General features: G+C 46.9%; 8 protein-coding genes across 18 annotated transcripts; 6 read left to right on the top strand and 2 right to left on the bottom strand.

Moving 5' to 3' along the window:
- Positions 1-1905: 1905 nt before the first annotated feature.
- USP28 (ubiquitin specific peptidase 28) lies at positions 1906-27460 on the top strand. 9 transcript variants are annotated; one of them, XM_090123378.1, is made up of 26 exons: positions 1906-1926; positions 5909-5983; positions 6841-6973; positions 10899-10992; positions 11173-11335; positions 12218-12304; positions 13279-13416; positions 13792-13865; positions 14390-14466; positions 14879-15027; positions 16693-16820; positions 16950-17045; positions 18119-18313; positions 18677-18891; positions 19191-19261; positions 19581-19809; positions 20969-21202; positions 22045-22184; positions 22359-22544; positions 23254-23349; positions 24252-24430; positions 24524-24602; positions 24882-24961; positions 25335-25458; positions 25888-26086; positions 26301-27460. In XM_090123378.1, the coding sequence occupies exons 2-26, from the start codon at positions 5930-5932 to the stop codon at positions 26474-26476; spliced, it is 3396 nt and encodes a 1131-aa protein (XP_089979504.1). In that variant the 5' UTR covers positions 1906-1926; positions 5909-5929; the 3' UTR covers positions 26477-27460. The 9 variants fall into 9 exon arrangements, with proteins under 9 accessions (XP_089979504.1, XP_089979499.1, XP_089979500.1 ...); XM_090123373.1 differs by having other exon boundaries at positions 1926-2031; XM_090123374.1 differs by having other exon boundaries at positions 1926-2031; positions 25891-26086.
- Positions 6982-10712, bottom strand: LOC149915183 (uncharacterized). Its single transcript, XM_090123379.1, has one exon. The coding sequence runs from the start codon at positions 10244-10246 to the stop codon at positions 8156-8158; it is 2091 nt and encodes a 696-aa protein (XP_089979505.1). The 5' UTR covers positions 10247-10712; the 3' UTR covers positions 6982-8155.
- Positions 27461-29951: 2491 nt separating the features above from the next.
- On the bottom strand, positions 29952-31504 carry CLDN25 (claudin 25). Its single transcript, XM_031599637.2, has one exon. It carries the CDS (start codon positions 31415-31417, stop codon positions 30725-30727), a length of 693 nt encoding a protein of 230 aa, XP_031455497.2. The 5' UTR covers positions 31418-31504; the 3' UTR covers positions 29952-30724.
- Positions 31505-34870: 3366 nt separating this feature from the next.
- On the top strand, positions 34871-38364 carry LOC116232990 (G protein-activated inward rectifier potassium channel 4-like). Of its 2 annotated transcripts, XM_031599636.2 has the most exons (4): positions 34871-35030; positions 36350-36576; positions 36665-37883; positions 38077-38364. In XM_031599636.2, exons 2-4 carry the CDS (start codon positions 36364-36366, stop codon positions 38322-38324), a joined length of 1680 nt encoding a protein of 559 aa, XP_031455496.1. In that variant the 5' UTR covers positions 34871-35030; positions 36350-36363; the 3' UTR covers positions 38325-38364. The 2 variants fall into 2 exon arrangements, with proteins under 2 accessions (XP_031455496.1, XP_089979660.1); XM_090123534.1 differs by lacking the exon at positions 38077-38364 and having other exon boundaries at positions 34871-36576; positions 36665-38041.
- An 892-nt stretch (positions 38365-39256) lies between these two features.
- On the top strand, positions 39257-53595 carry UBE4A (ubiquitination factor E4A). The gene is made up of 19 exons (XM_031599855.2): positions 39257-39544; positions 39708-39884; positions 40720-40832; positions 41120-41272; positions 41400-41559; positions 41960-42162; positions 42529-42720; positions 43612-43945; positions 44179-44305; positions 45399-45706; positions 46533-46665; positions 47494-47681; positions 48594-48694; positions 48811-48924; positions 50418-50592; positions 50732-50912; positions 51508-51655; positions 52160-52317; positions 52615-53595. Exons 1-19 carry the CDS (start codon positions 39424-39426, stop codon positions 52751-52753), a joined length of 3225 nt encoding a protein of 1074 aa, XP_031455715.1. The 5' UTR covers positions 39257-39423; the 3' UTR covers positions 52754-53595.
- A 136-nt stretch (positions 53596-53731) lies between these two features.
- On the top strand, positions 53732-56751 carry ATP5MG (ATP synthase membrane subunit g). The gene is made up of 3 exons (XM_031599856.2): positions 53732-53891; positions 54067-54227; positions 56574-56751. The coding sequence occupies exons 1-3, from the start codon at positions 53828-53830 to the stop codon at positions 56670-56672; spliced, it is 324 nt and encodes a 107-aa protein (XP_031455716.1). The 5' UTR covers positions 53732-53827; the 3' UTR covers positions 56673-56751.
- Positions 56752-60487: 3736 nt separating this feature from the next.
- Positions 60488-106508, top strand: KMT2A (lysine methyltransferase 2A). Of its 2 annotated transcripts, XM_031599852.2 has the most exons (36): positions 60488-60864; positions 71731-71800; positions 72560-75228; positions 76433-76610; positions 77051-77285; positions 78810-78874; positions 79459-79830; positions 80447-80520; positions 81271-81399; positions 82234-82347; positions 83516-83662; positions 83935-84030; positions 84746-84866; positions 85294-85407; positions 85748-85932; positions 86196-86369; positions 87167-87277; positions 87512-87585; positions 88082-88275; positions 88666-88772; positions 89331-89468; positions 89570-89728; positions 89996-90113; positions 90198-90276; positions 90527-90687; positions 91168-91353; positions 91636-95938; positions 96764-96844; positions 97284-97348; positions 98131-98301; positions 98870-98944; positions 99239-99413; positions 99771-99878; positions 100392-100475; positions 100713-100842; positions 101810-106508. In XM_031599852.2, the coding sequence occupies exons 1-36, from the start codon at positions 60517-60519 to the stop codon at positions 102083-102085; spliced, it is 11886 nt and encodes a 3961-aa protein (XP_031455712.2). In that variant the 5' UTR covers positions 60488-60516; the 3' UTR covers positions 102086-106508. The 2 variants fall into 2 exon arrangements, with proteins under 2 accessions (XP_031455712.2, XP_031455713.2); XM_031599853.2 differs by lacking the exon at positions 60488-60864 and having other exon boundaries at positions 71737-71800; positions 88085-88275; positions 101810-106500.
- Positions 106509-106771: 263 nt separating this feature from the next.
- On the top strand, positions 106772-107862 carry TTC36 (tetratricopeptide repeat domain 36). The gene is made up of 3 exons (XM_031599635.2): positions 106772-107002; positions 107127-107318; positions 107396-107862. The coding sequence occupies exons 1-3, from the start codon at positions 106897-106899 to the stop codon at positions 107662-107664; spliced, it is 567 nt and encodes a 188-aa protein (XP_031455495.1). The 5' UTR covers positions 106772-106896; the 3' UTR covers positions 107665-107862.
- The last annotated feature ends 2574 nt before the right edge of the window (positions 107863-110436 follow it).

The raw sequence follows: 110436 nt of genomic DNA on the forward strand, positions 1-110436 counted from the left end.
TATTGGAGTAGGTTGGAACATCAGAGATCTGCTGCTGGGCTGAAGGGGATGCTGCAAACCCTAAATATCAGCTCTGTTGCTATGAATAACCCTGCAGACATGTGAAACTGACAGTTTTTTACATCTCCCTTTGAAAACTTTTTCCTCTCTTCGAATGCTTTTTCTTTTATGCTTGGAGCCAAGATGACCCTTAAGAGGCCATGCTGATGCTCCCACACCTGTGGTGATGCTCCAAGCACCCGCACTGCGAGGCAGCCGGAGAAACGAGGAGCTGCAATTGCATGTGACACGTTCCTGAGCGTTCCTCCACAGATGCAAAAAAGGAATTTTGCTTCAGCCCCAGGGGAGCTGAGCCCAGCCAGGTCATTGGGCCGAATCAAATTGCCAATGCACGGCGCTGAAATCTCATCTGTGATGTCCTACGTGTGCAGCCGGGGCCGGGGCTGCTGACAGCCTTTGTGATGAGCTGCTCCGCATCTGAGATCCAGCAGGAAACTGTAAATGAGATCTCATCTCGCTTCAGCACCCGCGGCACAGCCTCGTCCCAAGCAGAAGTCATACAAATGAGGATTTATCAGAGCTCTCTGAGCCCTGCGTGATGACTTGTGTGCTTGTCATCTGCATTGAGCATCCCTGCCCCGGTGTGGTGCCTTCTGCCTCCTTGCTGAGCTTCCTGGTGCCACTGTTTTGGGTGGTGGTGATTGGGGAGGAGAAGCGTTTCCTCCTCAGAACAGACTCACAGAGTCACCGTGCCTTGCAGATCCTCATCCTTCCCATGTCTTTGAGGGGAGAACCCCCATGCTGCAAACTAAGAGTGCTTGGGCTCCATGCTGAGCAAAGGGATGCGGTGCTGTGCATGGGATTGCAGCAACTCTGTGTGAGTGATTTGCAGATGCTGCAGCTTCTGCAAACAGAACAGTTCTGTGCTATTCTAGGCAAGGACAGAGGAGTTCTGAGACTGTTTCCCATGCTGCTGGCTGCCCTGGGTGGGACCTTCACACCAGGGACACCAGGGACTCCCCGCAGAGGAGCACTGCAGCTCTGTCCCCAAGGGGACAGAGTTCCCAAGGGCATGCATTCACCCTTACTCATGCAATGTGCATTGCTGCATGCACCTTGCAACAGAGGGCCTGTGCATTGTGCAGTGCATGCATCTTGCAACAGGGCCTGTGTGTTGTGCAATGCATGCACCTTGCAGCAGAGGTTCTGTGTGATGTGCATTGCATGCACCTTGCAACAGAGAGCCTGTGAGTTGTGCAATGCATGCACCTTGCAACAGGGCCTGTGTGTTGTGCAATGCATGCACCTTGCAGCAGAGGTTCTGTGTGATGTGCATTGCATGCACCTTGCAACAGAGAGCCTGTGAGTTGTGCAATGCATGCACCTCGCAACAGAGGGTCTGTGAGTTGTGCAATGCATGCCTCTTGCAACAGAGGGCCTGTGTGATGTGCAATGCATGCAGCTGATTCTGCAGGGCTCACGGTGCGTGCATTGCATGCACCTTGCTCTGAAAGGCTCACATGATGTGCATTGCATGCTCCTTGCACCGGCCGTCCTCACATGACGTGCACTGCATGCACTTTGCTCCGGAGGGCTGAGCACATCCCTGCACACACCTTGCATTGAGACACCCGCTGTTTCTATTAAACGAAAAGATCTCAGCTGCACTTACAAAAAGGGTTTCCGGGAAGCCGCGCTCGCCGCCCCTGTGCATCTCCTGGCGGTACAAAAGCCACGAAACATCAAGCAGAAAGAAACTTTTAATGAAACCCACGAAAGCACAGCCCGCGCGACCCCCGCACGTCAATCCCCGCACCGCTTCGCTCCCGGATCACCGCCGGGGTCGCCGCGCGCACGGAGCGGCCGCGCCCCCCGCCCCTCCCCGTCCGCGGGACGGCGCATGCGCGGCAGGGCGGCAGGGAGGCGGTGAGGCGGGCGGGCGGCGCGGCCCCGCGGCGAGGGGGGTTGGGGGGGGTCCGGTCCGGAGGGATGACGGCCGAACTGCAGGCCGCGAGCGGCGGCTTCGAGGCGGTGAGCGGGCGGCGGAGGGGGGAGGCGGGGCGAGGCGGCACAACGGGGTGTCGGAGTGGGGCGGGAGGAGCGGCCCGAGGCCGGGCGGGTGGGTGCGGGGGGGGCTGCGGGATGAGCTGCTGTGTGAGTGTGCGGGGTGCGGGGCCGCGAGCGGGGACACAGCGCACATAGAGGGTGGGGGCACTGCGTGCACGGGGACACTGCGTGCACAGTGCACAGGGACACGGCAAGCATGCAGCGAGCGCGGGGCACAGCGTGCATAAGGACACGGCGTGCATAGGGACACTGCATGCACAGTGCACAGGGACACAGCAAACATGCAGTGTGCACGGGGACACAGCATGCACGGGGACACAGCATGCATAGGGACACTGCATGCACAGTGCACAGGGACACAGCATGCACGAGGACACTGCATGCATAGGGACATGCACAGTGCACAGGGACATGGCAGACATGCAGTGAGCGCGGGGGCACAGCATGCATAAGGACACAGCGTGCATAGGGATGCAGCATGCACGGGGGCACTGCGTGCATAGGGACACTGCATGCACAGGGACACAGCAAGCATGCAGTGTGCTTGGGGACACAGCGTGCATGGGGGCACAGCATGCATAGGGACACAGCATACATAGGGACACAGCATGCATGGAGGCACAGCATGCGTAGGGACACAGCATGCACAGTGCACAGGGACATGGCAAACATGCAGTGAGTGCGGGGGCACAGCATGCATAAGGACACTGCATGCACAGGGACACAGCAAACATGCAGCATGCACGGGGACACTGCATGCACAGGGACACAGCATGCACGGGGGCACAGCGTGCACAGTGCACAGGGACACAGCATGCACGGGGACACAGCACACAGGCAGCGTGCACAGGGACACAGCGTGCATAGGGACACAGTGCACACAGTGCACGGGGACACAGCAAACATGCAGCACATGTTGACTGTGTGCTGTGTCCTTATGCATGCTGCATTCCTGTGCATGCTGTGGGATACAGCATAGGGATACAGCATGCATGGGGACACAGCACACAGGCAACGTGCATGGGGATACAGCACGCACAGCATGCACAGGGACACAGCATTCATAGGGATACAGCATGCACAGGGACACAGCACACGCAGCATGTATAGACACAGCAAGCATGCAGCATGCACAGGGACACAGCATGCAGAGGGATACAGCACACACAGCATGCACAAGGACACAGTGCACACAGTGCCTAGGGACACAGCATGCACAGGGGCACAGCAAACATGCAACACGTGTAGTATGCACAGGGACACAGCATACACACAGCATGCACAGGAAAAGAGCTCATACACAGCTTGCACTGGGATGCAGTGTGCACAGGGACAAAGCGTGCACAGGGACACAACACACATGCAAGTGTGCACAGGGATAGAGAATGCACAGGGACACAGCACACACAGCATGCACTGTGCATGCACAGGGACTCAGCACAGATGTAGTATGCATAGGGACACATGACTCACAGTGTGCACAGGGATACAGCACACACAGCATGCACAGGGGTATGGTGTGCATGGGGACACAGCACATGTACTGCATACGTAGAGACATAGCATGCACAGGGAGTGCACAGGGACACAGCTTACACACAGCTTGCACTGGGATGCACCGTGCACAGGGCTACAATACACAGAGGATGTACAGAGATGCAAGGTGCACAGGGGCACAGCACAGCCAGCATGCACAGAAACACACTGCACAGGGGCACAGCGCCTGCACAGCATGCATATGGGTATGGTATGCATGGGGACACAGCACACACACAGCACGCACTGTGGGACATAGGATGCACTGAGATGCACTACACACAGGAGCACAGTGTGCACAGGGCCACAGCAAGGACACAGCATGCACAGGGCAGCACCGTGCAAAGGTTCACAGTGTGCACAGCACACACAGCTTGCACAAGGACACAGCGTGCACAGAGATGTGGGCTCATTCTTTGGGCTCATTTGAGCCCTTCAGGAGCTTTTCTCAGGTGCAGCAGGAGGCATGGATGTGGGTTTTGCACAGGTGTTGGTGTGACAGTGGGAAGGTGTGGGTCTGTAGAAGGTTCTGTTTCAGCAGTGCGGGTGCTGCTGTTGCTGCAGGGTTGGAGGCCTCTTCACATCCATCTTCCCACTTGGATACAAAGCACGGCTGAGCTGCTGTGGCTGAAGGTCATGGGCTCCCATCTGCCCTGCTCACTGCTGTTCCTGGTTCCCCCTGAACTCATGCTCCACCTTTGCATCTGTCCCTGCTCTGAGTTTCTCCCCCAAACCAACCACTGCTGCGTGCTGTGATTTGTAGGGTGTGAAGGAAAACAGCAGAGCTGCTGCTGTTATCACTCGTTAGCTGGCCTTCTAATTATTATCTCCATTCTCTCCCTCCCTCCCAGCCACTTTTCAGGTTTGTCTGTTGTTTACAGACTCTAACACCAATAGCACTGCTGTTGTGACTCCTGTTTCTTTGCTTTGCTTTTGCTCTTGGAATTGCAGCTGGCATTGAGCTACTGCTGTTGTTTTGAACCCTAATGACCGGTTTGTTTTAAAGGACAACAGAGCATAACCCCAAAAAAAGCAACCAGACAGACCAAAACCAAGACTGTTCCCTTCCAGACTTCACAAATCAGAGGTGCAGAGCGTGATTCCCAGCCTCAGTGTGCTGCACAGCTCAGCTTTCTGCTGTTGATACACGTGTTTCTTATGAATGAAACTGCCCTGCATATCATTTATTAAGTGGAGACGTGGAGCTGTGGGCTGGTAATTAGTTTTTCTATTTCCTGCTGCCTCTGAGAGTTCTTCTTTTGGTGAAGAAGAAAAGGCCCTGAAAAATCACGCCCTGTCCTCCCCTGGATTGCACTGTTGTGATGTGGTTTTGCAATGTGGGTTCTTCTCCAATGGAAAGATGTGCCCTGCAGCATTAGGTGGTGTTAAGCAACCAGAATACAGCGTGGAGGTGGGAAATTAACAGCGTGGTATAATTGGTGTACTGTGAGTATTCCTGTCCTGAGGCTCCTGGTCGTGCAGTTATCATCATGCTGAGCTGGAGCACCAGGCTGGGGGTGTGCATGCAGACACAGGGGGCTCTTAAAAAGTGCAGGCCTTTGGGGAAATTGACTGCTGTAGCATTGGACACTGATCTGGTTCTGCTGACCTTGAGTGCATTCCTCAGCTTTGTTACCTTCTGGGCAATGAATGCCTGTAGCAAAATATCTTTCACTGCTCTGTAGCTGAGGCCAGTGCTTCTTCGTGTCCCTCCCTGGGCGCTTTGTGTGGCCAAACCAAGGCTGCTTTTTACTTGGCCACCCCCTAAAGCCTATAAAGCTTTGAGAAACCTGTTAAGAAAACAATCAGAGACATTTTCTTCAAGTAAGAACGCATTGCTGGCTGTGCAAGGACCTGCCCAAGCCTGGAGCTCCCGTGGGGTGAGGAAGAAAAGCAGTGCAAACCTCTTGGGCCCTTCTCCTGTCACCTCATTGTGAGTGAGAGGTGACGTGCACAAGTGGCATGTGCAGCCAGGCTTAAAATAGCCCCCAGCAGCCCACGGGGAGCCTTATATGTCCTGCTGCACATGCTGGGCTTGGGGAGAGGGCTGCCAGGGCCTGCCAGCATGCTCCTGAGCATGCAACAGGTTGGAAGTTAGTCTGGAAATAGCAGAAACTAAGAGTGGTGTTCAGACTGACATTGGTAGTGCTGTCTGGCACGTGTGAGTGAGTTTGCATGTCCACCTGTCAGTGGAAAGGAAAGAAGGAACAAATGCTCTGTTGAGAGGTTGGCAGATGTTTCAGGGATGGGTTGATGTCGTCTTGGTTGCCTTTTAACAGGAGCTTTCTTTGTTTCTTGACTGCAGGATTACCAGGTTTTAAACAAGATGAAAGAGATAACAGGAATTCAGGATGCAGATTTCCTTCACGCTGCTCTCAAGGTTTGTATGTGCTGTCACTGCCCTTTTGAAACAAGGCTGCTGATGTCCCCAAAATCTGAATGCACAAGTTCAGGTTTTCCCAAAGCATGACTCAGGGTTGGTGTGTGCTGGTGTTTTTGTGGGCTGATAAGAAGGTAGGAAAGCCATCATGTGGCCTGTGATGGTGATACAGCGTGTTCTGGTATTGGAAATTGTAATGTTAAATGGGTTGCAATGACATCAGTGCAGAATCATCACTCACCATTGCCCTGAGATGGATGGGCAAGAGGTGAGTTGCATTGTTTGTATACACAGAGAGTTGTTTATGAAAACTATCCAGTATTTCATTGGGAAGTAATGCCCACAAAATGTTAACAAACATGGACTGAAAGGAGTTTAACACTTAACTTTGTGGTATAAAATGAGATAGAAAATGGACATATTTGAGGTCTTCCTTTGAATGAGCCACGGTCAGCATTCTGCTGTCCTTCAGACACTGTGTGCTGTGTTATGTTCACCATACCCACATACCCAGCCATGTAGGGTTTGGTTCCTGGGAGTTTCCCTGTTGCTATGTGCCTTGGTGCACTGCAGAGTAACAGCTACTTGAATCTCTAGCGAGGGAAATGAAATTCAATAATGGAGTCTATATTGTCCTAGTAATGAAGGCAAAGTGCTTTCCATCAGATAAATTTTAGCCCTTATTGTTTTTGTTTTTACTGCTACTTGTCACCAACAGATAGATAGCTTTCTCCGATAGCCAGCAGAAGCCAAGTTGGAGCCAGTGTGCCCATCTTTGCCACGGATGCATCAAATTTCATACAAATGCAGGTAAATTAACCCTGGAACTATGGATTTTTTCCTTGTCTTTCTACTAGGCTGCTAAGGGAAACCTGATGGAAGCACTCATCGTCCTCACAGAGGAGCGTGATCAGGAGCCTGTTCAGAACACAGCTGCTGCAGAGCCATCATCTTGGGAAGGCAGTGCAGTGGGCAAAGAGCCCCCACAAGGTAAGGGGTCCATCTCTGCTCACACTGGGTCTCCTGAAGGCTCATTGTGTCACCTGAGCTGAAAGGGGCCACATTGTTCCTTCTTCTGGGAATCCTTCCTGTTCCTGTCCTGGCACTGATTTGGTATCAGTAGTATGGGGAACTAAACTAGCAGAAAGCACTTTGGTGTTGGTAAGGCTTTCCTAGAACCTGCTCACCTTTGGGTCAGCCAAGTGCCAGTTTAAGGAAGGGGAGCAAGAATGCACATCAGCAGCCTTTGTCAAATACATGTGTTGGGTGGAGCCCCTCTTTCAAGCAGGTTTCATGCTTCTGTATGGCTGAAGGGTTTATTCTGACTGTGTTCAGTATTTCAGATGAAGGAGAGCTGAATCAGAAAAGAAGTGACTTAGTAGTGCTGTAGTACTGTTTGTCAGTAACAGGTCGTGCTGCTGAGCTATATTTGTTTGAAACAATCAGTTGGCTAGTACAGAAAGCCCAGAAAACTCCTAAAGCAGAGAGAGAGCAGATAGAGAACCAAATTTCCGTCAAGGCTTACTTTTCTTTCTATGGCCTCTGCAGACAGAACAGGTGGATTGAGTTTCCTGTGTGTTGCCTATCGTAGGCGTGGCGACCTGGTTCGGGAACGGCACGGCGACCAATCCCAGGTCGCTCGGTCCATCGGCTCGCTGACACCAATGTGGTGGACGGCAAATGGCGTTTATTGGCGGGAGAAACAGCCTTATATAACCTGGGCACTGAACGCTATTGGCTATCGGGAGGGGGACCCTGTCTTCCCGTACAACGCGATATCTTCCGGGCGCCAGACCCTCACTACAACATATCCCCCCTCCCTATGCACAATTAAATTAGGTAAAATATAACACTATATAACAATCTTCAATAGAAAACTCAAATAGAACAATCTTCAATAGAAAACTCGAATAGAAAACATAAGGTGCTCTGAACAAGAACATTCTTATAACAGTTGTTGGTGCTCTACCAACATGATGTTAATCGGAAGAAAAAAGCGGATGGGCTGTGGCCTCAGGTGCACTCCCCATGGATGCGCCAGGTAAGCTGGATGTCCTTGAAGAGCCTCACCAGGTAGGCCTCGCTCGCCTACAGCTGGGCTCTGGAAGCGCAGGTCGGTCTTGAAGTCCTGCGTGATCTCGCACACCAGGCGCTGGAAGGGCAGCTTGCAGATCAGCAGCTCCGTGGACTTCTGGTAGCGGCGGATCTTGTGCAGCACCACTGTGCCGGGCTGGTCACGCCGCCTGTGGCCAGCACGCTCTTGTGGGCCACCTTGGTGGCAACCGGGCCTTTCACTTCCGCAGGCAGGGTTGAGGAGTCGACTGCTGCCTGGAGGCAATTTACAAATTGTGTAAAGCTCTCGCTTCCATTTTGTCTTATGGTGGACCATGGCAATGGCTTAACAATAACTTTAGAGGCTGTGCAAATAGCATCCCTGGCCACACAAGTAGTTGTCGTAACTTCATGGGCCTGGAGGCCCAGGGCCTGTGCTTGGGGGGTAATCATTGTTGGGTCTGTACCCATCAGCCGCTGCAGGCTGGAACCATGTAGCGGGTGATCTGCCCCTGTTACTTGAGCTAGTTGTCTTGCACAGTTATCTTCCCATTCTTGTTTAAAAACAATCATCCCTGCTCCATCAAAAATTAGTCTACAGGTTTGTTTTATGTCAAATGGGAGCATATCATCTCCCCCAAAAACACCATCTATAAGGGTGGAGACCATAGCTGAGTTAAGCCCTTTATCTGCAATTGCCTTAACAATTGCTTGTATATCCCTAGGGTTTATCGGCGAGTGGACCCTCTGTCCCCCATCCATCACCCGGACTGGGAATGCTAGTTTGGCCGATGGGGCCCAGTCAGCACATGCAATCTTTATTTTCCTCCAGTCTGTAAGAGGGATTTCTCCCCCTCGCGGTTTCTCTTTAATTTGGATGGGAATATTTCGGCTCTTAACTCTGTTCGTATTCGTTCCCTCCTCCTCCGAGTTTAAGTCAACTGCGAACCACTCGTCGCAGCTAGTGTCTGACCCGGAGTCAGAGCCCGACTGAGCGGCCACTTCCGGTTTCTCGTACCTTTTTGTTAGGCTCCGGCCCCGCCCGCCTCCCTTGCGGGCAGGCCGTTCCCTCCCTCTTGGTTCGTCCCGCCCTCTGCCCGGCGGGATGTTCGCCCCACAGCGGCTTTTCTTCGGACGGCCGCTCTGATTGGCTTTCCACCCTTCACTCACGCTCCCCTCACCTTCCCGGTCGCTCCCACCGCCTTTATCTAACACCTCCTCGACGTTCCCGCCAAGGGCGCCTTCCCCCCGCCCTCCCTCTCCTGGCTCGGCGCCATCTTGGGGCGCATAGGGGGGCGGTCGAGCCCAAATTTCCTCGGGCTCCGATTTCTCCGCGGCAGCCCTGGCCTCCTCAATTAACCCACCCCAGAAGGATTTAGCACGTTTCTGTCCCTCCGTGGGCGGGTCGGGGTTCGATTGAGAGGACACGTCATCGTCCGAGGGGTGCAAACTCCGCGTGGCCGCCCCGACTCCCAGTCCCGGGGCGGCCGACAAACGGCTCTCTGCCGCCCTCCAGCTCTCCCGCTCCCGCATGGCCCTGCGCAGGGCCCGCGCGACTCTCCCCCACGACTCTAGGCTTCTCCCACAGCCCGAGGACATCGTCTCCTCAGTTAACGCTTTAGTGCATTTATCCCACACTTCGGGGTGGAGAATATCCACCGGCTGGTCAATGACCCCAATTCGCAAAAGCCTCGCAATAGCGAGAGTAAAATCTTTGGGCTTACAATCGATGCCCCACTGCTTATCTAACTGCGATACGACCTTCACAAGGACTTCCATCCTCCTTGTTGGTCCGGGAGCGTCCTCCCCGCCGGGCTGGTCCTGCCGCTCCGGCCGCCGTTCACCCGTCCAGGCGAATCCCGGGTTTCGGCACCACTTGTTGCCTATCGTAGGCGTGGCGACCAATCCCAGGTCGCTCGGTCCATCGGCTCGCTGACACCAATGTGGTGGACGGCAAATGGCGTTTATTGGCGGGAGAAACAGCCTTATATAACCTGGGCACTGAACGCTATTGGCTATCGGGAGGGGGACCCTGTCTTCCCGTACAACGCGATATCTTCCGGGCGCCAGACCCTCACTACAACACCTGTGAAATATTTTCATGAAAATATAGAAGGAAATGTTATTTGAACTAGTGGTTAGATTGTGCAAAAAAAATGTTTCTGTAATTATTACAGTTATTGGCAAAACTAGGCTGAAAGTTTGGTACATTTCTATTAACTGAAACTTCCCCAAATAAATTTGCCTCTGGACACATTGGTGATCCAAAGATCTGTGCTAGGAGCTTAGAAGTAACACCTAGAGCGGTGCAGCTGCACTTTGTTCTACTGTCTAAGGCTTCAATCTGTTCCAGAACTGCTTATTTTCTTTTCCCCTCTCCTCTGTAGCCGGTAAATGAAGTGGCTCAGTTAGCTGAGCATCCTGAAACAACTGAAGGAAGCTGATTGTATATAAATGTGCAAATTGTATTAAATAAAAACCCTTTATTTCTTGAAACAGTGTCAGTTATCACCACTGGTGTCAAGGCATAGCAAATACAAGCAGCAGCTGGTGTTCCTGATTCATTATTTCAACAGGTTTGGAGCATTCCCATAAGCTCTGAATTGGGGTGTAAGGAAATCTGGCCTTTATGTGGCTGCATGATCCTAATCAAGTGCACTTAATGGGAGCTTTGATTTTACAGTGTGATCCAAGCTAACAGAATTTGTATTTAAATTTATTTATTTTTTTTAACTAGAAAATCTTTCTTTTATCATGTCAAAAATCACATTGGCGAAGTGTAACGTTTTGTAGAAGTTCTTTTTAGAGAAAACATTTGCCTACTCGTGATGGAAGACTGATCAGAATGCTGTCCTGCCTCCAGGTGGTGCTGCATTTGACCCTGAAAAGAAAGGAGACGTCCACTCAGCTGTTGCCTACAGAAAGCTGGAATCACCAAAAGCTCATGCTGCTGAAAGGTTGGTGGAGCTGTAGGGTCAGAGCTGAAACATTTTAGGAATCGAATGAGATTTATGTTGTCTGTAGTGTCAGGTACTGCCTGACAGCTCTGTGCTGGCATCCTGCATGTGGCTGGGGTGCATTGCCCAGAGAATCTGTGTGAGGTGGTATTTCTCATTGTCCTTCCTGCCTTGTGACAGACCACAGGAGGTCCATTCTCCTGAAAACAAAAATCGCTCCAAAAGGAAACGCTGTGAAGTCTGGGGAGAGAATTCCAAACAGAGCGACTGGAAAAGAGTGGGAGATTGGCCTGTTGGGATGAAGAACATTGGCAACACGTGTTGGTTTAGTGCTGTCATACAGGTAATGTGGTGGTGAGATTCTTCTGTCACTGCTACAGCCTTGGAGACAAAATGTCTATCAGTTAGAATTTAACATTTAGCAGGAAATGCTGACATGTAAATGAGTGGATGTGCCTGTCCTCAGGTAGAGAGGTAGATATCTCTGTCCTCACAGATAAAAAAGATTTCTTTTTTATTTAACATAATTAAGATTTCCTCTGAGCACGTGACAAAAGAGCATTTAAGTGGAGACTTTGCATCAAAAGGTACAGATGCATATAGTCTGTGTACTCGTATGCAGTTGTTTTTTTTGGTGCATTGATGTACAAGTGCTTACTGAATGACAAAAACTTGATTGGAACTGATGATGTAATTATACTGATGTTATTGTTAGCTCCATAATACATGGGGTATCAGGTTCTGCTTAATGGGATACAGTGGCACAGACACTGGAACTAATAAGCAGCTTGGTGGTGTGTATTATCAGTGATAACCTAAACAAGAAGAGACAACAGTAAATGGAACTGAGCGCATTTGCTTCTTGTAGCCATTTTACATCAGCAGATAAATGCTGATCCATTGGCTCCCCATTCTTGAGAGGAGGTAAAGTAGCTGCAGTTGGGCTCCTTTCTCTGTGCCACTTGTTCCAGTGTGCTTTTCCTGAAGCTTTTTCCTAAGCCAGTTTTAGAGCCCAAGGATGGGAGGCTGAGATCTTTGGGAGGAATCTGTGAGGTAGGGCTGTGCTGCTCTGCCACTCAGGCTGCTCACTTCCCAAGTGCTTTCTTAGTGACCTGAAACCAAGGGAGAATGAGGGTTGAACAGAAAAGGCTGTGGAGTGCATCAGACTGAAATGAATCAGCAACGTGGAGGTGTTGATCAGTGTTTCTCTCTCCATTCCTTTCAGTCTCTTTTCCAGCTGCCACAGTTCCGGAGGTTGGTGCTCAGCTACTCCTTCCCACCAAGTGTGCTTGAGAGCTGTCGGACACGCACTGTGAGTTTTCATCACATAAAGTTAGGAAGTTTCCCTCTTGTGCTATCCTGCTTTGCTATTTCTTTGAGCAGATTACATTGGGAACAGGTTATCCCAGACCTCTATCCATATGTTAATGACTTCTAAACCGTCTAGCTGCTTTAAGTTTGGGAAACACTTTTTTAAAGACAGAATCATTAGAAAGAAAAACAAACTGAATGAAAGCTTTCCTCTAAGTGAGTGGCAGGAGAAACCTGCCACATAAAGCTTATTTGGCAGCTCCTGGTTGTTATTTTGTTCGTATTCATCGTTGAAGAACTGGTGTTTGAGTCAGTATTTGAGTGTAGTGTTTTCACATAGAGAGTGGTGATGCACTGGAACAGGCTGCCCAAGGAGGCTGTGGATGCCCCATCCCTGCAGGCATTCAAGGCCAGGCTGGATGTGGCTCTGGGCAGCCTGGGCTGCTGGTTGGCAGCCCTGCACATAGCAGGGGGTTGGAACTGGATGATCATTGTGGTCCTTTGCAACCCAGGCCATTCTATGATTCTGTGAGTAAGTGTGAGGGTGCATCCAGCCCCAGTGCCTTGTGAGAAAGGTCAGCAGAAGGTGCTTATAAAAGAAATGTGATACATAGAATTATCTTCTGCTTGTTATGTTGTTCTGTTCTCCCGTTGAGGGGACTTTGGTGTTTTCTTTTGTGTGTGCTCTTAGTAAAAACAACCCAAAGCACAGATAATAAACTGATAAGCTCACTGGGTTTTTGCTTTATGTTTTAGCCCTTTGGGCACCTCGAAGTTATTTTTTTCCTCCCATGCATCCCTTGGAAGATCACATTGCTTCTGAGCAACACCACATGTCCTTCTGCTTTTGTCCTTTTTAATGTCATCTCTTCCCATGGTTGTTAGCTTAGCTGTTAAGGTACATGCACATGGTGTTCTGCAGCTCTTGGTTTACAGTGCGGGAAGGGTTTGTCTTCTCTTCTTTTTGTGTTGCAGGGAAAAAGAAATATTGCATTCATGCAAGAACTCCAGTGTCTGTTTGCTTTAATGCTGGGAACACGTCGGAAGTTTGTGGACCCTTCTGCAGCACTGGAACTCTTAAGGGATGCTTTTAAATCAACCGAGGAACAGCAGGTAAAACCACGTTACAGAGCCTTTCCTCAAACCAGCACTTGGTAACAGAGAAATCCTGTGTGATTTCATCCTCTTGTTTCCAGAGGTCTCTTGATGTGTTTGGCAGCAGGCTGACAGCTGTCTCTGGGTTGTGTGGGTACAAGCTTGGTCATTGACCAGCCAGCACAATGCTGCTGTGCCCCATGCCAGCTGGGTGGTTCATTTCCTCTTATCTGCACATGAACAGGATGTTCATTACTGGTGAAACTGGGCTTTTGCCCTTCTTTCAGGTGGACGCTACCGACTGGATTTTATTAGAGCTGGTTTGTGAAACCAGCAGTGTGAAACCACTTTCTGCTCTGTGTGTTTGACCCTCGACTTCTGTCTCTCTTGCAGCAAGATGTGAGCGAGTTTACACACAAACTGCTGGATTGGCTGGAAGATGCATTCCAGCTCGCTGTGAATGTCAAGTGAGTTTTTTAAGATACCAGGAGTTTGACCTGTCACTGAGGAGAAACAGATTTTAGGTGTGACTGCTTAGCATATGAGAGGGCTTTAAGCAAACGTTGTCCATGTGTGAGAAAAACTTGTTTGCTGGCTGATGGCAATCCCCTTCAGCCTGAAGTATGCTTATAGAGTGTTGGATCTACATTTCTTGCCTAAGTGTAGGACTGTATTCATGGCCAGTATGTCCTGCAGAGCATATCAGCTCTGGGGGAACTCTACAGACTGGTGTAAACAAATAGAGGTGGCCTTATGGAGCCGTGTTTCCATAGGACAATGCCTGCATGTTATTTTCTTTCTTGCCTATATAAGAATTATAATGTGCTTTTGAGTATGAGAACAGATGACAAGCTTCTTCTGTGTTCTGTTCTATGATAAGAAATGTTGCTTTTGATTGTAGAATGATTCCCACACTGAGGGCTGGATGATGAGTTAGGGCTTTTTTTTTGCAACCTACAGATGAATTCTGTGCTTTTTCTTTCTGAAACAGAAGCCCTGGGGACAAATCTGAAAACCCAATGGTCCAACTTTTCTATGGGACTTTCTTGACTGAGGGTGTCCACGAGGGTGAGTGAAGGTTTTGGTAGTTCCACTTTTTAAGTCCTTTGGGTGCTTTGATGTACAGCACATCAGTACTGATGCATGTTTTTATTGCACACTCTTGTTGGAATTGCCTGGATTTTCATTGTTTTACAGTAAACCTGCAAATAAATAGTCTTCTTTTCTTATAGAATTGTCTTTAACGTTTATATAATGTGTCTTCTGAAAACCTTTAATACTCATAAGTGCTCATGTACTTGAAAGCACTCGTTTGGGAGGAGGCTTACCCTGAGAGACATGCACAGAGAGCTATGAGCACTTCGTTTCGTGCATCTAACCTGGTGTTTACAACAACCTCTTGTGTTAATCGGAGTTGTTTGGTTTTTTTTTTTGCTCACTGAAGTTAGTTCATGGGTTTTGTATCGTTTTCATCATTCAGGCAATACTTTTTCCAAGATCGAAACCTTTGGTCAGTATCCCCTTCAGGTAAATGGTTATCGAAACTTGAATGAGTGCTTGGAAGGAGCCATGGTGGAGGGAGAGATGGATGAGGAGACAGCAACTCAGTCAGTGAAATATGTACAGGAGGTTAGTTGGAAGTTTTGTTGTTGAGCTTTTGGTTGCTTTCTAAAGAAAAACTCGATACGTGTAGCACAGGTGTGTCTCAGTGTAGTGTGCTAACTGTAAATGGCAATTACAAACAGTCTCTAATTGAATACGACGACGTTTTCTGGCTGCCTGGGATCTCACGTCGCTGCATGTCAGCTGTGAGATGCTGAGTCTGCTTGTTTGTAAAGATGTGTTGTCCTTGTATAACCAATTCAAGGGGTTTGTTTTAAAATAAAAAGGTAAACGTATGCTTCTGATGCAAGTGTGATAAAGTCTCTCTCTTTCTGTTGAAGCCTACCTGTACCTGAGTAGGGGGAGAACCACTGCCTCCTTATTTTCGGAGGGTAAAAGTACAGTGCTTATCTCTATGGTATGCCATTTGGAATTTGTATCTTTCTCCCTATTACAGTGTGTGTTCTTCTTCTCATTTTCACTCTTATCTTCTGACTGTGCTGATTTATTTAATTTACTTTTTCTTTGTTTTTTTTTCTTCTTTAAACCCACAAATCACAAATCAGCCATAAACTACGTAAACGCAGCAAAGTAGAAAGCTAAGATGTATCATTGCATTCAGCATCCTGTGTGTATTAAGAGCAGCTGAAAGTTGGTTTGAGAAATGCACAGAGGTGTCTGGCTTAGAAGGGACTGAGAAAAGTATTTTTGTTCTGTGAAAACATGTGGAAAATGTGTTGTTACTTCCTAGGAAGGCTGCATGATAGAGGGCATAGAGGAGAAGGTGCATTTTGTTGTATGAGTGAGTGCATCAAAGCATCGGTGGGGTTAATTAGAACTTACTTTTCCCTAGGTAATAGGTGTAAAATCTTCTCTGTTTTTATGTTGTCTTGTTCTGAAGGTGAGGCTTTCCCTCTGCAAGCTGCTTTAAAAAGCATTTAAAAAAAAACACAACAGTTTACCTCCATTGTAAACATCTTAGATCTAAAATTTGCTGTGGCACTTTGGTGTGGGGCAGATTTGCTATGGCAGGATGTAAGACATGAATCATGCAAAGGAAAATGCCCTTAGTGTGCTCACAATGAATCTGGCAGGGAATGGTGTGCACAGTGCTGTGTCAGGTAGGTGGAGTGCACTTGGGGATGCTTGAAATGCTGTGAGCCCAGAAAGGCAGAGGAAGGAGAAATTCAACCATGAATTTTCTTTCTGTGTGGCTCTTTGCAACAGTCTATTAAATGTATGGGAAGTGGATTTCTTGTCTGAATCTCTTCATTTGAATGGTTCATAAACAGAGAGGATAAGGAATAAGGTGCTGCTTGAGGACTCCTGTCTTGTTACTCATCATTGCATGTGATGTATGTTGGGAAATGGCTGTCTGTTGAAGGCTCTGACGTGCAGAGTTGATGTAGTGTCTGTAAATTTTGTAAACCTCAGTTAGTAAGCTGTAGATTTGGATGTGCCAGGCAATGAAAATGAACTTTCTGAAAGCAGTTTGGAGGCTGCTTGGTGGTAGAAACATAAGATGGAAGCAGAAAACCTAATCTCATGCAGTTCAGTTTTCTGCCTAGTCACTCCATGCACACAACATACATCCAGTATTGAAAGACAGATGTTTAGGATGGGTCTAAGACGTGATGCTGAGCAGTCATCTTAAAACAAGTCCCCTCGGGGGCGTTTCTGCTTCTGTTGCAGCGCTGGTTCACCAAACTCCCTCCAGTGCTGACCTTCGAACTCTCCCGATTTGAGTTCAACCAATCCCTGGGACAGCCAGAGAAAATCCACACAAAGCTGGAATTCCCTCAGACTATTTATATGGACAGGTGAGTTCCTCTCTTGTACAGCATGTTGAAAGCTGGTGAGCAAGGATGGATTCTGAGGTACTTATGGAAGACTGCGGATCTGAGAAGTAAATAGATTCCCCACGGTGAGGCTCTGTGTTGTCTGTTTAGGTACCTCTACTGCAGCAAAGAGCTTATTCAGACAAAGAGAGAAGAAATGAAGAAATTGAAGGAGAAAATGCTGATTCTGCAACAGAAACTGGAAAGGTGAGCAGTCAGCTACAGCTTTGATCTTGTGTGTGGAAGTTTGAAAATGGTTTCTCTTAAAACAGCAAGACAGAAGTGAGCACTGGAATCCTAGAATCACAGAATGGCCTGGGTTGAAAAGGGCCACAATGCTCATCTAGTTCCAGTCCCCCTGCTATGTGCAGGATCACCAGCCACCAGCCCAGGCTGCCCAGAGCCACATCCAGCCTGGCCTTGAATGCCTGCAGGGATGGGGCATCCACAGCCTCTCTGGGAAACCTATAAGGAAGGTGGAGTGTTGGGTCCCTGCGTAGCGTTGTGCTGGTCTGGCTGGGATGGAGCTTGTTTCCTTTCTACCAGCTGGCTGTGTTGTGTTTTGGGTCTCTGAACAAAGAGCAGCTGATGGCATGCCCGTGTTTTGGCCACTGCAGGGCACAAAGGCTTCCTCTCTTTCCCTCTGCCCATGAGATGCAAGCTGTGGGTGTGCAAGGCATGTTTCTCCTTGGAGGAAACATGAGGCTTGGAGAAAGGTTTTTGCAGCACAAGGCTCCTCTTGTCACTGCAAAGCCAAAGGAACAGAAGAGCTGCGTGCCTGTGGGACACAAGTGTGTATGCATGGGCACCACATGGTACAGGGTCCAAGTTTTTGTCTTCTGAACCAAGTCTGGATATGTTGTTATAGTGGAGCTGTGTTATTGGGGTTTCCTTCCTTGGTTTTTTGTTTGTACACGTAGGAAATGGTGTGTGCAAGGATTAACTTGTCTTAGGTAAGTGATGAGTTATTCCACCTTCACACAGTCTGAAGGAATATTTTGGTACTAAGGCTATCTGTCAAAAAAGAATAGTACTGGCTTTTATTATATGAATAGAAATGGTTGAGAAATATCTAAGTAGTGCATGGTGGGATCCCAGAATGGCAGCTTTAGGTATGTTCCATGGGGAAATGTGCCCTAGGGTTATCTGATACCACATTTATTTTCCAAACAGGCATAAATAAGTAGTGTCAGAACCAGATACGTAGTTGTTGTTTGTCTCAGATTTAACCAAACAGCTCTATTCCTTCATTAATGGAATGTTTTGCTCTGTCATTGCAGGTACATGAAGTATGGCTCTGGCCCAGCACGCTTCCCACTGCCTGACATGCTGCAATACGTTCTGGAATTCATCACTACAAAGCCTGCTGGAGCTGTGTCCTCTGCTTGTGTGTCTTCTACTGAGGACTCTCAGATGATGGACAGGCAGTCCCAGGGCGAGTCGCTCATTCTGGGCACGCCTTCACAGCCTGACAGGTTGGTAGGTGGAAATAAAAACCATTTGTTGGAGAATATGTTAACTTTCATCTAAGTGCTACTGGTTTGAGTTCTAAAAGTCAATTATTGATGTGGATAGTTGTGATATATGAGCTGTTAGTGGCTACTTTTCATTTAGTTTGGTCTGTTACTGCAGGTAGTCTGCTGCTTTTTCTGGTTGGTTTGTTTTATTTTTCCTTTTCCAGCAGCTTTGCCATATTCCTGTGGATGAGCAGTGATCCTGAGTTGAATTATGTACCTTTTCCTAATTTTTCTCTTTCATTAACTGTTACATTACTGCAGTATTGGATGATTACAAGCCTGCTCAGCATACTTGGCTTACACTTGGCTTTTGCTTTGCAGCATGCTAGATGGAAAGGATGGTAAGCCTGAAGATGAAGCTGTCCTATTGGCAAATTCTTCAACACAGCAACAACTGAACACACCTCTGCAGCCTTCTGCCCCACCAGCAGAGATGTTGGACTGTCCTGCTCCTCATGTGGTTTCTGAGGAAGAGATGAACCTGGTTACAACATGTCTGCAGCGATGGAGGAATGAGATTGAGCAAGATGTGCGAGGTCGGCCCTAAATGTTGGTTGTGATTTTTGTGTTTATTGCCAGCCCGAATCCCCCTCTGTTGCTTTGGCTGAATGCATCCTGAGCTGTGCCCTCAGGTCTTTCTGCTCATCTAAAAATGACTCTTTTGTATGTTTTGAGGTAGCTGGTATATCCACTGGGCTTAGACCTACCGTCAAATAATCATGTATGGGTTTCAGCTCTGCTGTTCAGTGCATTCAGTAGTTACTGCCTGGCTTCAAGCTTTCTGGAAATCATGGCATTTCTAGGTATTTTTTTTAATTCATGCTGTCCTTGGCAGATCTGAAGGAGTCCATTGCCAGAGTCAGCCTATCCATTGATGAAATGTACAGTGACCCTCACCTCCAGCAGGTAGGAGATGCCACTTCATGCAGTGAATATTAGACAGATGATGCCAATACTGGGTCTTGTTAGTTGTCAGTTCAAGTTACCTACTTTGCTGTATTTTGAAAACATCCCAGTGTTACAATGAATTACTTTTTTTAAAAACAAATCCTAATGTTGCTTCTTCCCTTAAAAGCCAGCTCTTACTCATCAGTAAATGGAATGTATGAATCAGTTCTTGCACCAAGGCAATGGCTGCAAATGTATTTTACAACTTCTTCATGAAGATCAGACAACTTCCTTTACTGAAAGTGAGTCTGACAGCTCTGTCCATGTGAACTTGCAGGTTCCCTATCACTTGCATGCTGTCTTGGTGCATGAAGGGCAAGCAAATGCTGGTCACTACTGGGCTTTCATATATGACCAGCCTCGGAAAAGCTGGCTGAAATACAATGACATCTCAGTGACAGAATCATCGTGGGAAGAGCTGGAGAGAGATTCATTTGGTGGCCTGAGGAATGCCAGTGCTTACTGCCTGATGTACATAAGTGATAAGGTGTCCCACGTTGTTGCAGGTAGGGAAACTAAAGCTGTTTTGACTCTGGTGCATTATGTTCTCTCTAACTACATCATTACCAAGTCCCTCAGTGTCTGTGTGCTATGGCATTACCCCCTGTCTGCAGATGCAGACATACTGAGACCAGCAGGAGGAGGACTGCAGCTGTAGGAGGGTGCTGACAGGAGAAAGGATCACCTCTGGAACACAGCCAGCTTGTCCTGGTCACATCAGGCTGCAGTGTTTTGGACAGCTAGCTCAGTGAAATCTCTGCATTTGCTGCCACATATTCAGACCTCTTGTTGTAGGAGCTGGCCAGGCAGTGAGCAGGTGCTTAGAAGACAGTTCACCCAATATGTCCATGAAGTAGTTTGTTCCATAGTCTGTTCTTTTGTGAGTCTCTAATAGAGAATAAGGGGAAAACTGAAGATAGAACTGTACTAATACAACACTGTGTATTCAGGCTCTCTTTTTGCCTCCTATCTGACTTAATCTTTAGTGATATCGTCACACTGAACCCACATGGGGTGTTTGGTTATACAGCCTTCTCTGTTACATGAGATGAATTATTGGTGATTGTGGCTTAGCCTTGCAAGCCTGTTTGCACTGCCAGCATATAAATAGTTACGTGGATGAATTATTGTGCACGTGGCACTATACATGGCCAGCAGCTGTAGAAGAACCCAATAATTTCATGCATGGTTCATTTTGATGTAATCAATAGCAGCAAACAATAGGGCAGCATCGTTTTGTTCATTGCTAAACATTGCTGATGAGAATTTGGAAGCTGTTCTTTGTGATAGGCCTGTTTCTGGAGTGAACCCACAAATTATTTTTTCTTCTATTTAATACGATTTCTGTTGCTTTAAAAAATGCTTTCTTTTACAATGGGTGCACAAGGAAAGATGGCTCTGCTGGAGGGAATTGTCATTTGCTTTGCATAATTTTAAGACTTTTGGTGGGCTTTGTGTTATTTCAGATCTTGATAATGAAGTAGATGGAATTGAAGCCAGCATGGAATTCATGCTTGGAGCCCACATGGCTCCCTGCTTTTGCCTGGTGCTGTAGATACGATGTCTCAAGCCATACTATGACCATTATGGCTGCAGGCAGCTCGAGTGCTGTACTCTGCACAATGACAGCCTTGGAGTACAGCCACGTTTCTGATCTTCTTCCAGGTGAAGGTGACAGCTCAGAGGCCGGGCAGTTCCAGAAGGAGGTGGAGGCTTTGCCCCCAGAGCTGAGGCGTTACATCCAGGAGGACAACTGGCGGCTCGAGCAGGAGGCAGAGGAGTGGGAGGAAGAGCAGTCCTGCAAGATTCCTTCAACTGCTTCTGAATCTCAAGAGCTCTCTCCTGAGTCGGGGCTAGGTGATGCCGCGTCTGATTTTGCAAGCTGTGTTGAAATTAATGGTCAGAAAGACTGCTGCTGTGGAGCATTGTGTAATTTTGGGGTATCTAAGGGGCTGTTGAAGTAGCAGAGGTGCTGGTAGGGGCTGTGTCCTATACAAAAGGCTGTTCTACTGTTTTTGCACCTTTGTGTTTCCAGGCTTGTCAACAGAAATGCTGTTTTCCATTCATTTCATGGCACTGAGCTAATCTCATCTTGCTTCCAGGCATTTTTTATTAATAGAAATATAGAGTGGAGAATGTTTAAATGCTGCTCTCCCTAGTGGGAAAGCATCATTTAGCAATCCGGTGTGTGCCACAGCCTCTGAAAAGGCTGTGTGCATGAGCTCATGCTGGAACAGGTTCATGTGGGATGGATGTAGCAGCTGTTCAGTCATGCACAGAAGTGCTCCAAAACATTTTAGAACAAGACAGGGAAAGAAGATGTAATAGAGAGCAAATGCTCATTATGATATTGTATTTTGGAACTGAGCAGCAAGCTCACTCCAGACTTAGATGTAGTGTTAAATTAGCATCTTGTATCACGTCGTCTGGTGGTGCAGCAGTTTAGGATGTTAATGAAGCCATTACTTTATCTTGAGCCATAATTCCTAAGAATGTGCACTTTTGGTGGATGGTTCCATCTCATTAAAGGCCACATAAGCAGGTTTATAACAAGGTGGGTGATAATTTCTAATGTGAGTGATTCTGGAGTGCTGTTGACAGATGAAGAACTTGGTGTGTGTGCTTAGGAGATGCGAGTGAGCTGCTTCACCCTCACGCACTTCTGTTCACCTTTTACCCTCTGTGCATTTGAACCAAGCCCTGCAGTTCTGCTTGCTCACACTGTATCTCTGCCCTGACAGATCCATCTGCAGCCCACGAGCAGAGCCTGCACTCTCTGTCCTCAGAGCACGCCACGATTGCAAAGGAGCAGACTGCCAAAGCTATTGCCAATGCAGCCCATGTCTACGAAAAGAACGGCGTGGAAGCAGCGCTCTGCGAGGTGAGGAGCAGCCCAGAGAGCAGCCAGCTGCTGTCTGTGTGTTATTCTTCTCAAAGGAACCATGGCTTTTTTCATTTCTTTGTGATTTTGTAGCTGTACCACGTTTATCTCAGCCCTTCTTCTGCTTTCTTCTATTTTGCTTTTGTTTTTCTTTTTTCTTTTTCTCGGCCACAGACAAAGGAGGTAGAACCAATGAAGGCCCAACTGGGAGAAACAGCCTTTACAGTTCAGGCAGAACAACCTCAGGATGCTAAAGAAACAGAGCCTGCTGCCCAAAGTAGCTCACAGATCTCGGAAGTGGAAATCCCCAGTGTGGGGAAGGTTCCTGTTAGATCTGATGCAGATGGATATAATGAGGAGGTACAGCTCCCAGTGCAGGCACTAATTGCTGTCCATCACTAACCTCTAACTTCGTAGTGGTTGACTCTAAGCGTTCCTCGCTTGTCTGTCATGGGAAAAGTGCTGTTTTCAAAGTAAATTTTTCCCCCTGTGGAAGTAGTCAGGCCAATTTGTTTAGCAGCTTCTTTCCTAAATGCCATCAGAGGAGCAGCTCTGTAGAAGCATTCAATCATTAGATCTACTCAGTGTTCCTGCAGGTCTTCCTTCTGTATCAGAATTGGTCCTAGGTGTATTTACAAAGCTCCTTACTGCCTTCAGAGCTTTGTCCCATCTATGTCAAAGGGACAGAGCACTCACAGTGTAACTCACAGTATCCCAGCTCCTGGTTTGTCAAACCTGCTTAACCTCACACACACCCAGCAGCATTCTACAAGTTGTCTTTTCACATTCTGGAAGTGGAGTTCACTTACAGGAATATAGAGATAAATACTGCTTGAGTATGTTTAATGCATGCCTGTATGAACTTAGCACAATTAATTCCTCTGCCACATGCACTGCTTTCTTGTGTTGCTTAGGAAAACTGAATGGGATGCAGAGGGGATATGGCTAGCGTTTTTCGTGTTCAGAATTCAAAGTTCTATCCTCTCTTCACCATGTTTTCTCTTCTTTTCCTGTCTGTTACTGTTTTCCTCGTTCTTGTTTGTGTTTCTTTTCCTGCTTTCCATGGTAGGTGATGCTGAGTCCAGCCATGCAAGGTGTCATCCTGGCTATTGCAAAAGCCCGCCAGACCTTTGATCGTGATGGGTCTGAAGCAGGGCTCGTTAAGGTATCCTGCTCGTTTGCTTCATTTCCACAAGCATGGAAATCTGTGTTCACAGAATGAAGGATCTGTGCTATGTATAAAGACATACCAAGCAAGTGAAAGGAGAGGTCCATGTTTCTCTAGATAATGGCTTTTCTGGCCTGCAGTGGTGTTTGTGCTTGCATAATGCCATGTCATTGCATCCCAGCCAATTCTTGGAGCTTGTAAGAACTTCCAGAAGGCTGTTTGCTGTTTGTACTCCGTATTCTTTCAGTGTTGGTAATTCTCTTGGTCTGGATTTAAAAATGAGGTTCTCTTTGTCTTTCAGCATCTGTTGCACATCCTTGGTGCTGTTGTCAGGAAATGAGCGCTCGTGAAATTTGTTGTGTTCTGGAGTGTGCATGCTCATGATAACTTCTCTTGTAAAAGGTGTCTTCATGAAAAGAATGCATGGAATAGGGGAATCTGCAGCAACACAAGCTGCCCAATGTTGGCTCTGGTGTTAGGTTTTACCAGCAGGTAGATTTAATTAAAAATACAGCACGGGGAGAAATCTCCTGTGTTCTTTATTTACAGGGATATAAAGGACAATATGGTCACAGATATGAGATGATTACAGTTGATTTTTACAACTCCTTCGTTTGCAAGAGGATTACCAAACCTGTTTTATATATCCCACTCCCTCAGGAAGCCATTCAGATACCTGGATGCTTCAGAAAACAGCATGTTTGATGCATGTGCTTGGAATGCATCATTCCCAATGCTCATGGGCTTCTACTCACCAGCAGAGCACAGCTAAGCAGCAAAGCTAGTTATCCCCTGTGGGCACCCCATCATTTTGGGACAGTTCTAAGCACTGCATCAGCCTCTGCAGAATTCAGACTGGTGAAAGGATGGATGCCTCAGTGTGTGTGCTTTCTTGCCAGGCATTCCACGAGGAGTACTCCAGACTTTATCTCCTTTCCAAAGAGACCCCAACCCCTCAGAACGATGCCCGGTTGCAACACGTGCTCGTTTACTTCCTTCAAAATGATGCTCCCCAGCAGATTGTGGAACGGACCCTCCTTGAGCAGTTTGCAGACAAAAACCTCAGCTACGATGAAAGGTTTGTGCTGTGGGTTCCATGATGAAGTTTTTCTCATCTGGAAGCAGCTGAGGCCGTCCTTCTCATTTTCTCATCTCTTCTTATGCGGGGCAGGTCAATTAGCATTATGAAGGTAGCACGGAATAAACTGAAAGAGATCGGTCCTGATGAGGTCAATATGGAGGAGTATAAGGTAAGTGCCACCTTTGGCCTTCTTGCAGTCAGAGTTCATGCTTTCCAAAGCAGTGTGTGGGAAACTGGGAATGTGGTTCAGAGCAGTGCCAGCACAGAAAGCAGAAGGGAATTAGCTGAACTCTAAGGGATAGTGTGCAGTTGACTGAGTCAATTCGTGGCTTCTGAGAGAATTTTAAACTCTCTAAAGGATAAAATCAAATACACTTGTGAGTTGTGAAGGAGTGTGAAAACATGTTGGAGGTGAAACTGACACTGTTTTCTTCCTCTTCCTCAACAGAAATGGCACGAAGACTACAGTCTGTTTCGGAAGGTGTCTGTTTACCTGCTTACAGGGTTGGAGCTGTACCAGAATAGAAAGTAAGTATATTTGAATGGTGACTTTAGACAAGATAAGCTACAGCCTAGAAGTAGAGGCTGTTTTGGAAGAATTACTTCTTTCAGACCTTCTTTCAGCCTTGTGATAGAGGCCAGTATAGTTTATTCCTGACTCGCTGGTTGCCCTTCCTTGAATGCAGAGCCAACCCTGGTTATGCTGAGTACACTAGCTAGGTGTCTGTCCTTAGCATCCCCTCGTCTTTCTCCCATTGAAGCTGTACAGTTGGCATCACTTTTTGGCCCCTTGGACCACTACACTAAAATTAAACTGTCTTGAATTAGGCACTGTAATGGGTTTAAGCACATTTTGGAGATCTAGAGCTTGCAGGCTCGACAGCTGGCTGTTTTCTTGTAGGTACAAGGAGTCCCTGACCTACCTGATCTATGCCTACCAAAGTAACACCGCTCTGCTGAAGAAGGGAGCCAACAGAGGAGTGAATGAATCGCTGATCACATTGTATAGAAGAAAGTGTCTCTTGGTGTGTAAAGGAGGAGCTCTCGAGCCATTTGGGAGGGTTGTGAAGGGGTGAGAGCAGCCTGGGAACATCACAGAGATGTAGAATAATTCAATGAAAAAATGTTTGTGGCTATCAAGGAGACTTGGTAAAGCAGATATGAAAACCAGAATTATGAGTAAGCTATGTATGTGCTGCGTATTTATATAACAATTTGTTAATATGTACATAAATATATTTATATATATTTATCAGTTTGTTTTCTGAAGTACGATTGCTTTGACTAATAGTAGTTGCTTCTCCAGAACCTAGCACCTGGTTCTGTTTGTCTTTGTGCTGCACAGCTGTCCATGGAAAGGAACTGAGCTCTATGGCTTTTCTGACAGCATGCTGATGATCAGAAGACCATGATTGCTTTTTAAAGGTTTTCTCAGATTCTCTCTCCTCTCCTAGAAGCTGAATGAGGTGGCATCATCTCTATTTGTAAGCTGTGAGGAAGCTCATGTGGCAGAGGGCATTAGCATCCTGAATGAGCTGATCATCCCCTGTATGCACCTCATTAACAACTTTGACATCTCCAGAGAAGACATGGATGCCATTGAGGTCATGAGAAACCGCTGGTGCTCCTATCTGGGACGAGAAGACATGGATGGTAGGGGATGGTGAATGGCCACCTGCATTACCTGTTAGTGTGCTGTTAGGGCTGTTCATGCTGTTAGTGTGCTGTTAGGGCTGTGTCTAGGTCTTAACTAGAAAGGAATGAAGGGACTGCTTAGAACACTTTCTTAAGATCTTGAAATCAGTATTGTAGCACATTTGGCTATTTCAGTTTCAGTCCCATTGATTATATCATCCTCCTCTTGCAGCAAGCCTGCAGATCAGGCTGGGCGAGCTGCTCCCCCGCCTGCTCGACGGCTCCACGGAGGTGGTGGTGCTGAAGGAGCCCCCAAAGATCCGTCCCAACTCCCCATACGACCTCTGCAGCCGCTTTGCAGCGGTGATGGAGTCCATCCATGATGCCTCGACCGTGACTGTGAAGTAGATGGCAGAGCTGGCACCTTGGAGTGGCACACTGTGAAGCATCCCTGCACAGCATCCTCCCGCCAGGAGGTATTCAGAGAGGGAAGAGGTGATTTCGTGTTGAGACCTGTGTGCTTTGTAAATAGGAGTGAATGAAAAGCAATATTGCACTTTTGAGATAAGATGTTAAGTGAGAATGCAAAGGACATGAACCACTGTACTAATATGGCACAGTAGGTAGCTGGCAGTTCCACCTGGCTTATTTTCCTCGGACCAGGCCAGGCCACTTTTTCTATTGTGGCAACTTCGTACGCTGCCCAGCAAGCACACATCCCTGGGAATGACATCGACAGCAGAGGAACAGTTTGGTATATCTGGTGAGCTGAGCTATTGGCTGTCATTGATCCATCAGACACATTTACATCTTCCTAAATTATTAGGTGCGTTATATATTCAGATCCTGCCAAACTTCTGTCTGAGAGGAACAGCAGCTCACTCTGTATGTTGTGTGCAGTCACGCGTGCAACTGCATATTTCAGTTAAGTTAAACAAGCATTTCCCCTTTGTGTTCTAACTGGCAAAAGAAAAGAAGCAGGATTCTTCCTCTGAGAAAGGCAAAATCAAATAATGGCAGTGACAGGAGACAGGGCAGAGCTGGAGGCTTTATGGGTGCTGTGGTGTTAGCTGGCTGGCTCAGGGCATAACCCCCCAGAGTGTGTTACCCTCTTGGGTTGGAAAGTGAACTTCCGTTGCATCTCTGTGGATATTCAGTGCTGGATAAGTGATGATAACTGCAAGGCCTAGAATCAGCCCCTTTTTCTTTTTAATTAACTTCCTGTAAGAAATAAATTATGCCTCGTTTGGAGTTCCTTTTGTGGGCAGCCTATGATTGTGTTTGAACTCCAACAGTTGTTTAAACCAACCATTCTGAGTAAGTGGAAGAGGAAGCCTGTTTCTTAGGACTATGCAGTTTTTCTAAAAGTGCAATAAAAGCATTTGTTCTATGTTAGAATGAAAAAGTTCCCTCTGTGTGTTTTTGTCTTATTTGTTTTTTTCCCTCTGTTGTTACACCTTAAGGGTTCCTCTTGGCTTCAGCAGAAAGAAGCAGAAGCAGAGGAAAAGAAATCCATTGGCAAAGCAATGCAGGGATGTCTGTCCTTGAATGCAGCTCCAGGTGTGAGCACTTGATAGCTCTGCAGTGCTGTGATTGATAGCTCCTCTTGGGGGCTGCAATGGCAGTGAAGTGCTCAGGAGCTCAGAGTTCTCCCCTGCTGCTGTTGGGACAGCATGGGGGATTTCTGTATGCTTTGACAGAGGAAGAGTTGAGTTCAGTGATTGTGACCACAGAGTTTTGTTTGCTCTTCAGACCTGACGGCTTCAGCTCATCACTGAGAAGGCAGGAATTCAAATGAAATCTACAGCAGTGCCTTAACGTTGTTGTGACACAGAGAGCAGCCAGGTCATGCTATGCCCCGGGGTTAAATATGGCTCATGGTGTGCACTGAGCTCATCTGGTTTGTGGCTGATGCTTCCATTAGCCAACACATGCTGCAATGGGAGCACAGGTTGTGATGCATCTGACTGAGCCTACTCTGTGCTGGTGCCGATCTGAAGCACTCTTTAATTAACTACAGGTGGGACACCATGAGCTGCACTCTGGGTTACGGTGCTGTTTGGTTTCCTATCTCACCATTCTCTATTTCTGCTATTCAGATTGAGCAGTGTGACCAAGGGTTCATGTTCAGTGCTGCTGTAACTGAAGGCCACGTGCCCAGCCCTGCTGTGTCTGCAGATAACGGCGTGCTGGTTGGTGCTGGGGAGGGCTGTGCTTCCCCTGGAGCTGCAGGGAGCTCTGCTTCCCCTCTTTTGTCCTCTATTCCTGCAAGTGGTGCTGAGAAAATGCCTCTGTTGGTTATCAGTGCTTGCTGGTTTCTCCTGAAGTCTCCTCTTTCAGTCGTGTTGCAAGTCGCCCTCTGTTAGCTGGTGTTGTTTTTGAGGAGGGGATCTGATTTCCAAAGCAAGAAGTAGGAAATAGTGCATTCACATTGAGTTAGTAAAGAGGAGGAAAAATCCATGTTTTCCAGCAGCCAAAATCTCTGAGTATTTTCCCCGTTAATTGGGGAAATGAAACATTTAATTGCATATTGAACTGCTAACGTGATCCTACATTGTAATGGAGCCTTTACCTTCTGTCATTGTGCTGAGAAAATGCAGATTCTTTTCAGCAGCTGGGGAGGAAAGGAGAGAAATACATGTGGGTGTTTTTGGGCAAATTGAAGACAGATGTTCGTGGGACTTCTTCTTGGTGCAACATTGGTTGTAATTAGCAGAGTTGTGGTTTGAATGAAATTGTCAACCAGGTCCCAGTGCTCCATCAGTTCCTATAGAGGAATAACTAACCCCTATGGGAGTTGGTTTATCTTGAGTTCTCCTTAAGGCTGGAACAATTATCTGTAGAAACTCAAGTTATGTGTGTGTAAAAAGTGAGCCAAGCCTGTTGCAACTGATGGCTGTCACAGAGCAAGAGCTGCTGCTTTTTCAGCCTTGCTACCTCGCTCTGTGCTGCTGTGATGGAGGGGACCCTGAAATGATGGTAGCTCTGCTTTATTTCTTAGGGCTCTAGGGTTTGAATGCAACGTTCTCCATCACTTGCTCACAGCAAGGAAAAGGCCACCATTTCAAGATAAGTTTTGCAATATTGTGTCATTCCAAGACATTCTGACTTCCAGGTGACTGGGATGTTGGCTGGGGAGGCAGCTCACGAGACAGCAGGTTTGTCCTGTTCTGTTGCTGCCAAAAATAAAATATCCCAACAAATATGCAAAAAAAAAGAACAAGGGCTTCTCATGAGTGCAGGTCAGTGCCTATGATGCCATGAGAGTTTGGATCAGGTGTGGAAGGAGGACGTACTGGCACTGAGAGGAAACCTTTGCTCAGCGTCTTGCCATCATTCTCCCTCCCCCTGCCATGTCTTCATTTCCCAAGGTGATGAGTTCAAATCAAAATAGAGTTTCTGCTTTGTGGGTTTGTGTCACTGCAAAAAAACACGTTTGTGTGTGAGAAGTGCATTCATCAGGCAAGAATGCTGCCCTTCTGGCCCCTCTGTGGTGCACGCTCCATTGCTATGGCACTGCTGGGTCCCTCCGAGCTGAGCTGCGCCCCCAGCAATCCCTCCTCCGGGTGAAAAATGTTTGGGAATCGTCTCTTTTCTTTCTCTCTCTCTCCCCACGTGCTTCTATTTTTGACTCTTCGCTGGACCAAAGTGCGGATTTCAAAACGGGACTTTTGAAGAACAGTGAACTTTGGTTCCCAAAGGAGCACTGCTGTTGGGTGGAGGTTTCCTTTCTTTTGGCCGTGCTGTTGTGGCTCTTGGTGCTGACAGATTAAAGCAGCAGTGAGCTCCCTTCTGAAATAGCACTGTGGCTGTGGGTTTCCTGCTGTCGGCTGTTAGCTCAGCCTGGTGTTCGGTAGCGTTAGGAGCAGAAAGCAAATGTAAAAGCAGGCTTAATTTCTTTTCTGAGCTGAATCAAGGAAATAGGGGAGATCCTCACAGACACACACAAAATAGCATCTTTCTGTGATTTCTATGATCTTTGCCTTTGATGTCCAGGTAAACAGTTCTGCTGTAGAACCTTTTAAATGAAGGTCGCTGTTACGTTTGTGACTTGATCAACTTTGCAGTTGGCCATCAGCTCATGTTTCTGCCTCCCCCCTCTCTCCCTTCTCTTTCTCCCTAAGCTTTGCTCACTGAACAACCACTCAAGCAGTGATTTTGTTCCCTAAAACCCACACCCTTCGTCCCCGCTCTTCCCATGCTCTCATCATCAAACGCTCATCCCATGTAGGATGTTCTGCTCTCAGAGCACAGAAACGTACTGCTAATGGCTGAAATAATTTATTTAGAATACATCAAAGTGAAATGGACATTCAAGGATGAGCTTTTCAGCGCAGACAGAGGTCTTACAGCGATTACATTCCCGGCCATTGGGGATTCCCAGGGAATGCCAACACAGTGTAATCAGTGAGTATACTGCAAATGTAGCCAGAAATACAAAGTGCTCTTTACTGCTGTGTTTGCCTTCTTGGCTTACAACACTGGGCTCGGTTTGCAAGTGTTGCTTGGAAAAAAGGGGAAAAAAAAAAAAAAAATGAAGCAGACAGACACAGATGGAAGAAAACCAAGCTGCAATGAACAGTCTTAGGAATCAGCAAATCATCCCTTAACGTGTGAGAACCGTCTCTGAAATCCAGACAGCCAAAATCTGCAGTCTCAGATTACCAGGTCGGCGTTTTTGGGGTGTGAGTGGTGGCTCCACGGTGACATCGTGGCTGGGCTGTGTGTTGCTGGCCGCAGCGGGCGGGTAGCTGGAGGTGCAGCGGGCGTCCCAGTCCGGCTCAGGCAGGTGCTGTAGATAAGAAGCAACCCACCTGCTGCAAGGAAGGACCCAGCAAACCATCCCAGGAACATCGCCTCACCAAACTCCCACCGCGGGACGATGTCGGGAACGGCTTCATCCCAGAACTCGAGGACTGTGGTGTAGGCGACCCAGGAGATGGGCACGAGAGTGGTGATCCCCGCCGCACCGAACGCTGCTCCTCCAGCGAGCAGCAGCTGTTTCTTGGCGTTGGGTTTTCCCTCACATGTCTTCCAGCAGTCCAAGCCCACGCTGGCAAAGAGGAGCGCCAGGAGCCCCAGCCCATTGGAGAGGCACATCAGGACGCGGGACACGCGCAGCTCCAGCGGCAAGGCGAGGAAGGAGTCGTGGGCTTTGCACTCCGTGGCCCCTTCCTCCTGCATGATGCACACCTGCCACAGCCCCATGGTCCAGATCTCCAGTTCATTCAAATCCAGGTTGAGGTTCTTCCAGAGCGGCACAAAGGTGGTGACACAGGATGAGACCCATCCGAAGAGTGCCAGCAGCATTGCGCCCACCTGGACCCTTGCGTTGCAGCTCCACGCCATGCTCACAGCACTCCTGCAAGCTGTGTGCTGGCTCCGCTGCTGGGGCTGAGATAAGCTGAGGTGAGCAGAAGGCTTTTGGCATTAACACTTTTGGAGCTGTGTATTTGTGGTGTGGATTTCCATGAACGCACCGTTTCAGTTGGCGGTCACGGTCGGAGCGCTGCTGTTTGCTCAGAGGAGTTGTGTGTGGGGAAATTCAGGCTTATACCTCTAATTCCTGGGTGTGGCCTCGATCATTTTCATGTCTTGTTGGTTTTGCTGCGATAGAAGAAGGCACCGCTGGCTAGGCAGGAAAAACTGGGTGCAAGGGAGAGCAAAGCTGCTCTGAAAGCCATCGTTGGCCTCACGCTCTGCTCCTTCTCTCCCGCTGCTCCATTGAGTGCAGCACTTCAGCATGGCCCTGCTCTGTATGTGTCACCAACCACCCCATCCCTGCAAACTGGGGGATGCTCTGGGCTGGCTCCTGGGAGAGGACATCTCCAAGAAACAAAGGATTTTGTCCCCATGTGTGGGCAGCATTGCTTCAAGGCAAACACATCTGACGGGCTGCAGCGGGTGCTGCCTCTCCGTGCCGCACGCAGGAGGGTTAAGCAAGAAACACGCAAATCCCCTGAGCCTCAGGAACCCTGAGGAGAGAGTTGGCAAGAACAGCTGCAGGTTTGGCAGGGGAGAGGGGCTGTGGGCAGAGCATGTGGTGCCTGGGTTCTTCCCAGGGGGATTTAAGGCCCCAACCCTCTTCTAGCCCTTAAATAAACACCATGAGAAGTGCTGACAGCTGTCCCTGAGGCTCCCATGGAGGAGCAGTGGCCCAGAGACTGCTCTGTGTGCTGGGTCCCTGTTCCAGGAGGCAGAGATCCTGGAAAGTTTCCGTGTTGCAATGGGGCTGGACTTTATACCCTCCTCCTCATCCTCAAAAGCGCTTTGCAAACATTTGCGCTTCGAGCAGCCGCTCCCAGGGGTTATCCAGGGGAGATGGGATGGAGGCAGAGCTGGGATGTCACTTGGGGAACAGTGTTGCTGCAAGAAAATATCCTGCTGTAAAAAAGATAGGGGAAAAAGGAGAGGAGGAAAGCAGTAACCTTCTGATGACACTCACTTCCCATCTGTTCCTGCCCAGCCACATGCATGGACCCCAGGTCCAGCTTTTTAGATTCATCTTCATGGGGGATTAGCAACTAATCTCTCGCTCATCTGCTTGCTTTGTTACCAAGAAGGATATGGGGAGGCAAGGCTGGGAAATTACTGCTGCTTTCTTGGCACAGTGGTGGTCACGAGGAGGGGGCTCAGCACTGCGTGGGACCTCTGTGTCCCCAGCACCGCTTCATTGCCACTCTCCTGGCACGCAATGATTGGAGGCCTTTTAAAAAAGGTGCGAGGACAGCAGAACCTATTTGCTCTAGGGATGGGGAGCTCGATCCCTTGGGTACACATCCTGCTGCCATCTCTCAGCGCTGGCTGAGGGCTGCTCTGCTGCATCCTCCCATCGGAGCCCTGCAGCTGGGCACCGTCTCTGCTTTCTGCCCTTCGTGGGAAACTTGGATGTCTGGGAACTGCCTGCCCTGAGCACGGTTCCGTTGTCCCACCGGTTCCAGGCTGCCCCCAGGCACTGTCTGTGGCCGCTGTTTGCACTGCTGCAGTCCTGCTGGGGACAGCTGTGTCACCTGCAAGAGGAGCGGGTTGAGCCGAGCGCTGCAGTCACGAGTGCAGTTGGTGGAGCTGCGTCGTGCTGTGTTGGTAACTCCACGTCGGGCTGGACCTGAGCACTATTTATAATCTCAGTGCTGCCTTTGCTATTTTTAACCCTCCTGCTGTAGGGATCCAGCTTTAAATATAGCACAGAGCGAGGCCCTGAGATGTGTTAACTTGGTTCTGCAGGTCAAGGTGCGCTGGGCACTGAGTTAATGGCTCACACACGTGAGGGAAACCACACAGATGTAGGCAGTGTCTTGAAGCCTTGCTGATGGCCCCATCCCTAAAACTAGGGGGAATGGTGTGGGGTGAGGGCTGGGATCCTCCAGCAGGGAATGCCCTCGCCAAGCCCCCGCGGCGCGTCTGCCCCCAGCCTTTCCAATTAAATCATCTTGAGGTAATGCTGCCCGTCATTGAGGGGGATTAGCGAGTGACCTTCTTCTCCTGGAGCAGGATTGGAGGACGTGCCAAGCTCGCCTTCCTTCTCCTAAGCTCCGCGGTGCAGCCAGGAGGGGATTTCCCCCCAGAACCGATGGGAAGATGCCCAGAGGCAGACAGGTCAGTGCCCAGGAGCAGCTGTAGGGACAGGCTGAGGCCGAGGGGCTGTGTCTGGAGATGCGGTAGGTGCTGCGGGGCTGCGAGAGGGGGGGCTCATGGCCAGGGGAAGATGGGCAGGGATGGGGCAGGGGCACAATGCTGGGGGTATCCAGCGTGTCACCAAGCGTTTGGGAGCCGCACTGTGGGATGGGGCAGCAGCCATGGGACCATGAGACACATCTCATGGTGTGCATGGGCTGGGACAGCAGCAGTGCAAGGCAGGAGGGCTCAGTGACAGACACAGAGCGGTGCTGCAGTGCTGCTCTCATCCTCATTCTGAATGTGAGAACTCCATGCATGGGCATCACAGAATCACAGAATGGCCAGGGCTGGAAGGGATCTCAAGGATCAAGAATGTCCAACCTCCCTGCCACATGCAAGGCCACCAACCTTCCCATTTAATACTAGACCAGGCATCTCTACCAGCACAGCATCTGCAGGCATCCAGAATTCACACCCATGATTCTCACAGTGTCTGTCACAGGAATTACACACAGTTTGGGAAAACTCTAAATATAAGAAATTGGCAGAAGCTGTTGCTGTAGCATATCAAGGGAAATCATAGAATCATTTAAGTAGGAAACGTTATCTAGTCTAAATCCAAATTATCTCAAAATTCAGGGATTCAGAATTTTCAGAACTTCCTGACTTTACAAAGAGTCTCACCACTGATCTGCTGCTGCTCTGCCTACAGGAGCTGCGCTCTCCAAACCTGTGGGCTCTCCTGCAGCTCCTGCACTTGCTGCTGCTTCCCCAGCCCCACGCCCGGGGTGTACAGATGTCAGCTCTGTGCTGCCAGAGGAAAGGAATAATTAAAGCAGATAATTATTTCTGAGATAACACGCTTCCCCCAGGGCTCATTAGCCCAATCCTCACAGCCTGCCCAGGCAATGCAGAGACACAGCACAGGGCTGGTGCTCGGCGCTGTGCTGAACAGTGATTGCTTTCCACATTCCCTCTTCTTTATTCATTTTTGCTGCAGGCTGCAGCTGGGATGGGGTTTTTTTTTTGCAGGATGCTCCCATGCAGAAGCTCAGGGCTGCCCAGAGCGTGCGTGCACCCTGCAGCAGGATCGCTCCGTGGCAGAATTTGTCTGTTTGCAATTTCTCTATCCAGCTGCCCCAGGAGCCGAGCCTGTGGGCCCCGGCGCTGCTCGACAGACGGACGGAGCTCCCGCGCCAGGACCGAGCGGCCGGGGCAGAGGATGCTGGATGAGGCAGCGGCGCCCCTCGCCTCGTCCCTGGGGGGACCAGCGCCTGGAGCCGTGCTGGGGCCGGTCCCGCTGTGAGGCTGCAGCCCGCTGACGGGGAGGGGCTCCGCCAGCCAGGTACCCCCACATTGTGCCCCACAGGGCTGGATCCTGCGCCTGGCAGGGTTTCCCCATTCCGAGTTATGTTTCTGGGTGGTGTTAAAGCTGTTTTCCAAGGAACAAGCTGCAGGTAATGACCGCTTGAGGATGCGCCCGCTTCACGCAGCTCGAGGGCTGCACAAGTGGGCTGAACGGGAGGAAGCTATCCCCAGGTGGTGCAATGCAATTAGGGCAAGTAATTGGCTTAGCCATCTGGTGCTTCCTGCCCAGCTCAGCTCCATCACCTGACTGGGACACAGCAGGAGAGGGTGGCCCTCAGCACCCACCCCAGAATGTTTGGGTGCTTTGGGTACCAGCTGCAATGGATGCACAGTGTGAGGGACCGTGCTGCCAGCCCTGGGATGGCTGCAGGATTGGCATTCCCCCTGCCCTGTATCACAGCCCCATGCCCACAGCAGCACTGTGCAGAAGCTGCTGCAGAAATGCAACTAACGGGATTATGGTTTAGGTGGGACTCAGATTAACAACCCACTTCCTCCAAGAAATCCCCAGGCCCCTTGCAGTTGGGGTTCTTCCCCAGGTCTGCCTGCTGCACGTTGCCTCTCCTTGCAGTGCTCCTGAACTCAGCACATCCTGTCCCTGTGCATGCACGGGGGTGGCACTGTGCTACACTCCTAGCAGCAGCTGCAGCTGCATTGAGGGCTGCAGAGATGCTCCCCAGCCCGTGACACCCCAGAGCAGGTGCACCATGTGTGGATTGCAGCTGGGATGGGCTCCAGCCTGTCTCTGGTTCTGCTCAGGGCTGCTGTTTGCATTTTGAAGTAGCACTTTGGGTCACATCCAACTTCCCTTTCGATGAAAACCTGTATTAAAATAAACATCAACTCTTCAAATGAGTGGGAGATGATAGCCAAACAATGTGCTGAGGCTGTTTTGACATCAGCAGTAGAGGTGAGGGCTCTGGGTCTGTTTCTCACCAATGGAATACTTTCCAAACCCCTCAGGCACACAGGGGGCTTCTGTTAGTGATGGTTTTGCCTCACCCTGAGGAGCCCCAGGGCTGTGGGATTTTCACAGTGCTCTCACTGTGACCACATCCGAGTGCAGTGACGGGGCATGGAGCAAGCAGGGACAGTGGGGTTGAGACACCCCAGTGGGGAACACTGCTTCCCTCCATGCTCGCTCACAGCCCCATGACACCACTGGTGCCCAACCTTTCACATGAGCATCCACAAGGAGCTGTGAGCAGGACCAGGCAGTACTCCCCCCAGTATCCCTACCCTGCACTGCCCACACACCCCCCAGCTCCACCTGACAACCCCGCTCTGTTCCCACAGCACCAACCTGCACTATGGCCGCAGTGCTTCCAGCCGGCAGCAGCACGGAGCCACAGCACAGCCTCTGCACCCACAACAGCTTGGGCAGCACCTGGCTTCCACGCGAGGAGCCCTGGGGCCGCAGGAACTCCATCCCACCCGCGCAGGCACCCACTGCCAGGCACATGCTTGCCTACCTGCCACGGCCACCCACCGACACCAGCCGCTATGGCACCTTCCCCCAGAAGGTAGGGCCATGTGGCCTCGCTGTGCTGCACGATGGCACGGAGCACGAGGAGGCTGGTTTCATGCTGACTGGAGCCTTTCCCCTTACAGCCTGAAGTCCCAGCTGCCCCTGTGCTTCTCACAGATGCTGCTGCTGCTGCTGAGAGAAGTGCCCTGGTTCCAAACGACCTCTTCCCACCCTGTGGCACCGATGTTCCTAGCGACCCAGCTCCCACGCAGAGCTGTGTAGACTCGGAGGCTGTGGGATCCACCAGGCGCTGGCCCAGTGTCTCCATTACCACCAGTGACGTGCCCAAGCACCGCCGAGCCTCACGCCAAGACCATCCATCCATGCTGCGTGATGGCACCTCTCGCTGGTACCCGCGGCACACCCGCAGCGTGCCCAGCATCCTCAGCCCGGCACGGAGCAGGACGCCCAACCGCAGCATCGTCTCCATCCCTGCCTCTGAGAGGCTGCAGAGCCGGCGTTGCAAACTGATAGAGGACGAGCGGCCGCTGGGTCTGGCTGGCAAGCAGCAGCGCCAGCGCTACGTCACCAAAGTGGGCAAGTGCCAAGTGAACCTGGGCAACATCCAGGAGAAGAAGAGGTTCCTCTCGGATATTTTCACCACTATTGTGGACCTCAAGTACCGCTGGTTCCTCTTTGTTTTCATGATGTGCTATATTGTCACCTGGGTTGTCTTTGGCACCATCTATTTCTTTGATGCGTGGATAAGGGATGACATCAACCACATCGGGGACCCAGAGTGGAAGGCGTGCATCGAGAACGTGGACAATTTCATATCTGCCTTACTCTTCTCTGTGGAAAGTCAGAGGACCATTGGCTACGGCTCCAGGATCGTGACAGCCAACTGCGCTGAGGGCGTCATCCTGCTGATGGCGCAGTCCATCATTGGGTCCATGATTGATGCCCTTATGGTGGGCTGCATGTTTGTCAAGATCTCCAGGCCCAAGAAGCGTGCCCAGACCTTAATCTTCAGCAAAAATTGTGTCATCTCCCACAGGGACGAGAAGCTCTGTCTGATGTTCCGCATCGGGGACCTTCGGGAGAGCCACATGGTGGATGCAAAAATAAGAGCCAAGCTGATCAAATCCCGACAGACCAAAGAAGGGGAGTTCATCCCCTTGGAGCAGTCGGAGCTGAACTTAGGCTACGATACAGGGGAGGACAGGTTGTTCCTGGTGGAGCCCCAGATCATCTGCCACGTCATCAACCAGCACAGCCCCTTCTGGGACCTGTCGGCAGAGTCACTGAAAAGGGAGCAGTTTGAGATCATCATCATCCTCGAGGGCATTGTGGAAGCTACGGGTGAGTGAGGAGGGGTCGGTGTGGCTCTGTCACAGCCTTCTGGGGGGGCCAGGCCCGGTGCTGCTGAAGCCATGCTGTGGGCAGGGGTCAGGCAGAGCCGGGCACGAGGGACAGGGAGTGGGGTCTGCGGGTGGCCACCTGTGTTGACGTGCTGTAAAGCCCATCACTGCCTCTTGCCATGTCCCTGCCGCAGGGATGACGTGCCAGGCCCGCACCTCCTACACCGAGGACGAGATCCTGTGGGGGTACCGCTTTGAACCCTGCATGTCCCTGGAGAAAGGCGCCTTCCGCGTGGACTACAGCCGCTTCGAGCTGACCTTCGAGGTGCAGACCCCAGCAGCGAGCGCCAGGGAGATGCAGGAGATGGCAGAGCTGGAGCGCCGGGACCGCTCCACACCCAGCCTGTGCTGGGAGCTGCTGCCACAGCCCTGCGGGTCCTGAGCAGGTGGCCATCGAGGCTCAGTGCGACCACAGAGCTTTGGTTTTGTATCACGGGGCAAAGAACCCCTCAGCAGAACATTAAAACCTGTTCTTTGAAAATGGTGATGTCAGTGTCTGGTGGTGGATTGAACCACACAGGGCTGTGCCCAGGGCTGCTCCCAAGAGCGTTTCCCTTCCTGAGCCCTCAGCCAATGGTACTGGGACAAAGGCATTGGGACAAAGGCATTGGGACAAAGGCATTAGGACAATGGCATTGGGACAGTGGTACTGGGACAATGGCATTGGGACAATGGCATTGGGACAAAGGCATTGGGACAATGGTACTGGGACAAAGGCATTAGGACAAAGGCACTGGGACAATGGCATTGGGACAATGGTATTGGGACAATGGTACTGGGACAAAGGCATTAGGACAATGGCATTGGGACAATGGCACTGGGACGAAGGCATTGGGACAATGGCACTGGGATGAAGGCATTGGGACAATGGCATTGGGACAAAGGCATTGGACAATGGTACTGGGACAATGCCACTGGGACAATGGCACCGGGAGGAGGCCTCACGGGATGGGGCTGGAGGAAAGTTGCAATGCACACACACACAATTATAAAGGTCGTAAAAGGTCTCTGAGATGCCCGAGTCCAACCCCAGCCCATCCCCACCGTGCCACCAAACCACAGCCCCAAGCACTGCATCCCCACGGTTGTGGAACACCCCCAGGGACAGTGATGCCGATGCAAGACATCCATAAATCAATGTTAGGTCCGACGGCTTGTACATAAACGTGCGAATTCCAACATTATCTAATTAATTAGCTAATTAATGCATACGGGTTGCACCCGTGCGTTTTTGTTTACATGTTGGAGCCCTCCTGGACGCCAGGGGGCGCTAAAGCACCGCGCCACTCTCTAGTCCCTCCCGCCCAGCTTCCGGCTCTCGATGATGACGTCATTAGAGTGCGACGCGGTGACGCCCGCTGTCTGGCAGAGCAGGAGGTGAGCGCGGCGGCCCCGGGCCTGCCCGGTGCGGTTCCGTTCGGTTCGTCGCCGTCACCGCAGGTCGGCCCGGCCCGGCCCGCATGGCGCGGCGCTGAGTGGAGATGACCGATCAGGAGAACAACAACAGCATCTCCGGCAACCCCTTCGCCGCGCTCTTCAGCTCCCTCGCCGACGCCAAGCAGTTCGCCGCCGGTCAGAAGCAGCAGCTGCGGCAGCTGGCAGGTCAGGGCCGGGCCGCGGGGCGAGAGGCCTGGCGAGAGGCCTGCTGCTGCTGGGCCGAGGCGGGGAAGCGGGCGGCGGGCTGCTCGCTGGTGCCGCGTGTTCCTGCGAAGCCCTACCCAGGCTGTGAGTGCTGAGGAAGAAGCTCAGGAGCTTTATTTTGCAGGAGAGGAAACTTCGGCCAGCCAGGATGACTCTGACAACAGCGTGTCCGAGAGCCTCGATGACTGTGATTACTCTGTGGCCGAGATCAGCCGCTCTTTCCGCTCCCAGAGGGAGCTGTGCGAGCAGCTCAACATCAATCACATGATCCAAAGGATTTTTCTCATCACTCTGGATAACAGTGAGTGCTCGTGCTGCCCCGCGGTTGTTGATGTGTTTTACCTTGTGAAGGCTTGTGTTGGACCTCAAGGGGATGGGATGCTGGTGTTCTCTGGGTGAACAGTAGGAGGCATGGCCCCTCCTCAGACAGCAAGCTCTGCTCTGGTTCTTGTGCTGGTGTAGAAACAGGCTGGGAGGAACACAAGGTGGAAGAGCTCTGCGTCCTCAAACCATGCAGCTGGTTCATATCTGACGTTCCCAGAACCTTGAACAGAGCTTATGTGTTTGCTTTTCACCTGTAAGGGTTAGAGAAAACAATGTTACGCAGCTGCTGTGAAAGACTGTTTCTGCCTCTATTCTTGAAAACAATCCTGAGACACCTCTGAGTGTCATCCCCTCCATGCAGCAAATGGAAGCATCACTTAGCGCGTCTCAGAACTGGCATCAATGTGGCACCTCTGGTGCCAGTGTGCTGAGGAGCTTGTGCTGCTCCTGCTAAGTGGGGCCACATGGGACAAGTGTGTGAACTGAGAAACTCCCCCAAGAGCTTGGGGTCTTGTGAGGAACCATGTAGTACCCCAACACTGTTTTATACAAGTGATATCAGTGTAAGAGTGCAGCTTCTAATGATGTGGGTTCTGTGCCTGCAGAAAAATGTCTTGCTGGATTCCCTAATGGAATGTGTTTTAAACAGGATCTATGTGAAATTGGACAGGGATGCTGGGAGGTGGGCAGTGCTTCCCTGCAGCAGCCAGTAGCAGACAACTGCCTTTGCCGTGGGCAGGATCCTTGCAGATTTCACTTCCTACAGCTATGTTCTATCAGTCGGGCCAACAGATTATTTATGTTCTCACCAGGTGATCCCAGCATGAAGAGTGGAAATGGGATTCCAGCTCGTTGTGTGTATTTGGAAGAAATGGCTGCAGATCTGGATGACCAAGACTGGCTTGACATGGAAAACATCGAGCAGGTGTGTGTCATATCTCATGTAGAGCAGCGACTGTCCAGATACAGACTGCATCAGTGCTATAAAAGAGATGCTGATTGTAACTGGCCAAACTCTTAAAATCCTAGCTCACATGGGGAATTTATTATCTTCTATTTGAGAGAGGTTATCCTATAGCAATGTTGACAGGTGAGGAGAACTTTGCAAGTGCGTGGTCTGTTTTTAAAAGATAATGGATTTTTTTTGTTTGTTTCCTGACGTAATTTTTCCTGAAGTTGTTTCACTTTCAAACTGTTTTTACTTGTATCTAGGCGCTGTTTACCCGCCTGCTGCTGCAGGAGCCTGGGAACAACCTGATTTACATGACCTCTGCTGGCACACAGAATCTCTCTGCAGATCGAGATGCAGGGGAGAAACAAATTCTACGCTACCTCTATGCCTGTTTCCAGAGGGCAAGAGAAGAGGTGGGTAGAAGTTTCTGAGAAATAAGTTAACTTTGATATCTGAAAGTTGATGGCCAGAGGCAGATGTGAAAGTTGATGGCCAGAGGCAGATGTGCAGCCTCAGATCTATTTTATTCTTTCTGTGCAGATAACCAAGGTTCCAGAGAACTTGCTGCCCTTTGCTGTGCGCTGCCGAAATCTGACTGTGTCAAATGCTCACACTGTTCTTCTCACCCCAGAGATTTATGTCAATCAAAATGTGTATGAGCAGCTGGTGGACCTGATGCTGGAAGCATTGAGAGGAGCACGTAAGTTTGAGTGAAACTTAATTTATGTCTTTGTGAGGTTACTGTTAGAGTTGATGTGAGGCTTTCTGTTTTGTTTTAGCTGTGTTTCTCTGCAAGTGTATTCAGCCCTGTGGAGGTTTAAATTTTGCAGTCAGAATGACAATGGGATCTCCTGTCTCCACTGAGGAGGTGGCTCTAAAAGGCACTCTGAATTCTTGTATCTAACTGTAGCAAGTAAAATTTTAGCATTGGTAAAGCCAGCAGGACCAACACTGTGGCTCAGATAAAGCTTTGACTCCGTTTGTCATTAAAAGGAATTTGAAGAGGAGGGTTGTGTTTAGGTTGTAGTGTGTGCATATTCTAACATCTGGCTGCAGATTGAGTATTGAGTATTGTCAGTAATTCTTGTGTCCCTTGCTAGATTTTGAAGACATGACTGAGTTTCTTGAGGAGGTCATTGAAGCCTTAACAATGGATGAGGAGGTGCGGACGTTTGGGGAAGTCATGGTTCCGGTGTTTGATATTTTATTGAGCAGGATCAAGGACTTGGACCTTTGCCAGATCCTGCTATACACTTACCTGGATATGATTCTCTATTTCACAAAGCAGAAAGATATAGCAAAGGTATGTGCTCTTCAGTTATTGAAAACTGTTAACATTTTAAATTATTACGGGGAAACCCAACTGGTTGGAATAGTATCATCTTAGTGTTGTCCAGTGAATGCTTCTGTAATATCACTCAAAATGGCAAGAGGTAGAAGTGGAAAAAGAGTTTACACATGACAGTGGGAAAGCAGACAGTAGTCCTAGAAACAGGTACCTCTAATGTACCTGTAATTTTCTATTCAGTGTCTGATTTTTGTTTTTTCTAATTATGTTTTTTCTGTGACACATCTTGTACTCTTCTCATTTATAGAAATTCATCTTTACAGTGTAGTTCTGATGACTGCATTTCAGGTAGGCTGCTGCATGTTCAACTGTTTTCCCTAGGTTTTTGCAGGGTATATTCAGCCCAAGGATCCTAGCAATGGACAGATGTACCAGAAGACTTTGTTAGGTGCCATCTTAAATATCTCCTGCTTGCTAAAGACTCCTGGTGTGGTAGAGAATCATGGATATTTCTTGAATCCATCCCGCTCCAGTCCACAAGAGATCAAGGTGCAGGAATCCAATATTCATCAGGTGAGACTGAATTGTAACAACGCTGCTTCCCAGTGTTTTATTGGTCTCTGCTTCTGGGTTCAAGTGAGAAGACTGGATGTTGGGTTGTGTTCCTTTGCTGGCTCTTCGATAGCCTGGCTTGTGGCTAAGAAAGTCGTAGAACCACTTTAGCCTGTAGATTCTCCATCTGTAAGACAAGAATGGGTATAACTGCTTACTTGGTTGTGTCCAAAGTCTTTATATGGACCTCATGTTTCTGCTGCTTAAGAAGTCATCGCTTATGAAGTAGCTTTCTGAGCTTTGGGAAAATGATAGGGTACTTGTAGGACACCATAGCTTAAGACGGAGATAATCTACCTTTGTTGTAATTACTGTGAAATAGTTTTTTAAGTACTTTTCCTCTAATTAAAACATTGGCTCACAAGCAGATAGAATGACGAGCAGCACTTTTTTTTCTGTGAAATTAAATAGCTTCCCTCCTGAGATCAGCAGTGCTAGTAGGATCTTAGATTGCTTCAGAAGAGAGAAGCATCGCAGAATAGGACACAAACACAGCCCTCATTTTGCAGGGAAGCATGCTCAGGTGCAGGTGTTTTTCACAAAGAATGAGATTTCTTTCAAGGTTGTTGTTTCTGCCAAAAATGTGTGAAGAATTTTGCTTGTATTTCCCACAGAAACAACTTGCATTTCAGTGTGTTGTTAATTATTCTGGCCTCAGGTTTTGAGCTATTCATAATGTGTGTCTGAGTGGTGATTAATACAGGTGTCACAATGATAATTTACTTTGAAATTCCTTTGTTTTGAGGGTGAGGTGTTGTCTGGACACGGGACAACTCTGGAAGCATTAATAAGATAGTCAAAAGAAGCCTTCAGATCATGACTCCTTCAACCATTCTCTGTTTCCTGTTACAGTTTATGGCCCAGTTCCATGAGAAGATCTACCAGATGCTCAAGAACCTGTTGCAGTTGTCTCCAGAGACGAAGCACAGGATTCTCTCCTGGCTTGGAAACTGTCTGCACGCTAACTCAGGCCGTACCAAAATTTGGGCTAATCAGATGCCAGAGATCTTCTTCCAGATGTATGCCTCAGATGCCTTCTTCCTGAATTTGGGAGCTGCCCTCCTGAAGCTGTGTCAGCCCTTCTGCAAACCAAAATCTCCTAGGCTGCTAACCTTTAACCCCACTTACTGTGCCCTGAAAGAGCTGAATGAAGAGGAGCGGAGGAGTAAGAATGTACATATGAAAGGTATGTCCAAAACCTATGGGAGCAAGTGAAGCAAAAAGGGATCTTCTCAGTTCCTAACCTCTCCAGTGCACTCTTGCTGTATGTTGGTAAAGGATGAGTTAAGCGAGAGACTACAGAGGAAAAAGGGAAGAGATAAATAAAACACTGTCCAGTGTCACTTGCATTTCATGTTATCCAGAGGAGCTCTCTTGAGCCCTTAACAAAGCTTAATGCAAAGATGCTTTTAATTCTAGGTTTGGAAAAAGAAACGTGTTTGATACCTGCTGTGACTGAACAAGAGCCAGAGTTTGCAAACAGCTACAATCTGGTGACAGAAAATCTGGTTCTGACACAGTATACCCTTCACTTAGGATTTCACAGGTAAATAATTCTAGAGCTGTGTGTGTTCTTATGGAGCTGGACTCTGAGAAGGTGTTAGAGGTGCTGCCGAGGCAGGCACTTTGAGAGAGGTTTTATGTCTCTATTTCTGAATATTCATTATTTAAGCCTAATGTGAAAGCTCAAGCTTTAGGCAAAAGATTGTTCCCATTGCTGTTATATGATCACATAGATTTTTAGTTCAGAGTATACCAATTGAGTTGCCAAATGCATTTTGACTGACAGCTTGAGTGTCAGGCTGACTAATTTAGTAAAGAATTTTTGCTCGCTTGTGTTCAGTCAGAGCTGACAGCCTTACAGAATCCACGTGACCTATAGTATTTTAACAGCTAGGTGCTGGATTGCCAGGGCTCACTCAGTTCTGTTACCTTCTTTGGGGGAGCAGGCCTCTGTCTTTTTGCTTATCTACCAGGGAGCATCTCAGTAGCAGAGTGTGAGGTGTCTGAACTGCTCCACTAAATTAATTTTGTTTGAAGCAGCAGTGCAACGTAACTGGCCGTTTCCAGGAAACAATTTTCTGGACACCAGAATGCACTATTTTTATAGCTTTCTTCTCTAAATTGTTGCCTGGATACTATGAGGTCACCACTGATTCAGGCATAGTCCCCTTCTGGTTTATTATCTAAATATAGAAATAGATGAAAAAGTTATGCAAGCGGCTTGTTGCTGGGAAACTGAAAATGTCACTTCCCAGGCTTACCCACACCCTGACCTTCGTAACCCAACAAGGTTTGCAGCTGCGTGGGTTCGTTGTCTGCACCACTGCAGAGTGCTTCATAGGAGCTGCTGCTTTACCAGGCTGCTTAACAGACCTCTTTGGTATTTCAGGAGGATTTCTTGTCCTTTCAAGTCCTGGCTTGCCTTTCTTTATACGTTTCTTGTTACTGACCCCTGAAACAGATTATTTGCAGGGAAATAGCTTAAACAGAAAAGATATTTGCCTGCTGCACAGAATGTCTCTAACAAACAAGCTAAATTCTAGCTAGCAAGCACGGTAACTTCTGCATTTCTTAGGCAGTCTGTACTGAACTTAGTTGCACCTTGTCTGATCTCTTGCCTTGTTTTCCCCGAGTAGGTTGCATGACCAGATGGTAAAGATAAACCAAAGCCTTCACCGCCTGCAGGTAGCGTGGCGAGAAGCTCAGCAGAGTTCTAGCCCTGCTGCTGACAGCCTCAGGGAGCAGTTTGAACGCCTGATGACCATCTATCTCTCCACGAAGACAGCGATGACGGAGCCACAGATGCTGCAGAACTGCCTGAATCTGCAGGTGTCCATGGCAGTTCTCCTGGTACAGCTGGCTATAGGAAACCAAGGGACTGAGCCTGTAGAGCTGACGTTTCCATTGCCAGGAGTGGAAAACAGTGCATTGGCCTATGTACCAGGTGAAGCCACTTTTCCTGCTGGTTTGTGCTGCTGCACGTGAGGGTCTGAATCTAAAACAGCTTAAGAAGTGCTCTGTTCAGAGTGTTTATGCATACGTGGCCTTATTCTTCATGATTCCTTAAGCACCAGGGTTTCCCCTTAGTTTTTAGCTTTGTGAAGGGTGAGTTATGAGTTATAGAACATGTGAGAGAGTGTAGTGTGAGTCAGCTGCAACTTCAACGATAACAACACCCAGATCATAGCATCCAAAACAGATCTCTTAGTTAATCCAGCAATTTAGTCCTGATGCTGTCTAGATGAATACTGGAAGCTCTGTCGAAGGAAGTGCTTTGCTTTCCAGGGGAGAGGATATAGTGCTACTGCTGATAGCATTTTTCTTTGCACAGAATATTCTCTTTGAAGAGGGTCATTAACTCTCCTAACATTTGCAGCTCTTTGAGGGAATGCTTCAGATTTTGATTGCTGCTGACCTTTCAAAGATCCTATGCATTGCCATGTTGCTATGTTTGGCCAAATCCTGCATTGATTTACTGTTTTCCCTGTGCACTAAATTCTATTGTGTTGAGACTGTCTTCCCTTGAGCTTCTGCTGTATAGCAGTGCATAATATCAATGGAGAGCTGCTGGGAGCCCTGTAGAGTGACTTTTGAGATGAGTCAAGTGAATCCTGTGCGTTAGATTTCTTCATGATTTTGGTGTTCTAATAAAACTCCTCCTCAGTTCTGAAACCTTAATTGGAATTAGAGAGGTAAGCTAAGTGCCATGAAGGCCAGAAAACATGCTGTGTGAGCTGCCTGATGAACTAACGTGCAATCTCTCCCCACAGAATTCTTTGCAGATAATTTGGGTGACTTCTTCATTTTCCTGCGGCGTTTTGCTGATGACATCTTGGAGACTTCTGCTGATTCTCTGGAGCACATCCTTCACTTTGTTACTGTTTTCATGGGTGATGTGGAGAGGTACGTACAGACCCAGGTCTAAACCCTTTATGCTTACTGCAAAGCACCTGGATAGAAACAGAAAGAGGGAATTGTCAGAGGTGCCTCGAGGCTTGGCTCATACATCTGTAGGTTGCTTGATCTCTCTGGAAGAATCAAATTCTGCTCACAGAAGGCACTAAAAGCTGCCTGAAGAACTTGTGCTTCACATGAGGCAAACAGAATATTCAGTGTCTAAAGACTTGTTTAGTCATACTATGCAGGAGCATAGTCACCCAGAAACTAGGTGCCAGTGAACACTGAGCAAGGGAGGTTTGGCTGTTGCTGTAGCAGTAACTGCTGCTCATCTCTAGATGTTGAGAGTTTTTCCAACACTCCCAATACTTCTTACTACCTGAAGAAGTTACTTCTATGCTTGCTGGCAATCTCATCTACACAGAGGGCATATGGCTGCAGGAGCACTAAGAGTATGTATCAGCTGGAAATCACTACCTAATCAAAATGTACATGAAAGATTACTTATTCTGCTGCTTCCCATGGTGCTGTATACACAGAAACAAGCAAGTATGGTGTTGAGTAGAATTTAGATGCTAGTTGTGGTCATCTGGGTGTGGATTAAAGCGCTGTATTTAACAAAAACTAGTTTTGAAAGGATTTTGAGTGGGAGAGCAAAGAATCAGATGTTGTTCCCAGCAGAATCTGTCTGTCTTTTAACACGGACGCTTTGCTTTATGCTCCTATAAGAAACTGCTTTGTTAGAGATGCTTTGCTAGTTGCTACAGGAACATATTGGAGTTGATCTTTTTTAAGTATCCCTTTTGAATTCTACTGTTTTTTTTTCACTTACAGAATGAAAAATCCTCATCTGCGAGCCAAGCTGGCAGAAGTGCTGGAAGCTGTGATGCCTCATTTAGATCAGGCCCAGAATCCACTTGTCTCCAGTGTGTTTCATCGTAAAAGAGTGTTCTGCTCTTACCAACATGCTGCCCATCTTGCTGAGGCACTTATCAAAGTCTTTGTGGATATTGAGTTTACTGGTAAGCATGGAAGGTGAAGAGGTGTCTTCCTTCTGTAAAATTTATTCAGGTTTTGAAGTGCTTCAGTGTAAGAGAAGAAGGAATATCTGTGCTTTGTTAAACTGCTCAGTTGTATTCCAGCAAAGCACCTGTCTTTCCAGAATTCTGACTTGCACAAAACCACATGGCTAGGAAGTATAACTGTCAAAGGGCAAGTGTTTGTTGGTGCAGTGCTTGTAATTTGCCATTTCCTTCTACTGCGGAATCGGTTGTGTTGTTTGGAAGTCAGTGACAGGTCTCTGACTTCTCCAGGAGCTGTTTTTTATAATCCCCTGGGAGCAATAGGAAACACATGCTGTTAGAGGAAATGCATCTGTGTAGCTGAGGCGGTCATTTTCCTTCCCAGGGGGTTGTGTTGGACTCTGTTGGTTTCCTGCAGCCCTACATACGATTGGCACTTCCTGCACTTTGAAATTGGAGTATTACTCAAGGGCTGGAAGTGCTGCCCTTCTCACTTGCTTGTGTCTATTTCTGCTTGGGATGCTGTCAGACACTGACTATCCATCGACTGCACCTTCCTACTGTAAAAGTATCCCAGGTGATCTTAAATAGCTGTGATCCCAGCAGCCACTCATGCTCTTTTCCATGGGACTTGCTTGTTGTACCCTCTGGATGCTTAGTTTAGCCTGGTCACAGCAGTGGTAACAGTCAGTAGAAACTGCCAGACCTTTTTGTTGAGGAAGTGGTGGTGAAACTGTGCTTTGACTGCTTGCTGCCTATTGATGCATTCAGTACCCACCTGGGTGGTCAATATTTCAGCTTTGTGAAGAAAACGCAGCCTGCTCCCACACAGTGCTGAGCAAACATTGAAAAGGAATTAAAAATCTCTGTCTGTGCCCATAGCCAAAACGTGGTGCTTTCACTTCTGTCTAGGTGACCCACATCAGTTTGAGCAAAAATTCAACTACCGCCGTCCAATGTATCCCATCCTGAGATACATGTGGGGCACGGATTCATACCGACAGAGCATAAAGGTGAGACAAGCCATGTAAATGTGAGCATCTCTGTTTAGCTCTTTATGGAGCTTGTAGATTTGTGTCTTGCAGTTTGGACTGTGTCGAAGCAGTAATCATTTTCTTGTTATCTGCAGGCTCTGGCTGATTATGCCTCAGAGAATCTAGAAGCAATGAATCCCCCTCTTTTCTTGCGCTTCCTTAATTTGCTCATGAACGATGCAATTTTCCTGTTGGATGAAGCCATACAGGTAGGGTTTTGTGTGTATGCTGCAGGCATCGTGTAGAAATGGATCTTACTCCCTTTTAGGTGGCTGATTACAGCAGTGACCTTTTATCTCCAGAACAATATTAATATACTTTTGCTCTTTGGATGAATCCTCGCAGCAGATACTTGCTGGGAAACTCAGCTGAGCCAGGTTCATGATCTTGCAAGCATCAAGTCTGGTACAGCAAACACCACAGAAGAAGGGATTATGGCAGAAGTATGATGGGGTCTGGGATAGCACTCACAGGGCACTTGATTCCATTCCCCTTCATCCTGGGAGATGGATCAGAACAAAAAGAAACAGAAAAACTTTCTTTTTTTCTTCCCAGATGGAAAATGAAGTGCTAGCAGAGTCGGAAGGAAATCTGCCTGTTATTAATCTGGATGCAGCCAGGCTTTAAATGAGTTCTGCAGTTTTTGATTATCAAATCCCCTTGGCCTTTCCTCAGGTGGTGTAGGCTAATAAGGACCTTTTGTCTCTAGGCAATTTTCCGTTAGGTTTACAAGGCAAGTTTCAGCTGAATTCGTGTCCCTGATGTGTGATGATTGTCTCACCATGCCTTCTTGGTGCTGCCAGTAAGTGCTTTTGTGGAGCTTTTACTTGTGGCAGAATGGAGGCTGGCAGATCAGACAGCTCACATGGATGTTGTACATCTGGTTTTGAACATCTACAGACTTCATACAATTTGTCAGTATGAGCAATTGTATGTTTTATTAAAGTTCTGCAGTTATGAGCCCTTTCAAATGCTCTACCTTTTCCTTCCATAATGGCCCCTGTTAGAGTGGAGCAGATAGTATCTGAGGTCTTGCCATTAAGTTTCTTAGGGTGGTGAGAACACGAAGGCGTTGTAACACAAGTGAGCTCTTATTTCTTGCTTGTTACAGCTTTTGAAATTAACTCATGGCATTCCACTCTTGAAAATGCTTTGGTTTTTCTGCCCTCCTGAGATCGGGCAGATGAGCAGTGAGGCTTGATGCTTTCTGTTAATTTTACTTAGATGTGTTAAAGTGGAATTTGCCATAGAGGAGATGGTAATGTTATACTGATTCACCAGAGATGATTTGGAACGTGGATACTCTCTGTGCTAAGCACTCAAAAGCTGTGCTGAATGTCTCTGACAGTTTTCTTAGTTCACTAAGGTCTCTTTTCTGCCTACATCAGCGTAGCAGAAGGTTACAGAATGAAGGTTCTATGAGGAGCAATCCTAATGTAATCCACATTCATTACAGACATTCTGGTTTTTAGCATCTCCCTGTTAATGCTCTCAGGTGGTGATGAGGGAGCACTCTGGGTTAGCTGTTGCTGCCTATTTGTTGCCTGTTCTCCTGAGGCTGCTGTAGGAGATGTATTCCATGCTTTTCTATCAAACACATGTGCCTCTTCCGTGCCCTGAAGTGACTGGCTGAAAGGAAAGCATCTTAGTCAGCTTTACTCACACAGCTGCTCCCATATGTTTCCCTGCTGTGTCTTTACAGTACCTGAGTAAGATTAAAATTCAGCAGATAGAGAAGGACCGTGGTGAGTGGGACAGCCTGTCCCAGGAGGCTCGTCGGGAGAAGGAGTCCAGCCTGCAGATGTTTGGTCAGCTGGCTCGATTCCACAACATCATGTCCAACGAAACCATCGGTACTCTGGCCTTCCTGACATCAGGTAGGAGGAGTAAATCCTGCCTGCTGAAACCTACAGAACTGCATTGCCTGAGAATTGGGCGGGTCTGATTCAGTTTAAGGATTGTCAGAGAGGGACTGGATTACTGTGAAGCTCAGGGAACTATCGGTTTCTGTTCCAGAAATCAAGTCCCTGTTTGTGCATCCCTTTCTTGCTGAACGCATCATCTCCATGCTAAACTATTTTCTGCAACACCTGGTTGGCCCTAAAATGGGAGCTTTGAAAGTCAAGGATTTCAGCGAGTTTGACTTCAAACCACAGCAGCTAGTTTCTGACATCTGTACGATCTACCTGAACCTTGGGTATGTGACAAGGGAGTGCTGGAGGTGGGATGTCAGAAGTGCTCGTGGAGAAGAATGGCCTTTTGGGTGCTTTTAAGTATAAACAGGTTTTTGTCATCTGTTGAACACTGATAATGTTTGCAAGGAATTGGAAATCTAATTTGGCCTAAAGTGGGACTAGCTGTGATGTGCACACCAAAACCTGCACTGGGATGGGAACTGCAGCTGCAGTTAGGTGAACATCTGGGGTAGCAGAGCCCTGTGACCTCCTTTGCCACAGGGTGGGAGTGTTTTCATAGGAGCAGTGAACAGAAGTCCTTAATGGGCCTTTCAGAAGCATGGTGTGCTCTTCTGTAACTGTTCTTGGACTACACAGGGAAGACAGCTGCAATGCAGCTAGTAGGAGTGCAAGTTCAGCATAATCACAGTTAAATTCATCCCGTGGGTCTCTGTGGAGAGGACCTAGGAAAAACATTTGATTACAGTCAAGCTTTTCTCTCGACACCGTGTAACTTGAGTTCCTTGCTCTGGTAACACAGCTGTTGAGGGCACTGTGCTTTGCAGCCAGAGGAATATAAATTCTTAAGCTCTTGTTTTCTTTCAAATTGTGGTCCAGGGATGAAGAAAACTTCTGTGCCACAGTACCGAAGGATGGCCGTTCCTATTCACCAACACTCTTTGCCCAGACAGTAAGGGTTCTGAAGAAGATCAATAAGCCTGGCAACATGATAGTGGCTTTCAGTAACCTGGCTGAAAGGATCAAGGTGAGAAGTAGATAGGATAAGAGGCAAAAAGAAAGGAAACTGGCATCCTTTTCCATCTGTTTATGGCTGCACCTTTGCCATGGAGATGCAGTTCTGGGAAATGGTGCTTTATCTGAAGTGTATGTTTGGACAGCTGAGGAGGCTCCTTTATGGCATAGACCCCAATAAGTTTTAGCATGCAGTTCTTGAATGCATCTACAGGTGTATGAGCATACAGCATGAGAAAAGAAAGGCATGGTGGCTTATAGTGAGGCTTGGCTATTGAAGTTTGTCAGCTTCTAGTGGCAAATGTATTTGTGTTAAATCAGGCTCCCCAACCTGTTCTGTTTTTGTAGTTTTAACAGTGCCTCTGTTAAACAGCCACCGCCCTGACCAGCTGTGATACTTGTGTGTTCCAGGGAAGTGTTTTTTCAGTCACGGTGATGTTAAAAGCAAACCTGTTTTTGAAAGAATTGGAACAGCACTGGGAACTCCGGGATTTTAAAAGCTGTGTTTGCCTGCCAGTCTCTTGCAGACCGTCAGCAGCAGGAAGAGGAGACATATGCAGATGCTTGCGATGAGTTCCTGGATCCTATCATGAGCACTCTGATGTCTGACCCAGTAATCCTGCCATCATCCCGTGTCACTGTGGATCGATCAACCATAGCCCGGCACCTACTGAGGTATGAGATGTAGGCTTAAGTGCATCCTTGGTTATGTTAAGCTTCCTTTGTCACTGACTGCTTTTCATGAGGCAAAAAAGGACTTGTGCTTTTCCAAGTTGGAAGCTTGGGATAGGGTGGGGTATACAGGTAATACATTTCACTTATCTAATGATATCCAGTGACACATGGGCTCAGTGTTGGCTCAGTAAGTTCACTTAACAGCAGGAAGATTGCACCAATCTTCCTGACCAGTCTTTTTTTTTTTTTTCCTAGCAAATGGGCTGTCAAGGTAATCTCCTCAATGCTCTCTTTCAGTGATCAGACAGATCCTTTTAATCGGAGCCCACTCACTATGGACCAGATTAGACCAAACAGGGAGCTTAAAGAAAAGATTCAGCAGTGGCTTGCAGAGAGAAAAAAGCAGAAGGAGGAGCTGGAGGACACACTGAACTGAGAACAAAGATCTCCATACCCAGACATGCAATCATTGGCGAGACAGATGCCTTGCAGTGGTGATGGCAGTTTCTCCAGAGCATCCATGAAACTTGCCATGTGAATGAAGAATACATCCAGTGTATTTGCACCACATCTGGAATCTCTCCTAGTACCCTCTTTTCTCTCTTATTCTGTCTTTCCTTTCAAGAATTATTATTGTTTAATACCAAGAATTTCCACTGCACTGTAGCTTCCTCACCTCTGCATCTTGGGAAGTTTCAGCCTCTTCTGATTGTCCTATTGCCCTGTCCCTATACTAATTGTTCTCTGTGTTGGCTAACAACTGCCATGTTACTTTTCCAGTGACACCAAAAACGTTCTTTGCTACCCCAGCCTCTGTTCTGTTGCTGTTGACTTCCAAGTTGTTCAAATGATGCAATCTTGTTTACTGTGAAAGTGATGCCTTCACATCTGCAGCAGCTCTGAAGTTCAGGCGGGGGCACGGACTGGAAGGGGACAGTTCTGCAAACGGGTCCGTGCTGATTGTGGAGCGGGGTTTCTTTTTCAGATGATATGTAGAAATAAGGGGTGACAAAATGCAATCTTTAGATACTTGTACAGTCGGCTGTGAAGGTCTAGCAGCTAATAGAGCTCCTGCAGGGAGAAATTAGTTGCAGAAAAGCCTCTGCTTTAGCCGGGAGGGATGACAGGGCTGCCTGTTCTTTCGGAGGAGCTTGTAATGTAATTAGCGTCGGTGAATGAGAACACCTGTTGTTTCAGAGCTCTTCCGGAGCCGCGTTGCCTCCCTGCCCAGGCTGTGTACGTTCTCCCGAGGAACGCTATAAATCCTCTCTGCCTTCACGCCGTCCCTCGTCTGGTTTATCGCCTCGCTTGCGGGCACGGGGAGGTCAGCGGCACGGCGCGGGTCTCGAACCCGCAGCCCTAGGGGCGCCGCGCTCCGCCCCGCGCACGTGGTGCGGGGTCCTTGTGCCTCCGCGCGGGCTGCCCGCGGCAGACGCCTGACGGGAGCACGAAAAGCAGGCGCGCTGCAGGCAGGCGGGGTCCTGCGGCGGCAACGGGGTGACTTTGAGGCATGGCGCAGGCCGCGCAGAAGCTGGTGCAGCGCCTGAGCAGCCGCGGGCCTCAGCTGCTGAGCGGTGAGCGCCGGGCGGCCGCTCTGTGCTGGCGTGGGGCGGGGCGGGGCGGGAGGTCCGGCTGCGGTTCTCCGTGCGCTGCGACGGCGGGGAGGAAGGGCGCCGGGCCTGGGAGGGACGCGTGTAGCACAGCCTGCCGCCGGGCTCAGCTGCCCGCTCCTCCTTTTGTCCCTTCCAGCTGCCGTGGCCTACTCCAAGCCTCGTCTGGCCACGTTCTGGTACTATGCCAAGGTCGAGCTTGCGCCTCCGACTCCCGGTGAGATCCCCAAAGCCATCGACAGCATGAAGGCCATGGTCAGGAGCTTTCAGTCCGGTCGCCTGGCGCAGCTGACGGTGAAGGTAACGGCTGGGTGGGGGAGGATGTAAACAGGACGTTGTGCTTCTGTTCGGGTTATAACGGATCTCAGGTGGGGCTGCTCGTGGCAGCCTGCCTCACTGCATCCAGAGCTGTGCTTCTGCTAATTATCGCCTGCTTAGACAAGACTGTTTGCAAAAAAAACCAAAAACAACCAGCTAAAACCTGCCCTCAGAGCAGCGACTGGCTCCGTATCTGCTCAGTCATAATCTGTAGTTATTGGTGCTTCTACCCTGCTGCATTTGTGTTAGGGAGTGTTCACAAAGCCAGGGGTTGGGCTTTGTGCATCTGCAGTCCTGTTGTTCGTGGGCGTTTCTGATCCTGACCTTGGTGTCTGTTAATAGCAATGTGATAGAGCTGTGTAGCAAACAGGCATTCAGCTTGTTTTCTGTTTTCTCGTTCCTGGGATCTATTAAGTATTCTAAAGTGCATTCAACCTCCGGAGTGTTTTGTTGTGATGAGGTTTAGGATCTGTTCAGAATAATTCTGATTAGGCTCAGTTGCAGGTGAAGACAATGATTGTCTTTGGATGTGTCTTATAAGGATGGTATTTTATGCTGAAATAACTTGTGGAGGTAGGAGCTTTAACATATATGTCTTATATTGCCCTTGAGGAGTTCATGCTCAGGCTGGGCAACCTGTGTCCTGCTTGGCTTGTTAATCCTTGTGTGCTGCAAGTCAGAGATGTGCAGATCTGCTGCTGCCTCCCAGCACAGTGAGCTTCCATCTCATTGCCTACATGTCCATGAGCAGCTGAGGCTGCATTTTCTGCCTGGAGCCCAATGTTAGTTCATTTGCTACTGCAGTTTGGTTGTGTCTTCATTAGTCACACGCTTCCCAATCCAGAACTGCAATGAATATGAAAATCTAATCAATTAGGTAGGAAACAAGTCAGCCAGCTGAGGTAAATTTGCCATCGCTCAGGAGAATCCCTCATTATAGATGAGGTTTTTGATAATGCTTGTTAGGCACATTAAGACTTGTGTTATTCATTGTGACCATTTTATTCTCTGCTGGTCAGCTTATTTTCACAGTGTTGCTTCCTGCTGTTAAAGGGACCCTTTGCTGGAACCCTTGAATTATTATTTCTTCTCAACCATCTACCCATGGACTTCCCCTGTGTTTCTTTCAAGTCCTTCTGAAGAGGCATCCCATTGCCTCTTATGTTTTTAAGGCTTTATTGCTGCCTTTTACCTGCTGCCTGCAGAGAAGCTGGCTCAGACTAGCTTCCTTCCTCCTGCTGCTGCCTTTGCTTAATTCAGCACACTAAGCAACCTCATCTGAACAGAGGATTTCAGCTTTGTGGAGGGCATCATATTGTCTTTAATGCTCACAAATGCAATTAAGAAATGTTTAATGTGTGTAAGTAAGATTTACAGCTTGTGAAGGAACAGTGCTGTTGTCACATACAGAGGAAGTGCGTAGTGCAGCTGAGATCAGTGTTTGTTAAGAAAGGAACACAGAGTGGTGTTCTCTGCAAACCTAGTTCAGCTCTTTGTGAAACCATTCCCCATGGGAACCAGTATGTTTTAAGTAGGTGTACTGACCTCAGTAACTTGGGGCTGGCATTTCAGCAGATACCCTGAAAGTGTGTTCTGTTCAGTACCAGACTTAGAAGAAATTATATATACAAAAGCTTGTTGTTTTTTCCTGGATAAGCTCAGGGATGGAAGAGTTCTGCAGTCTCTTCAGGCTCTGACAGTTGCAGTCTGTGAGCTGCAGGCAGTCAGCACACAGTGGTATTTTCAAGGCACGGTTTCACCACCAGCATTCTAGCTTGTCATACTTTCCTTGTTGTACCGTGAAAAACAACTGAGCTGCTGTCAGCTGGCTTGAAGCTCAGAGCATTTATGGGTCAAGAGTTGAAAGGTGTTTTAATGTTTCAGCATTGTTTCAGCTCTTTCACGGCTGTACCAGAGCTGTGCTGTGTTCCCTTGACTCCTGCCATTATCTGCTCAAGTGGAGAGAGTAGGGAATGAATTTGCCCAGCAGCCTTAAAGAGCTGTGTCATCTGTTTGGTGCATTGCTTGGCCCTGAAATTAAATTTGTTTCCTGCAGGTATGGTTTTAGAGCCCTGTAAGAAGATGACTTCTAAAATAAAATCTCAGCTGATGTGATATTTAACGTTTTAGAATTATTTTAACAGCGTGACCTGTTGAGAGATGGATGAAGGTGATAAACAGTAACTTGCACATCTGGTTTTGGCTTAAACTGTTGTCTTGCCAATCAGATGACTGCTTTGCTAGTCATGCATGGTGTTTGATTACAAGAGCAAGAAAGGAAGCTGTTGCAGGAGCAAATATTCTAAATTGTGGCTTTTTTTCTTTCAGGAAGCGCTGAGGAACGGTTTGGTGGCCACAGAGGTGCTGATGTGGTTTTACATTGGTGAGATCATAGGCAAACGAGGCCTGATTGGATACAATGTTTGAAGACTCGACCTCAGTAACACAGCGTTTGCTGCTGCGGCCCTCAGCCTGTAACACAAATAAAGCCAGGAGCTGATGTAGAGTTGTTGTGGTCTTTTTGTGGTGGTTGGGATGTGAGCCTGTCTCTGACCTGGCAATGTCACCAGTGGCTTCTTTAACACAGCTGCCTGAAGGGCAGTCCCCTTAGCACAGCAGCACATGATGGTGAAGTGACTCACTTTCCTCTGCCTCTCCCTCAAAATGCGAGGCAGAATTAAAGCTGGCTTTGGTCATTTCTGCTGCTTGATCGTTATTTCACTGCTAGATGTTTGGATAACTTCTGTGCAACAAGCTGCAGTGCTGCAAAAGTGTAGAGACTGGCAATTTCAAACTGACTATATAAAAGCTTTCACTTGTTTCTGAATGTATTTAACATTAGACAGTGAGAACATGCAAGAAATCACAGTATTTTAAGGTATCAAAGGATACCTTGGCATTGCATGTATTATATGGTCTTACAGCATTATTCTGTGCAGTTTGGTTTCAGGTGAAACTTGTGCTGGAAGACTTTGAAGGTAAGCAGAATGGTACAGTACACATCATCTTAACTCACACGTGGCTAAAAGTGTGAGCTGTCTAGAAGTTCACAACCCTGCTTATTTTTAAACAAATTCTGTACAGCCTTATCTATATAGCAACTTAGTAAGATTAACTGCACTGCAACACCATCCCCCTCTCTCTAATTTGTAAAAGGAGGTCTTTGAAGCTTTTAGTCTTGTTTGAATGAAGCTTAACCGGTTGTTTTTTTTTTAATTGTCTTTACTGTCTTAGAAAATGGTCTCCAGTCAATATTGCTTCTTGTTGTTGCATTACCTGGGACTGTTCTCAGTTGGTCCTTTGATCCCCTGGGCTTTGTGTTAAGTTCCTTGGTGACTCTCAGCCTTCCAGCCTGGCTGCCCCACATCACTCACAGCTCTGGGGAGGCTGTACTTGTAGCAGAGTTGGCTTTTGTGTCTGCAGCAGTCTCAACTCCCCCAACAGTTCATGGCAGGAAGAAGCCTTGTGTGGTCTCTGGGACGATTTGGATAGGCAGCACAGGAAGCAGCCACAGGCAGCAAGTAGCACATTAGAGATGTGCAAGTGTTAGTCTGGTTATTTTTCCAGAGCTGGTACCTGGAGTGGTGCTGTGCCTGCATTACTGCTGACTGTGGGACTATGGGCTTCAGATACTGCTGTCTGCTTGGCATCACTGCAGGCTCCCAACAGACAATGCATTTCTGTTGCACAGAAGGGTCCTTGACCCAGCAGCTGTGAGAGTGCTTCTGAGAAAGTGGAGCACAAGAGCCTTGAAGGAAAATGCTGACAGGCATGTCTTTCTCTTGTGATCTGCATGTGCTGTCCATGTCCCACCCTGAGGCCAATTGCCTGGTGTTCAGAATTCACCATGGAACAGCTAACTGCACCACTGCTGTTTGAAGGGAGCACAGCTTCACAGGGAGGACTTCTTGCAGCTCCCCACCTGACTCCTGATCCAGAGTGGTACCAGGCACACAGGATTGCCTGTAGAGAGCACAGCTCCCCAGTGGCAGGGCCGCAGTTCTCACTGCTAACAAAGGATGCATAGACAGGAGAGATTGCTTGAGCTAGCTTTGAGGCAAGCAGCTGCACAGCATAGGTTACAAGCTGAGAAGACAGCACTGGAGTTATTTCACTCAGAGTCTAAGATTCTCTCAGCCCTTTTCATGCAAGGTTTGCCAAAGACTTCATGGCTGGAATTCTCACCACCTGTGACCAAGGTGCTAATCATCTGCACAAGACAGATGGGGAAAACAAGGCTGAAAGAACTTTTGGACTTCCACAGGTAAGTGCATCAGGAGTTGGGCTTCCAACCTGTGGTCCAGATCTACTGCCTTGCTTTCTCTTTTCCCCAAATGCTTCTGAGAAGTGTTTGTGCTGGCACAGCCAAGCTTCTGTGGGCCTAGAAGAGCCCTTTCACACCTGGAAATTGTTGGGTGCAGTCATTAGTTATTTTGCTGATACACACTGTTATTTTTCACCAACCTCTGAAGGTGTGACTCTAACAAAGGAGGGCTGAAGCCTGATGCCCCAGCTAAGCAGTGAGTGCACACACAAGCAGGGCTGCTTTCTCCTTGCTCAACAATACGTACGGACATCCTAGTTGTGCTGGGTGTTACGGGGCTGATTGCTCTGTTTCAAGTAACCGAATGGCACTTAACTAAAGCATGGCTGTCTCCAGCTGCTTGGGAAGGGCTCTCTTGCCTCTTCTCTCACACTGCTGTCAGCTATGTTGCAGGGGGATGCAGTGAATCCCAAGCATGGTTGTACACAGTGGGTCCGGCGTATTGGAGGAGCCTGTTACACAAGTAAGCACATAATTAATGTGTGTGGAAGGGCTTGTTTCTTCTGCTTCTGAGTGACAACCTTATGAACTACTGCTGGGTGTTCCAGTTCTGTAATCCATCACCCAGCTGTGAGGGGAACCTGTTGAGCCTCGTAGAGGTGGGTTGTAGCACGTATACTGGGTGACAGAGAGGTCAAGTGTGGGATTAGTATTAAACGTGGAGGTTGGTGGCCCTGCCTGCGGCAGGTGGGTTGGAGCTTCATGATCCTTGAGGTCCCTTCCAACCCTGGCCGTTCTGTGATTAAAAGCATGACCGCTGTGCAGAAGGGCAAGTCTGCAAGAACCTCCAGTGTGCTGGAGCTTGCAGCCGAACCGGGCAGCACTGGGCCCCGTGCTGCAGCTTCCCTTCACCGGGAACACGAAATTAAACCTGACTAGCGAAGGCTTGGCCACGCTCCAGTCCTCTTCACGCTCCCTGGAGCGACAGCACCCACCTTATTTTAACAGGCACCGAGGCAGGAGAGGTCCTGGCGAGAAGCGCTGTCCCCCAGCCCGCTCGCTGCCGTTCGCCTCCTTCCCTCCCCGCAGGTGCTCCCGTCCCGCACGCCGCCTTTCCCTGACAGCCGCGGCTCGTGCCCGGGCAGCGCCGTTTTCCAAGGGAACAAAGCGGCGCTTGTGGGGATTTAACCCCGTTCTCCCCGCGCGGCGCAGAGCGGAGGTGAGGCCTCGCCGTGACATCAGGGCTGCCGGGATCCGGCCTCTCAGCGGCGATGACAGCGGGACGGAGCCCGCAGCGCCGGGGAGCGGCAGGTAGGCAGAGAGCGGCGCCGGGCAGGAGGGCGGCGGGGCCCCGTGCACCTACCTGCGCCGCGCCTGGAGCCCGGCCCGGCCCGAGGGCTTTGCGGCCGCCCTCCGCGCCGCGGCCCCCGCCCTTCCCCCCCGCCGAACCCCGTGAGGCCGCCGTCCGCCTGCGGGCCGCCCGCCCGCGCCTCGCGCCCCCATGCCCGACCCGGGGCTGCGCCGAGCGGAAGCCCCGCGCCCCGCATACGGCCCGGCGCTATGCAGGGGGCTCGCGGGGCGCCTTATGTCTTATGCGCGGTCCCGGGTAGCCCGGACTCGCGCTCTCGCTCGGCATCGCCGTTACGATTATGTGGGTTGCTTACGGCCCCCTTGTGAAACAGCCCGGTTCTGGGGCCGGCGTGCGAGGTGCCCCGCACCTGTATAGCCCTCCGGGTTATGACGGGCTGCCGCGGCGGCTTACTGCACTATTCAGGTCGAGGGGGCGCGCTTGAGCCTTTGCCCGGGACCCTGTATATCGCCCAGCGTTATGCCGGGCTCGCACCGGTCGCGCGCGGCTTACCCACGTGCCGGGGCGGCGAGATGGCGGAGCCCCGCAACCTGCATAACTCAGACTCTTATGCAGGACCTTTGCGGGCCGACGACGAGATATGCAGGGCGCGGGGCGCGGCCCGGCCCCGCTCTCTGGCTCGTCGCCTCACAGTAAAGATGGCGCACAGCGGTCGGTGGCGCTTCCCTGCCCGGCCCGGCAGCGGCGGATGGGGCCGCCGGGGGCTGGGGGGGTCCCGGCTGCGGGTGCCGGCCGTGCGGAGCCTGCGAGCGGCCGAACCGGCGGCCCCGGAGGCGGCGGGCGACGGGGAGCGCGGCGGCCCGTGCTCCGGCGGCGGGGCGGCGGGAAGCGGGGGAGGCGGGGCAGCGCCGGGCTCCGGCGGCTCCGGGGGCCCCGCGGCCGGGGTGGGACCGGGCTTCGACGCGGCTCTCCAGGTCTCGGCCGCCATCGGCATCAACCTGCGGCGGTTCCGCGCGGCCTGCGGGGCCGAGGCGGGCAGCGGAGAGGTGAGGAGGGGCGGCGGGGCGGGCGGGAGGGAGGGAAGGAGAGAGGGAGGAGGGCGCGGCGCGGCCCGGAGCGCGGGGTCCCGGCCCGCCAGCATCCCCGCTCCGCCCCGGCGGCCGGCACACCCCCTGCCCGCGGAGCCCCGGCCCGCGCCGCCGGACACACCTACCGCGCCGCGCCGCCGCTCCGCACAAAGGGCGCGCCCCGCCGCCGGCTGCCCGCCGGGGGTGGCGGCGGGGGGCGCCGCGGGAGCGGTGCGGGTGGCGGCCGCCCCTCCTCCGCCTCCGCGCCGCGCGGTCCCTCCCCGCGCACGCGACTTGCCGCCGGTGTGTCCTCCCCGCCGCCGCCTCCATTATCCTCCTCCCGCGGCTCCTTCGTCGGGAAGGGCGGCAGGAGGCGGGTGAGGAGCGCGCTCCGCGGTACCGGGAGGGAAGGGAGGGACGGAGCGCTGGCCGCAGCTGTGCGTCTCCCCGGAGGAGCGATGCTCGGAGGCGTTCCGGCCGCCGGTCCCTCGGGATCGCCGGGAGGAGGCATTAAGGGGGAAGCGCGGACGGGCGGCAGCTGTCGGGACCGGGGGACGAGCGCCGGAGCGGAGCAGAAAGCGGAGATGTCAGCGCCCGCCCCTTCTGGGTGCCGCGGGCACCGGTCCTGCGGCGCTCCTCCTCCTCCTGCCGCCCCCGGCTGCACCTGGCTGCTGAGCTGCACCCCGGGGCAGCAGGGCCTGGCAGGGAGAGCTGCTCGGTAGCAAGGAAGAGCTGTGCTTCTGTGTTTGGCTTTTTCAGTTGTTCTTTTTGCCTTCATTTTTTTTTTTTTTTAAGCCATTCTAATGCAGCCAGAGCAAGAGTCTGACAACAACCCACCTATTGACAGAGCGGGGAAGACATGATGGGGATGTGTTACTTACTACAGGCTGCAGCATTCCTTTTCTGTGTTGCTTGCTTTGCATCACTTGTTAGCCGTGTCCTTGGGCTGGCAGGAAAATTCTTCAGTTTCTTTACAGTAGAAGGCATTTATGCTTGTTTTCTTTTTGAGAGTCATGTTCTGCCTGTGGTTCTAAGGGCAAACTGTCAGCTGTGGAGTGCGTGAGTCTATCATGTTAAAAAGCAGCTACTTTGCTTTATCAGCACTGATTGATAACAATATCAGAGGTGATGAAAACATGTGTAAGGGTGCACTCCACTGTGGGGCTTGTTCTCAGGGCTTTCTGGCAGGTGATGTCATGTGCAGCTCTGAGCTCCCTGCTCCAGGTGGGGACTCAGAGCCACAAACTCAGAAACAGTCTGGAGATGCTGTCAGCCTAATAGTGCTTATGGTCACCTACTGAAGGCATGTATGCTGCCTGCTAGCATCCATTTTGGTTGGTACCGAAATCCTCAAGGAGGCTGGTTGATATATTGGTAAATTCAGCTGCTTGTGATAGACCAGGTTGCTCAGAACTTTCTGTTTACTATTTATTATAAATGCTATCTCAGAAGTGTTGGTTCAGGGACAGAAACAGCTGCGATCTCACCAACTGATCTAATGGCACAGCTAACAAGTTGCTGCATCTTCTATGAAAACTTTTCAGCTTGTTTTATTTCTTTTTTTCTTAACAACATTGGATTTTCCACTTTTCTTTTTTAATTCTCATTGCGTTTCTCTTGAAGCACACTTTTTCATTTCAAAAGCTGAAGATGTCTGTGAAAAATCATAGTCACTTTGGCTTTTAGGGCATCTTTGCTTTAAGATGGCTTCAATACTTTTTTGGTACCAGCAGCTGATGAGGAAAACGTCCATTGGCTCTTCAGATTTTGTTTTTCTTCTTAGACCAATTTTCTATTTAACTACTAAAAACTTCTGTAACAGTGGAAAGTAATGAAGAAGGTGCTTTGTGACTTGGTGTCTGTAGCTGAGGTCTGTCTGACCATCCATGAGCAGAGAAGGAATAGACCCAAGATGCTTTTTCTTGCTCTGACACTGCAGTGTTTTCCTGTGTACAGCCAGGAGAGCAGGTCACAGGATCACAGAATGGCTCAGGTTGGAAGGGACCTCAAGGATCATGAAGCTCCAATCCCCCACTACAGGCAGGGCCACCAACCTCCACATTTAATACAGCCCAGGCTGCCCAGGACCCCATCCAACCTGGCCTTGAACACCTCCAGGGATGGACGGAGCATCCACAGCCTCTCTGGGCAGCTGTTCCAGCACCTCACCACTCTCATAGTAAAGAACTTCCCCCTGACATCCAACCTAAATCTTCCCTCCTTCAACTTAAAACCATTTCCCCTTGTCCTGCAGTTATCTACCCTTTCAAAGAGTTGACTCCCCTCCTGTTTATAGGCTCTTGAGTGTTCGGTTCAGGATGCCTTAAAGGTTGGTTTGTTATCTTCGTTGCTCCTATAAGAAGATGCCTTTCCTTCTGTGATGCTCCAAGTATTTTAGCTTCAGACATCCTTAACCACTGACTTATTCTGTGTGTTGCAGTCATAGTGAAGAGCACAGCACCAGGAAGCCTAGTACACACTCTTCTCTCCCACAGCATACGTTTCTATGTGGCAGGAGCAGAGGATGTGAGAAGAGCTCTAATTCATCTAAGCAATGAGTGTCTGGGTGCTGCCTGTGGTGTCTTGAGGAGAGCATGGCTGTGTCTTGGTGCTGAAATGGTGAGGTTCTTGTGCCTGCATGGTACCTGGCTGTGGGCACAGCTGTCTTCTAGAGAGGGGCTTCCATGAGCTCCCACTCACTGGGCTCATTATGCCCCTTGGCATCACTCAGCATGGAGCTTTTTGTCCTCCCTGCACCACATCAGCTGCTGTCTTCAGCTGAGGTTGCGTTCTGTATCAGAAGTCAAATCTTGATGAGTAATTAGTGTTTAGGTGACCAAAGTAACGTGGAAGAAGCCATGTTTCTGTTTTTAGGGGCATCTATTTTGTAGGATGTGGGCTTCATTTCCATGCAAAAGCTCACAGTTCTGGATGTCATGGCATACTTCTGGTGGTGCTGTGTGAGTACTTCTGCTGGAGTTCAGTTTTTCATTGAGTTATATTGAAACCATTTAGCTTTAAGAGAGCAAAGTTGTGATACTTGATTTTGGCACAGCAGGAACTGACAGAGGGGATTTTTGTATAGCAAAGCTCTCTCTGGTTGACAGCAGTGGCACTCGTACCTTTCTGCTTGGTGGGAATGACACTTAAGTAATAAGGGGAATTTGTTTGTGTTTTCTGCCTGTGTTCTATAAAACGTGGTATAAGAGAAGGTGGTGTGTGGTTGTTGAATATCTGCTGGAACTGTCACTGAGAGCTCCCTCAGCATCACTGCAGCTTAATTGAAGCTTCAGGACATAAAAGCTGACAGTGTGTCGGATGTATGCTGACAGTTTACTTCATAAATCTGCATCAGTTGGAAAAGTTAAAGCTAAGTTGCAGAAACTCGAGGTTGGAAATGGAATATAATAGCAGTGATAGTGTCTCTAGTAGTGCTGCTGCAATTATACACAGATCATAATGTTTTATGAAGCGAATGTTAGAGCCTTCGATGCTGGCTGGTGGTTGCCTTGGTTTGAGATGTGCCACAGCATTTGTGGGGAGGAGTGGCTTCTGTGTCACCCAGCTGAAGTATGGATAGCTTCTTTCCTCCATGAGCATGACAGTTCTGTCAGCCTTGGGATTCTCCTTCCTATTTTGTGTTGAATTGTTACTGCAGAGCTGGGAAGCACAGCTGTGGAGCTCTGCCTGCTCCAGTTAATGTTATCAGTGATTGTGAGTTGGGGCAGGACTGTTTCTAGGTATTGATATAAAGCAAAAGGCATGAGATGAAGGTTGTACAGATTGCTGCCTGAGAGCTGGGGGCTCCTTCACGCTTTCCTTTCCTTTCTGAAGAGTTAGGAAATCATTGTCAGAAGTGTGAAAATAAGAGTACAGTTTTTAACCACCCTGTTTCCGCAGTTCAGTCAGCGTTAGCAAGTACTCATAACCCTCAGAGTATCGGTTCTGTGAAGGCTTTTGGAGGACTGGAATTTGGATTTCCCCGTGAGAAGCTGTTTTCTATGCAGGGGTATCACTCCTCCCATGGGCAGGTGGGGCAGCCTCAGAAGAAGCAGGGATGCTCGCTGCTCTGGGGGCTTCTTGGTGCTGGAAAAGTCAGAGGGCAGATGTTTGCAGGAGTAGCTCTCACTGCCTTTTGTTGTACTGTAATCGAAGTGCTGAACTGCAGCTTTTACTGTACTGTGGGTGAAGGAAATGAAAGGAGGCTCGCTAACTCTGAGTCAGTTGTTCATCTCCCAGCCTCTTTAACTGGCTTTCAGGTGCTTCCTGGCTGAAGCAGCATCCTCCTGACCTGTTGAATGCATAGGAGACCACTTGTGGCTTCCAAGAGCGAGCAGTTGCTTTTCTCCTGTGCCCACATGCAAGGGAACGTGCCTGCCTGCTGCAGATCTTCCAGCTGTAACTCCAAAGCTTGCAGCTCATACAGCTTTTAAGCAGGAAGAATTAAATATAAAAAAGGTCTTATGTGAGGCAAGGAGATGCCATGAGGCAGCGAGGTGTTTTGTTCAGTTTTCAGTTGTACTGTGTTTCAATAAACTGAGACACGTTTATCTTGCACTCAGAGCGAGTGGTCAGACAGAGGGGTTCGGTTTTGTTGCAAACCATTGAAGGTTTTCCACTTCAGCAGAGAAGATCACTCTCTCTTCTTGACCTCTTCTGTTAGAGCATCTGAGTAAAACACACCTGGCATGTATTGGAAGGCATCCTTGATAGCCCCCCGATCTACTTAGAGCTGATGGTTTTGCAGTCATATGTTGGTTGGTAAAGGGCAAGTAGAGAGAATCACCATGCAGCACTGATCTTGCTTTTCCTTACAGCATTGGTGGCTGCTGAGGATGGTGATGGAGAGGAATGCATCTTGCAAATTGTTCACTTGTGTTTTACTGTCAGCATTGAAGATTCAGCCCACAGTTCAGCCTTGTGCACTGACAGCAAGAGAGCTCCTGGACATGAAGTTATAGAGATGCTGCAAAAGATCTGACAGGAAGGTGTGCTGTTTGCACTGAGTGAAGCAAGAAGGCATCGTTCAGTCTTTGAAATACTTTGTAATACTTTTATGCTTCGTTAGGTGGCATGCATTTCTTAAGAAGTGAAAGATGAGTCATTGCTATTGAAGATAATTTTTTTTGTCCTTTGATACAGCAACTATAGAGCATAGCTCTGTGTGTGTAGAAGTGTCAGAAGCACTTCAGGCCATGTTTTGGTGTGTCTGGGCAGCGTGGTGAGCTGCGTCTGCTTTTATTTAACCGCAGCTCTACAGTTCCTTCCATCTCTCAGTTGAAGTTCAGCCGAAGCATTGCTTCATAAGTGTTTGTTGTAGAACAGTGCCAGTGCTCTGTGAGATGCAGGCTGAGGCTCTGCTATTGCCCTTCTCTCACTGGGTGCAAGCTGAATTTCTCTAGGCAATAGTACAGATGACCCTCGGTGACCCTTGGCATTGGAAGTGAAACAAGCATTTCTCAGCTGCTTTAAAAAGTATTCCTACTGTGAATCAAAATTCTTCATATGGAGTATTGACTGTAGGGGACAGGCTGGGCTGATGGAATCGTAACTGTGCAGCACATGTGAACTGCTTGTGTTTTGTTAGTGGGCTGTTAGAAGTGAGCCTGTTGCTTGAGGTTTGGGCCAAATAGTGACAGACTGGCTGTGTTGTTTCCCCCTACCACTGGATGTTCAGATTTTCCTTTTAGCAAGCTGGCAGTGCTGATCAGTGCATCCTCTGAGATTATTGCAGCAAGTTTCTCTGTGTGATTCTACACACTCAAGGAACTCCCAAACTGGAGCTCTAACCGGGGCTGTGTCGTTGCAATTAGTGCCTGAGAGTACTGCTGCAAACAGTGGCAGGGCTGGGTCTTTCTATTGTCATGGAAGTTGTGGTGGGGAGGTGAATAGTTGAGAGTTTTACTTTACTTTCAGGATGCTGGGGCTGTTTTGAGGCAAGGTCCTAGCAGGGTTCCTGCATGGTTCCCATTAACAGCGTTTGGATATTGAATTAGAGTGAAAGGGCAGCTGGACCCTCAGCCATCTGGGCTGGATGTGGCTCTGGGCAGCCTGGTGTGGTAGTTGGCAGCCCTGCACAAAGCAAGGGTGTGGATCATTATGGTCCTTTTCAACCCAGGCCGTTCTATGATTCTATATAACATTAAACCCATAAGTTCTATTTGTTAGTGAGGCTGCCCCTAAGTAACAGCATCTCCCAGCATTACCAGGGGTTTCCACCTCCCATAAAGCCATGAGTGCCCCCAGAGCTGGGCTCAGGGTTTGCTCATTGCTGCCCTCTAAGGATGCTCATTCCTTCGGAAGGAGTCCCTGAGATACAGTGCTGTAGTTACCAAGCATGCTGCTGAATGAGCTGCTCAAAATAGCTCCTCTCTTTCCAAGAAAACAAAGTGCTGCGTAACCGGGGCCAAAACCAGCACGGTGAATAGGAGAGAAGTGAAGCAAGGTTCAGATAGCTCTGCTTTTAAATGATACAGACCTTTGCAAGAGCCGACTGGATCAGCTGCATCGCTGGGTTTAGTGATTCTGACAACATCGATGAGAGACCTCTGCAGTTTGACAGGTCTGTAGTGGTTTGGGTTGTAGGATTACTCAGAGATCAGAAAACCAGTTCCTTCAGGACAGTTTTTTTGTCTGTAGCTGGATTTTCCTCTGAGATCTTCAATCAGAAGTTCTTTGAAAAGTAATTTTGCTCCAGAGTGCTGTGGTAAGTTGAGTTCAAATAGGGATGCGCTTGGGACTTTCCTGTTCTTGCAGGAACCGGCTTACTTCAGGGGAAGACTCTGCTCATCAGCTCACAACCTCGAGGTCTGACCTGGGCTGTGTGCTGAGTGTTGGGTGGGGAGGTGCATGGGAAGCTGTGCAGCCCAGCTGGGGCAGCCCCTGCATGCAGAGCTGTTTTGAGCCTTGCCTATCCGGTGAGCCTGTCCTCATCCCATTACTTATAATCCCGACTGACCTTTGTGTTGCATTATTCTTTCTCAGGTAAATGAGGTCATGTGCAGAACCGTTATGGTTTTTAATCACTCTCCATCTGTCATGCTTTATAACAACTTTGAAAAAAACAGAGGGAGGCTTCCTCCTTCATCTGTCTCCAAACTCAGTTTTGCCATAGGACTGACCAAATGGATGACAGCCATGCAGATGCACACCGGTACTTAGCAGCCTTCTCCATCCTTGCTAATTTGGCTAATTTACATGGCCTCCTTCTTACTTTGTGAGAATGACCACTTGGAGGTCAACGATACCCTCGTGAACATCACTGAACAAACTTGAATGGCATATTGGTCATGCTACTTCTGCAAATGGAGCCAAAGTAATTATTTTTTTGGAGAGCCTCTTCACTGTAGACAATTCTTGTGACTGCTTAGTAGGAAATAAGAGAGAATGATCATCCCCAGGGTACTGGGCTGAAGCCAGAGTTTATTTAACCCACTGGACTTGTAATTTAACAGTGGTCAGTTTGAAAATGATGCAGGTTCTGGTTAGTGGATTATGGTGTGCAATGGTGAAAAATATAATTAAAAAAGACAACACAAAAGAAAACAGCATTCATATTAGTCACAGTAACTTAGAGGCAGTCACAAATCAGGATTGTTAGACAGTTGTGCTTTATTCTATTTACTTCATGGCCCCAGACTCCATATGTTTGATGAGAGGTTGTATATTTCCAAGTTGTTTTGTGATGGCTGGGGTGGGATGGTAGCTTTGTGATATCTTATGGGATGCTTCTTTTCAGAATCGCAGGAGTGAGGATTCTTACTGCAGAAACTGTGCAAGTTTCCTTGAATTTTCTCCAGCTTTCCTCCCTGTGCACTCGTAAGGAAGCCCTGACCTGGGTCAGACCGCAGGGAAGCAGATGTGAGCAAACTTCTTAGGGGAAGTAAAAGCAGTGCTCAAGTCCTTATTTCTTTTCATTAAGCTCATGGAAAGGTGGAGGGGTTGCCTGGAGTCCCTGCAGGCTGCGCTGTGAGTTCTGGTTTCTTCAAACCCAGCGTTCTGTTCTGGGCAGGAGAACCATTAGGAGTGAGGCTTCTGCCTGTCCCACACTTATCTTTGAATGCCAAACTGTCACCTCATGGCAGTAACTACCGTCATTGTTTTCTTTTCCTAGGCTTTAACTGCTGGTACACAACGCCTGTTGCACCTTTGTTACTTTAAGTGAGCTTATTTTTAATTGCAAGTTTCCAAGGGCTTTGTATAATATAAGATGGTGACAGCCTTTCTTAGTGGGGCATGATTTTCCTCAAGTCTCATTTATTTATTTTTTCCAAATGAAGAAGAAACCCCAACTTACACAACCGTACTTGCTGGGATTACGAACTTCCATGTAGGACAGGCTAGTGTGAGACCTGAAAACAAAATATTCCAGATGCTTTTGGTATTAAAAGCCTTAAAGGGGTTACTTTCAGCAGTCTGTTTTGTAGAGGTGTGCTTTTCACACAGCGGCACTGTGGGTCCAGAGCTGCAGCTGTGAGCTCCCCTCGTTCAGCGCTGTTTCTGCGCAGCAAATGAATGAAGCACCGGGGGATGTTTAATTGGAGCTGAGAGACTTGGAACTGAATTGCTTTATGGAAAGAAATCATTGCTATCTTTTACACCAAGTGGTCTTTAGGATTAATAGTTATTGTTAGCCTTCCTCTCAGCAAGGAGTTTAATTATTTTTTCCCTCAATTTAGCTCAGCAGCCCCCTTATGAAGAGCATTCTCTGCTTCAAAGCCTGTAGCTGTCAGCTTGTTTCACATACATCCTCCACAGTTCCATCCGTAGTCTGTCTTAGTGCTTGAAGAGGCAGATAAGATTTTGGGTGAGCAGTGTGCAAACAAAAAATCCAGAGCAGGTCAGGTGGATGTGCAGGGAGCATTGCTGGCCTGGGAGTGGGAATGGGTGCTGTGGCTCTGATGGTGGCTTGGACTTGTCAAGAGAGAGCACTGCAAACAGTGTGGGAGCATCGCTTTTGTGATCTGTTCTTGTAAAACAGAAGGACAAGGAAGAAAGAATATAAAGCTATCGTAGTGGGAGTGACAGTTACATTAACACAGATGTAAGAGAAGAAAGGAAGGAAACTGAAAACCATTGAAAGTTCAGGGCTGAATGCCAATGACTGAACTTGGAAGACACTGTTTAGAGGAGAGATTGGGAATCAATATTTTGGAGGTCTGTGGTTTGGTCACTCAGAACAGCTCTGCTCTGGTGCTGCTCCCCATGGCCATGCTGTACCTCATAGACTGGCAGCGGTGCTGCTTGTCCTGACACCTGGATCTTAGGGTGCCAGGCTGCTCTGCACTGCTGGGTCACAGCTTGGCATTGGTTCTCTTCCTGTTAACATGGAATCAACATTGGGAAGTGGTAGTTCATGCCTTTCAGGGAAAGGTCATGGATTCTTCTGCCCAATGCAAGGATACAGAGGGTAGAAACAGCACTTTCTGCCATTGTGGTATATATATATATTTTTTTTAAATTGATTTATCAGTGCTTTTTGCTGTGGTTATGAGCACTGTTTGTCTCTTGGATTAGGTGTGCTAGAATGTTTTCTCTTCTGAAAGCTTGAGTGGCTTCTCAATGTGTCAAGCTCCACACAGCTAGCAAACTATTGGGGTGTGAAACCTACAGGGGTTGGGCTAGCTCAGCTATCCAAGTGGAATTGGTGTATTTGAGGTTTGCATTTTCTAATACCTGAATGAATTTTCTATTCCTGGGGATGGTCATACAGGTTGCTGGCATGTGGTTTGATTTCTTTAAAACCAAACTATCGTTTCAGCAGTTGAGACTTCTGAGTATAAGTGAATTAGGTATTTAACATAAGAAGCACAAGATGGGGAAGAAGCACTGTTTCAACATACTCTTAAACAGCCCAGAGCTAAATTAAGCAGTTGTTGTTGTTGATTTGCACTGCTGAAGGTCTCCTGTTCCATAGTATTGCACCTTTTTTCCTTTCAGCATACTATTTTTCAAGTACTTCCTCTCTCAGAGCTCAGTGAAGACTTGAGTTGTTAGAGAGGGATGCGAGTAGAGCTGTGGCACCTTTCTGGTAGAACAAGTTACTTTCCAGCGTGCAGCCAGGGTGCACAGGTGATTAAAGAAGCAAGCAGCAAGTGGCATATCTGTTTGTAAGTGCAGAGGGAATTTAAGAATGGAGAACATAATTGCTCGAGGTGAAATTGCACCAGGAAACACAGATCAGCATAAAAATAGAGTCACAAACATTGGTGGCACATCACGAGGATTTACATTTGCATACTCCACAAGAAATCTGACTTAATGTGAACAGAGTGCCTTGAACGTTGCATTGGAATATTGATTTGCTTTGCTGTATCAAAAATGGCCATTTCACGATTCAGCAGCTTTTTGTAGCATAAGCTTTTTTGCTAGTTGTGATGCGCCTCGTGTTGGCGTTACTTAGTTTGTTATCTGCACCTTATCTTACAGCACTTGTAGTGTTTTGTTTTTTTTTTTCCTGATTCTTTTTGGTTTCTGTTGTCACTGTCAGGATAAAAAATAAACCATACTGGTTAGTGGTGTTTCCATACGCTCAGTGCTGTTGCAGGGTGTCAGTGCTGTTGTAGAGCGGACGATGCCTTCGGGATTGCTCCATCTTCACGTCAGCAGTTGGAGTCAAGTCCAGCGTGTTGCTCAGCTTGGAGGCCATTAGGTGGTGGATGTGTTGAGGTGGGCTACATCTAAAGGCCTGCAAGGTTGACAGAAGCCCTGAAACTGTGTGCTTTCCTTCCAGGGGCTGTGAGCGTGGCTCCTGTGGGAGTAGGGAGAAGCTGCTCAGAGTGGGGGCTGGAGGGAAGTAAAGGCCTGGCTGAAGCTCCAAAATACTAATCCTCTTTTTTGTTGCAGGATGAACAGTTCCTAGGTTTTGGTTCAGATGAAGAAATCAAAGTACAAAGTCCCACCCGGTCCCCCACAGGTATGTTCAAGTAGCAAGAGTGGATGTTGTCTTCCTGTGCTCCTTTGCGATGCTCTTCTCTTGTCTTTCCTGCTTCTTGTCTTAAACCTCATCCACCATAAAGGCCATTGGATGGTCTTTGGAGTCAGTTTAGTTTTGGATGCTGTCTATCATTGTGGTGTCTTTAGGTTTGGTCTGTTCAAGAGATAGGATGAAATCACAATGGGTTTGAAAGCAAATGAATGGTTTTGATTTTGGGTTCTTGTCAGTAATTGCTCTCACCACAGTACTCTGCTCATTCACTGCAATACTCTACTCAATTTGGCCTTGCCAATGAATTTTATTGTGGACAGCCTTGCTAATAGGGCATTTAACATGAAGAATGAAGTATGTAGTGAGAGCTATGTGGAGATCCAGAACTGGAATAGCTGGGTATGAATTGAGAGGCACTGGTAGAGGTGAGTATTCAAGTCGTGCGCATCTGCTTGATGATTTGACTGGAGTCCTGAATGCCGAATGTATTTCAAAGCTAAAACCAGGGTTTTTGTTTTCTATTGTATTATTTTACTTAGAGATTTTTAAGAGATTTATTTTGTGATGGAATTCTTTATCTATGTATTGATAAAATGCTCTTTTTATTTGTTAGCGAACTGAGGTATTTTAGCATCTTGTCCAGGTTATGTGATTTATACTGAGTAAATACCTGTGTGACCTAGATAACGCTGAGCTGACACTCAGAGAAATTTAATGTGTACTCTGCTTTCTCTACTTCCCTCTCAGTTAAATCTAGTCCACGAAAACCTCGTGGGAGGCCCCGGAGCAGTTCTGACCGAAGTTCAGCTGTACTGTCAGACTCCTCATCAGTGTGTTCCCCTTCAAGCAAGTCTGAAACCACATCCATGGAGAAAGTAAAGAAGAAGGATCTGAAAAGTGGGGAAAAAAGACGAGGAAGACCTCCGACACTTACTAGTGTAAAGTTCAAGTTGTCGCAAGTAAAGGACACATCAGATATTCAGAAGGGAAGCAAAGAAGATAAAGAGAGTCTGAAAAAAATCAAAAGGTCACCATCCACTACATTTCAGCAAGCAACTAAAATTAAGAAATTAAGAACTAGTAAACTCTCCCCACTAAAATCTAAATTTAAGCCTGGGGCAAAACTTCAAATAGGGAGGAAAAGTGTTCAGATTGTGCGCAGGAGAGGAAGGCCGCCATCTTCTGAACGTTTAAAGACTTCCTCAAGCTTGGTCATAAATTCACAGCTGGAGAAACCCCAAAGGATACGTAAAGAAAAGGATGGCACACCGCCTCCTACAAAGGAAGAGAAGACTGCTGTCAGACAGAGTCCACGCAGGATTAAGCCTGTTAGGATCATACCTTCCACAAAAAGGACAGATGCAACAATTGCTAAGCAGCTCTTGCAGAGGGCTAAGAAGGGGGCACAAAAAAAGATTGAGAAAGAAGCAGCCAAATTGCAGGGCAGAAAGGGGAGAACCCAGCTTAAAAACATCCGACAGTTCATCATGCCAGTTGTAAGTGCTATCTCTTCACGGATTATTAAAACACCCAAACGGTTCATTGAAGATGAAGACTACGACCCTCCTATTAAAATATCCCGACTAGAATCCACTCCAAACAGCAGGTTCAGTGCTACATCTTGTGGATCCAGTGAAAAATCTAGTGCTGCTTCTCAGCATTCATCTCAGATGTCTTCAGACTCCTCCCGGTCCAGTAGCCCAAGCGTCGATACGTCTACGGACTCTCAGGCTTCTGAGGAGATGCAGACGCTTTCTGAGGAGCGAAGTAATACTCCAGAAGTTCACACACCTCTACCCGTTTCTCAGTCCCCTGAGAATGATAACAGCGACAGGAGAAACAGAAGGTTTTCCATAACAGAAAGAAGTTTTGGCCAGAGGGCTGCTAAAAAGCTGTCAGCCTTGCCAAGTGTGCCACAGCAGCAGTCCTCCTCCTCTCCTCCTCCCCCTCTGCTCACTCCTCCCCCACCACTACAACCTGCTTCTGGCATCTCAGACCACACTCCCTGGCTTATGCCTCCTACCATACCTTTAGCCTCACCCTTTCTTCCTACTTCTGCTGCACCAATGCAAGAGAAACGTAAATCAATTCTGCGAGAGCCAACGTTTAGGTGGACCTCTCTAAAGCATTCCAGGTCAGAACCACAGTACTTCTCATCAGCAAAATATGCCAAAGAGGGTCTTATTCGCAAACCAATATTTGATAACTTTAGACCCCCACCGCTGACACCGGAGGACGTTGGCTTTGCATCTGGCTTCTCGACGCCAGGTGCTACGGCTCCAGCACGTCTGTTTTCTCTTCATTCTGGAACAAGATTTGATATGCACAAGAGAAGTCCTCTGTTGAGAGCTCCGAGATTCACTCCAAGCGAGGCCCACTCCAGAATCTTTGAATCTGTAACTTTGCCCTCATCCGTTGGTCGAACCACTACGGGAACTTCTGCAACAGGTGTCTCTTCTAGGAAACGAAAGAGAAAAGTGTTTAGCCCTATCCGCTCAGAACCCAGATCTCCTTCGCACTCCATGAGGACCAGAAGTGGGAGACTTAGTACCTCTGACCTGACAACTCTCACCCCACAGTCTTCTGTCTCTTCCTCATTAACTAGCATTTCTGTTAGTTCTCTTGCCACTAGTGCCTTAAATTCAACTTTTACTTTTCCTTCCCATTCCCTAACACAGTCTGGGGAATCAGCAGAAAGAAGCCAGAGACAAAGGAAGCAGACTAGCACTCCAGCAGAGCCTTTCTCATCTAGTAGTCCTACTCCTCTCTTTCCTTGGTTCACAACAAGTCCCCAGACAGAGAGAGGCAGAAACAAAGACAGGGCAACAGAGGAACTGTCCAAAGATAAAGACGCTGATAAGAGTGTGGAGAAGGACAAGAGCAGAGAGAAAGACAGAGAGAGAGAGAAGGAGAACAAACGTGAGTCAAGGAAAGAGAAAAGGAGAAAAGGGTCAGAAATTCAGAGTGGCTCTGCTTTGTTTCCTGTAGGTAAAATGCCCAAAGAAAAAGTTGTCAGTGAAGATGTTGCAGCATCATCTTCTGCAAAAAAAACTGCCGGGCGGAGGAAGTCTACAGCAATAGATCCTGTGGCAGATGTTTCCACTGCTGCTCTGGTAGATACAACAGCCATCAAAACCAAAACATCCAAGAAAGGTAGAGGGGGGTTAGACAAATCAGATCTGGACCTCAGCCCTGCTGTGCCATCTTTGGAGAAGGAAAAAGCTCTGCGTCTCTCAACTCCTGCTTCAAGCACCGTTAAACATTCCGCTTCCTCCATCAGCTCTATGTTGGCTCAAGCAGACAAACTGCCAATGACTGACAAAAGGGTAGCCAGTCTTCTGAAAAAAGCAAAAGCCCAGCTGTACAAGATAGAGAAGAGCAAGTCCCTCAAACAAGCAGATCAACCAAAAGCACAGGTATTTTTTTTTCCTTTTTTTTTTTTTTTTTTTTTTGCTAGGGTCCATCTTGTTCGGAATTTTCACTGCAAATCACAAGCAGCTTTCATATCCTGAGCGTGAAGAATTAACATGCCAGGCTAAGAAGCTGTTAGTGCAACAGATGGTAAAGGATCCAAAAATGAGAAGGCATGGGCAGAAGTTGAGGGGGAGAGAAAGCTGCTGTGTACTCAGCTCAGGGGGAGCTGGGTGCATTTTTGGAGAATGGTACAGTGGTGCTGGTTATTAGGTTTCTCTGTATACATCTAAGCAAAGTGAGCAACAAATGTGCATTTTTAAAAGCAGGGTTCAAACAGACTGCAGTTGTTTTTCTGAAGATGGAATTAATCTTGAGCTCTCTTCTGTAACTGTCTTGTATGGTGATCTGATCTGTTACTTATGGGCAGAAGCAAAATCTGTTGGGATTTTGCATCTGGTTGGAGAACTGCTTCCTACTGCTTTCCTGTCTTCCCTCTCTGCATTTGCCCCACCACAAACCTACCCTGCAACCTATTTAGCCATCAAAAAGGTAGGTGTTATATGATAGCAGTACCTTTTCACAGAATATTTCCTTTTTATTTGAAGTGTTACTTTCCCTGAGAATGTTAATGTTAGAAATTAATAGTGTTATCTTTTGTCCCTGAAATGAAGATGTCTATGCCTGGCATGTTTATATTAAGAAACTCAGACCCTTGCAATTAATTGTTTGGGGAAAATTGCACTAAACTGCTGCATTTATCACCTCAATACGCAATGCCCTCGTCGTAACAGCTACAAAGCTGTCAAAGAGTCTGATTTAAACAACTTGACTTACTTCTGTCTTCTGCCAGATCAGTTAGTACCCAACGTTAGTCTGTTTATCCTGATTCCAGTCAACTCTGGGTTTCTAATGTTGTTGCTTAGGTAACAGATGGCTTCACAAGTGAGTTTGCTTTCTATTAAGGGGTAGAAACTTTGTAAATCCAAATGAATAAAACTTCTTTTGAATTTTCTTCTCTTGGATATCTGAGGCTTAGAAGGCTGAGAGTCTTTATTTTTACCTCGGCTCTTTCAAAATGCAAGCTAGGACGTACTTTAATTCTTCTTAATTCTTCTTAGGTTATTTAGAAGTTTCCATTGCATGTGTCACAGTCCCACTTTTGTACTTTCTTAGGAACACTGTCTATTTTCATATCTTGAAATCCAGGGACAAGAGAGCGATTCATCAGAAACATCAGTCCGAGGACCACGAATAAAGCATGTTTGCAGGAGAGCAGCTGTTGCCCTGGGCCGTAAGCGAGCGGTGTTTCCTGATGACATGCCCACTCTGAGTGCCTTACCGTGGGAAGAGCGAGAGAAGATACTGTCTTCCATGGGGAATGATGGTAAGACTTCCAATTTTCACTTGTGGATTTATGGAAAGTCTGCTTTCGTTGACTCGTTGGGTTAATGGCATCTTTACGTTTGTAATAAATACAGCCACGTCTGAACCTGTGAGAATGAGATCTTCGAGCAGTTAATAAGGGGTAGTATGTTAAGCAGGTCTGGGCTCCGTGTTAAAATGCCACCAAGACAAGGTTAATCCTTTTAACCATTGTTAATTTTTATAAAAATCTGTTATGTGCTGCACTTGAGGTCTGTTGAGAGCAGTGTGTGTGTACGTACTTCACGTATATGTATGCATGTATACATACATGGTTGCACATGCCCCTTGTGTGGCTCTGCAGATGAACTTAAATTTAATAGAGTAGATTCCATGTGCTCATAAAATACTTCTGAAAGATTATTTGACTTCTGTAAATTCACAAGACTTTTTTTCTAATAGACAAATCATCAATAGCTGGCTCTGAAGAGGCTGAACCTCTTGCTCCACCTATCAAACCAATTAAGCCGGTAACGAGAAACAAGGCACAACAAGAACCTCCAGTGAAGAAGGGCCGACGCTCAAGGCGCTGTGGGCAGTGCTCAGGCTGTCAGGTTCCAGAGGATTGTGGTGTCTGCACTAACTGTCTGGACAAACCCAAGTTCGGTGGGCGGAATATAAAGAAGCAGTGCTGCAAGTAAGTCTGAGTGTTTGAGAAACTGCTTGGTTAATCTCTGTGTGGAGCAGGATAAGCACACCCACACCATGGGATGGGAAACAACAGGCTTTTAGTACTGTTGTGTAGGCTTTGGATGAATTTGGCCTGGGCTGAGGCTGGATCACTACAGAGAATTAAATGCAATTTAATTTAGGAGTGTTGATCCTGATTCAAGATATGCTTTTCGTGAGCTCTTTTTTCTGAAGTTCACTTCCAATTTATTCTCCCTACTTTGAAGAAATTGTCATAGTAGCACTGAGAGCCATTTGAAATGAGACCAGTGATTTTCATTCAGCAGTATGGTTTATTCATAGAATCATAGAATAGCCTGAGTTGAAAAGGACCACAATGATCATCTGGTTTCAACCCCCTGCCACAAGCAGAGTTGCTAGCCACTAGACCAGGCTGCCCAGAGCCACATCCAGCCTGGCCTTGAATGCCTGCAGGGATGGGGCATCCACAACCTCCTTGGGCAATCTGTTCCAGTGCATCACCACCTTCTGAGTGAAAGATTAATATTGCAAGAATGGTGATGTATGCATATGTATTTTACCTCTTGTTCTCCCAGAAGGCATTTGTGGAGAGCTTCTTTTTTCCAAATGAAGTTTATCTCATGAATATACACTTCATATAACAAGGATGTCTCTGGATATCATTAAGAAATAACTCCCTTACTTAGTTTTCCCATCGTTTTATACATATCACTTAGTCTGAACCTTATGCTTTTTTAATTGCTCTATCAAATTGATTTCTCCAGACTAGATAATCTGTCTGAAAAGGCAGCAAATGAAGTGGTATCAGAAAGAGTGTTGTGATATAAAAGCTATTTATAAAGTGCAGCTCTGAGAATTGCTGTGGAGTGCTCATCTGTATGAAAACAGTCAGCAGACTTCTGAACATAAGTGATCTAACTCCTAGCAGCTTTGCTCTGGCCTTGGGCTGGCTTTCAATACCACTGACTTTGCTACAAGAATGAAGGCAGAAACACAGTCTGTTGCTCAGTGTTTAGAAGACAACATGCATTAGACATGAAGAAAGCAGGAACTGAACACTTACAAAATATTTGGTCGCACTTAAATTCAATCCCACTTCATGGAAACAATATATATATTTTTAAGTCTGAAATGGCCTGTTTGGGTTATGTAAAACGTACTGGTGAGTGTTTGATGTTGCTTTAGAGCTCTTAGAAGTATTCTGATACTACACAAATGCCAGTTTCTAAGAAATGGAATTGATGGGGTATTTACCAGTGAAGCAGAGTTTCATTATCTTCAAAATTATGTTGTAAGTGTAGGGGGGAAAAAGAAAATACAGGAAAATTAGATTTTTTAAAATGTTTCTGAAGAAGGAGAGAACAGTTTGGAGAAATTTGGTGGATGCATTGATGATGGGTTTTTTTGTTTGTTTGTTGGGTTTTTTTTTCCATCATGTTGAATGTTTACAGAATGCCTTCCTAATGTCTGCATTTTTCTTCTAATTGGGTGACTTGTTCTTTCTTTGTAGAATGAGGAAGTGTCAGAATCTACAGTGGATGCCTTCAAAAGCATATCTCCAGAAGCAAGCTAAAGGTAGGCTGAGAGGTTTGGCTCAAGTGTAGGACAAGAGAAATTTTCATACCTTAAATTTTGCTCTTTGCTCTCATTGTAACTGCACACAACTGTAAAAGTTGAGTATGAAACCAAACACTAACAGGGAACCTGGCTGTTTTGTTGGGGTCATGTAAAAGTTGTAGGAGAGATGTGAATACAGCTAACAACTATAAACAGACAGCAGTTATCTTTTTCAGCTTAGACTTGTAGTTTCTCCTCCTTTTCGTAAGGAACAGCTGCTGGCAGCTGATGAGCCTTCCCTCAGCACTTAAGCTCAGCCAGTTCTCAGAGCTTTGGTTCTTTGTTCCTAAGTGATATGAGGACTGATAAATCCCTTGGCACATCCTCATCTCTGACATAAGCCTTAAGTGAGCTGTTTGTATGTTATATGTATTTTGTTAAATCCCTTTATCCTTGGCACTGGACCTTTGGAGGTTTGCATGTTATTGTCACAGTGGTCAGGATGCTGAACTCCCTCAAAATAAAGTTTTTTAAATGCACTGAGTCATCTGAAGTTGCATGATTTTATATGTGTTACTTTACTGATGTTTTTTTCTTTCTAGCTGCAAAAAAGAAAGAGAAGAAATTCAAGACAAACGAAAAGAAAGAAAGTCATTCTGGGAAGAACCAATTGGACTCTGGACAGAAACCAACTCCTCCAGCTGTTGTACCAAGAGAAGACAGTGCTGTAAAGAAGAGCAGCGAACCTGCTCGTAAGCCTGTGGAGGAGAAGCATGAGGATGGGAATTCCTCTGTTCCCCCACCAGAGCCCAAACAGACCCCTGCAGCTGGTGCCAGAAAGACTGGCAAACAAACAGCCCAGCCAGTACAGCTCCCTCCATCTCAGCCACCGAGCTCAGGACCTTTGAAAAAGGAAGCACCAAAAGTTACTACTTCTGAGCCTAAGAAAAAGCAGCCTCCACAGCCAGAAATAGGTAAATGGGACTGTTTATCTTCAATATGTTTGAATCATGAATCATGTTAAGTAACAGTATTAATGCTGCTAAAACCTGTTGGATTTTAAAACTGATAAATGCTTTATGATCTGGTGAAATTAAAGCAAGTTATTTTGGGAATTTTGTTTAGAAGTGGCTTCCTTTTATTGAACTGCATAATTTATTGGGATGGGAAGATAAGTGACGACCTTCAATGTGATTTTTAGTCATGTAGTCTTGGCAATCTTGAAGTATATTTTCAATATTGTTAAGTTTGCTGACAGTCTGAATGTGAAACAACAGGAGTGTAATGTCTTACTACAAAAACACAGCCTAGTGTTGTACGTAGTACAGACCGGCGTGGACAGTGACCAGAAAGGCAGCTCCAGGACTTCTGTTGCTTTGCACCTGGAACACTTCAGAGTTTTAGCAGAGCAACTTTGACTGGCCATGCCTTGCAGATTGCCCCAGTTGTAGCTGGTGATGTACAGTCACAAAGGTGGTGGAAAAATTGTGGTCTAAAATTCATCTCATTATATGGTTGTTTTTTTTTTTCCCTTCTCTACAGGTGCCTGTTAGTTACTTGAAATACTCACAATTTTTCCCCCCTTCCTAGGCACAGAACAAAACAAACAGAAAAAAATTGCTCCCCGTCCAACTTTCCCTGTGAAACAGAAACCAAAAGAAAAGGTGAATACTGTTTTTTGTACACAGTCAAGAAATTTCGAGAACATCCATCTGTCTGTTTAGAAAGTAAAACTGTATTACTTAACTCTTCTGCAGATTTTTGTGTACTTGAAATACCTGTAGGAATTCAGTTCTGCTCCTTTTCCTTTGAATGCTGATTTCAGACCGATCTAACTTGATTCCTGATGCTACTCAGGATGTTTTGTGGTATTTGAGGAGGAAGTTTTCAGTCTTGTCAATGAGAAACGTGTCATTTCTTGTGAGTTTGAGCAAGTTGTACAAATGTTAGACATTACCTTGTGCCAGTATGTGGATGCCAATTTATCTGGCATGTGCTCATACTTCAGTTTAGGTGTTAATTTTCACTGGTGGGGTGAACGTTAGGTTGTCCATTTGAAAAACAAAGCACAGCAATGCTTAAATCTGAGAGAAAAATGTGTTGGTCATAATTATACCAAGAGTTGCCCCACTGGAACAAAGTAAAACATAATGCTAATCAGAGAGAATAACCTGATGGTAGGGGAAGATGCAACAAATTGAATTAGAAATGCAGTTGTTTATGGAATGCTTTCAAAACGGATTGCAGAATGGTTACTTTCTGGCAACTTTTATACACATGTTAATTCTGTCATGTTATAAATTGGTTTATGTTGTTGTTGTTTTTCTGGTACATAAATCATGTACAGTGTTTAATTACTGTTGAAGTTTTGATGTCTGAGGTTGGGATTAATGCAGGCTCCTTTACTTGACTAGGAAAAGCCCCCTCCTATAAGCAAGCCAGAAAGCAGCACGCTGAATTTGCTCAGCACTTTGACTAATGGGAGCAGTTCCAAGCAAAAGCCACCTACAGATGGAGTCCACAGAATCCGAGTGGATTTCAAGGTAGAGGACAATATGTTTTAAGTATTTGAATATTAACTGACTCTAAACACTTGGAAGTAGAGTCCCTCAAGAATGCTGACAGTGACTTCTAAGTTTGTGTGTCTGGTCCTAATCAGAGAGAACTGTAAATAGGAACCTTCCTGACTCGGTTAATTCTTAGAAGTTTGTTATGCCTTTTTTTTTTTTTCCTTATAATTAGAGTACTGGATGAAGACTTAAAGCTTTAAACCTTAACTTTCAATGTGAGGATGAGCAAGAATTTGAGGTTTATGAAGATTGATTCCATTAAGATGGAACTATAAAACCTTACCTTGGGTCAACAAGATTTGGGGAAAATGTTAGTAATTTGTAATTCACAGTATTTTGGGGATATCTGGGGGTTTAAACTGATAAATCATGTACTATTTTGAACAGCGATGTTGAAATAATAAAAATCAATATTTTCCTAATATTTTTTCAGTCATTTATATAAGTGTTACTAATGGAGATTATAGTGAGATCTCGTGTTTTGATACAAACATGGATTTTTAATAAAGTTTAACTATTGTGAAATTTCGTTTTTAGTGATAAGCTATTGTGAAGAACTTTCTCATGCTTTTTAGGCTTGCTTTCTGGAGAGGGAAGGTTAGTGTTTGTTTGAGCTCTCTTGGCAGGAGGAGTGCTGGGTTGTGATTATTCCAATATACACTATAAAGTAGACCAAGGTAGAAGTTAAAATGATTTGTTTTAGAAGGCTTTATTGAAGGCGCAGTGCATAAAGCAGCAATGTGAGCACTTTGTACTGATGTTGTATTGCCTTATTCTGCATGGTGATGTATCCTTTTGTACTTTCAGGAGGACTGTGAAGTGGAGAATGTTTGGGAGATGGGTGGGTTAGGCATCGTGACCTCGGTACCTATTACTCCCAGGGTGGTGTGTTTTCTCTGTGCCAGCAGTGGACATGTGGAGGTAAAGCATTGTGTTCTGCTGTTGATGACTTAATTACAGCACCATATTGTTGCCAGAAAGAAAAAAAAAAGAACGTATAACAACCATAATCCCGAAGAAATTAAAATAATACCTTTAAATCTGTCCTTGCTAAACTTTGTCTTAAGATACTGAAGTGAAAAGCATTTGAATTGTCTTTGAGGAGTTCTGTGGTGCTTAGTTTATACGTGAACGCTGTCAGCCATAAGGAATGACATTTTCAAGAGCCCCTGCATCTCTTCTAAAATGTAATTTGGGATCCCACAGCTGAGGTAAAGCAGGGAGTTTGCTTTCTCTTTACTTGGAATTAAAACGTCTGCTCAATAGCTCTGAAGTGGTGTTAGGCAGTGTTGATTTTCCCTGATGTGCTTCTATCAGATCATTGCTGAAACGTGACTGGCAAGGTTCTGGTGCTGCATAAACAGCTGAATTTAGGTTTAAATTTTGGTAAATGCATTTCCAGGAAAAGATAGAGGTCTTCTCAAAGTTTTCAGCTCAGCCATCCTGGGAAGGTGATGCTAGCGCTCTGGAAAATGCTCGAGTATGATTAGCAAACAATACGTGAGGGAAATGGGGTTAAGTTCTGCATGTGAACTTCAGTGCATTTGAAGATTACAAAGGTCCAGTGGCATGTGGAGCCAATCCCCTTCTCTGTCAGGTTGCTCAGGTGAACCATTCTTTTGTCTTGTTTGAGCCTGCAGTGTTTGTGCCCCAAGGACTATTCTTTTTTAGGATGTCCAGCCTTGCAGAGGATACTTAGAGCTTTCCAATGAACCCTCTAAGCTAAACAGAGGGAAGAATGTCTCTTTGCTCCGTGTGTCCTTTCCTTCCCTGCTAAACGTGTCTTCAGTTGTGTTGGCTTGTGTTGCAGCAAGGGAGGGAAGTCCTGAAGAGGCCTATAGGCCTTTACCAACACTCAGAACATGTAGACAAAAGGTATCAGGCTCCTGTTTGCTGCTAGGTGCATAATCTAGGTAGGCAGGCATATATTTAGGTGCTCCGAAGTACACACACCATTTCCCCAGTGAAATATACCATTAGATGGCCTTGTTCTGTTAGTTGTAAGGCAGAATTCAAAGTAGTTTGGAGTGCGAGCGGGAATTCAGAAAAGCTTTTGACTTGCTAAAACCTCCCTCTCCCCCCCTTGCAGTTTGTGTATTGTCAGGTCTGTTGTGAGCCTTTCCACAAGTTCTGCTTAGAGGAGAGCGAGCGGCCCCTGGAGGACCAGCTGGAAAACTGGTGCTGCCGTCGCTGCAAGTTCTGCCACGTGTGTGGGAGACAGCACCAGGCCACCAAGGTACCCCTGACCTCTGGGCAACCCAGCCAGCCTTCCCCGTGCTGCTCCTCGAGTTCTGCTCTCTAACCCTCAGCTGGGAACCGGGACAGCAGGCGGTGGAGCGCAGGCTGTGTGCGTGCTGCCTCCTGTGGCTGTGGACTTAGCTCAAGTCTCTTAGATGCAGCTTCTTCTTATTGCTCTGAATAGGAGATTAAATGTAAAATGAAAATGTCCAGGATTTTGCGTTCTTTCTAGTGTCTTTGTTCCAATACTTTCTCCCATTATTCTTATAGCAGCTGCTGGAGTGTAACAAGTGCCGAAACAGCTATCACCCTGAGTGCCTGGGCCCAAACTACCCAACCAAACCCACCAAGAAAAAGAAAGTTTGGGTGAGGTTTTTTCAGATTTCTTCTTTGGGTAATTCCCTTGTTAACTGATCATAACGCTGTGGGCCAAAGAGCTGCAGATGTTTTGTTCCAATGCATTCACTTAGCAGTTTGTGGAAGGGCAGCTGTTGCACTGGAAGATATGTTTGGGTATAGGATTCTCACTGAGGTGGGTTGCTGCTAAAGCAGATGGGGTTTGTATGAGAAGGATTTTGAAGGTTTTACACCTTTTTCAGTTGGGATAATTCTTCTGATTGTAGTCTCAAAAGGTGGAAGAAGTTTTTAAGAATGGAAGTGGTTATGTAAGCTTTGCCTACAAGTGCATTTGGTACTAATTGTTTTTATATGCTTTCTACTACAGTATATTCAAAGTAGGAAAACTGATAAAATACAGTGTTATATTTTAAGTCAGAAGAAATGCTACAACTATGTAAGCCTTCTTATGTGAAGGAAAAGGTGATATTTTCTGAAGTGCAAATATGAAACGTATTTTTTTAAGGTTTTGTATTTATTTTTTATTTTTTCCTTTTCTTGTATCAGCACCATCTTACCATGAAGGGAGAGAGCTCTTTTTTTAGTAGTGGAAGTTCTGGTACTTGAATCTCGTTGTTCTGTTGTGTAAGCTTTCATTTAATAAGAAAACCATTAAATTTATCTTTAGAACAAAGGAACGAAAGCCCCTGGACAAAAACAAATAACAAACACATCCTTCTTCCAGATATGTACCAAATGTGTTCGCTGCAAGAGCTGTGGATCCACAACGCCAGGCAAAGGGTGGGATGCTCAGTGGTCTCATGACTTCTCACTGTGTCATGATTGTGCCAAACTCTTTGCTAAAGGTACGTAAAGTTGTAATTGTTTATGGTAAGTACCTTCTCAGATGCTCTGTTTCTAATGAGATGGTGTCCCTGGTGCATCGCTCCAGGGAGAAATCTTGAGTATCCCTCCTACATTCTTGCCAGTGTGTCATCCTTGTCATTTTCATTCTATTCTGTAAAGCTAATTCGCTTACTACTTTGTTAGTCTTACTACCCCACGTGCCTCCCCTCCCTGGAAAAAAAAAACCCACAAGAAAGGTTAACTGGTCTTTCAGGCAGGTTGTTTTTGTGGCCGTTGTCTTCAGTGTTGTAAAAGTAGATGTAATTGTATTGGGAGGTTTCAGAGAGCTGCTTTCTTAGCACACTAGTAAGTAACCGTCTAGCCTTTAAGGTGTATGTGACTGTTGAACTTCTGATTAAAAACATATATCTAATTTCTTGTTTGCAGGGAATTTTTGTCCCCTCTGTGACAAGTGCTATGATGATGATGACTATGAGAGTAAGATGATGCAGTGTGGGAAATGTGACCGCTGGGTACACTCCAAATGTGAAAACCTTTCTGGTAAGGCAAATTCTTATCTCCTCAGCCCCTAAGAACAAGAGGCAGCTGCAGACATGTCCAAAATGGGATTACTTTGGTCTTTCTCCTTGAATGTTGCATTAGCACTCTCACATGTGATCTGCTTGAGAAATACCTAACTAATATCAGTGATAACCTGAAAGCTTAGGACTCACTTCAAATGCAGTATGAATGAGTTACACAAGATGCTTTAGTTACATGAAGGGCATCTGATGTAAACAGTAGGTGCTGTAAACAGAGTAAGGCTTTTCCCCACATCCGTCCTTTACTAAATTAGTTCAGGTTGTTATTTTCTTCTTTTTTTTTTTTTTTTTGTCTCCAGATGAAATGTATGAGATACTCTCTAACTTGCCTGAGAGTGTAGCATACACCTGCATTAACTGTACAGAACAGCACCCTGCAGAATGGCGTCTTGCACTGGAAAAGGAGTTGCAGGTTTCTTTAAAACAGGTTTTAACAGCCCTATTGAATTCTAGAACCACCAGTCACTTGCTGCGTTACAGACAGGTAAGCTGAAGCCTGAAATGTAATCAGAAATAAGACTTTTGAAAAATGAGTTTGATCATTATGGCTGATCACTGCCCTGCTGTATGCCTTACAGATCAACAGCAGAAAGAAATTTTTGTCCTTCTGTTCTGGACAGGAATTCCAAACTTGAGTCTCTTTCATGTTAACAAGAATCTATATGCTTATAAATGTGTGAGGAAGTACATCATGGGTAGCATCCGCACTTCAGTAGCCAATATCTGTCTGTTTCTTGCTACTGACAGGCAGCAAAACCACCTGATTTAAATCCTGAGACAGAGGAGAGTATCCCATCGAGAAGCTCTCCAGAAGGTCCTGATCCTCCTGTCCTAACAGAAGTCAGTAAACAAGAGGAGCAGCAACCTCTGGATATGGAAGGAGTGAAAAGAAAAATGGATCAAGGAGGTTACATTTCTGTGGTAAGTCAGAGTTCTAGTGCTCCATTCTAATAATAGGTCCTATGAACTGCTTAATGACCCATGGTATTTATAACTGAGCATGCTTAAGCCTTTTCTTTATGAACGAGGAAACAGGCTAATATACTGCTAAAAATAATTCTGTCTGGCACTTGTGTTAGTGTTGGCCCCAAGACTTGTAATTTACACTGTTGTGTGCCTCTCTTTAACCAGCAGTGATACTGGGTTAAACTGCTTTTGCTCTCAGTTATTTATGTTCATGGAAACAGGATAGGACATCCTTTATCTGCAGATTCTAACAAAAAGCCCAGCGAAGTAACAGTGACAGCTGGAAACCAATAAACTCATGTTTCGGAGGTGTGATCTCTTCAAAGATCATTATTTAAAATGTTGACCAAATCAGTTTAAAAAAATGAAAATACTTTCTTCCTCCTGCAAATCCTGTAATCTTGAGGAGGAATGTGTTTTAGGAAGTCGCGCTGCAAACATGCTGTTGCCAGATTTTGGCCAAATGCTTGTGAGGTAGCTAATGTAGTAGATGTAAAGTGTGTCAGCAGATGGGTCCTGGTTAAAGAAAAAAGGGGAAAAATGACAGGTTGGTTTGTGCAACCGTTCTGCTAGCCAGTTTGCAAATACACAGAGCTGCTTGCTTCTTTACAGCCAAATTCTTGCAGGAGTCAATGTTCTGGTTCAGTCGTTTTGTCACCTGGAAGTTCACTTGATGCCTTAAAAGCTAATGGATGATGAAGCTGTACAGGAGATAGTCTTGCTAATAAAATAGTGTTGTGCTTTTCTTGCAGCTGGATTTTAGTGATGATATTGTGAAGATAATTCAAGCAGCAATTAATTCCGACGGAGGGCAGCCAGAAATTAAAAAAGCCAATAGCATGGTCAAGTCCTTCTTTATTCGGGTGAGTGGGACTACAGTTATTTTGAAATCTCCTTTGTTTCACTCTGCTGTTTGTAGTTGTTGGAATCCAAAGTGTCCATCATGCACATTTCTAAGAACAAAATAATAACTTGTCAGAGTTGTTAATGTTAATGAAATCTCACTGGTTGTACGTTTATAGTAGATCTTGGCTAAATTTCTCTGAGTTTCTGGGTACCTTGGGTAACATTTCTAATGGAATGTTGTTTTCTTTCAGCAAATGGAACGTGTTTTTCCATGGTTCAGTGTAAAGAAGTCCAGATTTTGGGAGCCAAATAAAGTAACAAGCAAGTAAGTAGTTGTCCTATGTCTGACTGTGACACCATATGTGGTTTGCCAGCTGTCCAAGCAAAAAAATATTAAGAGAGCCTGTTTGTGAGGTTGGCTTTTTATGATAATTATGATTTTGTTTTTTGTTGTTTTTTTTTTTTAAGAAATAATCGCATTTCCAGGTTTTGTATACACGTCACTGTTCTGAAGCAGAGAAATCAAAAGTGTTACTTAGAAATAAGTGTGGTGTGTGTTGGCTTGTCAGTCCTCTCCTTTCTTATCGCTCCTCTCCCTCATCTCATGTTAACCCTTCTTCATCTGTTATCCTCCAAAGAAACACAGCTACATCACAAACTTTAAAATTTAAGTGATTGATCATAGCCTTTGTGATAGTATGTGTAGACTGAAGGTAATTAAATGAGTTGTTACAGTATGTTGTATGTCTGTAGTATTCATATGCAGTGCAAAAGTTCGTCTGGTGCAGCCAGGTCTAACAGCTGGCTCCTTGTGTCTTCAGCAGTGGTATGTTGCCAAATGCAGTGCTCCCTCCTTCGCTTGACCATAATTATGCTCAGTGGCAGGAGCGTGAAGAGAACAGCCGCACTGAACAGCCTCCTCTGATGAAGAAAATCATTCCAGCTCCAAAACCCAAAGGACCTGGAGAGCCGGATTCACCCACTCCTCTACATCCTCCTACACCACCTATCTCTGGTAAGAAAATAGATTGCAGCACTGTTAGCCCCAAACCCAAAGTGCTTCACTTTGAGTCCTCTAGTCGTTGAGGGTGGTATTAGTTCTTCATGTGACTGAGGAAACATGGAGACTCGTGTGACCTGAAGTCATTCAGAGACTGTTATGTATTGATATGTTTTTGAACAGAGCTTTGGCCTCGAAACACGTTTTCACATGCTTCTCTTTCCCCCAGACAAGGGCTGCATAGAGGCAGATGCATGCTTTTCCTTGCTTTACAAGCTGAATATTCAAACTCTAGGCTGCTATTTGGCTCTTCTGCCCTGTTCACTTACTGACGGTTTTTCCAGATAAATTTTGTGTCCTTCCTGACCTTCAAGAATGAAAAGCATTCTTTCTCTTAATGCTAAGGTTCTGACAGAAGCAGAGAAGATAGTCCTGAGCTTAATCCGCCTCCGGATGTAGAAGACAACAGGCAGTGTGCCTTGTGCCTGAAATATGGTGATGATAGTGCTAATGTAAGTATCTGGCATGCACACATTTTGATAGTAGCTGACTTAAGCAGTATTACAGATGTAGTACTGTGAGTAGGCCAGATAAGGGGTGAGGTAGTGGGTGTTGGTTTTTTGTTTTTTGTTTTTTTTTCCGTGTCTTGGTATGCCTTCTTTGGAATGAAAATGACCTTTAGCTGTCTGTTCTGCTGCCTAGAAAGTAGCGTGGCATTTATGTTAGACATGTCATTAAGAAATTCACAATGTCACTTTGCATCAGTATGTGAACCGTGTGCATTTCTTACACTGAAGCCTCTTGCCATTTCTTCAAGAACAGAATTTTTTTTCTTCCTAAGGTTGCTTTTTATATCATGTGTACTTAGCTGCAGTCTTCTCTGCCTAGTTAACGTTTATCTTTTAAACTCTAAAAGTAATGCTGTCTTGTTAAACTTTTGTTGGGAAAAGTTTAAATCCAGTGCAGTTGAAACCTATGAGGCTTTTTGTGCATCGCTGTGTCTTGTGGAACATTTGGGGAGGGGGAGGGGGGAAAGGGAAAAAGAAAAAAGGTTTCTTGCCATTCCCTAGGATGCTGGACGCCTTCTCTATATTGGCCAAAATGAGTGGACACATGTGAACTGTGCTTTGTGGTCAGCAGAAGTATTTGAAGATGATGATGGTTCTCTGAAAAATGTGCACATGGCTGTGATCAGGGGGAAGCAACTGGTGAGTATATGTATTCTACCATTGCAGAGGAAAACAGCTGACAGTTATTGTTGCCTGATTTTAGAATAAATAAATGTTTACCTTTGTTTTTGCTTTTGTAGAGATGCGAGTTCTGCCAGAAATCAGGCGCCACAGTGGGCTGCTGCCTCACTTCCTGCACAAGTAACTATCATTTCATGTGCTCACGAGCCAAGAACTGTGTTTTTCTGGATGATAAGAAAGTTTACTGCCAGAGGCACCGTGATTTGATCAAAGGAGAGGTGAGAGTCATCTTTCACGCTTGCTTTGTCTGAAGGTGGGATAGCCTGTAACTATAAACGTTTCTTAAGAGTTAACGTTCAACGTGTTCCTTATGAATGAGGGCCTGAACACAGTGCTGTTAAAACCAAATTTGTGATATAGCTGTCATGAGGAAGTTTGTCAAGAGGTACTGTGTGCTTCAAGTAGCAAACTGAAGACCACACTGAGGACATATCTGTAGTAGTTCCTTGAAACTTACTGAGATGTTTTGTGGGTTCTTGCTCCAGGTGGTTCCTGAGAATGGGTTTGAAGTTCTTAGGAGAGTTTTTGTGGATTTTGAAGGGATCAGTCTGAGAAGAAAATTTCTTAGTGGCTTGGAACCGGAGAACATCCACATGATGATTGGTAAGATCTAGTTCCTGAATACTTGTTTTATCTTTGGTGCTGGAGCTTTGTTCATGGAACTTTTCTGTTCCTGTCTCTGCTTAGGTTCAATGACGATAGACTGTTTAGGAATTCTGAATGACCTCTCAGACTGTGAAGATAAGTTGTTTCCCATTGGCTATCAGTGAGTATAAGCTGTTTCATGACTGTGTCTTTTACTGTGTCAGAAGTCAAACCAGCACTGAGGTAACGTGGTAGAAATCAACTGCAGCTTTCATAAACTGTTAATGAATCTTGTGACTAAGCTATCTGTGCTGTATGTTACACCCAAAAGCCTTTATCCTTTGTAATTTCAAGAAAATGAATATCTGAAATAATGCCAGGGCTTACTTGACTGAGTAAATTATTTTATGTATGTCTGAATTATCTTCCAGATGCTCCAGGGTGTACTGGAGTACAACAGATGCCAGGAAACGCTGTGTGTATACCTGCAAGATCATGGAATGCCGACCGCCAGTCGTAGAACCTGATATCAATAGCACTGTAGAACATGATGATAACAGAACAATTGCCCATAGCCCAGTTCCCCTTACAGGTAATGTCTGAAGGACTTTCTTAAGGTGTGTATTTGCTATAGTGTATTCTTACCAGAAAGTCAGGTAGTAATTAGAACTTCTTGGCTTTTAAATCTGATTTGGACCAAAACCCCATTCATGATTCCAATGTTGAGTGCACTGGCAGTTTGGTAAACAGGACCCAAACAGAGATTACTGTAGTAGTGCTCTCTAGTTTACAGAGCTGAGATTTTTCTAATGGTCTAAAACATCAAATGTAAGTTCTAGTGTCATTGTTCACATATAATTTGTGGGTCAGTAGGTAACATGTTGATAACAGATGTTTAACAATGTTCTTAGGGGAAAAAGAAACATCAGATGGCAAGGAAGCAGTAGTCTTTGACTTTGTATCTAACAAATGCCCTGATTCCTCATGTGAAACCTGAAGGCAATGCATGCTTAACCAGTATTTAGGGTTTAGTGATGACTTACACTGTTGTTTCTCTTTTATGCAATGACAGAAACTCTATTCAAAGACAGCAGAAATACACCTGAAATTGTAAACCCACCATCTCCAGATCGTCCCATGCATTCTCAGACCTCTAGTTCCTGTTATTATCCCGCAGTCTCAAAGGGTCTTAGGATCAGGACACCAAGTTATCCATCCACACAGAGGTCTCCTGGCTCTAGGCCTTTACCCTCTGCAGGTATTTCAAGTGTTGTTGACTTTGATTTTTGTTTTGGTTTTGTTTGCTTTGGAGATACTATCAGTTGGTTTGATGTCTTTTTTTTGACTGCGTTCAGAATGTGATGTTTATTTTTGTGTGTCTGAAGAACATGGAAAATACCAACAGGTTTGAGAGAAGGAACCTTCTGAAATATGTGTAGTGGAGATGACCTGTCAAGAAATGTATGATTGAAACAATTAGGTATGTATTGATTGTGAAGGTTTTCTATCTCTTGACAGTCTTCTTGTTTTATTTTCTCAGGAAGTCCTACCCCAATGACCCACGAAATAGTTACAGTGGGAGATCCTTTACTATCCTCTGGACTTAAGAGCATTGGTTCTAGAAGACATAGCACTTCTTCTTTGTCACAGCAGCAATCAAAACTCCGGATGATTTCACCTACCCGAGCTGGGAATACTTACTCCAGACACAGTCTGTCTTCAGTTTCCAGCATAGGGTCCTCTTCAGAGCATGAACAGAGTACAAAAACTGCTGACCACTTTGTGGGATCTGTGAATTCAGGTACCACAAGTGCTCCAGTTCAAAGCTGCTCTTCGAGTTCAGGCTCCCAGAAGACAGCAGCTGCAAGTGGAACTAAAACTTACCAGCTGGATGCATCTCAGTCTACAGAAGGAAAACATCCTAGTAATTCAGATTTGATAGCCAAATGCACACCTTCAAAGGGAGAGAAAGTGAAAACGCTGACCTCAAGGGACCCAGATTATTCAGCTCATAGCTTTTCTTCTGGAGGAAACTCCAAAACATCAACTCAACCAAACAGTTCATCAGGCACAGAAATAAATGTTAAAATAGGAACCTTTCAAGAATCATTTTCTTCTAAAGAAACAGTATCCTTTCCATCTTTGCATCAGAGAGGCCCAAGGAAAGACAGAGATCAGCACTTGGAATCTGTACAGACAGAAAAAACTACTTCAGTTGATGAATTAGATACAAAGATGCTGAAGTCTGCAGGAGTAAATAGCAGATCTCCTGCAGCAAGCGAGCAGGTAGTTTCTGCCTCCAGAGACAGGCGTCAGAAGGGGAAAAAGGTTGTGAAAGAGAGTTTTAAAGAGAAGCATTCCTTGAAATCTCTTACAGATTCAAGTCAGGCAGTAGGCAGTGATGAAGGAAATCTGACATCAGAATTTGGTAATCAGGGTTTGGTGACTGAACAAATTAGTCAGAGATTGTGTAATAATATTCCTGCTGAAAAAAATGTTGAGAAGTCTCCACCTTCGCAGGGGTCATCTAAAGGTTCTGTAGTGCTGCCTGAAGTGGCCCCTAAGGAATCACAGGCACCCAGAAAACGCACTGTCAAAGTCACTCTGACTCCTCTCAAGATGGAAAGCGAAGGCCAGTCTAAAGCTGCACAGCAGGAAGGTGATGCTGAACCTCAGCCTGCAGGGACAGAGATTGCCTCTTCAACAGAGCCCTCCTCAAACTCTGAAAGCCCAGAAGATAACTCTGTAGTTCAAGGAAGTCCAAATAAAGCACCAACACAGGAATCTCAAAATAATGCATATGAAAACTTGCCTGTTCAAGATAACAGCTTGATGCTTCAGGATGGGACTAAAGCTCAAGAAGAAGGCTCATACAAGCGGAGGTATCCACGGAGAAGCGCTCGGGCCAGGTCTAATATGTTCTTTGGACTGACTCCTCTCTATGGTGTGAGGTCTTATGGAGAGGAAGACATTCCATTCTACAGTAACTCAACAGGGAAGAAGCGAGGGAAGCGGTCTGCAGAAGGACAAGTGGATGGTGCGGATGATTTAAGCACGTCAGATGAGGATGACTTGTACTACTATAATTTCACTAGAACAGTGGTTTCCTCTAACACTGAGGAGAGGCTTGCATCCCATAACTTATTCAGGGAGGAAGAGCAGTGTGATCTTCCAAAAATCTCCCAGTTAGATGGTGTAGATGATGGGACTGAAAGTGATACAAGTGTTACAGCCACAACTAGAAAAGTAAATCAAGTAACTAAAAGGAGTGGTAAAGAAAACGGAACGGAAAACTTAAAGCTGGATAGAACTGAAGAAACTGGGGAGAAAGTACAAGTCACAAAAAGCCCTGCTGTCCACAAAACCGATCCAAAGATGGATAATTGCCATCCCGTGAGCAGGGTTAAAACACAAGGTCAGGATTCTCTGGAAGCTCAGCTGAGCTCTTTGGAAACAGGCCGTAGGGCTCATGCAAGCACACCTTCTGATAAGAACTTGTTGGATACCTTTAACACAGAACTTCTGAAATCTGACTCTGACAATAACAACAGCGATGATTGTGGAAACATCCTCCCTTCAGACATCATGGATTTCGTACTGAAGAACACACCATCCATGCAGGCTTTAGGAGAAAGTCCAGAGTCCTCATCATCTGAACTTCTAACACTTGGAGAAGGTTTAGGCCTTGATAGCAACCGGGGCAAAGACATGGGTCTGTTTGAAGTGTTTTCTCAACAGCTGCCGACAGCTGAGCCAGTGGATAGCAGTGTTTCTTCATCCATATCAGCAGAGGAGCAATTTGAATTACCACTGGAACTTCCTTCTGATCTCTCTGTTCTGACTACTCGCAGCCCAACAGTGCCCAGTCAAAATCACAACAGACTTGCCGTCATTTCAGAGTCTTCGTTGTCCTCTTCAGGAGAGAGGTCAATGCTTGCCTTGCCCTCCACGGAATCTGGGGAAAAAAGAGTAACAGTCACAGAAAAATCCACCTCTAGCGAGGGCGATACAGCTCTTCTGAGTCCAGGAGTAGACCCGAGCCCTGAAGGGCACATGACTCCTGACCACTTCATCCAGGGTCACATCGATGCAGAGCATATAGCCAGCCCACCCTGTGGCCCGGTAGAGCAAGGACACGGCAGCAACCAGGATTTAACTAGGAACAGTGGGACTCCAGGTATCCAAGTGCCCGTGTCACCCACCGTTCCCCTGCAGAACCAGAAGTACGTTCCCAATTCCACGGATAGTCCTGGCGCCTCTCAGATTTCTAATGCTGCAGTACAGACAACGCCACCCCACCTTAAGCCAGCTGCAGAAAAGCTTCTCGTAGTCAATCAAAATATGCAGCCACTCTATGTCCTCCAAACGCTTCCCAATGGCGTTACTCAAAAGATACAGTTGACACCTTCTGTTAGTTCAGCACAGAGCGTAATGGAGACGAATGCCTCAGTGCTGGGGCCTGTAGGGAGTGGGCTCACACTGACCACAGGATTAAATCCAAGCTTGCCCTCATCTCAGTCCTTATATCCTCCCACTAGTAAAGGATTGTTGCCCATGTCCCATCACCAGCATATACATCCCTTCTCCTCAGCCACTCAGACCGGCTTCCCACCAAATATTGGCAGTCCTTCGCCAGGTCTCCTTATTGGTGTGCAGCCACCCCCTGATCCTCAGCTGTTAGTGTCTGAAGCTAATCAGAGGACTGATCTTGGTACCACTGCTTCAACACCAGCTGCAGCCCTGAGCAAGAAACGGCCAATATCTCGACTGCAGTCAAGGAAGAATAAGAAACTGGCTCCCTCTGGAACCCCTTCTGCAATAGCTCCTCCTGATATGGTCTCAAACATGACTTTAATTAATTTTGCTCCTTCCCAAATTTCCAACCACCCATTGGATTTGGGAACCATTGCAAATTCAACGTCCCACAGAACCGTCCCCAATATTATCAAAAGATCCAAGTCTGGAGTAATGTATTTTGAGCAAACCTCTTTGCTCCCCCAAAGTGGGACTGCTAGTGCAGTTGGCACATCTCCTAGTGTTATTGGGCCAGATGCTGGTCACCTTCCAACAGGGCCTGTGTCAGGGCTAGCATCAAGTTCCTCGGTACTGAACGTGGTATCCATGCAGGCCACAGCAGCCCCTACTACCGGTGGGTCAGTTCCTGGCCATGTTCTGGGACAAAGCTCAGTAACATTAACTAGCCCTGGATTATTAGGGGACCTTGGTTCCATAAGCAACCTCTTGATCAAAGCTAGTCAGCAAAGCCTTGGTCTTCAGGAGCAGCACATGACTTTACCACCAGCTTCTGGGATGTTTTCACAATTGGGAACATCACAAACTCCATCTACAGCAGCTATGACAGCTGCATCAAGCATCTGTGTTCTGCCTTCAGCTCAGAGTATGAGCATGACAGTTGCCCAGTCATCTACTGACCCAGAAGGCTCTTACCAGCTTCAGCATATGACACAACTCTTGGCCAGCAAAACTGGGATTACTTCCTCACAGCTGGACCTTGGTGCATCTTCAGCAACAGCTCAGCTGTCAAACTTTCCACAGCTGGTTGATGTTCCCAGTAGTACCAGACTGGAACAAAACAAGGTTTCCTCATCTGTGATGCATGCCAGTTCAGCATCTCCTGGAGGCTCCCCGTCGTCTGGTCAGCAGTCTGCAAGTAGCTCTGTGCTTGGCTCATCGAAAATGAAACCGAAAATCAAACGCATTCAGCCGTCTTTAGAGAAGGGGAATGGAAAGAAGCACAAAACTTCTCACATGTGGACCGGTTCCTCTGAAGCACATGTTCCTGAAAGAGGGACCACTGCTGCACCCCAGGTCTCAGCTGCACGGTAAGAGAAGTGCTTGCTTTGCTCACCTGTGAGATTTTGCAGCAATATGAGAGAGAATATTGCACCAGTTTCTATAGCTAATTTGCCTTTTGATTGATAGTTTCTAATGTAAAACCTCACCTGGCTTTGGTCTCTAGAGAAGTTCTTAGAACTTTTATCTCTGGAAAGGGAAGGCTGAGAAACTTGAGCTTTTGAGGATCAGGGTTAGGAGGACTTCTATTCACTGTTGGCACCTCTGACAAATTAAGGACTGCACCCCTTATTTTCTGGCTGCATTAGGGGTTGGTCCCAAATAATTGCTGGCGCTAAAGAACATCAGCATTTTGGTAACTGAGAAACACTGGACGTGACTTCTGTGATTACTTCATCTCAGTGTTCTGCAATAAGTCTGGTTCTTAAACAGTTGATTCAGAACTCTTTAGATGGCTTAACCTCTTAACATAGCTTTTTTTTGTGTATGTGTTGTTGATTACTTGCCAATTTGTTTCAGTCTGTAAATATTTGCTGTGATTGTGTCAATGTTCCACTGTACATCACTTGACCCCTGAGCGTATTGCCTGTGGTTGCTCAGAATTGTTCCTCTTGCAGCCAAACTTATGCTTCTCCTTCCTCTTCAAGTGCACGTCTTGAATCTCATGCAGTGCTGGGAATGTGATCTGTTTTCTCGTATCATAGGAGCAGCTGTTGTTACTCCTTCTGTAGTTTTGCTGAACTGCTGAATCATTTGTTGTAACTCCCAGTAGATCTATTACTGCCTTCCAGTCTTGTTTCTAGCATGCATGATTTGGAAGGTAGTTTGAATGTTCCTAACTCTTTTTCTTCCAGGACTCCTGCTGTGAAGACCGATGTGCAGGATGCAGCAAGCACAGATCAGCCATCACAAACACAATGTGGCCAGTCTACAGGGTAAGCATGAAGCTCACCTTTGCATCAGGTTTTGGTGGCCTGATCTTAAAAAATAAAAAAAAAATAAAAAATTGTCTGGAGAATGCAAGGAGTCTTTGCTAATAGATTTATCTTGGAAGTTTTCAGTCTGGAATGAGCAGTCACTTTTTTTTTTTTTGTATTTCTTTTAATGTAGCTGTGGGAAATGCATTTCTTACACAGATTATGTGTTAGCATACACCTTATTACAGAGTGGGACTAATGAGAACAGCGGATCAGAGATTCTGTTAAATTAGTCTGCTATCTACTGACTGATCGACACCACAAAGATAAATGCTACTGAATAGGATCCTCCTGCTCATTTCCAGATGAGCTTACGTTGAAACACATTTATCAGTGGTTTCAGGTGTAGTAAAATGGTTATTAAGTATTCTTCATTTTCTCTTCCTTCCCTCTGAAGGCAAACAGCAGTTCTCCCAGAATCTCAATCAACACAAACCTCAACAAACGAGCAAGAAAATGCAGGTATGTTACTTCTTCACATGCACCAGGTCTTGGGGCTCTCTGTGACTGGGAAATTAGTACTTTGTTGTTCTAATTTGTCTCTCTTGTTCTCACAGAAAAAAATCTCAGAGCTAATAGTCTTGTTATTCATGCCTTGAAGGGAGGAAAGGTTTGTTCACTATTAATAAAATCTGCTCAAATAGTTGTTTCTATTCTTAGCTTGTGGGAATTTCAGTACTTGAGATTTTACACTCTCATTACAGTGCTATCTAGAATTTTTTCCTTTGAGTAAAATCTCTTTGAAATCTTGATTCTTAGAAAGTATATTTTAGTGACTGCCAGATATGAGAGCTCCAAGGCCTTTTTTGAGTGTTTCAAAGTAAATCTGGAAATGTAGACTGTTGTCTTTCATATCTTCCCAGTCCAGTGTCACTTATATACAATTGCGGTAGTGTGAATAGTTCTCACATATAAAATAACAGTCTTTCTGCTCTTTGTCATTACTGCAAATCATGACTTGTGGAAACCTGGTTCTGTAATAGCTGTTTAGAAGCTACTAATGTCATCTATTATTAAAACAGCTTCAGAATGAATAGATTTTGTTTCTTCACCAAGATGTAAATATTGGTAAATTTGTATGAGTCCTTACGTGAGTGGAATTGTAATTTGAGTTTTGTAGGTTCTTCTTAGACACATTACTGACTTGCCATTTGACCACTAAATATAAGTAATTGATTCAGATGTGGGAAAAAAGCTTCTTTCTGCTTAATTTCCACCTTCATACTAGCTTTTGTCTTTCCTAGGCTCAAAAGCTATCGAGGAAGAAGAGAGCACTTTCAGCTCCCCACTTATGTTTTGGCTGCAGCAGGAACAAAAGAGGAAAGAGTGTCTTGGTGAGAAGAAACCCAAGAAAGGTTTGGTTTTTGAGATCTCAAGTGATGACGGCTTTCAAATCTGTGCAGAAAGCATTGAAGGTGAGAACTGTGCTTTTATTGTTGTATTGGTTTTGACCTTCCCTGCCAGAAGTAAAATTACGACTTCTGAGAGCGTTATTTATTTTCATAGATCTTTAAATGAGAAACAACTTCTCCTAATTTACAGCCCTAGAACATTCCTAGTTCCTAACAATACGTGGTTTCTGTTGAAAAATATAATATGTCACTATCCCATTTTGTTTTATCTACTGACCAATGGTTTTGAACCCTGTGTTGTAAAGAAACAGCACAACTCAGACAGTATGACATCTAGACTTGTCCTACAGACCAGTTACTGAAGAAACTCATTTCCCATTCTGTGAATTTTGGAGAATTTATGCTCCATAGACGGAATGAAAGCTTCATGTTCTCAGTTTATGTTATTTAAATATGAACATTTTATAGGAAAACAGCGTACTGCACACGTACATAAAAGTCTACTGATGGTACTGATGGAAATCTGATGGAATGTGCCAAAACTGACAGCAAGGCTGTTGCTACAGCGCTCCTTAGTGCCCAATGCTTGGATATTCTTTCACAGGTTTGTTTTCTGTTTGTGTAATTGCAGATGCCTGGAAGTCACTGACTGACAAAGTTCAAGAAGCCCGTTCCAATGCTCGCCTGAAACAGCTATCATTTGCAGGTAATGACCAGTGCCACCATTATTTTTAATGTGCTTTTGAATGTATAAGAACAAACAGGTCTTAGGACTGCCTTAAGAATTTCAGTTGAGCTGCTGTTTTTTTTTTTTTTTTTAATGGAAAATAAATTCTCCTAATGAATTGATGAAAATTGCTTGCCTGGAGTGAGCTAGTTAACACAGTGCTGCTGTGAAATTTCAGGCTAGCACAAGTTTTATTTAATGGGCTGCTGTATCCTCCCATTCCCAATATGCTTGGTCATTTTTGTCATTCTTCTGCTCTGTTTCCTGTTCCAGGTGTGAATGGTTTGAGGATGCTGGGGATTATCCATGACACTGTTGTGTTTCTGATTGAGCAACTTTATGGAGCAAAGCACTGCCACAACTACAAGTTCAGATTTCATAAACCAGAGGAAGCCAATGAACCTCCTCTGAATCCACATGGCTCTGCTAGGGCTGAAGTCCACCTGAGGCAAGTGTGAGCTTTGCATTTGTTAGGTTAACAAGGACACAAGCAAAAAATCTTGAGAGTGCTGAGAGCTCTCAGTTTATAAGTAAGTGTAAGCAACTTTCTCCAGTAAATCAGTTATATTGCATCTTCCTTGTCTGCCCCTTTTGTTACGTATTTCTTTGTTTGATAAAACTTTCCTGGCTGGTGCCTTTATTCACAGTTCTCAGAAGCTATTGTGTGTTATCCTGATGCATAGAAAGCTGTGAAAGAGGACAGACTGGAGAAGGTGTAAAACAGTAAACATGCCAAGCTGTTCTGCCAACCAAATGTTTGCATTAATTTTAGTTAGTAACACAGACTTCCTTTGTTAAATTACAGGAAATCTGCATTTGATATGTTTAATTTCTTGGCATCTAAACACCGACAGCCACCAGAATACAACCCAAATGATGAGGAAGAGGAGGAAGTACAGCTGAAATCAGCCCGGTATGTGGTAGGATTTAAAGGTTTAAAGGAGGGAAAATAATGCTGTGGTGTTAAAACTAAGAGATCAGGTTTAGTTACACATTGTTATTTTTTGAGGTAGTGCTTAAGACTTCAAAGCTACCAAGCCCTAGAAAAACAAAGGAGATTCCTACAGTCCTACACCAGCTGAAGGTGGTCAGCCAGACGTGTTGTCTTTTCCACATTTCTTTTCATTGCTGACACGAGACATTTTGATGATAACTTGAGGAGGAAAGAAATTATCTGCATTGAACTTTTAGAAAAGATTGCTCGTTAGCAATTATAAATTCATTTGTGTTAAGGTACAGAATTAAGAGCAGCTCTACATTTAATGTGTGTATGTACATGCATTTATATTACATTGAATTTTGATGGTGTTCTCAGCGGGCTGTGGTGCCACAGTGGTTGAATGTTTGTGTCTTGGAAACTATCCCAGATAATACATGACATGGGCTCTCATGGATGTCATCACTTAGTGGTGTCTCTTTCTTCTAGGAGGGCAACAAGTATGGACCTGCCAATGCCCATGCGATTCCGACACTTGAAGAAGACTTCCAAGGAGGCAGTCGGTGTCTACAGGTGTGGTTTTGTTCTGACACTCTAAACTTGATGTACAGAGGAAGGTAAAACTGAAAACCTTTCTGACAACTAAGGCATTAGGAGAGACCCACTGTTGTTCTCACTAGCATTACTTGTAGAAGTGTAACAATACTACTGTGGTCCCTATCATGAAATTTGTTTTCTGCAGTGCTGGTGCAACATTCTTGAGTTTCACTTGTATTGTTTGAATATTCTCTCACCCTGTTGCTTTTCTAGGTCTCCCATCCATGGCCGGGGCCTGTTCTGCAAAAGGAACATTGATGCAGGTGAGATGGTGATTGAATATTCGGGCAATGTCATTCGCTCCATCCTCACTGACAAACGAGAGAAGTACTATGACAGTAAGGTGAGTTAAGGGCTTTCATAGAACTTCTTAAAAAGCATTATAAGCCCCTTTCCCATTCAGTCATCCAAGGAAACTGAGCAGACAGAGAACTTGGTTACTAACGAGGCTTGGGATTAAAGTTATTTGTAACACTGGCAAAAACGCGTGCTGAAGTTTCAAGTTCTAGAGTCAGAGTAGTGCTTCTCATGTGCAGAGAATAGAGGGAAAATGAAGTTGTTTTTTATGGTGCGGAGAGTTAGGGAAGAGTAAGCAGTTAAAGATCTACTCTGTGCCAGAGGAGATGTCACAGGTGAGATCAGAGCTTGAGGATTCACAGCGTAAAGAAGTGTGTAAACCAGAACTCTCAAACAAAATCAAGAAGCTGATCAGTCTGCTCTAAATTAAAACTTCTTTGTTGCATAGTAACATCCCTGCTACAAATTGCAGTTGTTTCATGAAGCATTTGTCATTCTTGAGAGAAGCGTATTGTCTAAACAAAGCCAGGACAAGTATAATCACAGAATATTTAGAGTTCTCAAATGCTTTTAGCATTTGTATTAGTGGCCTAAAACAGTTTTCAGTGCAAAGTAGTGATGTATATAAGATGGAATAAATCATTGTCAGACATGACTGGTGAGATTATTGTGTAGGGAGAGGAGTTTGGGAGAACTAAGAAGTGAAGATAGGACAAGCATAGACCATGTGAAAACTGCATTTCAGACATCATAATTTGGGATTACAGAATTCTCTGCATATTTACCAGCTGGAGCACTAGAGTCATTTCCTCCCATGGGCAGGGAAACGTATCAGTGTGGTCTCACAGCTCCAAAGAACAAAGGGGTTGAAATAATTCAGGCAGGGTTGCAGGTATTCTTAATGACTTGACTCTTAGAATGCAGCACATTGCAGTAATTAAGCAAAACTGTCCATCAAACTAGCTATCTCTTGACTTCCCTGGTATAATTGTCTTTCTGTTCTCTGTGTGTAGGGGATCGGTTGCTACATGTTCCGCATTGACGACTCTGAAGTGGTGGATGCCACCATGCATGGGAATGCAGCCCGCTTCATCAATCACTCCTGTGAGCCCAACTGCTACTCTCGGGTCATCAACATCGATGGCCAGAAGCACATTGTCATCTTCGCCATGCGCAAAATCTACAGGGGGGAAGAACTCACGTACGACTACAAGTTCCCCATTGAAGACGCCAGCAACAAACTGCCCTGTAACTGCGGCGCCAAGAAGTGCAGGAAGTTTTTAAACTAAGGACTTCCACGAGCTGCAAGTGAGCCCTAAAGGGCGTGGGGCGAACCAAAGCTAACAGTGAACCCCTACCCTGCCATTCGCGAGGGGAGGGGGAAGGACAGAGGCAGGAATGAAGATCGGCTGGGCTCAGGGACCCAACTGGCGGCTGTGTTTCTCTGTTAGAGTCCACATCTTCATGTCTTGCATGCGCACACTTACCCTTACGAAAGACACGGGCGACTGGAGAAGATCCTCAATGTGATTATGTTTTTGCTATTCTCTTTCCTACCCCAACCCTCCCCCCCCCCCAGAATTTGTTTCTCAGAACGGGGCTAATGAGTGGGAGTGGGGAGGGAAGGCAGACCCGGACCCAAGTACAGAGGACTGATCACAGATCCATCCCTTTGACCTCTCTTGGTTCAAAGAGGTGAATGTGGAGTTGTTTTCATTCGGTTGCTGTGTCATAAGTTTCCGTAGCACAGTACGTGACTGCGCTTTTCTCCTAGGGAGAGAAACTGTAACCCACCAACCAGCTACTCTGAGAACTTTGTGAGTGTCTGTGGTTCCTTGTGTTATGCATCTCCAAAACACTATCTGTGAGTTGGTTGGTGTACTGTGTGCTGTAGGTGGCTGCTGTGCCGTGTGGGTCCGGCTTATCTGCTTTAATCTAGGAAAACTGAATGGGGGAGAGGGTCATACAGCAGCCATAAGTAAACTGAGAAGGATTTGGATAGTGTTTCACTCTGAAATTCCAGCTGGAGTGCAAAGGGAATTCCTGGCATTCCTTAGCAGAGAAAGGGCTTGTGCCAACTGGTTACAGAGCTGTAAATCTTTGTGAGCAAAGGCTTTCTTTCAGCAGCACCCTCCCCTTGCTATAAAGGAGGGAAGCAGTCTTTTCCCATGCTTCTGCCTTTGGAGGCTGCCTTTCTCCTTTGACCTAGGGACCGAAGGGCTCCCCTGCCACCGTGGGACTGCTCCCCAGGGAAGGAAGCAGTGGTGGGAGCTGCTGCTGCTGTTGGCTGTAGAGCAGGGGGAGGGGGGATTTGTGTGGAGCCCCACTGAACAGCATCCTAGGGAGACAAACAAGTGGCTTCTGTAGGCACGTGCCTGTCTGACCTACAGTCAGCATGTCATTTTGTAATCTTCCACGAAAGGCACAGGAAGAGGCACCAAAATGGAGTGTAAATTCACTGAAGATGCAAGGCCAAACACTAACCAGCCTCGTGGACTCCGTGCAGCACTTAAAAATGCACAGGAAACAAATGGGCGATTGGCACGGTTGAAAATCACGGTAGCTGAAGAGTCAAACTTAGTTGAAGTGAATCAAAAGACACTATTGTCCTGGTTCAAGTCGATGCTCCTCCCTTTTGGGTCTGCTCCACGCCTCCAAAAATTAAAAAAAAATAGAAAAAAAATAGAAAAAAAAAAGAAAAAAAAATAGAAAAAAGAACGAAAGAAAAAGCCCCAAGCCTAACAAATTGAGACATTGGATTTTACTCTGTTCTGTTTACAGTTTAGTATTTAAGGTTTTATAAATGTAAATATATTTTGTATATTTTTCTATGAGAAGCACTTCATAGGGAAAAGCACTTATGACGAGGCTTTTTAAACAGTGGTATTATCCTAATTTAAAAGAATCTGTTTTTAATAATTTTTTTATTTTCATAGGACGGTTATAGGAAATATCTGGCTGGACACAGTCTGATCCTTTCTCCAGAGAGAGGGGTACACTTTATTTTTATTTTTTAATCTTGTTCTGCCTTTTTGACTTCGGTAACTGTTTCTGTGAGGTTTGGCTGGACCTTAAACTTTGATTTTCTTGTCAAGATGGGGGCAGGAGGGAGAATTGCCCGGCTTTGGAGGAGTTGTTGGGAACTCTGTCTGAACTGCTTGTGCCCCCAGGCGGGAGGCATGATTCTGCCTTGCCACACACCAGTATCCTGTGTGTATTTAAGGAAAAGAGAGGGAAAAAAAAAAAGAGAACTGACCGTAAATAGCTTCACCCCTTTTGCCTGGTGTTCAGAATGAGCATTTCAGTGGGAAGTGTGACTCTTCTCACCCTGAAGTGTGGGGATTCGGCTGTCACAACCCTGGGGGCAGTGAGGGGCTCTGCTGGCCCAGCCTTGTGGCACCTGTGGGATCTCAGCATCCCTTTTTGTCCAGAGCAGCTTCCCCAAGGGAAGGCCCTGCCTTTCTGCTCTGGGTAAACCCACATCTTTGCAGACACAGAAACGCAGTCCTGTGGAAATCTAGCGAAGCAATAGGGCCCCAGACCTGCCACCCAGGGCAGCACGGGGCTCACCCCCCTACGTGCACTCCTCATCCCCAAACCAAACACAGAGTCGTTTTTCCTTGGAGTAATAAATCCTCGAAGCACCCTTGCTTTTCTAAGCTGGACCTGTGGGTAGGCGAGCTGGCAAATGGAAAGGCTGCTCTGAAACAGCAGCAGCAGCTGGTAGGGAATGGACCGAACTGAGCGATACCCCAGTGGTCGTGATCTCACACTCCGTTATCTGTGCTCTTCAGGCCCCACGACCTCTTCCTCTGACCTGGGAATGAAATACAGCTCTCACAGGGTCAGGAACTGCTGGTTTCCTTTCTTTATTGCACTGTGTGATTATTATTTGGTAATAACTGTTTAAAGAAGAATCCAATCGAAGCTGCATTTGTTACTGAAATGATTTGATGCACTGACAGTTTGGGAACGCACATACCTTGAGAAGGCCAAACAGCACGTCTTGGGGGGGGGAGGGGGATCTTGGCCCTGCATCCACAGACACGGCTGCTCTTTGTCCTTATTCTCTGTTTTGGACAGCAGTGCTTGGTTAAACCCAAGAACAGTGTGCAAGTTGCACAGCTCAGCCCGGTCCCTCATGGCCGCGCTGTGCAGTTGGGAGCCCCAGCACCGCTCCTATAGGAAACGCTGGAAGAGAGGGGTGGGGAGGAGAGCCGTGGGACCCCCCCCCAGGAGCTGAGCACCAGGAAATCTCCTCCTGTGAGGACCGGCCGAGCAGAATGGGTCCTTTAGACCCAGCTCGATGTTCGCTTTGCTGCTATACCTGTGGCGGCCGCCGTGGCGGCACCGCCGTGGCCAGTGAAACTGTCTGTACCCAGAGAAGGTGAGCTGTGCTGCTGGGCAGGGCCCCGACCCGCTCCCATAGCCCAGCGTGGGTGCTTGGAAGGAAGGCAGGGAGAAGCCTTGGCAGCTGCTGTGTGTTTTCCATCAGGCACCACGAGGTGCTGCGGCGCACCCTGCCCTGCCGGTGAGCACAGCACAGCTTCCCAGTATATGAATGTATATTTTATAAGGACTGACACAGATCATGATATCTGAAAAATACTACAAAATGGAACCTTAGGGCGTTTATTTTTATTTGTACAAACCGACTTTTGGGTTTTTTTTTTCTTTTTTTCTTCTTTTCTTTTTTTTTCTTTTTTTCTCGTAAAGGAAAAGCGGGTCATTGCAAAGGGCTGGGTATCTTTCTGTTAATTGTTCCTTCTTTCATTTCCAAGCAATACCAGGTTCTTCAGCGAGATGGTCTTTGTGCAGAATCATGCCATTCAAACCCATGCTACTGGTCCACACTCAACACCTGCAAGTTTTTTTTAATAACTATAAATACGATATATATAGGAACTAATATAGTAATGCACCGTGTAATGAAGCCTAGTTCAGTATCGGTCCATGGCTTTTAATTCTCTTAACACTATAGATAAGGATTGTGTTACAGTTGCTAACAGAGGCAGGAACAGCCCAGGCTGTGCGTTTCCAGGTGGGTGCCTGGATCCTCATCCTGGGCGATGGGAACAGGCAGCCCAGGGGCTTTCCTGCCCTTTATTGTTACCAGTCAGTACTTGTACAACTTGGTTTTTTCCTTTTTTTCCTTTCTTTTTTTGGTAATGAATGTTGGGGTACCACCTGCATATAGGGAAAAACAATGTGCTCTGTGCTTTCCTGGTATCTTTTGAACAAGGTACAGTAGCTTTGTCTATCAACCAAGATCTATACTTGTGGTGTTTCTTTTATTGAACTTAACAGTCTCTTTAGTAAATACAGGTAGGTGAATAATTGTTTCAATTTAAAAAAAAAAAAAAAAAAGAAAGAAAAAAAAAAAAGAAGAAAAAAAAGAAAAAAGAAAAAAAAGAAAAAAAAATCCGCCAAGTTATGTTCTAGGATTACATTTCTTGACAACTTATCATGTATAACAAACCTTTATTTTATTTTTTTGTGTTCTTCCGAGCTTCTGGTTTTCTTTTGGTTAAAAAAACAAAACAAAACGTGTCTAAAGTACATCAGTGTTAACTCCCTGGCACAGGGAAGAAGGAAATACTTTAATAGTTAATTAAAAAAAAATAATAAAAAAAAAAATAAATTGCTGAAAGCTCTGCAAAAGACTGAATGTAAAAAAAATAAAAAATAAAAAAATAAAAAGTGTACATAGTTGTAAAAAAAAAAAAAAAAAAAAAAAGGAAAAAAAAACCCAACGAAAAAAAAAAACCAACAAAAAAAAAAAAAAAGGAGTTTTTAAACATGTTTATTTTCTATGCACTTTTTTTTATTTAAGTGATAGTTTAATTAATAAACATGTCAAGTTTATTGCTGCAGAGGGCTGCTGGTGGTTTGTTCTGAGGTGCTGGGTGTCGATGGAGTTTCCCCTCCCATAGGGGCTGATGGCTGCAGGGATCCCTTCTCACAGAGCCAGCAGTGCTGTGCTGGGGGAGATGTGGGACTCGGCCGTGTTGGTGGGTGGAGGAGCTGCAGCTGGGCTGGGATAGGAGGGGATGGGTGAACGTTAACAGCCTGCTGGGTGCCCTCCTGCCCTCACTGCGCCATGGCCACCGCCAACGACAGAGCCGTGCTGCAGACCATCTTCAACCCCAGCACTCCGTTTGGTGACATCCCCGGGCTGGATGAGGATGAGGGCGTTCAGCAGGAAGGTGAGGCAGATGTGGCTTCGGATTCCCGCTGGATCCTTCCCACCGGTGGGGTGGAAGGGGCTCTGCCTGCACGGAGCGCTCAGGGCTCCTCTGCATCACCGGCTGTTGGGACGTTTCTGCACAGAGGAGGAGACCTTCGCGCCGGAGCTGCTGGAGCAGGTGAGGGACCTGGAGCTGCAGGGCGTTTCTGCTGCCGAATCCGGAGATGTGAGCGCGGCCCTGGAGCGGTTCAGCGAGGCCATCCGCCTGCTGCCCGAGCGCGCCTCGGCCTACAACAACCGGGCGCAGGCACTGCGCCTCAAGGGCGACGTGGCAGGTAAGGAACGTGGCACTGGGTGACCAGTGTGGCCCCACGCCACCCCGCATCCCCCCGCCGCCTCTCGCCCCATCCAGGCGCTCTGCGGGACCTGGATGCCGCCATCCGCCTGGGCCGGGGCTGCGGCCGAGCCGTGTGCCAAAGCCTGGTGCAGCGTGGGCTGATCCATCGGCTGCAGGGCCGTGAGGACGATGCCCGGCAGGACTTCCAGCAGGCGGCACGGCTTGGCAGCGCCTTCGCACGGCAGCAGTTGGTGCTGCTCAACCCCTACTCGGCCCTCTGCAACCAGATGCTGAGCGAGATGCTGGGCCGGCTGCGCAACCCCGACGTGGTCGGCAGTGACTGAGGCCGCCGGATCCCCGTCCTGATTGAAGCTCGAGGCAGAGCTGTGCCTGGAAGGACTCCGAAGGCTCAGAGGAGGCGGCAGCACGCAGCTGCTCCTCGCTGCAGGGCTGCCATGAGGAAAGCTTCCTGCACCTCAGCTCTGTCGTGGCTCTGTTCCATCACAAATAAACCTCCCTGCAGGGCTCTGGCCGTGATGTTATAGGTGGTTGTAGCATTGCTTCCAACCACACTGCGTGTGGAAGTGGAGAAATAGGGGTATGAGGATGTCTGTCCTCTTCCTGAGTGCTCTGGGTGCTGTGCTGCGGCCGGGGTGCAGAGGACCGACCTCAAGACCACAAGTGCTTCTGAGGGCAGGTCCTGCTCGGTGACAGCACCCACAGTGATGAAGGGATGCTTGGGGCCAGGCTTCTGTGCACAGCTGCCCCATAGGGTGGGTAGCACACAGGGGTGATGCTCCAGGTAAGGTATGGCCTGGCTGCGTGTTCCGGCCATGCTGCGTGCTGGGGTGACAGGGATTGGTTTGGGGATGTCCCCATGTTTCACTCCACCTGCTGCCAGAGGCTGCCCTTGCCTGCCTGCTGCTTGGCTCTGGCCCACCAAGTGGAAGCCTGGTGTGGTGATGAGCCCCTGGCTCTGATGCACCGTGGTGGGGATGCAGTCTCCTCCAGTGATGGGCAGTGTGCGTGCTGCAGGAGGACAAGAGCAAGGACCAGAGAGCAGCTCCTGGCACCTCTGTGCCTCTGTTTTACCTGGTAAGCCAGATGCCCACTGCCAGGGAGCAGATGACCCTGGGCTCCTCCTGATGTTCTCTGTGCTGGTGCCCACCAGCATCACGTATGTGGACCTGGATGAGCACATAGCAGCTACAGCACCTCCAAATTCTTTCACCTGGATGCCTGCCAACATCTCCATGCCCGCCTCCATCTCCTGGGTCAGTTCTGCCTCTCAGGTGGGTGCCACAGGGGCTGGGTGCAGAGGCAGATCTTTCTTCTGTTTGTTCATTCCTGCTTTCTTTGCCAAGGTGAAATTTCAGGAGCCACAGAGCGCGGATCTGCACTCTGAAGCTCATTAAGTGTAGCTGATAATTAAAACGGGCTCTGGAGAGCAATGATCCCAGCTCACTGGTGGCTGTGATGGGCAGATAAGGGGTTCTCCAAAACTGATCCATGTTTGCAGGCACAAACGAATGCGTTGGGCAGGGATGCCAACAGGTCATGTGTCTGCATAGGGAAAACTTGCCATGTTCTGTTCAGGACGATCTGCAGCTCAGGCTGGGTTCAGCCATTTCTTTCCTAGGAGTTTGGGGTTCAGGTTTGTAGCTCTGAGTCCCACAGGCTGGTCAGATTCACTGTGGATTTTACAGCTTAGAACTGGAGTCAGAGCAGAGCACTCTTCCAAATTTTCCCTCTGCTGAGATCTGAGCTGTTTGACACTTATTCTTGGCATTGTTCTGTACCCCTTCGGCTCAGACCCCCAGAAATGTGCACGCTCCCAGCTTCAGACCTCAGCGATGGAGGAGGAATAACGGTGAGAAATAGGAAATCCTGTTTGTGACATCCCAACTCGTGCCACGAGGTGGTGCTGTGAATCAGACCGAAGGAAACCCACCCTGGCAAACGAGAGTAAAATAAATCAGCTCCCAGAACCAAACCAAAGAGGTGGGTGAGGAGCAGCAGTGCTTCTCTCAAGGCACACGGGGGAGTAAAGAACAGGGTTTCCAAATCTCCTGTTGAAAGCATCCGGATGTCCGAGGGCTCACCTGCGTTCCACAGTTTGTTTCACGCTGTGCCTGTTGGTTGCAGGGCAGCTGGAAGAGGTGAGCTTTAAGGATCCCTTCCAACTCAGATGATCCTATGATTCTATGAATGCCACAAGAGTAGCACTGTTTTACTTGGCCCGTGCCAAACCCTTGGCTTAAACTCATTGCATTTATGGAGCACAGTCAGGGTTAACGTTCTGTGTCCACGAGCCAGAGCTGCAAACACACCTTTTTGATGCTGGGTACTCGAGCCACCTTCTCTATTTACAGCCTTCTTTTCAAAGGATCATTTACTTGCTTAGCTGTTAAAATACAACAATGTGGCTGGCAGCCAGGCACCAGGCTCATTTTCTCCACTTATTTCATAACTCTGCCTCTCCTGTTGTCTCAGCCCTGCCCCTGACAGCCACAGCCATATGTTGCTCCTTGAAGTGCTTTCTTGCGTGCGTTGAGAACTGAGTTGCTGCACATGGAGCTGAGCTCCCACGTACAAACTTTTCAGATGGTTTTCATTCATTCATCCTTCTGTTTGCGAATGCTTTCTTCTGGTCCTATCGTGCTTCTAAAACGCTTAATAATAGGCTGTTTGCTTGGTTGCTTTCTGCTTAAGACTTGTTTTCCATGTCAGGCTTGTTGGTGATGCAAAGGAGGATGTCACACTGGGATACGTGGCTGCTCCTTGTCCTGTTTTCTCTTGTATCTCTGCCTTTTCTGGCAGGAATTCAGCAAAGCACTTAAGTTGGGAAATTAAGTGCGGGCTTGACATTAAGCACTGACATTAAGAGTGCTATTTGTATTAGGGCCTTCGCGTTTCTTTCTTTGTGGCAATTGAATGTTCTTCCACCAAGTTCCTCGATGCATCAGCTTTCACATCAAACAGCATCTCAGTGATCTCAGCATCTCATCTCTGTGTCGTGCAAAACCTCAGGAGCTGGACGCACTGAGCTGGCTCTGAATGCAGTGACGTGGTGATTCTCAAGTGGTGATGTGAGAAAATTTTAGAACGGGAATATT

Source organism: Phasianus colchicus, chromosome 23 (assembly GCF_987193195.1).
Source record: "Phasianus colchicus chromosome 23, bPhaCol1.hap1.1, whole genome shotgun sequence".
Taxonomy (NCBI): domain Eukaryota; kingdom Metazoa; phylum Chordata; class Aves; order Galliformes; family Phasianidae; genus Phasianus; species Phasianus colchicus.

Bases quoted from the DNA above. Each gene is read 5' to 3' on its own strand.
- LOC149915183 (XM_090123379.1), bottom strand. From the start codon at position 10,246: ATGTACCAAACTTTCAGCCTAGTTTTGCCAATAACTGTAATAATTACA.
- LOC116232990 (XM_031599636.2), top strand. From the start codon at position 36,364: ATGGCCGCAGTGCTTCCAGCCGGCAGCAGCACGGAGCCACAGCACAGC. The intron at 36,577-36,664 runs GTAGGGCCATGT...TTCCCCTTACAG, and splicing joins ATGGCACCTTCCCCCAGAAG to CCTGAAGTCCCAGCTGCCCC. The intron at 37,884-38,076 runs GTGAGTGAGGAG...TCCCTGCCGCAG, and splicing joins GGGCATTGTGGAAGCTACGG to GGATGACGTGCCAGGCCCGC.
- KMT2A (XM_031599852.2), top strand. From the start codon at position 60,517: ATGGCGCACAGCGGTCGGTGGCGCTTCCCTGCCCGGCCCGGCAGCGGC. The intron at 80,521-81,270 runs GTGAATACTGTT...TTACTTGACTAG, and splicing joins AACAGAAACCAAAAGAAAAG to GAAAAGCCCCCTCCTATAAG. The intron at 91,354-91,635 runs GTATTTCAAGTG...TTATTTTCTCAG, and splicing joins TAGGCCTTTACCCTCTGCAG to GAAGTCCTACCCCAATGACC.
- TTC36 (XM_031599635.2), top strand. From the start codon at position 106,897: ATGGCCACCGCCAACGACAGAGCCGTGCTGCAGACCATCTTCAACCCC. The intron at 107,003-107,126 runs GTGAGGCAGATG...GTTTCTGCACAG, and splicing joins TGAGGGCGTTCAGCAGGAAG to AGGAGGAGACCTTCGCGCCG. The intron at 107,319-107,395 runs GTAAGGAACGTG...CGCCCCATCCAG, and splicing joins CCTCAAGGGCGACGTGGCAG to GCGCTCTGCGGGACCTGGAT.
- UBE4A (XM_031599855.2), top strand. From the start codon at position 39,424: ATGACCGATCAGGAGAACAACAACAGCATCTCCGGCAACCCCTTCGCC. The intron at 42,721-43,611 runs GTGAGACTGAAT...TTCCTGTTACAG, and splicing joins AGGAATCCAATATTCATCAG to TTTATGGCCCAGTTCCATGA. The intron at 45,707-46,532 runs GTGAAGCCACTT...CTCTCCCCACAG, and splicing joins TGCATTGGCCTATGTACCAG to AATTCTTTGCAGATAATTTG.
- CLDN25 (XM_031599637.2), bottom strand. From the start codon at position 31,417: ATGGCGTGGAGCTGCAACGCAAGGGTCCAGGTGGGCGCAATGCTGCTG.
- USP28 (XM_090123373.1), top strand. From the start codon at position 1,990: ATGACGGCCGAACTGCAGGCCGCGAGCGGCGGCTTCGAGGCG. The intron at 16,821-16,949 runs GTGAGTTCCTCT...TTGTCTGTTTAG, and splicing joins CAGACTATTTATATGGACAG to GTACCTCTACTGCAGCAAAG. The intron at 26,087-26,300 runs GTAGGGGATGGT...CTCCTCTTGCAG, and splicing joins GGGACGAGAAGACATGGATG to CAAGCCTGCAGATCAGGCTG.
- ATP5MG (XM_031599856.2), top strand. From the start codon at position 53,828: ATGGCGCAGGCCGCGCAGAAGCTGGTGCAGCGCCTGAGCAGCCGCGGG. The intron at 53,892-54,066 runs GTGAGCGCCGGG...TGTCCCTTCCAG, and splicing joins CGGGCCTCAGCTGCTGAGCG to CTGCCGTGGCCTACTCCAAG. The intron at 54,228-56,573 runs GTAACGGCTGGG...TTTTTCTTTCAG, and splicing joins TGGCGCAGCTGACGGTGAAG to GAAGCGCTGAGGAACGGTTT.